Source organism: Phaenicophaeus curvirostris, chromosome 8, assembly GCF_032191515.1.
Source record: "Phaenicophaeus curvirostris isolate KB17595 chromosome 8, BPBGC_Pcur_1.0, whole genome shotgun sequence".
Classification (NCBI taxonomy): Eukaryota; Metazoa; Chordata; class Aves; order Cuculiformes; family Cuculidae; genus Phaenicophaeus; species Phaenicophaeus curvirostris.
The window spans coordinates 17,008,226-17,124,251 of NC_091399.1; the positions used below are offsets into that span (position 1 = coordinate 17,008,226).

Below are 116,026 nucleotides of genomic sequence, written 5' to 3' on the forward strand. Positions count from 1 at the left end.
GATGATGCGAGGGCTGGAGCAGCTCTGCTGTGAGGACAGGCTGAGAGAGTCGGGGTTGTTCAGCCTGGAGGAGAGAAGGCTCTGGGGAGACCCTAGAGCAGCTTCCAGAACTGAAAGGGGCTCTGGGAAAGCTGGGGAGGGACTCTTTACAGGGGCGTGGAGTGACAGTACAAGGGGGGATGGCTGTAAATTGGAGGGGGGACGATTTCGATTAGGCAGTAGGAAGAAATTCTTGGTGCTTTGGGTGGTGAGGCCCTGGCCCCGGTTGCCCAGGGAAGTGGTGGGTGTCCCATCCCTGGAGGTGTTCAAGGCCAGGTTGGAAGGGGTTTCGAGCCACGTGATCCAGTGGGAGGTGTCCCTGCCCTCGGCAGGGCGTGGAACTGGATTGTTCTGTGTCGGTGACTTACTGAGTGGAAAATTAACTGCTGGGATTCATCCTCTTTTGTCCCCACAGAGGGAGCAGTGGCTGTGGCAGAGATGTTCTGTGCAGTGGGACCGGCGAGGGAGGTGACTGCGGCCCTCTGCTCCGCTCTGGTGAGACCCCACCTGGAGCCCTGTGTTCAGCTCTGGAATCCCCAACGTGCCACTGACACAGACCTGTTAGAGCGACTCAGTCTGCTCTCCCAGGCCGAGAGGGAGGCAATATTTGAGGGCACCTCATTTCCCGCCTGTGCCGGCAGGGCTCTCTCCGCCTGGGCACATCCGAGGGATTTGTCCAGTGTGTTTGGCAGAGGCCGAGCAGGGAGGCTGTTACCTTGACTCCGGCTCAGGGCAGAAAGAATTGCTGAGCGTGGTCTGGTTTTGAGAGAAAGTAATTTTGTCTGATTTTGAGATGTGGGACAGGCTCAATATCCAGGAGGTCACTGTAACTGACTTTGTCTCCCTTGTAAGTGAGCGTTCCCTGTTGCACTCCAGAAGATCTATTTAGGGTCACTGATTTCAGGCTAGGAAAGAAATAACGTTCCAAGTGCCTTCACTGTGAGAGGCTACAGACCTTTTGTGTTTCCAGCCCAGGGCTCTCCTGCTGTCTCCAGGAGTTGTGTGAACACTGCTGACCCAGTGGTCTTGCCCGGAGGGTGTGACAGTGGTTCCTTAGGCTGCACGTTTGTTGTGGGTGAAAGCATTCCCTAGTGTCCTTTCCCAGCTGGATCCACAGCGTGGGTCAGTGTGGAGAAGGAGAAAGAATGGCAATTAAAACTTCTTCCCTTAGTCCTTCCGTGCGTCCTGTCTCTTTGACATCAAAGCGGGAGGGGAGATGAACTTTCTTATGGATGTGATACCTTGGGCATGTTTTAACTCCATGGAATTTTTAATGCATTTGCTTTGTTGTTTAGTTTTCCTTTCAGAAACGTGTTTCCAAGGAAGTCTCTCAGGAGTCAAGGCTTGGCCAGTTCCAGGGATCGAGACAAAGCAAACATTAAAGAACAGCAGTGCCCGAGTACATTCTTGGTGTCCTTTCCTAGTAGCATTGCACTCCTCGTCCCCTGCTGTTACTCCTTACCTCCTCCCCCTACAGCTCCGTGGGGTCTCAGCATCTCCGCTGCTCTTCACACACACAGAATCACACACAGAATCACCAGGTTTTATAACCAGCTGGGGAAGGGGCTGGAGAAGAGGTCTTAGGAGGAGCAGCTGAGAGAGCTGGGGTTGTTTAGCCTGGAGAAGAGGAGGCTGAGGGGAGACCTCATTGCTCTCTCCAACTACCTGAAAGGAGGTTGTAGAGAGGAGGGTGCTGGCCTCTTCTCCCAAGTGACGGGGGACAGGACGAGAGGGAATGGCCTCAAGCTCCGCCAGGGGAGATTTAGGCTGGACATTAGGAAAAAATTCTTCACAGAAAGGGTCATTGGGTGACGGAAGAAAATATGGGACAACACGCAGTGATCAATATGATCCAAGTGAAGCCATTTAATCGAAGTTCCCAACACATTTTATACCCTACTTGCTGAAGCAAGCCATTGTTTTACAAGCTGATTTGACAATTCTCCATTTGCAACAAGTAATCATTAGTTACAATACATTATTATGTTTTCCCATGAGAAATAGCTATGTGAGCATTTCAGTCTACAAATTGATAGCCTACAAAGTAACAAGTCAAGGACTACCGAGGAAAGCTTCCCCTGAGAAATGAGAGGCGTCTAGGGTAGAACGACTCTCTATTGTTGCAAAGAGAAACCTTGAAGAGAGTGTGTCATTTACAGCAGCTGCTGCTTCTGCAAAGTTAGCTTTAATTCCGGTGCAAAAGCTGTGAGGCCTTATGCTAAGGTGCCTTTGTTTCATTTAGCATAAGCTGCTCAGTGCTTGGGGTGCTCATTAAATGTCCTCTGGTTCGTAACCATCCATCAATTGGGCACTGGAACAGGCTGCCCAGGGAGGGGGTTGAGTCACCTTCCCTGGAGGTGTTTAAGGCACGGGTGGATGAGGTGCTAAGGGACATGGTTTAGTGTTTGATAGGAATGGTTGGACTCGATGATCCAGTGGGTCTCTTCCAACCTGGTTATTCTATAATTCTATGATTCTATGACTGGTACGTGAGGATGCCCCTGGAGCTCAGATGCTCGTGTGAGCAGAGAGACGCGAAGGGGGGGATTTTTTCCACTTCCCAGCCACTTGTGAGGGGCCTGGTTTGTGCGGTGCCCTTGCTGTGAAAAAGCCGGCAAGCACTCGCAGAGAGAGTATTATGGGAGCTCCGAGTGTTGAGGAGGCGACTCCAGGGAGCCGAGGGGTTGGTTAAATACAACGTGAGCCGGATTCCCCCTTGTCAGCTCGGTGGGAGCTGGTTCAATGGATCGCTTCTCACGCTTCGGATGCCCCTCAGCTGAGCTCTTGTCCTGCCGCACCCCCAGCGGAAGCGGGAGCAGCACAGCCTCCCTTCCCTCTAGAGAGCTGATGGACCTTGCAGGGAAGTGCCAGGCCATGAAGGCTGCCCCTTCCTCCTCTTCCCTTTCCTCTCAGCTCAGAACTAGGGACAAAATCCTTGGTTACCTGTGTGCGTTTGTGTGTGAGTGAAATCTCACGCCCGGGGCTGCACACGGGACCCAGCTTGTTCCCCTGTCCCAGGAGAACCTGCCTGTACACTGAGCCCCTTCCTGTTTCCAGGCTCACCCTGCGCCGTCCTCCTGCCTGTTTGGTTTGAGGACGGGGACGTTTATGTCTGTCCTTGCTGCGGAGGTGATGGATTGAAAGACCAGGCTCTAGGGTGTCAAGGTGCATCTGGCCCTGTGAAGGGGAAGGGATGACACCCATGTTCCCTCAGCCACTGCTCCTTACGCTCTATATTTTTCCCTTTCCAAAAAACCAGAGGCTTCTGGAACCATGCGCAACCCGCTTCACGTCACACGCCTGGGCTGCCTTCCCTCCTGCGTCCAGACCAGGACCCGCTGGTGGCTGCCAGTAGCCCAGCTCCACTCCGAGTGACCAGAGGCGGCGTGGGCCCCGTTTCTGGGACAGCTCTCAGGAATTGCCTCTCCTGCTCTGGACAACAGGGGAGGGTTTCGCATGCAAAACTGCAAAGGAACATACGTGGGCTTTAATTAAGAGGCTGCTTCTGTGATGGGAAAAGGCATTAGAAGCCACTGGCCCTAAGAGGGAGCAAAGCCGTCCCGTCTCCTGTGTAGCTGTGCCTGCTTGGAGGGCACCAGCATGTGAGCTTCGGTTCCATACGAGGAAGGGGAGTGACGCAGCTGGAGGGATCTCAGTAACCACCTTACCAGGCCCTCTGGCTTTGCCAGGAAGGAGACGCCCACGTCGGAAAACGATGGCTCTCTCATACTCCCGCACTACCTGCAGGGGAAACAAAAGCTGGATGCGCTGCAAAGGGAGGGTTTCAGCAGGTGTGAGCTGCCGGAGTTACCTGTCCCTGTGTCCCTTTACCCCCGCAGAGGACCTGACACAGAACTGCTGGCTGGCCTTGTGTGTGAGCAGAGAAGGAGCAGCCACGAGACACCCAGGATTTGGGAGAGCAGCCCATGTTAGAGGGGCCTGGGCTTTCCCAGGATGAGGCCAGCGTTCTGCTTCCTCAGAGCCTGGCCAAACTCAAACATCCTGAGCTAAAATTTTGCGTGCTTGTTGTTTGCCTCCGAGGGAACCGTGTGTGCATGTGCTCACCCCTGTGAGATCCGAGGGATGACACTGACACCCTTGTTGAGAGCAAGATTCACGTGAAATTTCCCCAGAAGTGGGAACCAAAATATGCCTACTCGTAGCCACGCTAGAAATGTGAGAAAAGGGGGAAAAGAGGGCAAATCCATCGGTACCTGAGAGACCAAACTCTCTTAACATTTTACATTCAAAACCTATTTACCTGCTGCTGCAGTGCCACTCTCTCTGGGCTGGGTGTGCTGAAGGCGATGTTTGAAAGTGAACAGACCTGCAAGCTGTTCAGCAAAAGAGAAACCTAAGCCCTTGCCTGCTGATAATTCAGCAGGAGTATTTGAGAGGTAGCGGAAGATCCCTGTGCAGCCCTTTGTTGCAGCAATGTGCGAGGAAGGAAAGTCAAAATTAACGATGGGTTGAAGAAGTGTAAATAGAACCTTAGACCCAGAAAAAGCTTTATGCTCACGTCCAAAACGTGCCGAACCAGTGAGTTACGTCCACATCAGACACCGACTACTAAGCCTGGGGAGGCCCCATGACCATTCTCACCTTCATGCAGAACCAGACAGAAACGGGGAAGGTCATTATGATGAACAGGAAAGACAAGATGGTCAGAAGCCACTCACAGATGCCCAGACCTGGAGACTTTACTCCTAGGGAGAAATACAAAAGGACCGTGTTAGCAGAGGCCAGCTCCCAAAATACCGACAGCCTGACAAGCGCCCGGGCCCGTCAGCTTCAGTGTTGGCCTTTGCCTAAACCCGGCGCGTGTGAACCATTTGCTCTCCCTGGAGCTGGCTCAGGTGAGCAGGAGCTGCCAGGATGCACCGACAGGTTTCGTCCCCGCTTTACTGCCAGAAATGGAGCCGTGCTTCCCCGTGGGGCCTCGACTAGAGAGCAGCCTTCAGGCTGAAGACCTGCAGGCACCAAGCGGTGTCCAAGGGTTTGGAAGGAGCAATTTGTTGGCTGACCTGGGAGCCCAGAAGTTCGTCGGGAGAGGTGAGCTAAGGGCAAAGAGAAAGATGGCGAATAGGAAGTTGATTTCAACGTGCACAGCCTGAAGCGCCCTTCCCTGTCAGAGGATCTCAGGCCCTTTGGAACAGGAGTTCAGTCGCATCCCAGCTCCCTGATGCGGTGGGACCGAGCCGCTGGTGCTACTGAAATCTCCCTGCGCCCTCCAGCGGTCACACCGAGGCGTGGGGGCTGACTGGGGTGCTCGGGTCAAAATGACCTTCCCCATCTCCCCAAAGCCAGGACGGGGCGTCTTGACCTGGCTGACCTTTGTTGTGAGGGAAAACCTGCAGGTGTGGCCTGGAAATAGATTCCTTCTGGGGTACCTAGACCCAGAGGGCGGACCAGCAGTGAAGTTAGCGTCCCTGCACGTCTCCCACTTAGATCTTCTCGAGCTCTTCCCTTCTTGCCCCTTTGCCTTTGGAGCTCTCTGCAGAGCCAGCAGGTCTGGAGGGAGGTTCACATGCCAAGAACCTGCGTGATCACTCTAGCTCTACAGCACCAGGAGGCTGTGAGGCTGGCTGGGGTCTCCCGTGTCTCACCCCAAGGAAAACTGTGTCTGTGCCAGGCGGGTGCGATGGCACTCACCGTGCGGAGTTATTCTGTGGCCGTACAGGGTCAAAGAGCCCACAGCTTTCCAGCCCTTCCCCTTCCATAATCCATACCTCCCTCTTGCTGCTCACTGTCCAGCAATGCCATTGCCTCCGTTTCATTCTTTGAGGATTTACACTATTCTTTGCCTAAAACTAGTATATATACCCACTGCTTTTGTAAAGCGTGAGGCCTTTTTCTAGAAGGGCATCCAATTCAGCGCGGAATTGTAAACCAAAAATGTTATTGCCTTTGCCTCAAAGACTTGATCCTTTTCAAGGTTTTACCAGTGAATGAGTGTTTCCCACTTGGGACACAGGGGGGACTCCCCATGCCTGGGATTAGGGATGCAGGGAGCTGTGTGAGGGGGACAGGGGGGACTCCCCATGCCTGGGATTAGGGATGCAGGGAGCTGTGTGAGGGGCAAGGGGGCACGTGGAGCCCAGCGGGGAAGCACAGCTGGTGCTTTTTGGCCCTCGGGCTCTGCCTTTCCCCCCTCAGAAGGGGGGCTCAGGTGCCACTGACCCGCAGGGGCTGCTCCAACAGGGGAAAATTCCCGCCTCCTCCTCCCCCACCCCGCCATTTTCCCGCCAGGAGGCGGCGGCTCCGCCCTCGCGGAGGAGGAGGAGAAGGAGGGAATTAGGGGCCCAGGGAGCTCTGTGGTGAGTAGGGGAGCGCTTGGGGGTACAGGGAAGGTTCTTCATGGTCTGTGAGGGGCGAGGGTGCATCCGCCTTCCTGGAATTAAGGATGCATGGAGTTCTGTGGGGGGCAAGGGAGCACGTAGGACAGAGCAAGGAGACCCCACGCCTGGGATTAAGGGCAGGGGGGTCTCTCTGAGGGGCAGAGAATCCCCATGCCCGGGTTTAGGGGTGCAGGGAGCTCTGTGAGGGGCAAGGGAGCACTTGGGGCTGGAATTAGGGATGCAGGGAGCTCTGTGAGGGGCAAGGGAGCACGTGGGGCTGGAATTAGGGATGCAGGGAGCTGTGTGAGGGGTACAGGGGGGACTCCCCATGCCTGGGATTAGGGATGCAGGGAGCTCTGCGAGGGGCAAGGGGGCACGTAGGACAGAGCAAGGAGACCCCACGCCTGGAAGAAGGAGGTGAGGTCGCTGCTTATTACCGATAAAGAGGGTTTAACCCCAGCACAGCTGGAGAGGGGAGTACATGGCCATGATGGGCAAACCTCTCCCTCTACGTGACCTGAGCTTCCAATCCACCTTGGAGCTGGTGGCAAAAATGCCTGACGTTGTCAGAATCTGTCCTCAGGAGAAAGGCACGTTTATCCTCAAAGGTGAGGTTTTATTTCCGTAAAAGTGGAGGAGTTGTTTGGAACCTCGTACTGGTATGAAGCGATGCTCTAAAACCAGGAGGTGCAGAATGAATTGCCAGAGCTGTAGGTCATGTATCTCTGTCACTCTTTTTCTCATATAGCTCTGTTTAATTTTTTTGCCGTTGATGTTTTTTGCTGTGTCTTAATCTGCCTTTTTGTACCTTTCTCCTCCTTCCTCCTGGAAAATAACAGAGGCTTCCAGTTCTTTTTGTACATTTTGCACTCTGCTCTTGGTTTAGAAACTGCAGTAACGTTTCTATAGGAAGTTCAGTCTGTATCAAAGAACTTTTATCATTTTCCCAACAAAACTTGCAGCAGATGAGTTTCCTTTTGTGATCCTGTATCCAAGAATTGGACCCGCCTTTCTGCTTGGATCTGGATTTCTAGGGATGAGGGTGCAGGTTGGTTCTTGGCTGTTTCATCTGGTTCATTTCAGTTCACAAAGGGAGAGTAAAAGTTACCCTGTTGGAAATGCGATCTAGCGTGATTGGTTTTGAAAGACACGCCTGCTTCTGAAGAGGGTGGGGAGAATAGGAAAGAGGAGGACCTTTGCTTGTATAAAGCTTTCAGTAGTTTGCTGTCTTGGTAATCTCATAATTTCTTTCTTTCTTTCTTTGGTAGCCATTGCAGATGAGACCACCAAAGGTATTGCAAAACTGGTTGCCAGGCAGGAGGAAAGTGTTAAGTCACGAAAGAATGATGCTGTGAAGGCACGTGCTGCTTTTCCCTCTAGGAACACAAAGTGTCTCCCTCGCAGCCAGCGACTGGGAAGGCTGAGCTGCAGGATCTGCTGAGTTCCTCACCACTTCTGCTCAGGAACTTTGAGAGGGCCTATCGCAGACGCTTTGGCCGGCCGTTCCAGTATAGGCGATACGGATTTGTCTCTGTATTTCAAGTCCTTGAAAGTGTGTCCGATATCATTGTTGTTGAGCAGACAAAAGCAGGTTCCTTGCTGACCCTGAGGAAGTAGCTGGAAGGTGAGACAGCGAAGGAAGAGGTGCCGCACGGTGGGGCGCACAAAGAGGTGCCAGAAGGTGAGGGAGGGTATTATTTAACTGGAAGTATGTAGCTGCCAAGCAGCTGTGTTTCAAGTGATGTTGCTGCCTTTCCAGTAGCTGTCGTAGTCCTGGTTTCCCTAGGCTTTAGCGCAGAAGGGCTGCGAGGTACTGTAGAAGCAGCTGTTACAAGGGTGTTGTTGTGGTAGCAGAGAGCTTAACTGGAAGTTTTCTACGGTTTGCCACTGTTTTTCAGTGCGAGGTGAAAGAAGGGATGTTAAGGCCCTTTCTGAATGCGTGTATAGGACTGGAATTTCTAGTAATTCCAGGCAACAGGTAATAAAACTAGAAGGATCTCTGGCACGTCGGCTCCGCAGGCTGGTAAAGCCTTCCAGATGCGCTTTTTGAGGCTGAAGCACTAATCTGAAAGGCATAGCTATACTGCTTCTCTGAAGAAGAGCCTGTAGATATCCTCAGCGTTCCCCTAACAACTATGAGAGAAAGCAGAGGATTGCATAAGGTTCCTGCCAAATGCCTGACTTTTCTTAGCATCATTCTAGGAATTTATTTAGCCCTTGTCATGCTTGCAAGAGCAAGTGTGTTTTATTTTGCTTGAATTTATTAGTACGGCGAAGGATGCCTCTCAAGCAAATCCCCGTGACTGTGGGTGCTACAAGAGATGAGGAAAATGGCACTAGTACTTGTACGCTTTCATGGCCAGGTGTATTCTCCTTCTGCTTAATATGTAAATAAAGAATAACAACTAAACTCTCTTTACAGCTGCACCTGCAATTGAGATGCCTCCTTTGGAACCCATCCGTGATGCCAAGTGGTTTCACCTGCCGGCAGAAGAGAAGTCAGAGCCGGTGGAAGGACAAGCACTAGATATGAGTGATGTCCTCAAACAAGTAAGTGGCAGGATGAGTGATCTGTAGCTTTGTCATGTCTTCGTCCAGGGGGTGATAATTTTTTTCACTGCTTTTGTTTTTGCTTGGTTTGTATTGTTGATGCACTGTTGCTTCCAAAAAAAAATTGTACCTAGTTTAGATGAGGCTGGAGGTGACCAGAGTCATACTGACCTGATATATAACTCTATGTGCCCTCCAGCCTAGGTCTTTTTCTTGTCTCTTTCTGGTCTTGAGATCTCTGTTGGAGATCGTCCAAAGCCAGTAAAGCATAATCTTGTTCCCCAATAAGAGTGGAGACAATTCTTTTTGTGTTCTTAATAGCCTTCTTCTGAGAGTAGCTGTGTGGCATTTCCCCTGCTGCAGTAGCATGGGTTTAAGTGTCTAGCAGCTACGTGGCAGAGCTGAGGAATGGTCCTTGGAGACCTCAGTGCTGTCGTTGCCACTCTGCTCTTTGGTTGGACTTGAAAGTTTTGTTGCTGTTGTTGTGGTTTAGCAATGTATTTTTAGAAAGGGATGGAGAAGTACAGAGGCTCTGACCTGCCAGACCTGCTTGGGAGAATTTCTTTGTGCCCCCTCTATTTTTTTTTCCTCTTTTGAGCATCTTTAGGCCTTTGTTTTCTCAGGAAAGTTCTCCTGCTGCGAATTATTTCCTCTGCCAAGCTCATCTGGTGGTTCTACACAACTGTACAGTTGGAGTACCTAGACAGGGAAAGGGTTGCAGGGATTCTTTCTGAATTTGGTGTGCTGTTCACTTAATGAACTTGAAAGCTTAGGGCTACGAGTCGGACTTTCTGCGGTGTTTCAAGAAACATACCCTTTAGAAAACTTTGGCAGGCTCTTCTGATAAGACCTTGTCGTCTGGTGGGATGAAGTCCGTGGGGAATTTCCCTAGATCAAACAAAGTCTGCTTGTGGGAAGGGTAGAAAAGGGAGAGAGATGGTCCACGTAGCCCCATTTTTTTCTTGTTATGTGTCGCAAAGGGAATCTGTTTAAAGATTCTAGCAGGGCGAGTCTTGGAACGTGTTTGTACAACTCGTGTTTGCCATGAAGCACCAGTTTTGCTGGTTTGTTTTAAAAGTGCCCTAGAGAGGAGGAAAGTGAGCTGGAATGTGTTTGGGTAGGCAGTGAACCAAGATTTCAAGATGCTGCAAAGTCGAGGGGAAAGATGCGACCTGATTCCTGGCCTGCTGTAAGGTATGGAAGTATCTGGTGATGAGACGCCAATAGCGGAAGCGTTGTAAGGGACAAATGAGGGACAAGGGCCGAGTCAATCTGCTCGGCCCCGAGAAGGGTCAAATATATAGAGCTGCTGCTCTTGGCAGCTTTTTCTTGCCGTGCCGAGCAGAAGGAAAGTTGTCATCCACACCACTCTTGGCAGCTGCCGCTCTGGCTTAAGGCAAGGAGTTAGCCAGTCTTACGAGCCGTGCCTCTTCTAGGGCTAGTTTTACAGTGTGTTCGGTTGTTTACCTTTTTCTTATAATTTTCTTGCTATTTTGTGAAGGTGTTTTTTAAGTAGACATTTCTACGTCTTTCAAAGAAGTGTCTGTTGTCTCTGCCAACGTGTGAACTACGTGATAAACATCACGTGTGCCCGTAACAGTCTGACGTGAGGAGCTTTCATGGAGCAAACCTGTCCCTTGGCAATATCACTGTTGACTGGCACTTCTGGGAGGAAATCCATGAAATGTAAGGGGATTTTAGAGGTGCTGCTGCTGCTCAGGCAAGAATTCCCTCAGGTACTCTTTAACTCAAAAATGTTAACTGCCTGGTTAACTCAATGTTTTAGTCAAAGTTTTTAACAAAAAGAATTCAAGGGTGTTCTTCCTCGCTCAGTCTGCAGGAGAGACTCTAATCTGCTTTTTTAAAAAACGGTTCGAAGGGCTAGTATTGTCTCTCGGTTGACTGTAGCCGTGTAAGCAGTGGGGTGTGCTGGAAGACAAATTTCCTGTAAGTTGTCTGGTGTGTGATGCAGTGGTAACTCGTAGCATATTCACAATGAGTAAAACTGGAATAGTTTTGACTTCTGGACGCTGGAGGAGTGCTGTTTGTTGGCACAAACCGAATCTCTGGAGGCAGTGAAAGTAGCTGATGTCTGATTAAGGTTTCCATGCACGCTGGTTCAAGTGGAATAAAGTTTACAGCAGCTAAAGAATGATGCAAAATTGCAAGCTGTGCCAAGAACTGATGTACAAATTTGCCTAGAATGAGAAAAGAATAGGATTTGTAGCGTTTGTATGTTTTTATCTTTTGGGAAATAGCTCTGGTGTGTGTGAGATGCATTTGTGCCTTCTGTGTCTTGAATTGTTTTCAGATAGTTTTTCTACTTCAGTCATGTGCTCTTTCATGGGGACAGAAGATAGAAACAGCATCTTTGGGGTAAAATCCAACAAGCGGGTGGGTTTTTTTGGTGTGAGTTTTTGATTTTTTTTTTTTCTCTTTATCAGTAGCCATTCAATATCTTTGTCTAAATACATAACGTGTCATCGGTTCCTCTTCTTTATTCCTTGAAGGAATATGAGGAAGGTATTTTTGTTGCACCCCTCTTTACACTGGAGGGAGGAAAGAGAGAAGGAAGGTGGAGGGTGTGAAAATAGGTGTTAGGATCCCAGGGACAGTTTTAATCCGAGTTTGCGCTATTTGTTGGGATTCTCTGATCTTCAGTAATTCATGGGTTCCCAGGAAAGCAGAACTACTTTTTTACCTTAATGCAGAGGCCAGTTATGTGTGTTCAGGGCGTAGCAAGACTTCTGAGCGCTACTTTCCTCTTGTCCCTTTGTAGTGTCAAGATTTAGATTTGAAGCTGTCAATCTTCAATCTGGCAACGACTCCAGAAATTCCCCCTGATGCTGTTCAGGACAGAAGCCTTTGCAGTTTCCCACCATTGGAGCGCTTGTGTTTGGTGGGAGTCTTTGTGGAATGTATAATCTCTCCTAGCCGGTTCTACATCCAAGCGTGCCACGCAGAAACATCCGATAAACTCCAGGATATGATGTTTGAGATGAGTTGAGGACGTGCTATGCTGATTCTGTGCTATTACCTGGGTATTTGCACTGAGGGAACAGGGCACCCGGCTGTTTGTTACCGTCACTACAGGCTTGACTTCTGGATGTGGAGATGCCAGTGCCGTACTAAATCACATAATCATAATGCTTCCCCATTCCTTTTATCTAGCAAGCAGTAAGTATCGCTAATAGTTTGGCTGTGTCCTAGACGGCCTTAAACTTTAAAAGCCTGGAAAAGTTGTGGAAAGGAACTTGAGGGTTCTGTATTGTTGACATTGCTATTGCTGATGTGCTTGGTTAAGGCTTTTACTTCCATCTCCAGCACTTACCAAAAGCAGCAGGTAATAAGCGTTAGTCATATCTATATTTGAAAGCAAAACCCCATCAGTGGGTTTGTCTGTCAGGTACGTTGTGCGTTTGGGACTCTTCCACTACGCTGCAGTTGCTGTTAGTCGTGTGCCAAAGTAAATACTGGATGTCCGTGGGGCAACCGTGTGATCGCAGGCTGCAGACAGGTACTGTGTGTGTAAGCCAGGACTCCGGAACCTGGCTCGTAAGAAGCCCTGTGCCAAGTCAGGGTAATGTTAAAAGTGAACGACTAGAATGGCTGTATTTAGTCGCTGATTAGCGCCCATTAGTTAACTTTTTGTTGGACCCCAAGAATACCATTTAAATGTTAAAAGTTTAGGTTTGTGTATTTATTGTCACTTGGTTTAAGTAGAACAGAAACATAAACTATCTATTAGAACAACTCCTGAAAATCCGTCTCGTGGAGGCTTTGAGAAATGAGGATTCTTCTGAACCCTGAAGTGTATTTCTGTTTATCCATCTCCTGCGCCCTACCAAGCACAGTTTTTCATTGTGATCTCTGGCAGACACTGTTACTTGAGTAAACTTGTTTCTGATCGTTCTGTCATGCCTGAGTCTTCAGTACGTCCTGGACAGCTTTGCTGTGTAACGGTCTCAAAATGGTGGTACCGCGTTATCATCCACCGCGTGATCAATGACCAAGAAGCAGAGGTGTTCTACGCAGATTACGGAAACCTGGGAATCGTCCGAAGGTTTGCCTGGAAATGGTTCTCAGGATTAGCTGTTCCATCGCCTTCCCAGGGATGAGGGTGAGGCTGCTGGGCCTGTCACTCTCCAGGAAGACGTCCCACCACGCGGGTTTCCTAGAAAGTGTCTATTTGGATTTTTTTTCCCCGTAGCAGTGCCTTGCAGGTACTTCCTTGCTTACATGTTAATGCGTGAGGTGACGTTAAGAACAAGATCTGCGGTGCAGATCACTCCAAGCCCTTTGCTTATCATCGCTGTGGGCTAAACCCTTTCCTCTTCCTTTATTCACTCTTGCCCCTTTCTGTCCCTTTCGAGCAAGCTCCCTAATCCTCTTCCCTGAGTTTTGTGAATGGAGGTAAACATCTCTTGAACAGACATCCTCCCAGTTGGGAGCATTTGTGGTGTCAGAGGTACTCGTTCTCCTCTGTAATTCAGTACCTTCCCCATATTTGCTTCTGCCCTCTCATTTGCCTCTATTCATGCCTGGCCATAGGCATTCTGTGTTTCAAAAGTGATTTTTCTCTGTCCATAACTTTCTTATCAAAAGAGGTTATGAGGAGAGGATGCTTGGGCAAGGGAAGGCGTAAGGGACCAGTTGTTATTGCTATTTCTGCTGTGCCCCTTCTCTGGCTACGGAGTGTTTTCCAAAGCTGCTGTCGGGCTTTATTCGTAAGCACAAAATGCGATATGTGCCTCTCTATTCCTAAGCTGATCTTAAAACCCAGAAGAGGAGGAAGTTCTGGCATTTGTCATCTCTTCCTGTGTGACGCAGCCACTAAGGACGATATCTACTTCCACGCTGTCTTGAGCAGTAGGGGATGTGCTGACATCTGTGGGAAGAACGTTCCTTCCCAGGTCAGGAGGGAGGCGTGTGCTTCTGACAGGAAAGGCAGGGAAAGGATTGGTTGGGTGCCTGTAGTGGAGAGATCTTTACCTTGAAGCAAGTAGTTTTGTGAAGAGCAAAACCGGTATTCCCTGCTTCCCTGCAATTTACTGTTTTGGGGCTGTATCCCACGGTGTCTATGGTGACGGCTTTCTTTTTGGTTAAGGTGGAATTCGATGATACAGCAGAGATGTTCTGGTTTAGCAGAACAAACTCTTTTCATCCTGACTTCTAAGAGTGGATTAGAAGGTTTCGGTACGGATTTTTAAAGTGGATTAGCTTGTTAATATTGCCGAAAAGGAAAATAGATGTTCTGAACATGAGGCCAAGCTGGGATGGAATTGAGGAGTTGTATTTGTAACTTTTCTAAACATTGTTAAATCCGGTAGGTTTTGTTAGTCATAAGTTGAGGCCTCCGAGTCATCCAGACCATGAGAGCAAGTCCATTAGATGTTACTGTCTGGCTTCAAGTAGCGCTGCATAGAATCGTAGAATTGCCAGGTTGGATGGTAGAGTCCAACCATTCCTATCTGCCGCTAAACCGTGTCCCTGAGCGCCTTGTCTGCCTGTCTTTTAAACACCTCCAGGGACAGTGACTCAACCACCTCCCTGGGCAGCCTCTACCAGTGCCCGATGACCCTTTCTGTGAAATTTTTTTTGTCTGATATCCAGGCTGATGTCCATTTTTTCTGCTAGCCAGTGGCACGGGCAGTTGAGTGAGGAACAGGGTAGTTAAATAAATAATTTTGGCCTTTCCTGCTCTAGGCCCCGGAGATTGGTTGTGCCGTTAAACTGAATTATAGATATGGTCTTGGCTTACAAAGTCTCTTTCTTTGCTAGTGACGTGTATAGTGCTGGACGGTGTAACCAGGGTAGATTGCATGTTGTGCCTTGAGCAGAGATTGAAGCTGTGAGCCAGCACAGAGAGCATTTATGATTTAGGCCCATCAGTGTTGCCTGAATGTCTCAGCTCCGTTTCAGCAAGAAGTCTGTGGATACGAAAACCTTTAGAAAGGTGCTGCAACAGTTTTGTATCTCAGCAGAAAGTCAGGCTTTGCAGCCCGGAGTGCTTGTATCTGTTGTTTCGTTTAGTAGATGCAGAATGCGTATTTTGGCAGGATTAAATCCAATAATTGTCTTTTTGCGTGTGCGTGTTCCATTTAGCGGGTAGGGGGCTATTGCTGGGTGATTTTATTGCTGGAGGGAGTTGATTTTCTTAGTAAGACAATTTCTCCAAGAATTCAGAGCTCACTTGTGGGTGGTGTGCTTCTTTGTAAAACCCATTAGAATTCTTTTTATTCTTTATGGTGGTGACAACTTACTTTTCTTGACTCAGCTGTTGGGGTTTTATTTGTTCGTAGGGATTTGAGGAAGTGAATCCTTCAGCCTTGTATCTTGAGCCCAGCAGAAAGCAGGAGAATGCTGAACCCGTGGAGCCACACCTTCGCTCGCAGCAGGAATCTTTGAACGTAAATAGTGACATAGCAAGCTCGAAGCTGGATGAGGATGAACTGTGGGAACAGGTGAGAGTTTGGCTGCGGTGTGACTATCGTTCAGTGGAATTGGCTCCAGGGATCAGTAGATGTGTTGGCTTAGTCCTATGCAGTGTCTTGTGGAGTGGTTTTTTTTCCTTTGCTTTTATAAAAAGCAAGCAGAACCGTGACGTAACAACAATTACACGTGGACCATAAATACGTCCGTCGCTGCTTGACCTCTGATCCCTTTGCAGACGTCAGGGAGTCTGTGCTCAGTGAGTTCTCCAACCTTCCATACGCACCATCGTTTTTGAGTTAGAGGGAAGAATGGACTCCAAGAACTCAGACCAGTACCAGATCCCTGAGATCAGTTTGACTTAGCAGTTTCCTAGTTTGCACCCCAGGAGCCAAGAGGTGGTGTGGTCTCCTCTAGTGTCTCTGGGGTTTGGCAAAGGATGTGTAATAACTCGGGGTGTCATTTACGTGTGGGAAAGGACCAGAAGAACTAGTGATGTCTTGTTTGCCTTAAGGGTCTCGCTCATTTTAAACTTCTCCGAAAGGAATCCATTTGCAGTCTTGGTTGTTACAGGGGTTAAAGTTGTACACGACTGGAGTTTTTTTTAAAAGTTAACTCTAAAAGCGACCGCTACCCAGGTCTGGATACTGCTGTACGCCTTTGATTTCAGAGCAGGTTGAAGAGAGGAGCCCTTTGCTATTATTTAATGGATGAAAAAGAATGATGAACAGAGGGGTTAAGCAGGGAGTAAAATCCAGGTCTTGGGCGCAGTCTAGCACGGTACCGTTAGAAACACCAGGGGTATTGTTTTACAGGTCACTCTCTCTACTTTTGTGTGATTTAAATTGTAGTTTTTTCATGACACATTTTACTACTGACGCCAAGTAACTGTCAGCTGTTGAAGTGTTCAGCAGTGGGCCGGCTCCAGGGCTGTTTTTCTGACATTCCTCTGAAACGTAAAAACGTAAGAGTTACTGTAGTGTCGGTAACTTGTAAAGCGGTCATTTTAGACAGGTTTTATTTTAGCCAACTGTGTGTCTGGGCTAGGGAAACTATAAGCTGCACGTGTTGGATATTGGTGGGCTTGCACTGTCAATACATCATCTGAACTGAAGGTCCCAAACATCGTCTTTATGTGGGAGAAATGAATGTGACCGAGACTCTGCAAATCTGAGTTTATTGTGATTTTTATGGTAAAATCTGGTTAAGTGCAGCAAGATCCATGTGTGTAAACGTCAGACAGAGCTGGCAATTTGGAGACTAGAGGAATGTTAAGTGCCTTCAGGTTTTCTTCTGTTTTGAAGGGTCTTAGAATCCTTTTCCAGGAACAGTAATCCTCTCTTTTCTGCTATTCTGTTTAGTTGCTCGAAACGATTCCTCTCCTCCTCGGTGCATCACCGATGTCACCATCAGTATCAACTCTAATAATTGCTCAAAGTGTTTAGAACTGGGATGAAATACGTCTGACTCTTGGTACTGCTCGGCTAGCGTTTTCTGGGAACTCCTCTTTGGCAGTGGGGAACTCCCTTTGTGTTGTCCAATCCTAGATTTGCCTTGTCAGGATTAACTCGACCCCCTCCTCTGCCCTTAAGTGCGAAATGGCTGGACGCTGAGTTGTCTCAGCTGTGCTGTGTGAAGGCACTTCTCCATGGTGAAATTCCTCAGAAGGCAGCAAGCAATAACCAGAAAAGATTGCTCAGATAAAACTGTCCTTTCCAGGTGGTAAGTTTTCCTGTGGAGTACAGAAATGAAAGTGGGAGTCAGTAGCTTTCCTTGCTTTGTCCGTCTCCTTGGCAGTGGCACCTCTCTGCTGAGGAGGAGTTAGAGGGGGATGTGTGGCCAGCTTTGGATGAAGCCAGTGTCCAAAGCACAACGGACCGAGACCCTGAACCTGCACAGGAGGATACAAAAGAAAGTCCTCCAGAGCTCATCGCAGAAGCTAAGGTGAGAGCCCTGAGCAGAGCTATTGCAGTTGAGGAGGGTTATTCTTGGTTTTAGGTTGTGTGAATTGCTTTGACCTGTGGTTTTTGTTTTGTTTTTTTTAAAGCGTCTGGCATGGCCTCGGGGCTGTGTTTTCCTCCTTGCTGTTGTTTCTGGGTGCTCGACTAGTGCTCTGCTGGTGCATTGAGGTGTGGTGGGAAGCAGACTACTCTTCTTTCTCTTTCATGCACAGTCCTGAGGGTTACTGGGAGTCATTGTGGGGTTTTCCTGGATCACTCAGAGGTCCCCCCTGGGTTAGGGGGATGGGTTTGAGAGGGTGGCATTTTGGGCTGTGCTTTGAGGCATTGTGTGGCACCAGTAACACAACTTTACTGCTTAAATAGTGGTTAATGATAATGGTAATGAGTCTGGCCGGGCCTGCAGCATGGCCTTTGGCCTGCGCTCTCCTTTGGGTTCAGCAGGGAGCCGGTGTCACTCAGGGTTTGTCGAGTCACAGAAGGTGTTATAGAGCTGGAAATGGGAGTGTGCCTGCAAGGTTTTGGATATCCGCAGCTCCTTACCCATCTGGAGATTGAGAGTGACTGAGACAAAGCGCTTTGTAGAAGGACGAGGGGGAAGTTGGCTCTCAGATAGTCTAAAGCAGAGCTGGAAGAACTGGTGGCGCTGGGAGATGTTACCTGAAGGGGATGGAGGGAAAGCAAGCTGGAAAGGGACCTTGAGAGAACGAGAGAGGAGGGAAAACCTCTCCTAGGAAGCGTGGGGAGAAAGTACAGTGAGGTGAGATGAGAAGTAGGCAGATGAGCAGATAGCAATAGGGTCCTTGTGAGCTGACTTAAGTACTTCCCCACAAGTATTAAACGGCGAGTTCCAAAGCATAGGGATTTGCTAACTGGAGCAGAGAAGGCCTGGCTACTCCCTGCTCCTCAAACACTCTCTAGGGTACCTGCTCTCATCTGCCTCTTGTGTGCTAACAGACATTTTTAGCGTCCACCCTTGCACCCTGTCTGTTTCTGCTTTGCTGTGGAGTGGCAGTGATGCTGCCTGTCCCAGTGAGGATAGCATGGGTGGCAAGAGGAGGTGATAGTCATCTTTTACATCTGTTTGGTTCTTTTTTTTTTTTTTAAACTCTTGTCCTAGCAGTTTTTATTTTTACTGCATGTCAGGTGGGGATTTTACAGTGGGCTGGTGGGTATCGAGCAGAGTCCGGTTGGTTAATTGGATTCACCTCTCACCCAAGTTATTCTGTATGGGTGTCCTATCAGTACAGAATTTCTGCTGCCCAGCCGTGTAGCTCTCCGTGCTGCTTCAGGAGCACCTTGTGGTCCCCTGGGGAGGCCAGTTTATGTTGTTTAAATCCTTTTTTTTTTGTGAAAACAATTGTTTTTTTGTGGGCTAATCCTCTGAACACACTTCCACCAAAGTGTGAAGCACCTTTGAATGGCGATTCACCCCTTGTGAGGATGGATGGCTCTCTTCTGCTGCCTTGACAACAGAAGAAGCCTAGAGAGCAAGTACCGGATTTTTGAACAGCCGTACTTGGGCAAGGGGAATAGTTGCTTGTCTGTTGTTTCGCTATTTTTCTCGTCCGGGCTGCGTTAACAAATACAAACGTTGGCTGTATTACCTGTCTGTGGCCGAAAGGTGGGTAATCGTCCCTGGAACTTGCTTAATTTGAGCAAAAATGCAGAGCCACGGCCTCTGACTCTGTTCCCGCTCCCTTGCAGAAACTCCCTCTGCTGCCATAATTTGTTCTGCGTGGGGCTGCCGAGAGGTGAGCCAGCTGTTCGCTCTTTGCTAAGACATGGTGATTTGTATCTTGTGCTAATGTGTCCCTCTTTCCAGCTTGCTGTGCAGGAGAGCTGCCCTTTGGCCAAAGTTGTTAGTAATTACTGGTGTTTTGTTTTTAAATTATCCAGTTGCTCTCCTTCCAATTGAGAGAGGATACAGACCAGGGCAGCTGATGAAGCGAATGTACTAATCGTGCCTTCTCATGAGTTTTTGATATACCTTTGCAGACACTTCCCTCTCTTGAAGAGTCCTCAATACCAGTTGTCTTCTTCAAGTCGGTGGAAGACATTTATACCTGCTCCAGGCAACCAAGAGGAATGAGCCAAGATGACCCTGATCGGACAGAAAGATTTCCCAACGAGGCCCAACGTCTTGCTCTGCATCCCGCTGTTCTACTTATGGCAGCGCCATTTATGCTGGACGACCATAACAGTACGAATAGATTTGTCAGTAAACTTTGAACACAGCAGAAAACTGAGCAGCCTGTAACTGTGCTGCGACTCTTGCAGTCGCTGTTGGGCACCTTGGGACTAGTGCTGCTGTTTTGCTAGAACAGGTGGAAACGTTGGTGTTCCTGTGGGGTGGAGATACGACGATAGTAAATAACCAGGTGCAATGCATCGGTTTGGTCTTTCGTGGGAACAAGTGCATTGAGGGTTATTTCTCTGATTTTTGCTGTCTTTTCTAGACTTCAGGCTGTTTTCGTGCAGAAGTCTGTTTCTCCATGCTAGCCCGTGTTCATTTCATACTGAATCTCTGACTGCCAGAGGTAAGGGACAAAAGCAGTTTTTTAACTTTGTAAGGTCCCTGTGTGGGTGTTCGTCTTCCAAATGATGAAAGGATCCACCAACCTGTATGAGCTTTGCCCATTTTACAAGGCCAGTTGACTTGCCAAAGGCGGCGCCTGTTGTTTGTGCCTTGGAACGGATCTGTCTGCGCTCTCTGTGGAGTGGAGGCCCGGTTCTCTGGGCAGGAGCTACTCAATTCACATGTGACTTCCCCCCTCGGGGAAACGGATGGGAAATCAGATGTGAATTGAGTAGCAGCACTGGGAGGAGAGGGAGAGAGGCTCTCAGATTATACTGCGTTGGGCTCACCGAAGAGATGTGCAGTAGAAAGCCCTCTCGCCATGACCCGGTAAGGTCTAGGCAAAAGGGACATCAGTCTAAAGTGGAGCTCTGAGAGTTGCCATTGTTGATGCCGTCTTTCTTTTCTGTGTTCCTCCTTATGCAGGGAAAGAGGAAGTGAGGAACAGACTTGCCCAGAAGTGCCGAGGTTGGCCTGTGCGGTGCCAGCGGGCTGTGTGACCAAGCGCCGTCTCTGAAACTGCTTGTCCCTCCTGTCACGCTAGCTGCCTTGTTCCCAGCTGCTCGCTTAGCCACTTGCGGTTCCTACTTGCAGTGGTTCCCCAGCCTGAGAAAGAACTTGAGAAGAGGGGAAGAAGGCTGAGCAACTGCCAAGGAAGGCTGCCTGGAGTAGCAAAAGCCAGCGGTATGACCACGCTGTTATTTTCTTTGTTCAGAAGTGTTTAATGTTTCAGGAAAACAGTTTGATTTGGTACTGATTTATTGCTCTTGGTTGTTGTTCTGAAGCACTGCGTTAGAGTGTGACGTTGTGCTATATATCTTCTAAGTTTAGGAGAGGGAAGTGGACTACCTATCCCTCACTCCCTCAGTGCACAAGCAGTTTTGACGTTGTGTGGGGAAATGTTTTTTTGATTTTTGACTTCACGGATGCTCCACACGCTCCTTGCTCTTAGGAGAGGTGGTTGTATCCCAGCTGTGGCCTCAGTCCGTGGTGATGCTGAGAACTTGCCAAAGGAAATCTCCTTCCCCGAGAGAAGGATGCTCTGAATTGTTGATGGATCGGGATGCCACACCTACGAAGCATCGGGAATCCCGTGGTACAGATATTGAATGAGATCTATAAAGAATCCAGTAAGAAAAGGCTTGAAGCTTGACATTGGCCGTGTTTTTGTAGCTCTTTGCCTGTGGCAAGAAATCCTCTTGGGCCTGAGTTTATTAATGCAGAGAAAAGTTGTGGGAAGAGATGCGCCCTGGCTGCGAATGCTGACATTCAGCTGCTTTGCTGCTGCCTGGACTGTTCTTCAGGGCTTCAGGGGCCGCTCTGCCCACCCCGAAATGTGCCAGAGGTGTGTTTTGCTGCTGAGCCCCAAGAAAGGCTCAAGGTGGGATTTAACACGAACACTGAAACAGTTAAAAGCCCAGCATAAGAAGTTTATTGATGGTCTGAGACGATCTTTAAAGCTGTCTTTCAACCCAAACTCTTTCAGGATGTTGTGACTATTTTGTTTTGATTTCAGCATTTGGGGGTGGATTTGGATGTGTGAAAGGCTAAAAAAAAAAAAAAAAGGCAGAGAGAATCTGGGGCTTCTTAGGAGGGGAAGCTAGTGAAGGAGATGGGAGCAGAGAGGTGGGGAGCTATGGCTTGAGCAGGCAGGGGCTGTACAACCCTGTGGGGAGGTTTCTGGCTTCAGACTGGGGGCTTGTCTCACACGTTTGTCGTCCAGCGAAGGGAGCGGATGAAAGGGAGCTGAGCTTGCTCGGAGCACCGGGCGATGGGGTGTTTGTCCCAACAGCACCCTTTCTGCTGCAGCACGTGGGACCTGGGGCTGGGCTGGGGTGTCCGAAGGAGACCCCCGTGTCCTCCCCTGCTTGTCCCCACTGCTGCCGTGTCCCTGCTGGGCTCCACAGCTCGGCTCCCTGCAGCATAGAACTCTTCTTCTGTGGGGGATGAGGAGCTGCAAAGACTGCTGGGTGGGCAGCAGCCCTGTTCCCAGCTGGGGTTGCCTCCATCCCCGTGCCCTGCCTGGGATGGAGTGGGTCCTGCAGCTGCCTGGAAGTGTTGCTGGGGGCTTTTGGGGACGGCTTCCGCTGCGGCTCAGCATGGGATGTCCCGGGAAATTGGGAACGGGGAGATTCTGTCAGGGTCTGGAAGACAGGGTGCGTGGACACCAGGGGCTTCTATGTGCAGCAAGGGAGCAGCCAGCAAGTATTAAGCAGCGTCGGGACATTGCCTGTGACTTGGGAGCACCCTAACCTGCCAGTCTGGGAGGGAGGAAGCATATTCTGGGCTGTTAGCACTGCACATCACTCTTCTTGCACACTCCTGGGTACCTGTTGGAGGCGGGCGCAGGGCTCTGCTGTGCTCCCATGTACCTTTGCTGGTGCTTCGCTTGTCAGGATAGCATGTTTTCCTACAAGCTTTTGCCATTCACGTGTCTGCGAGTGCTTGAATAGTTTTCCACGCACTTTCAATCAAGAGAAAAGGTGCATCTCAGAGCATCTCAGCTCACATTTCTCATGCCTGGCAGGTCCCTGTTTGTACATTTGTTCCTTAAGGCACTGGAACAAGAGAAAGGTGCCTCAGGGGACTGTAAAGTGACTGTGACCCCTCTGGAGATGAAACCCCCTCTGGGACCCCCAGGACCCCTCTAGGACCCCTCTTGGGTCCTGGGGGGGTCATAGAAGTATCCTGGGGTGTTCTAGAGGAGTCTTAGGGGTCCCTAGAGGAGTCCTGGAGGTCTTTACATGGATTCTGGGGGTCACTAGAGGGGTCCTGGTTGTCCCTTGAGGGGTCCAGCTGGGATCTAGAGGGGATCTGGGGGTTCTTCGAGGGATTCGGGGGCCCTGGTGAGCCCTAGAGTGGTTCTGGGGTCCCTAAAGAAATTCTGCAGGTCCCTAGAGGGGCCCTGGGGGGGTCTTAGAAGGATCCTAGGGGATTCTAGAGGGGTCTTGGGGAATCCCTAGAGGGTTCCTGGGGGTCCTTAAAGGGGTTCTGGGGGTCCCTAGAGGGGTGCTGGTTGTCCCTGGAGTGGTCCTGTGAGGATCTCGAGGGGACTTGGGGCTTCTTAGAAGGATTTAGTGAGTCCTGGGAGTCCCTAGATTGGTCCTGGAGGGTCTAGAGAGATCCTGTGGGTCCCTAGAGGGGCCTTGGGGCCTCTTAGAGGGATTCAGGGTATCCTGCGGGGGCCTAGAGGGCTTCTGGGTGTCTGTAAAGGGGTTCTGGGGGTTCTAGAGGGATGCTCGGGGGTTCTAGAGGAGTCCTGGGGTCCCTAGAGGGGCCTTTGGGGGTTCTTCGAGGGATTCGGGGAGTTCTGGGGAGCCCTAGAGGGTTCTGCAGGGCTCTCGAGGGGTTTTGAGGAGTCTTAGAGTTATTCGGGGTGTCCTGGGGACCCCTAGAGTCGTCACGAGGATTCTAGAGGGGTCCTGTGCATCCTTAGATGGTTTCTAGGGGTCCTTAAAGGAGTTCTGGGGGTCCTCGAGGGGTCCTGGGGAGAGTGAGATGATGCAGGGAGATGGTTAAGAAAAGGTTTAATAAGAGGACACACAGGACCCCTCTAGAGCCCCCAGGACCCCTCTATGACCCCCAAAACCCCTATAGGGAAGCCGAGGACCCCTCTAGGGACCCCCTAGGCTCCCTCTAGGACCCCTTCGAGCCCCTCTAGGAACCCCTAGAATGCCTGTAGGGATCCCAGGACCCCTCTGGAGTCCCCCAGGACCCCGTTAGGACCTCCTAGAACACCCCGGGGACCCAGAACCCCTCTAGGGCTCAACAGAACCCCTTTAGGGAACTCCAGGCCGCCTCTCGAGCTCCCCTGCAACAAGGTGGGGATCAAAGGGGAAAAGAGCGCCCCCCCAGCTCAGTGCCGCCGCCGTGTGGCCGCATCGCGGTACTGCAGGAAGGGCTGCAAGAGGGTTTTTTTTTCTTTCTAAGTTTAGGATAGAACCACCTAGAAGTTTCTAGACCCAAACAGCACATGCGCGTTACGCCTTAAAATCGCTTTATAAGGAGGTGTGGAAAGGGATTTTCCCACTGCGCATGCGACCTCCAAATCGGGCGAAGCAGTGACCGCGTGGACTGCCAGGGCCTCAGACGCTTCTTGGTATTTTTCTTTAAAAATGTTGGTGTTAGTCCCCATCGTTTATACCCTTAGCGTTATAGCATTGATTCTCGTGTTTTGCCTTTGTATACGTGTATTTTTTCCTCATGAATGTCCGCAATGTAAACTATTGTGTTGTCGTGCTGACTCGTCGGAGGCATCAGAGGCGGGCCCGGAGGCACCGACGGTCAACGAATCGGAGGTTTAAAACTGTTTTATAAGATGTTGAAGCTTTGTCGAGTTGATTGGTTTTAGGATAAGATGTTACGGTTTTGTAGGCTTAAGTAGTTTTTAAGATAAGACTTGTGGGTTTGTAAGATGTTTATATTTGTTAAGGTTGTAATATTTGTTAAGGATATTGTCAAGAAGATGCTTGTGATTGTAAAATTTGCTGGACGTTTTGTTTGTTGTTGTATTGCGCATTCTTCTGGCCTTTTTCTCTCTCTGTCCTTCTGTCTTTCACACCGCCGTGAAGCCAGCGATGTTGAGCCACGGGGCGGTGTAAGGGGCCGTAACCGTTGAACTGCTTTGGCTCAACATCGCTGCCAACCCCCCCACGATCTCGTAAGGGATCTTTATTGCAATGAAGAGCCGATCTCGTGAGCGCTGCCAAACTGTCCCCAACGGAAAAACCATGACATCCACCCGAAGTGCGCTTATCAAGTTGAACAGCAGCGCACGACAATGCCTTCCTGGACCACGACGTCTACCCGAAGCGCGCTTACCGAGTGGCACCTGGGCATTCCTGAAAATGGTTGGACTATTCGGGGAAACCGTGGACTGGGGCGATAAATGGGGGAGCCTCTGGCTTCTTCGTTGCTCGGTGGGCTCGGGGTGCTCGACTTCGTCATTGCTCGGCGGGCTCAGGGTGCTTGACTTCCCCATTGCTCGGCAGGCTCGGGGTGCTGGACTCCTTCATTGCTTGCTTCTTCGTTGCTGGTGGACTCGACCTCGTGTGTGTTGCTGTGTGTGCCTTCGCCGGGCTTCCTGGAGCTTGGAACATCATCATCACCCCGTGGCTGTGTCTTCATCATCACCTGCACCGAGACCGATCCAACGGGACATCGCTGGATTCGTGGTGGTGGTAATTAGCCGCATCTCTACCGTCTTCTTGCTTAGGGGTTCTAACTTTTCCTTTCTTTTCCTCTCTGTCCTGTCGCTGTTGTCAGTTGTTAAAATAAAGCTCACAAGATTGTACGGCATCTGACCTCGTTTGTGCCTTAATCTTGGTCTCTTGGGATCGTTTAAGAACCCTCCCTGATATTGGATCGGGACGCATCTCCGAGTGTCTTGTCTGCTCCTTAAACCTTTTCTCTCTCCTTCTCTTCCTGTATCTTTCCCACCACCGATCACACTTTCTATTACCCATGATATACACAGACAACAAGAAAAGTGCCTGCAGAACTAACCGCACAAGAAATTTGGGATAAAATCTTTTCTTAACGATCTCCCTGCGTAATCTCACTCTGTCTTGCGTGTCCGTGAAGGGTAAGGACTATGATCCAACTCCCGGGCTCTGGCGTGGATGGACTGGGCGAGGTCTAGAGCCCCCCAGGACCCCTTTAGGACTCCTCAGGACCCCTCTAGGGGCCCCGTAGGGCCTCTCCACGACCTCCAGGGCCCCTAGCGACCCCTAGGACCCCTATAGAGCCCTCTAGGGCCCCCACGGGGTCCCCCAGAATCCCTCACGAGCCCCGAAGGACCCCTCCTGGGACAACCAGGACCCCTCTAGAGACACCCAGGATCCCTCTAAAGCCACCAGCACCCACAGGACATCTAAACAGCCACCCAGGACCCATTTAGTGATGTCAAGGACCCCTCTAGGGGCCACCAGGACGCCTCTAGCACCTCCAGGACCCCTTTACAGACCCCCAAGATGCCTCTCGACTCTCCAGGATGACTCTAGGACTCCCCGGGACCCCCCGAATCATTCTAAGACCTCCCTAGAGCCTTATGGGACCCCGCTAGCACCATGCACCGCTAGAACCCCTAGGGGCCCCCAGAACTCCTTTAAGGACGCCTAGAAATCATCTAGGGACGCATAGGACCCCTCCAGAACCCCCGTGATGACTCTAGGGGTCCCCAGAACCGCCCAAATAACTCTAAGGGTCCTCGAGACCCCTCTAGAGCCCCTCTAGGGACCCCAGGACTCCTCTAGAACCCCCAGAAGCCCTCTAGGCCCCCGCAGGATACCCTAAATCCCTCTAAGAAGCCCCAGGGCCCCTCTAGGGATCCACAGGATCTCTCTAGACCCTCCAGGACCAATCTAAGGACTCCCAGGACCCCCTGAATCCTTCTAAGAAGCCCCAAGTCCCCTCGAGATCCTCACAGGACCACTCCAGGGACAACCAGCACCCCTCTAGGGACCCCCAGAACCCCTTTAAGGACCCCCAGGAACCCTCTAGGGATTCCCCAAGACCCCTCTAGAATCCCCTAGGATCCTTCTAAGACCCCCCCCCCAGGGCCCCTCTAGGAACCTGCAGGATTTCTTTAGGGATCCCAGAACCCCTCTAGGGCCCCCCAGGGCCCCCCTGAATCCCTCTAAGAACCCCCAAATCCCCTCTAGATCCCAGCAGGACCCCTCAAGGGACAACCAAGACCCATGTAGTGACCCCCAGAAGCCATGTAAAGATCCCCAGGACCCCTCTAGGGACCCCCAAGACTCCTCTAGAACACCCCAGGATACTTCTATGACCCTCCCCGGACCCTAGAGGGGTCCTGGGGTGGGGGGGAGTTGTGTCTCCAGAGGGGTCCTGGCCTTCCCTATAAGGATCCTGGGGTCCCTACACGGGTTATGGGGGGTCCTAGAGAGGCCCTGGTGGGGGGCGGGCCTAGAGGATTCCTGGGCTTCCCTGTGGGCTTTTGGGGGTCCTGAAGAGGTCCTGGGGGGCCCCAGAGGGATCCTGGTGTCCCTCGAGGGATTTGGGGGATCCTAGAGAGGACCTGAGGAGTTGCTAGAGGGGTTCTGGGGTCTCTAGAGGGTTCTGAGGGGTCATAGAGAGGGCTTGGGCAGCTCCAGAGGGCTCCTGGGATTCCCTATAGGGGTCTTTGCATCCTTAGAGTGCTTCTGGGGAGACATAGAGAGGGCTTGGGCAGCTCCAGGGGAGTTCTGGGCTTCACTCTAGGTGTTTTGGGGGTCCTAGAGGGGTCCTGGAGTCCCTAGAGGGGGTCCTGTAAACCCCACCAGCACCTTGACCCCCCAGGACTCTCTTCCCCCTCCAGCCCCCCAGTTCCCCCCAACACCCTTAGGGCTTCGCCCTAGCCCCGCCCCCAGGCCGCGCCGCAGCCAATGGGAGGGGCCCGTCCCCGCCGCAGCCAATGGGAGGGGCCCGTCCCCGCCCCAGCCAATGGGAGGGGCCCGTCCCCGCCCCAGCCAATGGGAGGGGCCCGTCCCCGCCCCAGCCAATCGGAGCCGCGTCCGCGCGGGTCCAACCGCCGTCGGGGGCTGCGGGAGCCCCAACCGCATCGCGGAGGTTCGGGCGGCAGCGGGTCCGGGGGAGGCAGCGAGCGGCGGGTCCGGGGGAGGCGGGGAGGGGCGGGGAGAGGGGGAGAGAGGGAGGGGAGGGAAGGGGAGAGAGAGGAGAAGGGGCAGGGGGGGAGAATGGGGGGAGAGGGGGGAGGAGGAAAGGGGAGTGGCCTCACGTGCCTCCCAGGACCCATCTAGGACCCCCAGGACCCCTCTAGGGACCCCCCAGGACCTCTCCACGACCCCCAGGATCCCTCTGGAGCCCCCCAGGCCCCATCTAGGACCCCCCCCGGCCCCGTCTCGGGACCCCCAGGACCCCTCTAGGGACCACTAGGATGCCTCTATGTCCTTCAGGACCCCTCTAGAGCCCCCCAGGACCCCGCTAGGACTCCTCAGGACCCCTCTAGGAACCCCCTGAAGGACCTCTCCACCACCTCCAGGGCCCCCCTAGGGACCCCTAGGAGCCCCCTAGAGCCTCGGGACCCATTTAGTGATGCCAAGGACCCCTCTAGGGACCCACAGAACCCCTATAGAACCCCAAAAACCCCTGCAGGACCCCCCAGGACCCGTCTAGGGTTCCCGCCTGGGGGAATTGGGGTGGGAAAAAGGGAGAAGGAGCAGCTTGTGGAAGAGACTCTTGCAGCCCTTCCTGCAGTACCGCGATGCGGCCACACGGCGGCGGCACTGAGCTGGGGGGGCGCTCTTTTCCCCTTTGATCCCCACCTTGTTGCAGGGGAGCTCGAGAGGCGGCCTGGAGTTCCCTAAAGGGGTTCTGTTGAGCCCTAGAGGGGTTCTGGGTCCCCGGGGTGTTCTAGGAGGTCCTAACGGGGTCCTGGGGGACTCCAGAGGGGTCCTGGGGTCCCTAGAGGGGTTCTGGGGTGTCCTATGGGTGTCTTGCGGGGGTGCCTAGAGGATTCCTGAGGTTCCCTCTAGGGGTTTGGGGGTCCCAAAGGGGTCCTGGGGGTCTCCAGAGGGGTTCTGCTGTTCCTAGAGGGATTCGTGGGGTCCTAGAGGGATCCTGGGGGGTTCCTAAAGGGATTCTGGGGGGTCCTAGAGGAGCTGTGGAGAGGGAAAGAAAGGGAGAGGAGGAGGGAAGAGAGGGAGAGCAGGGTGGGAGGGAGAGAGGGGAGAGGGAGAGGAGGGATGGGAGAGAGAGAGAAAGAGGGGAGAGGGAAGGGGCAGGAGAAGGGGGGCAGAGGGAGAGGCCGGGCCAGAGGAGGCCTCAGTGCTGAGGGTGCTGAGGATCAGCCCAGGGCCCTGGCAGCCAGGCTGCAGCCCAGTCCCGTTGCTGCCTGCGCTGACGCCCTCGCCTGCGTCCCACGTGCAGTTGATGCTCGAGGCGACCCTTCCGCTCGAGGCGATTCCCGAAGCGATTCCCGAGGCGATTTCTGAGGCGATTCCCGAGGCGATTCCCAAGGCGATCCCTGCAGTGATCCCCGCGGTGCTGCTGCAGCCGCTCCCGGCGATCCCCGAGGCCCAGCAGAGCTCAGCCCCGGGCTCAGCCCCATCAGCCGCAGCTCCAGCGCGATGTGGTGCGGCGCAGCCGGTGAGCGGGGAGCGGTGGCAGAGGGGGGTGCGGGGAGCCGAGGGGCTCTGGAGGCCGGGGGCACAGAGCTCGGCAGCCTCTAACTGGTGCGTTAGACGGGGGGCAGAGCTACGAGCGAGTTGGGCTTTGGATGGCACGAGCGCTGGGAGTCCCGCTCGTCTGCGAGGGGGGATGTGGCAAAGCGCCGGCTTGGCTGCCTCGGGAGGGCTCTCCTCTGGGCTCTTGCGTAGCTGTCAGACAATATTGATGCGTGCGAGTGCAGGTAAACGAGGATCCAAAATGCAGAGGAGCCAAACGACCGCTCGGCCAGATCGCTACATTCCCAGCCGTCGCGCTCTGAGGATGGAGGTGGCCAAGTTCCTCCTGAGCCAAGAGCAGGACCCTGCCTTGGTGTCACCCACCAAGAAGGTGAGCGTGTTGCTGAGTTGCAGGGACTGCGCTGCTCCCTCCCAAACGCCCTCGCGGCCTTTCCCAGGGAAGCAAACTGTAAGTTGTGTCGCGTGGTTGCGTGAGGCTGACAGCCCCGAGCGCCGCTGCCTCCAGCTCTGCCCTTGAGGAGCCGGGGATGAGGTTGGAGCTGTAGGGCCTGGGAATGGAACGGGGACGCGGGACCCTGAGCGAAGCTGTTCTGTAGGGTCGTGTCCCTGGGAAGAGCCTCTGGCCCTTGTGGGAGCCAAACACAGCTTTGCTCCGTTTTAAAGCCTCATCGGCCCAGGGTACAGAGCTCCTAGGCTGTGAGCCTGTGCCCAGGGACACTGCTGGCGGGAGCTGTTCCAGCACAATGTCTGCGTGGGGAGCCGCTCTGGAACGTGTCTGCTGGGTTCTGAAATCTCTGTAGGAAGCATTTGGTTCCTTGTGGCCGTGGCTTTGTCCGCTGGCCGTGAGACGCTGACCTGGCCGCTCTTCTGTGCTCAGATGTGAGCAGGAGAGCTTGCTGGTGTCTGAGGAAAAAACCCTTGGAGCTGTGTCACGGGTTAGCCCCAGCCCGGCTGATTTCAGCAGCTAAAACCGTGCAGTTGCGCTCCCAAATCCCTCCACTCCCCACACCCCTGGAAAGGGGGAAAGGGAAATGAGAGGAAAGAGACTTGTGAGTTGGAAACTAAAACCGCAGCTTTAATTAAAATTACAATAATAATAATAATAACGGTTATTGATCTTATTAGGAGTGGTAATATATATATACACAAATATCTGAGATCGCGCCCTCGATGACTCAACGTCACCACAGATCCTGCAGAGCAGAATCGAGGGAATGGCTCCACAGCCAGGAGGGAGCTGAGCTCAGGAACTGGAGTCAGGAACACGCGGGTCCAGGGTCGGGGGCAAACAGAGAGACGAGGTCCTCAGCGGCCGTCACAGAGGAGGGGGCCGACCCTCGTGGTCTTTGGGTTTCAAAGCGAGGGTGACGTAGATGGGATGGAATACTCCGTTGGTCGCTTTGGGGTCACCTGTCCTGTTCGACCTGCCTTGACAGGCGCGCCAGAAAGCCTGGGCAGTGAGGCTGAACGGCTTCGATGTGGAAGAGGCAAAGATCCTGAGCCTCAGTGGAAAGGCTCCGAGCCCTGCGGCAGGTGAGGGACAGGCTCTGGGTGAGTCGACTCGGCTGGAGAGCCCTGGGCAGGGGAACAGCGGCACAGAGGCTCCGCATTTGGAGGCATCGACCGGCTTCTGGGAGCTGCTGTGCACACCGGGCTCTCCCTAATCCTTAGGTGTCCAGCGGCTGAGGGGCTGTGTGACAGCTCCAGAGAACTGATTTACCAAAGCTGGTTCAGCAGTTCACCCCGGCAGTGCTGTTAGCGCCCTGCATTCCTCTGAGCGTGGCTCTGCTCTCAGGGCTGCATTTTCCCCGGGAGGGATTTCTCCTCGGGTGAGCAGGGCTTAGCTGGGAGGAAACGGGACCTCCGGTTAACAGAAGTGTTTCTCTGCACACAGGCTTTCAGAACAACGTCACAGCGCTCTGCGGGCACGAGGTGATGCCTGGGTGCGGCAGGAGGAAGGGCAGATACATTCCCTGCGCGCCAGAGGGGGTCCTGGATGCCCCAGACATCCGTGATGACTATTGTAAGTGGGCTGCGATGTCGCGTGCTGGGCATTGAGATCGTTGTGTAGCGCAGTGCGGTTCCTAGGCCAGCGTGGTCTGAGGGACTGGAGCTCTGCCTGGGCTGTTTCGGTCTCTTCTGCCCTCGGGCTGGCATGGACCACTTCTGGGGTGAAGCCTTGTAGGAGCAGTGGTCCCGAGTGCTGGGCAGGTGGCTTGGACTGGGGCTGGGGGACACGCATACCTGGTGGAGGTGGAATAGGGTTGGACTCGGTGATCCGGTGGGTCTCTTCCAACCTGGTTATTCTATGATTCTATGATGAGCACCGGTGAAGGGCAGGGCTCTCCAGGGCAGCGCAGGGTGGCCTGCATTGCATTGCTCTTCCAAACTGTAGATCTGAATCTCCTGGACTGGAGCTCTCAAAACCTCCTGGCGCTGGCTCTGGACACCACTGTCTACCTGTGGCACCACGTCTCTGGGGAGATCATCAACCTCATGGAGACGGAGCACGTAGCTGATTACGTTTCGTCTGTGTCGTGGGGTAACGGAGGCAGCTGCCTGGCTGTTGGCTTGAGCAACGGTGAGGTCCAGGTGAGTGCAGGAGTCGAGCTGGAGCTGTTTAGGGGTTGCTGGAGCTGTGGGGCCTTGGGACGAAGGCTTGGCTGGCGCTAGAAGGATGCAACGCGCTCCGACTTGCCTGGTGTGGGCTGGAGATGTCCTCCGGCAGTGAGCAGCTGCGGCAGTGAGGCAGAGCTTGGGTTTGGGGTTCCTGACCCCTGGCGTTCTCCTTCCGTTCTGCGGGCAGGAGATACAAATAGTTCCCTGCTCCCAGAGTGAGCAGGCTGAATGGCAGAGCCTGCGCGCTGCGGTTTGTAGGGCGAAGCAACGGGGCTGGCGTTTCCTGGCCCTCTGGAGAACTTGTTGTTCTGCTTCCCTAGCTGTGGGACGTGGAGCGTCGGAAACGTGTCCGCACGCTGAGCAGCCACGTGTCCCGTGTCGGGTGTCTCAGCTGGAACAGCTACATCCTGTCCAGGTAAAGCAGTGGGTGGGGTTGGAAGGGCGGAGCGGAGCTGGTGCAGATCCTTGTGGATGTGCTCGGCTCACGCCAAGAGCCCGGATCTGCCGGCAGCACCGGTGTGAAACCCTGCGGCAGGTGCAGCCGTCCTGCCCCAGCGCCAGGATGGCTTTTCCCAGCACTGTGTGCAGCCTGACCCTGTGAGCCTTCTCTCTGCAGCGGGGCTCGCAGCGGCTGCATCCAGCACCACGACGTCAGAGTCGCTCAGCACCAGGTGGCCACGCTTGCTGGTCACACGCGGGAGGTGTGTGGCCTCAAGTGGTCTCCAAACGGCCGCTTCCTCGCCAGTGGTGGTGACGACCACGTGGTGAACATCTGGCCGAGCAGCCAGGGGGGCCGTGGAGGATTTGCTCCAGCGCAGAGCTTCCGTCAGCACCAGGGTGCTGTCAAGGTGAGCGCGGGGCAGCTGTGGGCTCGCGTTTGTGTGCGAGGCAGCCGTGCGGCACTGCCTGCGCGCAGGGTGCTCGTTGCACGCCTCAGGCTGACCCCTCTTCTGGCAGGCTGTGGCGTGGTGTCCGTGGCAGCCCAGCGTTCTGGCCACCGGAGGCGGAGGCGGCGACAAACGCATCCGCCTCTGGAACGTGTCTTCTGGCACCTGCCTGGGCAATATCGATGCCCGCTCCCAGGTGAGACGTGAGCGTCGGCTTGGATGTAAACAGCTTGTGGTGGGACGCCTGAGCGGAGCTGCTGGCTCCTGAGGCCCCGAGGCAGGGCCGAGGAGGGGGCCGTGCTCCTCTCGGGGTGCTGAGCATCGGCACGAGCAGCTCGTCTTCCCTGCATTGCCGCCTCCTGCCAGGTCTGTTCCATCGTGTGGTCAACCACCTACAAGGAGCTCATTTCGGGCCACGGCTCCGCAAAGAATCAGCTGGTGATCTGGAAGTATCCAGCCATGTCCAAGGTCACTGAGCTGCAAGGTAGGCAGGGCCCTTTGCCTGGGGCAGGGAGGGCTGCTGGCGGCTGAAGGAGACGTGATCCTTGGGTGGAGCGGAGCGGTGGCCCGAGCTGGAGCTCGGCTGGTGCGGGCTGCTGAGCAGAGGCGTGTGCTGCTCGAGGGAGGCCCTCCTGGGGGCTGCTGAAGGAACGCTGTTGGTGCAAATGCCCGCCTGGGCTGTGAATTCCTGCTGCTGCAGCCCGGTGCGGGGCCAGCTCTGCGAGCTGCTGGGGTTCCCGGGGCCCACGCAGTAAACGTGAGCGTGGTGGCAGAAGCAGAGGGAGCGGGGCGTGCGCCGAGCGGCCCGTCCCTGAGCGCACACCTCCTCTTCAGGTCACACGGCGAGAGTCTTGAGCATGGCTCTGAGCCCCGATGGCGAAACAGTGGCCTCGGCTGCTGCGGATGAAACGCTGCGACTCTGGCGCTGCTTTGCGGTGGATCCCATCAGGAAGAAGGAGAGAGAGAAGGCAGACATAGTCCAGAGCAGCTTCATTCGCCAGGCCATACGATGAGGGCATGGGGGTGGGGGGGGAGCGGGGAAACCTGGTTTCCCCTGTACGTAGTTTCAATGGTTTCCCCTGTACATAGTTTCAATGGTTTCCCCTGTACGTAGTTTAAATGTTAATAAATGTTAATTAAGGTTTTAAAATTAACCAAGTGCTTTCCTTTGTCTTTTTTATGGAGTCTGCTGGAAGAGAAGGCCGTGGCTGATGGGAGCAAGCCCAGCGTGGATGCGGAGGACGAGTCCCGCGGTGTCCCAGCAGGACGGTCTCCAAGCCTGGGTCCCCTGCCTTCCTGCGCGCCGAGGAGGTTGCAGCGCCCTGCGCCCTGCGTGCTGCTCACAGAGACAGCCCTGGGGTGACGGCTGGGACGTCAGCGACTCGGGAGCGATCGCAGGGAAGCGTCTGCCGAACCGCCGAGCCCAGAGGCGTGTGGGAGCTGAGAGACCTCCTGGGAACGGCTGATGGTGTCGCCTGGGGATACCTCGTGATGGACTTGTGGTAAAGGCTCTCTAGAAGGCCCTTAAGGCCTCTGGGGAAGGGCTGCTCGTGTGGGGACCGGTGGGTCCTTTTCTAAGGAATTGAGTAACGTGAGCCGGGGGTGGCCAGGGCCTGCGGGCAGCGGCGACACCAGTGCTCCTGATTCAAGGAGCTGAAAACAGCTACGGGAGGAAATGCAGCTGCCTTTCTAGGGGTAAAGGTAACAGGGGAATTACCGTATCAGGACAGCTTTCAGAAGGTAAATAGATGGATGGCCTCCAAATACGCTTTGGGGTTGGTCCGTGCCCGTGGGGCAACGTGGAAAGGAAGAGGAGTGTTAACTGCACGAGGATCCCCCGTCAAGCACCGAGAAGAAATCCTGCAGTTGCGGGAAGACGTCGGGCAACGGAGAGAAGCGGCGTTAATGCATCGCAAGGCTCCTCGGGTGGGAAAGTCCCCGATGAAGGTATGTAGTGGACTGGCAGAGCGAGCAGCTCGAGGGCAGCAGGAAAAGGTATCTTGGTATTAATCCCTTCTGTGGAGAGGGATCTGAATATCCGTTGTGGGGGGATGCGAATGCGTTTGAACAATAATCCCGTCCCTCTCAAGTGCCATTTCTAGCGATGCTGATCTGGAACTGGCAAAATCAGTGAGGGCAACAGCAAACGAGAGGGGGTGGATGGTGACCCCTACAAAAGAGGCTGTAGTTTCTCCCTGGTAGTGCTAAAATTCATTGAGAAAAAGCATCAAGAAACTCACTGGGGAGCAGAGGCTGTAATCGATGATTTAAGGGGACAAGTAGTTAGCGTGAGGATGAGCAGGCTTGCTAAATCCATTGTGGGGAGGCCTGAAATCTGTTTGAAAAATAATCCCGTCCCTCTCAAGCGCCCTCCCCTAGGAGTTGCTCGCAGAGGAAATGCCCCCGGTGATCCCTGGCAGAGAGATTTCTCTGAGCTGCCCAGACAGGGCGGATCCCGGGACCTGTGGGGACCAGGAGCCACATTTTGAGGCTGGCCAGAGGCATTGCCCTGCAGCACCGTCAAAGCAAGAGAGGTGACTCAAACCTCCTTGTAGGGAATTTGACCAAGGTTTGGAATTGCCATAGGTCTGTTGTCAGCTAGAGGTCCTCGCTTTCTGGCGGGGATTGTACAAGAGCTGAGCCGAGTCCGAGGAATAAAATGGGCCCTGCACCCGCCCTGGAGCCCCCAGAGTAGTGGGAAGGTGGAAAGGGTGAATCAAACTCTGCAGAGGGAAAAGGGTAAAATTTGTGAGGAGACTTCTTTGTGGTGGCCTCGAGCTCTTGTACTGGCTGTGCTAAGAACAAGGCTACAGCCGAGAGCTGAGACAAAGAGCAGTCTGTATGAATCAGTGTTTGGGAGGCCTTATCAAATGACCCTTTTTCCTCGAGACGTGGTGCTGGAAGGAGAAACAGAGCTAAAATCTTCTCTGCTGTTGTCGGGTAAAAGAGTGAATGACCTGGGGCGGTGCGTAACGTGTCCTGAGCCTCTCGCTTTAGATTCTCCAGGACGCCCCTTCCAGCCCGGAGACTCCGTCGACATCAAGCCGTGGGAGAGCGGAAGTTCCAGAAAGCTGGAAGGGACCCTTTCAGGTGCTGAAAACAACACGCAGCTCCAGGTCGAAGGAATCAACAGGTGGATCCGTTCCATGCGAGTCGAGTCAGCGCCGAGTTGGGAGTGGAGAACCGTCCTTGAGCCCGGGAAGCCTCTCCAGAGAAAACTGCAGAGAAGAACCAGGGACTGACATTTGAAAAGCAAGGAGGTGGGTTTTCGCCCGTGTCTGCGTTTGGTGTATGGATGCAGGCGACTTTCAGAGGTTGTTTCCACAGAGGGTTAAAGGCCAGAACGGGAGGGAACTTTTAGCCAGAGGGGTGGTAAGTAAGTCCTCCTTCTGCATGGGGTCAGGAAATCGGGTAGGAGAAATGTACAGCTCTTGGATAACAGGAGTTCCCACTCCCCTCAGCTCACTTACAAACTCTGCTTTTCTGGGGCTCCTAGAGTGTGCTCTGACAGGCTTCGCCCTGCCGAGGGTCCTTGGCGCAACATTCCTTTGCGCAGACGCCTAAAGCTCCTTCAGCACCGGGCAACTGCTGTTGCTTCCAGGGATGTAGGAAGCTTCTCTGTAGGAATGGAAAATCCCTGTGCCTCTGTTGTGGGTTACCTTAGGGAGTGAAAAATTAACTCCTGGGATTTATCCTCCTTTCTCCCCGCAGAGGGAGCAGTGGCTGTGGCAGAGGTGTTCTGTGCTGGCCAGAAGGAATCGGTTGGTGGCAGTGATCAGCCAGTGACAGGTTGTTTAACTGATGAGGGAATATTTGAACGGCTCTTTTTTTCTTCCCTTAGTAATAATTTTCTGTTAGGTCTTCCCAGAGCGAGTGCTGTAATTGGATTCAAGTGTACGGTCTTCTCCTTCCAGAGATCAAAGGCGCTCCTGTCCCCTCTCTGGATTTAGAAGACCTGAGAAACCTCTTTGGATCAGAGGTATCTGGAGACAGCATGTGGTGTTCTGTGTTGAACCAGACTGAATGAAGATCTGCTTCAAAGCTTGTCCTGAAGGAAGCAGCTATGGGTTGTTTGTGTCAATTCTGACCTCAGCCCCCAAGAAACGCCATGGGATGAGAAGCTCTGGTGATGGATGCGCCTGCAGCCCAGAAGCCAACGGTGTCCTGGGCTGCGTCCAAAGCAGTGGGACCGGCGAGGGAGGGGATTCCAGCCCTCTGCTCCGCTCTGGTGAGACCCCACCTGGAGCCCTGTGTTCAGCTCTGGAATCCCCAACATGCCACTGACACAGACCTGTTAGAGCGAGTCCAGATGATGGATCTGAAAAATCATAGAGAATTCACCCCCAGTCTGGATCTGTGCTTATGGCTTCTGGAGGTCCATGGTGCATCATTGCCTTACACAGATGCCTAGAGCTTCCTTGGACGCAGGGCAACTGCTGTTGCCGAAAGGGATGTAGGAAGCTTCTCTGTTTGCAAGAACTGAAAATCCTTGTGCTTCTGATGCTGGTGACCTTAGCGAGTGGAAAATGAACTGCTGGGATTTACTCTCTTTTGTCCCCACAGAGGGAGCAGTGGCTGTGGCAGAGATGTTCTGTGCAGTGGGACCGGCGAGGGAGGTGACTGCGGCCCTCTGCTCCGCTCCGGTGAGACCCCACCTGGAGCCCTGTGTTCAGCTCTGGAATCCCCAACATGCCAGTGACACAGACCTGTTAGAGCGAGTCTGGACGAGGGCTACAAAGATGATGCGAGGGCTGGAGCAGCTCTGCTGTGAGGACAGGCTGAGAGAGTCGGGGTTGTTCAGCCTGGAGGAGAGAAGGCTCTGGGGAGACCCTAGAGCAGCTTCCAGAACTGAAAGGGGCTCTGGGAAAGCTGGGGAGGGACTCTTTACAGGGGCGTGGAGTGACAGTACAAGGGGGGATGGCTGTAAATTGGAGGGGGGACGATTTCGATTAGGCAGTAGGAAGAAATTCTTGGTGCTTTGGGTGGTGAGGCCCTGGCCCCGGTTGCCCAGGGAAGTGGTGGGTGTCCCATCCCTGGAGGTGTTCAAGGCCAGGTTGGAAGGGGTTTCGAGCCACGTGATCCAGTGGGAGGTGTCCCTGCCCTCGGCAGGGCGTGGAACTGGATTGTTCTGTGTCGGTGACTTACTGAGTGGAAAATTAACTGCTGGGATTCATCCTCTTTTGTCCCCACAGAGGGAGCAGTGGCTGTGGCAGAGATGTTCTGTGCAGTGGGACCGGCGAGGGAGGTGACTGCGGCCCTCTGCTCCGCTCTGGTGAGACCCCACCTGGAGCCCTGTGTTCAGCTCTGGAATCCCCAACGTGCCACTGACACAGACCTGTTAGAGCGACTCAGTCTGCTCTCCCAGGCCGAGAGGGAGGCAATATTTGAGGGCACCTCATTTCCCGCCTGTGCCGGCAGGGCTCTCTCCGCCTGGGCACATCCGAGGGATTTGTCCAGTGTGTTTGGCAGAGGCCGAGCAGGGAGGCTGTTACCTTGACTCCGGCTCAGGGCAGAAAGAATTGCTGAGCGTGGTCTGGTTTTGAGAGAAAGTAATTTTGTCTGATTTTGAGATGTGGGACAGGCTCAATATCCAGGAGGTCACTGTAACTGACTTTGTCTCCCTTGTAAGTGAGCGTTCCCTGTTGCACTCCAGAAGATCTATTTAGGGTCACTGATTTCAGGCTAGGAAAGAAATAACGTTCCAAGTGCCTTCACTGTGAGAGGCTACAGACCTTTTGTGTTTCCAGCCCAGGGCTCTCCTGCTGTCTCCAGGAGTTGTGTGAACACTGCTGACCCAGTGGTCTTGCCCGGAGGGTGTGACAGTGGTTCCTTAGGCTGCACGTTTGTTGTGGGTGAAAGCATTCCCTAGTGTCCTTTCCCAGCTGGATCCACAGCGTGGGTCAGTGTGGAGAAGGAGAAAGAATGGCAATTAAAACTTCTTCCCTTAGTCCTTCCGTGCGTCCTGTCTCTTTGACATCAAAGCGGGAGGGGAGATGAACTTTCTTATGGATGTGATACCTTGGGCATGTTTTAACTCCATGGAATTTTTAATGCATTTGCTTTGTTGTTTAGTTTTCCTTTCAGAAACGTGTTTCCAAGGAAGTCTCTCAGGAGTCAAGGCTTGGCCAGTTCCAGGGATCGAGACAAAGCAAACATTAAAGAACAGCAGTGCCCGAGTACATTCTTGGTGTCCTTTCCTAGTAGCATTGCACTCCTCGTCCCCTGCTGTTACTCCTTACCTCCTCCCCCTACAGCTCCGTGGGGTCTCAGCATCTCCGCTGCTCTTCACACACACAGAATCACACACAGAATCACCAGGTTTTATAACCAGCTGGGGAAGGGGCTGGAGAAGAGGTCTTAGGAGGAGCAGCTGAGAGAGCTGGGGTTGTTTAGCCTGGAGAAGAGGAGGCTGAGGGGAGACCTCATTGCTCTCTCCAACTACCTGAAAGGAGGTTGTAGAGAGGAGGGTGCTGGCCTCTTCTCCCAAGTGACGGGGGACAGGACGAGAGGGAATGGCCTCAAGCTCCGCCAGGGGAGATTTAGGCTGGACATTAGGAAAAAATTCTTCACAGAAAGGGTCATTGGGTGACGGAAGAAAATATGGGACAACACGCAGTGATCAATATGATCCAAGTGAAGCCATTTAATCGAAGTTCCCAACACATTTTATACCCTACTTGCTGAAGCAAGCCATTGTTTTACAAGCTGATTTGACAATTCTCCATTTGCAACAAGTAATCATTAGTTACAATACATTATTATGTTTTCCCATGAGAAATAGCTATGTGAGCATTTCAGTCTACAAATTGATAGCCTACAAAGTAACAAGTCAAGGACTACCGAGGAAAGCTTCCCCTGAGAAATGAGAGGCGTCTAGGGTAGAACGACTCTCTATTGTTGCAAAGAGAAACCTTGAAGAGAGTGTGTCATTTACAGCAGCTGCTGCTTCTGCAAAGTTAGCTTTAATTCCGGTGCAAAAGCTGTGAGGCCTTATGCTAAGGTGCCTTTGTTTCATTTAGCATAAGCTGCTCAGTGCTTGGGGTGCTCATTAAATGTCCTCTGGTTCGTAACCATCCATCAATTGGGCACTGGAACAGGCTGCCCAGGGAGGGGGTTGAGTCACCTTCCCTGGAGGTGTTTAAGGCACGGGTGGATGAGGTGCTAAGGGACATGGTTTAGTGTTTGATAGGAATGGTTGGACTCGATGATCCAGTGGGTCTCTTCCAACCTGGTTATTCTATAATTCTATGATTCTATGACTGGTACGTGAGGATGCCCCTGGAGCTCAGATGCTCGTGTGAGCAGAGAGACGCGAAGGGGGGGATTTTTTCCACTTCCCAGCCACTTGTGAGGGGCCTGGTTTGTGCGGTGCCCTTGCTGTGAAAAAGCCGGCAAGCACTCGCAGAGAGAGTATTATGGGAGCTCCGAGTGTTGAGGAGGCGACTCCAGGGAGCCGAGGGGTTGGTTAAATACAACGTGAGCCGGATTCCCCCTTGTCAGCTCGGTGGGAGCTGGTTCAATGGATCGCTTCTCACGCTTCGGATGCCCCTCAGCTGAGCTCTTGTCCTGCCGCACCCCCAGCGGAAGCGGGAGCAGCACAGCCTCCCTTCCCTCTAGAGAGCTGATGGACCTTGCAGGGAAGTGCCAGGCCATGAAGGCTGCCCCTTCCTCCTCTTCCCTTTCCTCTCAGCTCAGAACTAGGGACAAAATCCTTGGTTACCTGTGTGCGTTTGTGTGTGAGTGAAATCTCACGCCCGGGGCTGCACACGGGACCCAGCTTGTTCCCCTGTCCCAGGAGAACCTGCCTGTACACTGAGCCCCTTCCTGTTTCCAGGCTCACCCTGCGCCGTCCTCCTGCCTGTTTGGTTTGAGGACGGGGACGTTTATGTCTGTCCTTGCTGCGGAGGTGATGGATTGAAAGACCAGGCTCTAGGGTGTCAAGGTGCATCTGGCCCTGTGAAGGGGAAGGGATGACACCCATGTTCCCTCAGCCACTGCTCCTTACGCTCTATATTTTTCCCTTTCCAAAAAACCAGAGGCTTCTGGAACCATGCGCAACCCGCTTCACGTCACACGCCTGGGCTGCCTTCCCTCCTGCGTCCAGACCAGGACCCGCTGGTGGCTGCCAGTAGCCCAGCTCCACTCCGAGTGACCAGAGGCGGCGTGGGCCCCGTTTCTGGGACAGCTCTCAGGAATTGCCTCTCCTGCTCTGGACAACAGGGGAGGGTTTCGCATGCAAAACTGCAAAGGAACATACGTGGGCTTTAATTAAGAGGCTGCTTCTGTGATGGGAAAAGGCATTAGAAGCCACTGGCCCTAAGAGGGAGCAAAGCCGTCCCGTCTCCTGTGTAGCTGTGCCTGCTTGGAGGGCACCAGCATGTGAGCTTCGGTTCCATACGAGGAAGGGGAGTGACGCAGCTGGAGGGATCTCAGTAACCACCTTACCAGGCCCTCTGGCTTTGCCAGGAAGGAGACGCCCACGTCGGAAAACGATGGCTCTCTCATACTCCCGCACTACCTGCAGGGGAAACAAAAGCTGGATGCGCTGCAAAGGGAGGGTTTCAGCAGGTGTGAGCTGCCGGAGTTACCTGTCCCTGTGTCCCTTTACCCCCGCAGAGGACCTGACACAGAACTGCTGGCTGGCCTTGTGTGTGAGCAGAGAAGGAGCAGCCACGAGACACCCAGGATTTGGGAGAGCAGCCCATGTTAGAGGGGCCTGGGCTTTCCCAGGATGAGGCCAGCGTTCTGCTTCCTCAGAGCCTGGCCAAACTCAAACATCCTGAGCTAAAATTTTGCGTGCTTGTTGTTTGCCTCCGAGGGAACCGTGTGTGCATGTGCTCACCCCTGTGAGATCCGAGGGATGACACTGACACCCTTGTTGAGAGCAAGATTCACGTGAAATTTCCCCAGAAGTGGGAACCAAAATATGCCTACTCGTAGCCACGCTAGAAATGTGAGAAAAGGGGGAAAAGAGGGCAAATCCATCGGTACCTGAGAGACCAAACTCTCTTAACATTTTACATTCAAAACCTATTTACCTGCTGCTGCAGTGCCACTCTCTCTGGGCTGGGTGTGCTGAAGGCGATGTTTGAAAGTGAACAGACCTGCAAGCTGTTCAGCAAAAGAGAAACCTAAGCCCTTGCCTGCTGATAATTCAGCAGGAGTATTTGAGAGGTAGCGGAAGATCCCTGTGCAGCCCTTTGTTGCAGCAATGTGCGAGGAAGGAAAGTCAAAATTAACGATGGGTTGAAGAAGTGTAAATAGAACCTTAGACCCAGAAAAAGCTTTATGCTCACGTCCAAAACGTGCCGAACCAGTGAGTTACGTCCACATCAGACACCGACTACTAAGCCTGGGGAGGCCCCATGACCATTCTCACCTTCATGCAGAACCAGACAGAAACGGGGAAGGTCATTATGATGAACAGGAAAGACAAGATGGTCAGAAGCCACTCACAGATGCCCAGACCTGGAGACTTTACTCCTAGGGAGAAATACAAAAGGACCGTGTTAGCAGAGGCCAGCTCCCAAAATACCGACAGCCTGACAAGCGCCCGGGCCCGTCAGCTTCAGTGTTGGCCTTTGCCTAAACCCGGCGCGTGTGAACCATTTGCTCTCCCTGGAGCTGGCTCAGGTGAGCAGGAGCTGCCAGGATGCACCGACAGGTTTCGTCCCCGCTTTACTGCCAGAAATGGAGCCGTGCTTCCCCGTGGGGCCTCGACTAGAGAGCAGCCTTCAGGCTGAAGACCTGCAGGCACCAAGCGGTGTCCAAGGGTTTGGAAGGAGCAATTTGTTGGCTGACCTGGGAGCCCAGAAGTTCGTCGGGAGAGGTGAGCTAAGGGCAAAGAGAAAGATGGCGAATAGGAAGTTGATTTCAACGTGCACAGCCTGAAGCGCCCTTCCCTGTCAGAGGATCTCAGGCCCTTTGGAACAGGAGTTCAGTCGCATCCCAGCTCCCTGATGCGGTGGGACCGAGCCGCTGGTGCTACTGAAATCTCCCTGCGCCCTCCAGCGGTCACACCGAGGCGTGGGGGCTGACTGGGGTGCTCGGGTCAAAATGACCTTCCCCATCTCCCCAAAGCCAGGACGGGGCGTCTTGACCTGGCTGACCTTTGTTGTGAGGGAAAACCTGCAGGTGTGGCCTGGAAATAGATTCCTTCTGGGGTACCTAGACCCAGAGGGCGGACCAGCAGTGAAGTTAGCGTCCCTGCACGTCTCCCACTTAGATCTTCTCGAGCTCTTCCCTTCTTGCCCCTTTGCCTTTGGAGCTCTCTGCAGAGCCAGCAGGTCTGGAGGGAGGTTCACATGCCAAGAACCTGCGTGATCACTCTAGCTCTACAGCACCAGGAGGCTGTGAGGCTGGCTGGGGTCTCCCGTGTCTCACCCCAAGGAAAACTGTGTCTGTGCCAGGCGGGTGCGATGGCACTCACCGTGCGGAGTTATTCTGTGGCCGTACAGGGTCAAAGAGCCCACAGCTTTCCAGCCCTTCCCCTTCCATAATCCATACCTCCCTCTTGCTGCTCACTGTCCAGCAATGCCATTGCCTCCGTTTCATTCTTTGAGGATTTACACTATTCTTTGCCTAAAACTAGTATATATACCCACTGCTTTTGTAAAGCGTGAGGCCTTTTTCTAGAAGGGCATCCAATTCAGCGCGGAATTGTAAACCAAAAATGTTATTGCCTTTGCCTCAAAGACTTGATCCTTTTCAAGGTTTTACCAGTGAATGAGTGTTTCCCACTTGGGACACAGGGGGGACTCCCCATGCCTGGGATTAGGGATGCAGGGAGCTGTGTGAGGGGGACAGGGGGGACTCCCCATGCCTGGGATTAGGGATGCAGGGAGCTGTGTGAGGGGCAAGGGGGCACGTGGAGCCCAGCGGGGAAGCACAGCTGGTGCTTTTTGGCCCTCGGGCTCTGCCTTTCCCCCCTCAGAAGGGGGGCTCAGGTGCCACTGACCCGCAGGGGCTGCTCCAACAGGGGAAAATTCCCGCCTCCTCCTCCCCCACCCCGCCATTTTCCCGCCAGGAGGCGGCGGCTCCGCCCTCGCGGAGGAGGAGGAGAAGGAGGGAATTAGGGGCCCAGGGAGCTCTGTGGTGAGTAGGGGAGCGCTTGGGGGTACAGGGAAGGTTCTTCATGGTCTGTGAGGGGCGAGGGTGCATCCGCCTTCCTGGAATTAAGGATGCATGGAGTTCTGTGGGGGGCAAGGGAGCACGTAGGACAGAGCAAGGAGACCCCACGCCTGGGATTAAGGGCAGGGGGGTCTCTCTGAGGGGCAGAGAATCCCCATGCCCGGGTTTAGGGGTGCAGGGAGCTCTGTGAGGGGCAAGGGAGCACTTGGGGCTGGAATTAGGGATGCAGGGAGCTCTGTGAGGGGCAAGGGAGCACGTGGGGCTGGAATTAGGGATGCAGGGAGCTGTGTGAGGGGTACAGGGGGGACTCCCCATGCCTGGGATTAGGGATGCAGGGAGCTCTGCGAGGGGCAAGGGGGCACGTAGGACAGAGCAAGGAGACCCCCCGCCTGGAAGAAGGAGGTGAGGTCGCTGCTTATTACCGATAAAGAGGGTTTAACCCCAGCACAGCTGGAGAGGGGAGTACATGGCCATGATGGGCAAACCTCTCCCTCTACGTGACCTGAGCTTCCAATCCACCTTGGAGCTGGTGGCAAAAATGCCTGACGTTGTCAGAATCTGTCCTCAGGAGAAAGGCACGTTTATCCTCAAAGGTGAGGTTTTATTTCCGTAAAAGTGGAGGAGTTGTTTGGAACCTCGTACTGGTATGAAGCGATGCTCTAAAACCAGGAGGTGCAGAATGAATTGCCAGAGCTGTAGGTCATGTATCTCTGTCACTCTTTTTCTCATATAGCTCTGTTTAATTTTTTTGCCGTTGATGTTTTTTGCTGTGTCTTAATCTGCCTTTTTGTACCTTTCTCCTCCTTCCTCCTGGAAAATAACAGAGGCTTCCAGTTCTTTTTGTACATTTTGCACTCTGCTCTTGGTTTAGAAACTGCAGTAACGTTTCTATAGGAAGTTCAGTCTGTATCAAAGAACTTTTATCATTTTCCCAACAAAACTTGCAGCAGATGAGTTTCCTTTTGTGATCCTGTATCCAAGAATTGGACCCGCCTTTCTGCTTGGATCTGGATTTCTAGGGATGAGGGTGCAGGTTGGTTCTTGGCTGTTTCATCTGGTTCATTTCAGTTCACAAAGGGAGAGTAAAAGTTACCCTGTTGGAAATGCGATCTAGCGTGATTGGTTTTGAAAGACACGCCTGCTTCTGAAGAGGGTGGGGAGAATAGGAAAGAGGAGGACCTTTGCTTGTATAAAGCTTTCAGTAGTTTGCTGTCTTGGTAATCTCATAATTTCTTTCTTTCTTTCTTTGGTAGCCATTGCAGATGAGACCACCAAAGGTATTGCAAAACTGGTTGCCAGGCAGGAGGAAAGTGTTAAGTCACGAAAGAATGATGCTGTGAAGGCACGTGCTGCTTTTCCCTCTAGGAACACAAAGTGTCTCCCTCGCAGCCAGCGACTGGGAAGGCTGAGCTGCAGGATCTGCTGAGTTCCTCACCACTTCTGCTCAGGAACTTTGAGAGGGCCTATCGCAGACGCTTTGGCCGGCCGTTCCAGTATAGGCGATACGGATTTGTCTCTGTATTTCAAGTCCTTGAAAGTGTGTCCGATATCATTGTTGTTGAGCAGACAAAAGCAGGTTCCTTGCTGACCCTGAGGAAGTAGCTGGAAGGTGAGACAGCGAAGGAAGAGGTGCCGCACGGTGGGGCGCACAAAGAGGTGCCAGAAGGTGAGGGAGGGTATTATTTAACTGGAAGTATGTAGCTGCCAAGCAGCTGTGTTTCAAGTGATGTTGCTGCCTTTCCAGTAGCTGTCGTAGTCCTGGTTTCCCTAGGCTTTAGCGCAGAAGGGCTGCGAGGTACTGTAGAAGCAGCTGTTACAAGGGTGTTGTTGTGGTAGCAGAGAGCTTAACTGGAAGTTTTCTACGGTTTGCCACTGTTTTTCAGTGCGAGGTGAAAGAAGGGATGTTAAGGCCCTTTCTGAATGCGTGTATAGGACTGGAATTTCTAGTAATTCCAGGCAACAGGTAATAAAACTAGAAGGATCTCTGGCACGTCGGCTCCGCAGGCTGGTAAAGCCTTCCAGATGCGCTTTTTGAGGCTGAAGCACTAATCTGAAAGGCATAGCTATACTGCTTCTCTGAAGAAGAGCCTGTAGATATCCTCAGCGTTCCCCTAACAACTATGAGAGAAAGCAGAGGATTGCATAAGGTTCCTGCCAAATGCCTGACTTTTCTTAGCATCATTCTAGGAATTTATTTAGCCCTTGTCATGCTTGCAAGAGCAAGTGTGTTTTATTTTGCTTGAATTTATTAGTACGGCGAAGGATGCCTCTCAAGCAAATCCCCGTGACTGTGGGTGCTACAAGAGATGAGGAAAATGGCACTAGTACTTGTACGCTTTCATGGCCAGGTGTATTCTCCTTCTGCTTAATATGTAAATAAAGAATAACAACTAAACTCTCTTTACAGCTGCACCTGCAATTGAGATGCCTCCTTTGGAACCCATCCGTGATGCCAAGTGGTTTCACCTGCCGGCAGAAGAGAAGTCAGAGCCGGTGGAAGGACAAGCACTAGATATGGGTGATGTCCTCAAACAAGTAAGTGGCAGGATGAGTGATCTGTAGCTTTGTCATGTCTTCGTCCAGGGGGTGATAATTTTTTTCACTGCTTTTGTTTTTGCTTGGTTTGTATTGTTGATGCACTGTTGCTTCCAAAAAAAAATTGTACCTAGTTTAGATGAGGCTGGAGGTGACCAGAGTCATACTGACCTGATATATAACTCTATGTGCCCTCCAGCCTAGGTCTTTTTCTTGTCTCTTTCTGGTCTTGAGATCTCTGTTGGAGATCGTCCAAAGCCAGTAAAGCATAATCTTGTTCCCCAATAAGAGTGGAGACAATTCTTTTTGTGTTCTTAATAGCCTTCTTCTGAGAGTAGCTGTGTGGCATTTCCCCTGCTGCAGTAGCATGGGTTTAAGTGTCTAGCAGCTACGTGGCAGAGCTGAGGAATGGTCCTTGGAGACCTCAGTCCTGTCGTTGCCACTCTGCTCTTTGGTTGGACTCGAAAGTTTTGTTGCTGTTGTTGTGGTTTAGCAATGTATTTTTAGAAAGGGATGGAGAAGTACAGAGGCTCTGACCTGCCAGACCTGCTTGGGAGAATTTCTTTGTGCCCCCTCTATTTTTTTTTCCTCTTTTGAGCATCTTTAGGCCTTTGTTTTCTCAGGAAAGTTCTCCTGCTGCGAATTATTTCCTCTGCCAAGCTCATCTGGTGGTTCTACACAACTGTACAGTTGGAGTACCTAGACAGGGAAAGGGTTGCAGGGATTCTTTCTGAATTTGGTGTGCTGTTCACTTAATGAACTTGAAAGCTTAGGGCTACGAGTCGGACTTTCTGCGGTGTTTCAAGAAACATACCCTTTAGAAAACTTTGGCAGGCTCTTCTGATAAGACCTTGTCGTCTGGTGGGATGAAGTCCGTGGGGAATTTCCCTAGATCAAACAAAGTCTGCTTGTGGGAAGGGTAGAAAAGGGAGAGAGATGGTCCACGTAGCCCCATTTTTTTCTTGTTATGTGTCGCAAAGGGAATCTGTTTAAAGATTCTAGCAGGGCGAGTCTTGGAACGTGTTTGTACAACTCGTGTTTGCCATGAAGCACCAGTTTTGCTGGTTTGTTTTAAAAGTGCCCTAGAGAGGAGGAAAGCGAGCTGGAATGTGTTTGGGTAGGCAGTGAACCAAGATTTCAAGATGCTGCAAAGTCGAGGGGAAAGATGCGACCTGATTCCTGGCCTGCTGTAAGGTATGGAAGTATCTGGTGATGAGACGCCAATAGCGGAAGCGTTGTAAGGGACAAATGAGGGACAAGGGCCGAGTCAATCTGCTCGGCCCCGAGAAGGGTCAAATATCTAGAGCTGCTGCTCTTGGCAGCTTTTTCTTGCCGTGCCGAGCAGAAGGAAAGTTGTCATCCACACCACTCTTGGCAGCTGCCGCTCTGGCTTAAGGCAAGGAGTTAGCCAGTCTTACGAGCCGTGCCTCTTCTAGGGCTAGTTTTACAGTGTGTTCGGTTGTTTACCTTTTTCTTATAATTTTCTTGCTATTTTGTGAAGGTGTTTTTTAAGCAGACATTTCTACGTCTTTCAAAGAAGTGTCTGTTGTCTCTGCCAACGTGTGAACTACGTGATAAACATCACGTGTGCCCGTAACAGTCTGACACGAGGAGCTTTCATGGAGCAAACCTGTCCCTTGGCAATATCACTGTTGACTGGCACTTCTGGGAGGAAATCCATGAAATGTAAGGGGATTTTAGAGGTGCTGCTGCTGCTCAGGCAAGAATTCCCTCAGGTACTCTTTAACTCAAAAATGTTAACTGCCTGGTTAACTCAATGTTTTAGTCAAAGTTTTTAACAAAAAGAATTCAAGGGTGTTCTTCCTCGCTCAGTCTGCAGGAGAGACTCTAATCTGCTTTTTTAAGAAACGGTTCGAAGGGCTAGTATTGTCTCTCGGTTGACTGTAGCCGTGTAAGCAGTGGGGTGTGCTGGAAGACAAATTTCCTGTAAGTTGTCTGGTGTGTGATGCAGTGGTAACTCGTAGCATATTCACAATGAGTAAAACTGGAATAGTTTTGACTTCTGGACGCTGGAGGAGTGCTGTTTGTTGGCACAAACCGAATCTCTGGAGGCAGTGAAAGTAGCTGATGTCTGATTAAGGTTTCCATGCACGCTGGTTCAAGTGGAATAAAGTTTACAGCAGCTAAAGAATGATGCAAAATTGCAAGCTGTGCCAAGAACTGATGTACAAATTTGCCTAGAATGAGAAAAGAATAGGATTTGTAGCGTTTGTATGTTTTTATCTTTTGGGAAATAGCTCTGGTGTGTGTGAGATGCATTTGTGCCTTCTGTGTCTTGAATTGTTTTCAGATAGTTTTTCTACTTCAGTCATGTGCTCTTTCATGGGGACAGAAGATAGAAACAGCATCTTTGGGGTAAAATCCAACAAGCGGGTGGGTTTTTTTGGTGTGAGTTTTTGATTTTTTTTTTTTCTCTTTATCAGTAGCCATTCAATATCTTTGTCTAAATACATAACGTGTCATCGGTTCCTCTTCTTTATTCCTTGAAGGAATATGAGGAAGGTATTTTTGTTGCACCCCTCTTTACACTGGAGGGAGGAAAGAGAGAAGGAAGGTGGAGGGTGTGAAAATAGGTGTTAGGATCCCAGGGACAGTTTTAATCCGAGTTTGCGCTATTTGTTGGGATTCTCTGATCTTCAGTAATTCATGGGTTCCCAGGAAAGCAGAACTACTTTTTTACCTTAATGCAGAGGCCAGTTATGTGTGTTCAGGGCGTAGCAAGACTTCTGAGCGCTACTTTCCTCTTGTCCCTTTGTAGTGTCAAGATTTAGATTTGAAGCTGTCAATCTTCAATCTGGCAACGACTCCAGAAATTCCCCCTGATGCTGTTCAGGACAGAAGCCTTTGCAGTTTCCCACCATTGGAGCGCTTGTGTTTGGTGGGAGTCTTTGTGGAATGTATAATCTCTCCTAGCCGGTTCTACATCCAAGCGTGCCACGCAGAAACATCCGATAAACTCCAGGATATGATGTTTGAGATGAGTTGAGGACGTGCTATGCTGATTCTGTGCTATTACCTGGGTATTTGCACTGAGGGAACAGGGCACCCGGCTGTTTGTTACCGTCACTACAGGCTTGACTTCTGGATGTGGAGATGCCAGTGCCGTACTAAATCACATAATCATAATGCTTCCCCATTCCTTTTATCTAGCAAGCAGTAAGTATCGCTAATAGTTTGGCTGTGTCCTAGACGGCCTTAAACTTTAAAAGCCTGGAAAAGTTGTGGAAAGGAACTTGAGGGTTCTGTATTGTTGACATTGCTATTGCTGATGTGCTTGGTTAAGGCTTTTACTTCCATCTCCAGCACTTACCAAAAGCAGCAGGTAATAAGCGTTAGTCATATCTATATTTGAAAGCAAAACCCCATCAGTGGGTTTGTCTGTCAGGTACGTTGTGCGTTTGGGACTCTTCCACTACGCTGCAGTTGCTGTTAGTCGTGTGCCAAAGTAAATACTGGATGTCCGTGGGGCAACCGTGTGATCGCAGGCTGCAGACAGGTACTGTGTGTGTAAGCCAGGACTCCGGAACCTGGCTCGTAAGAAGCCCTGTGCCAAGTCAGGGTAATGTTAAAAGTGAACGACTAGAATGGCTGTATTTAGTCGCTGATTAGCGCCCATTAGTTAACTTTTTGTTGGACCCCAAGAATACCATTTAAATGTTAAAAGTTTAGGTTTGTGTATTTATTGTCACTTGGTTTAAGTAGAACAGAAACATAAACTATCTATTAGAACAACTCCTGAAAATCCGTCTCGTGGAGGCTTTGAGAAATGAGGATTCTTCTGAACCCTGAAGTGTATTTCTGTTTATCCATCTCCTGCGCCCTACCAAGCACAGTTTTTCATTGTGATCTCTGGCAGACACTGTTACTTGAGTAAACTTGTTTCTGATCGTTCTGTCATGCCTGAGTCTTCAGTACGTCCTGGACAGCTTTGCTGTGTAACGGTCTCAAAATGGTGGTACCGCGTTATCATCCACCGCGTGATCAATGACCAAGAAGCAGAGGTGTTCTACGCAGATTACGGAAACCTGGGAATCGTCCGAAGGTTTGCCTGGAAATGGTTCTCAGGATTAGCTGTTCCATCGCCTTCCCAGGGATGAGGGTGAGGCTGCTGGGCCTGTCACTCTCCAGGAAGACGTCCCACCACGCGGGTTTCCTAGAAAGTGTCTATTTGGATTTTTTTTCCCCGTAGCAGTGCCTTGCAGGTACTTCCTTGCTTACATGTTAATGCGTGAGGTGACGTTAAGAACAAGATCTGCGGTGCAGATCACTCCAAGCCCTTTGCTTATCATCGCTGTGGGCTAAACCCTTTCCTCTTCCTTTATTCACTCTTGCCCCTTTCTGTCCCTTTCGAGCAAGCTCCCTAATCCTCTTCCCTGAGTTTTGTGAATGGAGGTAAACATCTCTTGAACAGACATCCTCCCAGTTGGGAGCATTTGTGGTGTCAGAGGTACTCGTTCTCCTCTGTAATTCAGTACCTTCCCCATATTTGCTTCTGCCCTCTCATTTGCCTCTATTCATGCCTGGCCATAGGCATTCTGTGTTTCAAAAGTGATTTTTCTCTGTCCATAACTTTCTTATCAAAAGAGGTTATGAGGAGAGGATGCTTGGGCAAGGGAAGGCGTAAGGGACCAGTTGTTATTGCTATTTCTGCTGTGCCCCTTCTCTGGCTACGGAGTGTTTTCCAAAGCTGCTGTCGGGCTTTATTCGTAAGCACAAAATGCGATATGTGCCTCTCTATTCCTAAGCTGATCTTAAAACCCAGAAGAGGAGGAAGTTCTGGCATTTGTCATCTCTTCCTGTGTGACGCAGCCACTAAGGACGATATCTACTTCCACGCTGTCTTGAGCAGTAGGGGATGTGCTGACATCTGTGGGAAGAACGTTCCTTCCCAGGTCAGGAGGGAGGCGTGTGCTTCTGACAGGAAAGGCAGGGAAAGGATTGGTTGGGTGCCTGTAGTGGAGAGATCTTTACCTTGAAGCAAGTAGTTTTGTGAAGAGCAAAACCGGTATTCCCTGCTTCCCTGCAATTTACTGTTTTGGGGCTGTATCCCACGGTGTCTATGGTGACGGCTTTCTTTTTGGTTAAGGTGGAATTCGATGATACAGCAGAGATGTTCTGGTTTAGCAGAACAAACTCTTTTCATCCTGACTTCTAAGAGTGGATTAGAAGGTTTCGGTACGGATTTTTAAAGTGGATTAGCTTGTTAATATTGCCGAAAAGGAAAATAGATGTTCTGAACATGAGGCCAAGCTGGGATGGAATTGAGGAGTTGTATTTGTAACTTTTCTAAACATTGTTAAATCCGGTAGGTTTTGTTAGTCATAAGTTGAGGCCTCCGAGTCATCCAGACCATGAGAGCAAGTCCATTAGATGTTACTGTCTGGCTTCAAGTAGCGCTGCATAGAATCGTAGAATTGCCAGGTTGGATGGTAGAGTCCAACCATTCCTATCTGCCGCTAAACCGTGTCCCTGAGCGCCTTGTCTGCCTGTCTTTTAAACACCTCCAGGGACAGTGACTCAACCACCTCCCTGGGCAGCCTCTACCAGTGCCCGATGACCCTTTCTGTGAAATTTTTTTTGTCTGATATCCAGGCTGATGTCCATTTTTTCTGCTAGCCAGTGGCACGGGCAGTTGAGTGAGGAACAGGGTAGTTAAATAAATAATTTTGGCCTTTCCTGCTCTAGGCCCCGGAGATTGGTTGTGCCGTTAAACTGAATTATAGATATGGTCTTGGCTTACAAAGTCTCTTTCTTTGCTAGTGACGTGTATAGTGCTGGACGGTGTAACCAGGGTAGATTGCATGTTGTGCCTTGAGCAGAGATTGAAGCTGTGAGCCAGCACAGAGAGCATTTATGATTTAGGCCCATCAGTGTTGCCTGAATGTCTCAGCTCCGTTTCAGCAAGAAGTCTGTGGATACGAAAACCTTTAGAAAGGTGCTGCAACAGTTTTGTATCTCAGCAGAAAGTCAGGCTTTGCAGCCCGGAGTGCTCGTATCTGTTGTTTCGTTTAGTAGATGCAGAATGCGTATTTTGGCAGGATTAAATCCAATAATTGTCTTTTTGCGTGTGCGTGTTCCATTTAGCGGGTAGGGGGCTATTGCTGGGTGATTTTATTGCTGGAGGGAGTTGATTTTCTTAGTAAGACAATTTCTCCAAGAATTCAGAGCTCACTTGTGGGTGGTGTGCTTCTTTGTAAAACCCATTAGAATTCTTTTTATTCTTTATGGTGGTGACAACTTACTTTTCTTGACTCAGCTGTTGGGGTTTTATTTGTTCGTAGGGATTTGAGGAAGTGAATCCTTCAGCCTTGTATCTTGAGCCCAGCAGAAAGCAGGAGAATGCTGAACCCGTGGAGCCACACCTTCGCTCGCAGCAGGAATCTTTGAACGTAAATAGTGACATAGCAAGCTCGAAGCTGGATGAGGATGAACTGTGGGAACAGGTGAGAGTTTGGCTGCGGTGTGACTATCGTTCAGTGGAATTGGCTCCAGGGATCAGTAGATGTGTTGGCTTAGTCCTATGCAGTGTCTTGTGGAGTGGTTTTTTTTCCTTTGCTTTTATAAAAAGCAAGCAGAACCGTGACGTAACAACAATTACACGTGGACCATAAATACGTCCGTCGCTGCTTGACCTCTGATCCCTTTGCAGACTTCAGGGAGTCTGTGCTCAGTGAGTTCTCCAACCTTCCATACGCACCATCGTTTTTGAGTTAGAGGGAGAATGGACTCCAAGAACTCAGACCAGTACCAGATCCCTGAGATCAGTTTGACTTAGCAGTTTCCTAGTTTGCACCCCAGGAGCCAAGAGGTGGTGTGGTCTCCTCTAGTGTCTCTGGGGTTTGGCAAAGGATGTGTAATAACTCGGGGTGTCATTTACGTGTGGGAAAGGAGCAGAAGAACTAGTGATGTCTTGTTTGCCTTAAGGGTCTCGCTCATTTTAAACTTCTCCGAAAGGAATCCATTTGCAGTCTTGGTTGTTACAGGGGTTAAAGTTGTACACGACTGGAGTTTTTTTTAAAAGTTAACTCTAAAAGCGACCGATACCCAGGTCTGGATACTGCTGTACGCCTTTGATTTCAGAGCAGGTTGAAGAGAGGAGCCCTTTGCTATTATTTAATGGATGAAAAAGAATGATGAACAGAGGGGTTAAGCAGGGAGTAAAATCCAGGTCTTGGGTGCAGTCTAGCACGGTACCGTTAGAAACACCAGGGGTATTGTTTTACAGGTCACTCTCTCTACTTTTGTGTGATTTAAATTGTAGTTTTTTCATGACACATTTTACTACTGACGCCAAGTAACTGTCAGCTGTTGAAGTGTTCAGCAGTGGGCCGGCTCCAGGGCTGTTTTTCTGACATTCCTCTGAAACGTAAAAACGTAAGAGTTACTGTAGTGTCGGTAACTTGTAAAGCGGTCATTTTAGCCAGGTTTTATTTTAGCCAACTGTGTGTCTGGGCTAGGGAAACTATAAGCTGCACGTGTTGGATATTGGTGGGCTTGCACTGTCAATACATCATCTGAACTGAAGGTCCCAAACATCGTCTTTATGTGGGAGAAATGAATGTGACCGAGACTCTGCAAATCTGAGTTTATTGTGATTTTTATGGTAAAATCTGGTTAAGTGCAGCAAGATCCATGTGTGTAAACGTCAGACAGAGCTGGCAATTTGGAGACTAGAGGAATGTAAGTGCCTTCAGGTTTTCTTCTGTTTTGAAGGGTCTTAGAATCCTTTTCCAGGAACAGTAATCCTCTCTTTTCTGCTATTCTGTTTAGTTGCTCGAAACGATTCCTCTCCTCCTCGGTGCATCACCGATGTCACCATCAGTATCAACTCTAATAATTGCTCAAAGTGTTTAGAACTGGGATGAAATACGTCTGACTCTTGGTACTGCTCGGCTAGCGTTTTCTGGGAACTCCTCTTTGGCAGTGGGGAACTCCCTTTGTGTTGTCCAATCCTAGATTTGCCTTGTCAGGATTAACTCGACCCCCTCCTCTGCCCTTAAGTGCGAAATGGCTGGACGCTGAGTTGTCTCAGCTGTGCTGTGTGAAGGCACTTCTCCATGGTGAAATTCCTCAGAAGGCAGCAAGCAATAACCAGAAAAGATTGCTCAGATAAAACTGTCCTTTCCAGGTGGTAAGTTTTCCTGTGGAGTACAGAAATGAAAGTGGGAGTCAGTAGCTTTCCTTGCTTTGTCCGTCTCCTTGGCAGTGGCACCTCTCTGCTGAGGAGGAGTTAGAGGGGGATGTGTGGCCAGCTTTGGATGAAGCCAGTGTCCAAAGCACAACGGACCGAGACCCTGAACCTGCCCAGGAGGATACAAAAGAAAGTCCTCCAGAGCTCATCGCAGAGGCTAAGGTGAGAGCCCTGAGCAGAGCTATTGCAGTTGAGGAGGGTTATTCTTGGTTTTAGGTTGTGTGAATTGCTTTGACCTGTGGTTTTTGTTTTGTTTTTTTTAAAGCGTCTGGCATGGCCTCGGGGCTGTGTTTTCCTCCTTGCTGTTGTTTCTGGGTGCTCGACTAGTGCTCTGCTGGTGCATTGAGGTGTGGTGGGAAGCAGACTACTCTTCTTTCTCTTTCATGCACAGTCCTGAGGGTTACTGGGAGTCATTGTGGGGTTTTCCTGGATCACTCAGAGGTCCCCCCTGGGTTAGGGGGATGGGTTTGAGAGGGTGGCATTTTGGGCTGTGCTTTGAGGCATTGTGTGGCACCAGTAACACAACTTTACTGCTTAAATAGTGGTTAATGATAATGGTAATGAGTCTGGCCGGGCCTGCAGCATGGCCTTTGGCCTGCGCTCTCCTTTGGGTTCAGCAGGGAGCCGGTGTCACTCAGGGTTTGTCGAGTCACAGAAGGTGTTATAGAGCTGGAAATGGGAGTGTGCCTGCAAGGTTTTGGATAACCGCAGCTCCTTACCCATCTGGAGATTGAGAGTGACTGAGACAAAGCGCTTTGTAGAAGGACGAGGGGGAAGCTGGCTCTCAGATAGTCTAAAGCAGAGCTGGAAGAACTGGTGGCGCTGGGAGATGTTACCTGAAGGGGATGGAGGGAAAGCAAGCTGGAAAGGGACCTTGAGAGAACGAGAGAGGAGGGAAAACCTCTCCTAGGAAGCGTGGGGAGAAAGTACGATGAGGTGAGATGAGAAGTAGGCAGATGAGCAGATAGCAATAGGGTCCTTGTGAGCTGACTTAAGTACTTCCCCACAAGTATTAAACGGCGAGTTCCAAAGCATAGGGATTTGCTAACTGGAGCAGAGAAGGCCTGGCTACTCCCTGCTCCTCAAACACTCTCTAGGGTACCTGCTCTCATCTGCCTCTTGTGTGCTAACAGACATTTTTAGCGTCCACCCTTGCACCCTGTCTGTTTCTGCTTTGCTGTGGAGCGGCAGTGATGCTGCCTGTCCCAGTGAGGATAGCATGGGTGGCAAGAGGAGGTGATAGTCATCTTTTACATCTGTTTGGTTCTTTTTTTTTTTTTTAAACTCTTGTCCTAGCAGTTTTTATTTTTACTGCATGTCAGGTGGGGATTTTACAGTGGGCTGGTGGGTATCGAGCAGAGTCCGGTTGGTTAATTGGATTCACCTCTCACCCAAGTTATTCTGTATGGGTGTCCTATCAGCGCAGAATTTCTGCTGCCCAGCCGTGTAGCTCTCCGTGCTGCTTCAGGAGCACCTTGTGGTCCCCTGGGGAGGCCAGTTTATGTTGTTTAAATCCTTTTTTTTTTTTGTGAAAACAATTGTTTTGTTGTGGGCTAATCCTCTGAACACACTTCCACCAAAGTGTGAAGCAGCTTTGAATGGCGATTCACCCCTTGTGAGGATGGATGGCTCTCTTCTGCTGCCTTGACAACAGAATAAGCCTAGAGAGCAAGTACCGGATTTTTGAACAGCCGTAGTTGGGCAAGGGGAATAGTTGCTTGTCTGTTGTTTCGCTATTTTTCTCGTCCGGGCTGCGTTAACAAATACAAACGTTGGCTGTATTACCTGTCTGTGGCCGAAAGGTGGGTAATCGTCCCTGGAACTTGCTTAATTTGAGAAAAAATGCAGAGCCACGGCCTCTGACTGTGTTCCCGCTCCCTTGCAGAAACTCCCTCTGCTGCCATAATTTGTTCTGCGTGGGGCTGCCGAGAGGTGAGCCAGCTGTTCGCTCTTTGCTAAGACGTGGTGATTTGTATCTTGTGCTAATGTGTCCCTCTTTCCAGCTTGCTGTGCAGGAGAGCTGCCCTTTGGCCAAAGTTGTTAGTAATTACTGGTGTTTTGTTTTTAAATTATCCAGTTGCTCTCCTTCCAATTGAGAGAGGATACAGACCAGGGCAGCCGATGAAGCGAATGTACTAATCGTGCCTTCTCATGAGTTTTTGATATACCTTTGCAGACACTTCCCTCTCTTGAAGAGTCCTCAATACCAGTTGTCTTCTTCAAGTCGGTGGAAGACGTTTATACCTACTCCAGGCAACCAAGAGGAATGAGCCAAGATGACCCTGATCGGACAGAAAGATTTCCCAACGAGGCCCAACGTCTTGCTCTGCATCCCGCTGTTCTACTTATGGCAGCGCCATTTATGCTGGACGACCATAACAGTACGAATAGATTTGTCGGTAAACTTTGAACACAGCAGAAAACTGAGCAGCCTGTAACTGTGCTGCGACTCTTGCAGTCGCTGTTGGGCACCTTGGGACTAGTGCTGCTGTTTTGCTAGAACAGGTGGAAACGTTGGTGTTCCTGTGGGGTGGAGATACGACGATAGTAAATAACCAGGTGCAATGCATCGGTTTGGTCTTTCGTGGGAACAAGTGCATTGAGGGTTATTTCTCTGATTTTTGCTGTCTTTTCTAGACTTCAGGCTGTTTTCGTGCAGAAGTCTGTTTCTCCATGCTAGCCCGTGTTCATTTCATACTGAATCTCTGACTGCCAGAGGTAAGGGACAAAAGCAGTTTTTTAACTTTGTAAGGTCCCTGTGTGGGTGTTCGTCTTCCAAATGATGAATGGATCCACCAACCTGTATGAGCTTTGCCCATTTTACAAGGCCAGTTGACTTGCCAAAGGCGGCGCCTGTTCTTTGTGCCTCGGAACGGATCTGTCTGCGCTCTCTGTGGAGTGGAGGCCCGGTTCTCTGGGCAGGAGCTACTCAATTCACATGTGACTTCCCCCCTCGGGGAAACGGATGGGAAATCAGATGTGAATTGAGTAGCAGCACTGGGAGGAGAGGGAGAGAGGCTCTCAGATTATACTGCGTTGGGCTCACCGAAGAGATGTGCAGTAGAAAGCCCTCTCGCCGTGACCCGGTAAGGTCTAGGCAAAAGGGACATCAGTCTAAAGTGGAGCTCTGAGAGTTGCCATTGTTGATGCCGTCTTTCTTTTCTGTGTTCCTCCTTATGCAGGGAAAGAGGAAGTGAGGAACAGACTTGCCCAGAAGTGCCGAGGTTGGCCTGTGCGGTGCCAGCGGGCTGTGTGACCAAGCGCCGTCTCTGAAACTGCTTGTCCCTCCTGTCACGCTAGCTGCCTTGTTCCCAGCTGCTCGCTTAGCCACTTGCGGTTCCTACTTGCAGTGGTTCCCCGGCCTGAGAAAGAACTTGAGAAGAGGGGAAGAAGGCTGAGCAACTGCCAAGGAAGGCTGCCTGGAGTAGCAAAAGCCACCGGTATGACCACGCTGTTATTTTCTTTGTTCAGAAATGTTTAATGTTTCAGGAAAACAGTTTGATTTGGTACTGATTTATTGCTCTTGGTTGTTGTTCTGAAGCACTGCGTTAGAGTGTGACGTTGTGCTATATATCTTCTAAGTTTAGGAGAGGGAAGTGGACTACCTATCCCTCACTCCCTCAGTGCACAAGCAGTTTTGACGTTGTGTGGGGAAATGGTTTTTTGATTTTTGACTTCACGGATGCTCCACACGCTCCTTGCTCTTAGGAGAGGTGGTTGTATCCCAGCTGTGGCCTCAGTCCGTGGTGATGCTGAGAACTTGCCAAAGGAAATCTCCTTCCCCGAGAGAAGGATGCTCTGAATTGTTGATGGATCGGGATGCCACACCTACGAAGCATCGGGAATCCCGTGGTACAGATATTGAATGAGATCTATAAAGAATCCAGTAAGAGAAGGCTTGAAGCTTGACATTGGCCTTGTTTACGTAGCTCTTTGCCTGTGGCAAGAAATCCTCTTGGGCCTGAGTTTATTAATGCAGAGAAAAGTTGTGGGAAGAGATGCGCCCTGGCTGCGAATGCTGACATTCAGCTGCTTTGCTGCTGCCTGGACTGTTCTTCAGGGCTTCAGGGGCCGCTCTGCCCACCCCGAAATGTGCCAGAGGTGTGTTTTGCTGCTGAGCCCCAAGAAAGGCTCAAGGTGGGATTTAACACGAACGCTGAAACAGTTAAAAGCCCAGCATAAGAAGTTTATTGATGGTCTGAGACGATCTTTAAAGCTGTCTTTCAACCCAAACTCTTTCAGGATGTTGTGACTATTTTGTTTTGATTTCAGCATTTGGGGGTGGATTTGGATGTGTGAAAGGCTAAAAAAAAAAAAAAAGGCAGAGAGAATCTGGGGCTTCTTAGGAGGGGAAGCTAGTGAAGGAGATGGGAGCAGAGAGGTGGGGAGCTATGGCTTGAGCAGGCAGGGGCTGTACAACCCTGTGGGGAGGTTTCTGGCTTCAGACTGGGGGCTTGTCTCACACGTTTGTCGTCCAGCGAAGGGAGCGGATGAAAGGGAGCTGAGCTTGCTCGGAGCACCGGGCGATGGGGTGTTTGTCCCAACAGCACCCTTTCTGCTGCAGCACGTGGGACCTGGGGCTGGGCTGGGGTGTCCGAAGGAGACCCCCGTGTCCTCCCCTGCTTGTCCCCACTGCTGCCGTGTCCCTGCTGGGCTCCACAGCTCGGCTCCCTGCAGCATAGAACTCTTCTTCTGTGGGGGATGAGGAGCTGCAAAGACTGCTGGGTGGGCAGCAGCCCTGTTCCCAGCTGGGGTTGCCTCCATCCCCGTGCCCTGCCTGGGATGGAGTGGGTCCTGCAGCTGCCTGGAAGTGTTGCTGGGGGCTTTTGGGGACGGCTTCCACTGCGGCTCAGCATGGGATGTCCCGGGAAATTGGGAACGGGGAGATTCTGTCAGGGTCTGGAAGACAGGGTGCGTGGACACCAGGGGCTTCTATGTGCAGCAAGGGAGCAGCCAGCAAGTATTAAGCAGCGTCGGGACATTGCCTGTGACTTGGGAGCACCCTAACCTGCCAGTCTGGGAGGGAGGAAGCATATTCTGGGCTGTTAGCACTGCACATCACTCTTCTTGCACACTCCTGGGTACCTGTTGGAGGCGGGCGCAGGGCTCTGCTGTGCTCCCATGTACCTTTGCTGGTGCTTCGCTTGTCAGGATAGCATGTTTTCCTACAAGCTTTTGCCATTCACGTGTCTGCGAGTGCTTGAATAGTTTTCCACGCCCTTTCAATCAAGAGAAAAGGTGCGTGAGGAACTGAGCCTTAACCCTGAGCCTGGACCCCCTCAGCACGTGAGAGACAGAAAACCCACCCGGAGCTGCTCCCTGCTCCAGGGTGGCCTGGGCTGATCTTCCCAGCTATGTGGTGCCGTCTCCCTTCTCAGAGCATCTCAGCTCACATTTCCCATGCCTGGCAGGTCCCTGTTTGTACATTTGTTCCTTAAGGCACTGGAACAAGAGAAAGGTGCCTCAGGGGACTGTAAAGTGACTGTGACCCCTCTGGAGATGAAACCCCCTCTGGGACCCCCAGGACCCCTCTAGGACCCCTCTTGGGTCCTGGGGGGGTCATAGAAGTATCCTGGGGTGTTCTAGAGGAGTCTTAGGGGTCCCTAGAGGAGTCCTGGAGGTCTTTCCATGGATTCTGGGGGTCACTAGAGGGGTCCTGGTTGTCCCTTGAGGGGTCCAGCTGGGATCTAGAGGGGATCTGGGGGTTCTTCGAGGGATTCGGGGGCCCTGGTGAGCCCTAGAGGGGTTCTGGGGTCCCTAAAGAAATTCTGCAGGTCCCTAGAGGGGCCCTGGGGGGGTCTTAGAAGGATCCTAGGGGATTCCAGAGGGGTCTTGGGGAATCCCTAGAGGGTTCCTGGGGGTCCTTAAAGGGGTTCTGGGGGTCCCTAGAGGGGTGCTGGTTGTCCCTGGAGTGGTCCTGTGAGGATCTCGAGGGGACTTGGGGCTTCTTAGAAGGATTTAGTGAGTCCTGGGAGTCCCTAGATTGGTCCTGGAGGGTCTAGAGAGATCCTGTGGGTCCCTAGAGGGGCCTTGGGGCCTCTTAGAGGGATTCAGGGTATCCTGCGGGGGCCTAGAGGGCTTCTGGGTGTCTGTAAAGGGGTTCTGGGGGTTCTAGAGGGATGCTCGGGGGTTCTAGAGGAGTCCTGGGGTCCCTAGAGGGGCCTTTGGGGGTTCTTCGAGGGATTCGGGGAGTTCTGGGGAGCCCTAGAGGGTTCTGCAGGGCTCTCGAGGGGTTTTGAGGAGTCTTAGAGTTATTCGGGGTGTCCTGGGGACCCCTAGAGTCGTCACGAGGATTCTAGAGGGGTCCTGTGCATCCTTAGATGGTTTCTAGGGGTCCTTAAAGGAGTTCTGGGGGTCCTCGAGGGGTCCTGGGGAGAGTGAGATGATGCAGGGAGATGGTTAAGAAAAGGTTTAATAAGAGGACACACAGAAGCCCTCTAGAGCCCCCAGGACCCCTCTATTGACCCCCAAAACCCCTATAGGGAAGCCGAGGACCCCTCTAGGGACCCCCTAGGCTCCCTCTAGGACCCCTTCGAGCCCCTCTAGGAACCCCTAGAATCCCTGTGGGGACCCCAGGACCCCTCTGGAGTCCCCCAGGACCCCGTTAGGACCTCCTAGAACACCCCGGGGACCCAGAACCCCTCTAGGGCTCAACAGAACCCCTTTAGGGAACTCCAGGCCGCCTCTCGAGCTCCCCTGCAACAAGGTGGGGATCAAAGGGGAAAAGAGCGCCCCCCCAGCTCAGTGCCGCCGCCGTGTGGCCGCATCGCGGTACTGCAGGAAGGGCTGCAAGAGGTTTGTTTTTTTTCTTTCTAAGTTTAGGATAGAACCACCTAGAAGTTTCTAGACTCAAACAGCACATGCGCGTTACGCCTTAAAATCACTTTATAAGGAGGTGTGGAAAGGGATTTTCCCACTGCGCATGCGACCTCCAAATCGGGCGAAGCAGCGACCGCGTGGACTGCCAGGGCCTCAGACGCTTCTTGGTATTTTTCTTTAAAAATGTTGGTGTTAGTCCCCATCTTTTATACCCTTAGCGTTATAGCATTGATTCTCGTGTTTTGCCTTTGTATACGTGTATTTTTTCCTCATGAATGTCCGCAATGTAAACTATTGTGTTGTCGTGCTGACTCGCCGGAGGCATCAGAGGCGGGCCCGGAGGCACCGACGGTCAACGAATCGGAGGTTTAAAACTGTTTTATAAGATGTTGAAGCTTTGTCGAGTTGATTAGTTTTAGGATAAGATGTTACGGTTTTGTAGGCTTAAGTAGTTTTTAAGATAAGACTTGTGGGTTTGTAAGATGTTTATATTTGTTAAGGTTGTAATATTTGTTAAGGATATTGTCAAGAAGATGCTTGTGATTGTAAAATTTGCTGGACGTTTTGTTTGTTGTTGTATTGCACATTCTTCTGGCCTTTTTCTCTCTCTGTCCTTCTGTCTTTCACACCGCCGTGAAGCCAGCGATGTTGAGCCACGGGGCGGTGTAAGGGGCCGTAACCGTTGAACTGCTTTGGCTCAACATCGCTGCCAACGCCCCCACGATCTCGTAAGGGATCTTTATTGCAATGAAGAGCCGATCTCGTGAGCGCTGCCAAACTGTCCCCAACGGAAAAACCATGACATGCACCCGAAGTGCGCTTATCAAGTGGCACCTGGGCATTCCTGAAAATGGTTGGACTATTCGGGGAAACCGTGGACTGGGGCGATAAATGGGGGAGCCTCTGGCTTCTTCGTTGCTCGGTGGGCTCGGGGTGCTCGACTTCGTCATTGCTCGGTGGGCTCAGGGTGCTGGACTCCTTCATTGCTTGCTTCTTCGTTGCTCGTGGACTCGACCTCGTGTGTGTTGCTGTGTGTGCCTTCGCCGGGCTTCCTGGAGCTTGGAACATCATCATCACCCCGTGGCTGTGTCTTCATCATCACCTGCACCGAGACCGATCCAACGGGACATCGCTGGATTCGTGGTGGTGGTAATTAGCCGCATCTCTACCGTCTTCTTGCTTAGGGATTCTAACTTTTCCTTTCTTTTCCTCTCTGTCCTGTCGCTGTTGTCAGTTGTTAAAATAAAGCTCACAAGATTGTACGGCATCTGACCTCGTTTGTGCCTTAATCTTGGTCTCTTGGGATCGTTTAAGAACCCTCCCTGATATTGGATCGGGACGCATCTCCGAGTGTCTTGTCTGCTCCTTAAACCTTTTCTCTCTCCTTCTCTTCCTGTATCTTTCCCACCACCGATCACACTTTCTATTACCCATGATATACACAGACAACAAGAAAAGTGCCTGCAGAACTAACCGCACAAGAAATTTGGGATAAAATCTTTTCTTAACGATCTCCCTGCGTAATCTCACTCTGTCCTGCGTGTCCGTGAAGGGTAAGGGCTGTGATCCAGCTCCCGGGCTCTGGCGTGGATGGACTGGGCGAGGTCTAGAGCCCCCCAGGACCCCTTTAGGACTCCTCAGGACCCCTCTAGGGGCCCCGTAGGACCTCTCCACGACCTCCAGGGCCCCTCTAGCGACCCCTAGGACCCCTATAGAGCCCTCTAGGGCCCCCACGGGGTCCCCCAGAATCCCTCACGAGCCCCGAAGGACCCCTCCTGGGACAACCAGGACCCCTCTAGAGACACCCAGGATCCCTCTAAAGCCACCAGCACCCACAGGACGTCTAAACAGCCACCCAGGACCCATTTAGTGATGTCAAGGACCCCTCTAGGGGCCACCAGGACGCCTCTAGCACCTCCAGGACCCCTTTACAGACCCTCAAGATGCCTCTCGACTCTCCAGGATGACTCTAGGACTCCCCGGGACCCCCCGAATCATTCTAAGACCTCCCTAGAGCCTTATGGGACCCCGCTAGCACTATGCAGCGCTAGAACCCCTAGGGGCCCCCAGGACCCCTCTAGGACCCCCAGAACTCCTTTAAGGACGCCTAGAAATCATCTAGGGACGCATCGGACCCCTCCAGAACCCCCGTGATGACTCTAGGGGTCCCCAGAACCGCCCAAATAACTCTAAGGCTCCTCGAGACCCCTCTAGAGCCCCTCGAGGGACCCCAGGACTCCTCTAGAACCCCCAGAAGCCCTCTAGGCCCCCGCAGGATACCCTGAATCCCTCTAAGAAGCCCCAGGGCCCCTCTAGGGATCCACAGGATCTCTCTAGACCCTCCAAGACCAATCTAAGGACTCCCAGGACCCCCTGAATCCTTCTAAGAAGCCCCAAGTCCCCTCGAGATCCTCACAGGACCACTCCAGGGACAACCAGCACCCCTCTAGGGACCCCCAGAACCCCTTTAAGGACCCCCAGGAACCCTCTAGGGATTCCCCAAGACCCCTCTGGAATCCCCTAGGATCCTTCTAAGACCCCCCCCAGGGCCCCTCTAGGAACCTGCAGGATTTCTTTAGGGATCCCAGAACCCCTCTAGGGCCCCCCAGGGCCCCCCTCAATCCCTCTAGGAACCCCCAAATCCCCTCTAGATCCCCGCAGGACCCCTCAAGGGACAACCAAGACCCATGTAGTGACCCCCAGAACCCATGTAAAGATCCCCAGGACCCCTCTAGGGACCCCCAAGACTCCTCTAGAACACCCCAGGATACTTCTATGACCCTCCCCGGACCCTAGAGGGGTCCTGGGGTGGGGGGGAGTTGTGTCTCCAGAGGGGTCCTGGCCTTCCCTATAAGGATCCTGGGGTCCCTACACGGGTTATGGGGGGTCCTAGAGAGGCCCTGGGGGAGGGGGGGGCCTAGAGGATTCCTGGGCTTCCCTGTGGGCTTTTGGGGGTCCTGAAGGGGTCCTGGGGGGCCCCAGAGGGGTCCTGGTGTCCCTCGAGGGATTTGGGGGATCCTAGAGGGGACCTGAGGAGTTGCTAGAGGGGTTCTGGGGTCTCTAGAGGGTTCTGAGGGGTCATAGAGAGGGCTTGGGCAGCTCCAGAGGGCTCCTGGGATTCCCTATAGGGGTCTTTGCATCCTTAGAGTGCTTCTGGGGAGACATAGAGAGGGCTTGGGCAGCTCCAGGGGAGTTCTGGGCTTCACTCTAGGTGTTTTGGGGGTTCTAGAGGGGTCCTGGAGTCCCTAGAGGGGGCCCTGTAAACCCCACTAGCACCTTGACCCCCCAGGACTCTCTTCCCCCTCCAGCCCCCCAGTTCCCCCCAACACCCTTAGGGCTTCGCCCTAGCCCCGCCCCCAGGCCCCGCCGCAGCCAATGGGAGGGGCCCGTCCCCGCCCCAGCCAATGGGAGGGGCCCGTCCCCGCCCCAGCCAATGGGAGGGGCCCGTCCCCGCCCCAGCCAATGGGAGGGGCCCGTCCCCGCCCCAGCCAATGGGAGGGGCCCGTCCCCGCCCCAGCCAATCGGAGCCGCGTCCGCGCGGGTCCAACCGCCGTCGGGGGCTGCGGGAGCCCCAACCGCATCGCGGAGGTTCGGGCGGCAGCGGGTCCGGGGGAGGCAGCGAGCGGCGGGTTCGGGGGAGGCGGGGAGGGGCGGGGAGAGGGGGAGAGAGGGAGGGGAGGGAAGGGGAGAGAGAGGAGAAGGGGCAGGGGGGGAGAATGGGGGGAGAGGGGGGAGGAGGAAAGGGGAGTGGCCTCACGTGCCTCCCAGGACCCATCTAGGACCCCCAGGACCCCTCTAGGGACCCCCCAGGACCTCTCCACGACCCCCAGGATCCCTCTGGAGCCCCCCAGGCCCCATCTAGGACCCCCCCCGGCCCCGTCTCGGGACCCCCAGGACCCCTCTAGGGACCACTAGGATGCCTCTATGTCCTTCAGGACCCCTCTAGAGCCCCCCAGGACCCCGCTAGGACTCCTCAGGACCCCTCTAGGAACCCCCTGAAGGACCTCTCCACCACCTCCAGGGCCCCCCTAGGGACCCCTAGGAGCCCCCTAGAGCCTCGGGACCCATTTAGTGATGCCAAGGACCCCTCTAGGGACCCACAGAACCCCTATAGAACCCCAAAAACCCCTGCAGGACCCCCCAGGACCCGTCTAGGGTTCCCGCCTGGGGGAATTGGGGTGGGAAAAAGGGAGAAGGAGCAGCTTGTGGAAGAGACTCTTGCAGCCCTTCCTGCAGTACCGCGATGCGGCCACACGGCGGCGGCACTGAGCTGGGGGGGGCGCTCTTTTCCCCTTTGATCCCCACCTTGTTGCAGGGGAGCTCGACAGGCGGCCTGGAGTTCCCTAAAGGGGTTCTGTTGAGCCCTAGAGGGGTTCTGGGTCCCCGGGGTGTTCTAGGAGGTCCTAACGGGGTCCTGGGGGACTCCAGAGGGGTCCTGGGGTCCCTAGAGGGGTTCTGGGGTGTCCTATGGGTGTCTTGCGGGGGTGCCTAGAGGATTCCTGAGGTTCCCTCTAGGGGTTTTGGGGTCCCAAAGGGGTCCTGGGGGTCTCCAGAGGGGTTCTGCTGTTCCTAGAGGGATTCGTGGGGTCCTAGAGGGATCCTGGGGGGTTCCTAAAGGGATTCTGGGGGGTCCTAGAGGAGCTGTGGAGAGGGAAAGAAAGGGAGAGGAGGAGGGAAGAGAGGGAGAGCAGGGTGGGAGGGAGAGAGGGGAGAGGGAGAGGAGGGATGGGAGAGAGAGAGAAAGAGGGGAGAGGGAGGGGGCAGGAGAAGGGGGGCAGAGGGAGAGGCCGGGCCAGAGGAGGCCTCAGTGCTGAGGGTGCTGAGGATCAGCCCAGGGCCCTGGCAGCCAGGCTGCAGCCCAGTCCCGTTGCTGCCTGCGCTGACGCCCTCGCCTGCGTCCCACGTGCAGTTGATGCTCGAGGCGACCCTTCCGCTCGAGGCGATTCTCGAGGCGATTCCTGAGGCGATTCCCGAGGCGATTCCCGAGGCGATTCTCGAGGCGATTCTCGAGGCGATTCCCGAGGCGATTCCCGAGGCGATTCCGGAGGCGATTCCCAAGGCGATCCCTGCAGTGATCCCCGCGGTGCTGCTGCAGCCGCTCCCGGCGATCCCCGAGGCCCAGCAGAGCTCAGCCCCGGGCTCAGCCCCATCAGCCGCAGCTCCAGCGCGATGTGGTGCGGCGCAGCCGGTGAGCGGGGAGCGGTGGCAGAGGGGGGTGCGGGGAGCCGAGGGGCTCTGGAGGCCGGGGGCACAGAGCTCGGCAGCCTCTAACTGGTGCGTTAGACGGGGGGCAGAGCTACGAGCGAGTTGGGCTTTGGATGGCACGAGCGCTGGGAGTCCCGCTCGTCTGCGAGGGGGGATGTGGCAAAGCGCCGGCTTGGCTGCCTCGGGAGGGCTCTCCTCTGGGCTCTTGCGTAGCTGTCAGACAATATTGATGCGTGCGAGTGCAGGTAAACGAGGATCCAAAATGCAGAGGAGCCAAACGACCGCTCGGCCAGATCGCTACATTCCCAGCCGTCGCGCTCTGAGGATGGAGGTGGCCAAGTTCCTCCTGAGCCAAGAGCAGGACCCTGCCTTGGTGTCACCCACCAAGAAGGTGAGCGTGTTGCTGAGTTGCAGGGACTGCGCTGCTCCCTCCCAAACGCCCTCGCGGCCTTTCCCAGGGAAGCAAACTGTAAGTTGTGTCGCGTGGTTGCGTGAGGCTGACAGCCCCGAGCGCCGCTGCCTCCAGCTCTGCCCTTGAGGAGCCGGGGATGAGGTTGGAGCTGTAGGGCCTGGGAATGGAACGGGGACGCGGGACCCTGAGCGAAGCTGTTCTGTAGGGTCGTGTCCCTGGGAAGAGCCTCTGGCCCTTGTGGGAGCCAAACACAGCTTTGCTCCGTTTTAAAGCCTCATCAGCCCAGGGTACAGAGCTCCTAGGCTGTGAGCCTGTGCCCAGGGACACTGCTGGCGGGAGCTGTTCCAGCACAATGTCTGCGTGGGGAGCCGCTCTGGAACGTGTCTGCTGGGTTCTGAAATCTCTGTAGGAAGCATTTGGTTCCTTGTGGCTGTGGCTTTGTCCGCTGGCCGTGAGACGCTGACCTGGCCGCTCTTCTGTGCTCAGATGTGAGCAGGAGAGCTTGCTGGTGTCTGAGGAAAAAACCCTTGGAGCTGTGTCACGGGTTAGCCCCAGCCCGGCTGATTTCAGCAGCTAAAACCGTGCAGTTGCGCTCCCAAATCCCTCCACTCCCTACCCCTGGAAAGGGGGAAAGGGAAATGAGAGGAAAGAGACTTGTGAGTTGGAAACTAAAACCGCAGCTTTAATTAAAATTACAATAATAATAATAATAACGGTTATTGATCTTATTAGGAGTGGTAATATATATATATACACAAATATCTGAGATCGCGCCCTCGATGACTCAACGTCACCACAGATCCTGCAGAGCAGAATCGAGGGAATGGCTCCACAGCCAGGAGGGAGCTGAGCTCAGGAACTGGAGTCAGGAACACGCGGGTCCAGGGTCGGGGGCAAAGAGAGAGACGAGGTCCTCAGCGGCCGTCACAGAGGAGGGGGCCGACCCTCGTGGTCTTTGGGTTTCAAAGCGAGGGTGACGTAGATGGGATGGAATCCTCCGTTGGTCGCTTTGGGGTCACCTGTCCTGTTCGACCTGCCTTGACAGGCGCGCCAGAAAGCCTGGGCAGTGAGGCTGAACGGCTTCGATGTGGAAGAGGCAAAGATCCTGAGCCTCAGTGGAAAGGCTCCGAGCCCTGCGGCAGGTGAGGGACAGGCTCTGGGTGAGTCGACTCGGCTGGAGAGCCCTGGGCAGGGGAACAGCGGCACAGAGGCTCCGCATTTGGAGGCATCGACCGGCTTCTGGGAGCTGCTGTGCACACCGGGCTCTCCCTAATCCTTAGGTGTCCAGCGGCTGAGGGGCTGTGTGACAGCTCCAGAGAACTGATTTACCAGAGCTGGTTCAGCAGTTCACCCCGGCAGTGCTGTTAGCGCCCTGCATTCCTCTGAGCGTGGCTCTGCTCTCAGGGCTGCATTTTCCCCGGGAGGGATTTCTCCTCGGGTGAGCAGGGCTTAGCTGGGAGGAAACGGGACCTCCGGTTAACAGAAGTGTTTCTCTGCACACAGGCTTTCAGAACAACGTCACAGCGCTCTGCGGGCACGAGGTGATGCCTGGGTGCGGCAGGAGGAAGGGCAGATACATTCCCTGCGCGCCAGAGGGGGTCCTGGATGCCCCAGACATCCGTGATGACTATTGTAAGTGGGCTGCGATGTCGCGTGCTGGGCATTGAGATCGTTGTGTAGCGCAGTGCGGTTCCTAGGCCAGCGTGGTCTGAGGGACTGGAGCTCTGCCTGGGCTGTTTCGGTCTCTTCTGCCCTCGGGCTGGCATGGACCACTTCTGGGGTGAAGCCTTGTAGGAGCAGTGGTCCCGAGTGCTGGGCAGGTGGCTTGGACTGGGGCTGGGGGACACGCATACCTGGTGGAGGTGGAATAGGGTTGGACTCGGTGATCCGGTGGGTCTCTTCCAACCTGGTTATTCTATGATTCTATGATGAGCACCGGTGAAGGGCAGGGCTCTCCAGGGCAGCGCAGGGTGGCCTGCATTGCATTGCTCTTCCAAACTGTAGATCTGAATCTCCTGGACTGGAGCTCTCAAAACCTCCTGGCGCTGGCTCTGGACACCACTGTCTACCTGTGGCACCACGTCTCTGGGGAGATCATCAACCTCATGGAGACGGAGCACGTAGCTGATTACGTTTCGTCTGTGTCGTGGGGTAACGGAGGCAGCTGCCTGGCTGTTGGCTTGAGCAACGGTGAGGTCCAGGTGAGTGCAGGAGTCGAGCTGGAGCTGTTTAGGGGTTGCTGGAGCTGTGGGGCCTTGGGACGAAGGCTTGGCTGGCGCTAGAAGGATGCAACGCGCTCCGACTTGCCTGGTGTGGGCTGGAGATGTCCTCCGGCAGTGAGCAGCTGCGGCAGTGAGGCAGAGCTTGGGTTTGGGGTTCCTGACCCCTGGCGTTCTCCTTCCGTTCTGCGGGCAGGAGATACAAATAGTTCCCTGCTCCCAGAGTGAGCAGGCTGAATGGCAGAGCCTGCGCGCTGCGGTTTGTAGGGCAAAGCAACGGGGCTGGCGTTTCCTGGCCCTCTGGAGAACTTGTTGTTCTGCTTCCCTAGCTGTGGGACGTGGAGCGTCGGAAACGTGTCCGCACGCTGAGCAGCCACGTGTCCCGTGTCGGGTGTCTCAGCTGGAACAGCTACATCCTGTCCAGGTAAAGCAGTGGGTGGGGTTGGAAGGGCGGAGCGGAGCTGGTGCAGATCCTTGTGGATGTGCTCGGCTCACGCCAAGAGCCCGGATCTGCCGGCAGCACCGGTGTGAAACCCTGCGGCAGGTGCAGCCGTCCTGCCCCAGCGCCAGGATGGCTTTTCCCAGCACTGTGTGCAGCCTGACCCTGTGAGCCTTCTCTCTGCAGCGGGGCTCGCAGCGGCTGCATCCAGCACCACGACGTCAGAGTCGCTCAGCACCAGGTGGCCACGCTTGCTGGTCACACGCGGGAGGTGTGTGGCCTCAAGTGGTCTCCAAACGGCCGCTTCCTCGCCAGTGGTGGTGACGACCACGTGGTGAACATCTGGCCGAGCAGCCAGGGGGGCCGTGGAGGATTTGCTCCAGCGCAGAGCTTCCGTCAGCACCAGGGTGCTGTCAAGGTGAGCGCGGGGCAGCTGTGGGCTCGCGTTTGTGTGCGAGGCAGCCGTGCGGCACTGCCTGCGCGCAGGGTGCTCGTTGCACGCCTCAGGCTGACCCCTCTTCTGGCAGGCTGTGGCGTGGTGTCCGTGGCAGCCCAGCGTTCTGGCCACCGGAGGCGGAGGCGGCGACAAACGCATCCGCCTCTGGAACGTGTCTTCTGGCACCTGCCTGGGCAATATCGATGCCCGCTCCCAGGTGAGACGTGAGCGTCGGCTTGGATGTAAACAGCTTGTGGTGGGACGCCTGAGCGGAGCTGCTGGCTCCTGAGGCCCCGAGGCAGGGCCGAGGAGGGGGCCGTGCTCCTCTCGGGGTGCTGAGCATCGGCACGAGCAGCTCGTCTTCCCTGCATTGCCGCCTCCTGCCAGGTCTGTTCCATCGTGTGGTCAACCACCTACAAGGAGCTCATTTCGGGCCACGGCTCCGCAAAGAATCAGCTGGTGATCTGGAAGTATCCAGCCATGTCCAAGGTCACTGAGCTGCAAGGTAGGCAGGGCCCTTTGCCTGGGGCAGGGAGGGCTGCTGGCGGCTGAAGGAGACGTGATCCTTGGGTGGAGCGGAGCGGTGGCCCGAGCTGGAGCTCGGCTGGTGCGGGCTGCTGAGCAGAGGCGTGTGCTGCTCGAGGGAGGCCCTCCTGGGGGCTGCTGAAGGAACGCTGTTGGTGCAAATGCCCGCCTGGGCTGTGAATTCCTGCTGCTGCAGCCCGGTGCGGGGCCAGCTCTGCGAGCTGCTGGGGTTCCCGGGGCCCACGCAGTAAACGTGAGCGTGGTGGCAGAAGCAGAGGGAGCGGGGCGTGCGCCGAGCGGCCCGTCCCTGAGCGCACACCTCCTCTTCAGGTCACACGGCGAGAGTCTTGAGCATGGCTCTGAGCCCCGATGGCGAAACAGTGGCCTCGGCTGCTGCGGATGAAACGCTGTGACTCTGGCGCTGCTTTGCGGTGGATCCCATCAGGAAGAAGGAGAGAGAGAAGGCAGACATAGTCCAGAGCAGCTTCATTCGCCAGGCCATACGATGAGGGCATGGGGGTGGGGGGGGAGCGGGGAAACCTGGTTTCCCCTGTACATAGTTTCAATGGTTTCCCCTGTACATAGTTTCAATGGTTTCCCCTGTACGTAGTTTAAATGTTAATAAATGTTAATTAAGGTTTTAAAATTAACCAAGTGCTTTCCTTTGTCTTTTTTATGGAGTCTGCTGGAAGAGAAGGCCGTGGCTGATGGGAGCAAGCCCAGCGTGGATGCGGAGGACGAGTCCCGCGGTGTCCCAGCAGGACGGTCTCCAAGCCTGGGTCCCCTGCCTTCCTGCGCGCCGAGGAGGTTGCAGCGCCCTGCGCCCTGCGTGCTGCTCACAGAGACAGCCCTGGGGTGACGGCTGGGACGTCAGCGACTCGGGAGCGATCGCAGGGAAGCGTCTGCCGAACCGCCGAGCCCAGAGGCGTGTGGGAGCTGAGAGACCTCCTGGGAACGGCTGATGGTGTCGCCTGGGGATACCTCGTGATGGACTTGTGGTAAAGGCTCTCTAGAAGGCCCTTAAGGCCTCTGGGGAAGGGCTGCTCGTGTGGGGACCGGTGGGTCCTTTTCTAAGGAATTGAATAACGTGAGCCGGGGGTGGCCAGGGCCTGCGGGCAGCGGCGACACCAGTGCTCCTGATTCAAGGAGCTGAAAACAGCTACGGGAGGAAATGCAGCTGCCTTTCTAGGGGTAAAGGTAACAGGGGAATTACCGAATCAGGACAGCTTTCAGAAGGTAAATAGATGGATGGCCTCCAAATACGCTTTGGGGTTGGTCCGTGCCCGTGGGGCAACGTGGAAAGGAAGAGGAGTGTTAACTGCACGAGGATCCCCCGTCAAGCACCGAGAAGAAATCCTGCAGTTGCGGGAAGACGTCGGACAACGGAGAGAAGCGGCGTTAATGCATCGCAAGGCTCCTCGGGTGGGAAAGTCCCCGATGAAGGTATGTAGTGGACTGGCAGAGCGAGCAGCTCGAGGGCAGCAGGAAAAGGTATCTTGGTATTAATCCCTTCTGTGGAGAGGGATCTGAATATCCGTTGTGGGGGGATGCGAATGCGTTTGAACAATAATCCCGTCCCTCTCAAGTGCCATTTCTAGCGATGCTGATCTGGAACTGGCAAAATCAGTGAGGGCAACAGCAAACGAGAGGGGGTGGATGGTGACCCCTACAAAAGAGGCTGTAGTTTCTCCCTGGTAGTGCTAAAATTCATTGAGAAAAAGCATCAAGAAACTCACTGGGGAGCAGAGGCTGTAATCGATGATTTAAGGGGACAAGTAGTTAGCGTGAGGATGAGCAGGCTTGCTAAATCCATTGTGGGGAGGCCTGAAATCTGTTTGAAAAATAATCCCGTCCCTCTCAAGCGCCCTCCCCTAGGAGTTGCTCGCAGAGGAAATGCCCCCGGTGATCCCTGGCAGAGAGATTTCTCTGAGCTGCCCAGACAGGGCGGATCCCGGGACCTGTGGGGACCAGGAGCCACATTTTGAGGCTGGCCAGAGGCATTGCCCTGCAGCACCGTCAAAGCAAGAGAGGTGACTCAAACCTCCTTGTAGGGAATTTGACCAAGGTTTGGAATTGCCATAGGTCTGTTGTCAGCTAGAGGTCCTCGCTTTCTGGCGGGGATTGTACAAGAGCTGAGCCGAGTCCGAGGAATAAAATGGGCCCTGCACCCGCCCTGGAGCCCCCAGAGTAGTGGGAAGGTGGAAAGGGTGAATCAAACTCTGCAGAGGGAAAAGGGTAAAATTTGTGAGGAGACTTCTTTGTGGTGGCCTCGAGCTCTTGTACTGGCTGTGCTAAGAACAAGGCTACAGCCGAGAGCTGAGACAAAGAGCAGTCTGTATGAATCAGTGTTTGGGAGGCCTTATCAAATGACCCTTTTTCCTCGAGACGTGGTGCTGGAAGGAGAAACAGAGCTAAAATCTTCTCTGCTGTTGTCGGGTAAAAGAGTGAATGACCTGGGGCGGTGCGTAACGTGTCCTGAGCCTCTCGCTTTAGATTCTCCAGGACGCCCCTTCCAGCCCGGAGACTCCGTCGACATCAAGCCGTGGGAGAGCGGAAGTTCCAGAAAGCTGGAAGGGACCCTTTCAGGTGCTGAAAACAACACGCAGCTCCAGGTCGAAGGAATCAACAGGTGGATCCGTTCCATGCGAGTCGAGTCAGCGCCGAGTTGGGAGTGGAGAACCGTCCTTGAGCCCGGGAAGCCTCTCCAGAGAAAACTGCAGAGAAGAACCAGGGACTGACATTTGAAAAGCAAGGAGGTGGGTTTTCGCCCGTGTCTGCGTTTGGTGTATGGATGCAGGCGACTTTCAGAGGTTGTTTCCACAGAGGGTTAAAGGCCAGAACGGGAGGGAACTTTTAGCCAGAGGGGTGGTAAGTAAGTCCTCCTTCTGCATGGGGTCAGGAAATCGGGTAGGAGAAATGTACAGCTCTTGGATAACAGGAGTTCCCACTCCCCTCAGCTCACTTACAAACTCTGCTTTTCTGGGGCTCCTAGAGTGTGCTCTGACAGGCTTCGCCCTGCCGAGGGTCCTTGGCGCAACATTCCTTTGCGCAGACGCCTAAAGCTCCTTCAGCACCGGGCAACTGCTGTTGCTTCCAGGGATGTAGGAAGCTTCTCTGTAGGAATGGAAAATCCCTGTGCCTCTGTTGTGGGTTACCTTAGGGAGTGAAAAATTAACTCCTGGGATTTATCCTCCTTTCTCCCCGCAGAGGGAGCAGTGGCTGTGGCAGAGGTGTTCTGTGCTGGCCAGAAGGAATCGGTTGGTGGCAGTGATCAGCCAGTGACAGGTTGTTTAACTGATGAGGGAATATTTGAACGGCTCTTTTTTTCTTCCCTTAGTAATAATTTTCTGTTAGGTCTTCCCAGAGCGAGTGCTGTAATTGGATTCAAGTGTACGGTCTTCTCCTTCCAGAGATCAAAGGCGCTCCTGTCCCCTCTCTGGATTTAGAAGACCTGAGAAACCTCTTTGGATCAGAGGTATCTGGAGACAGCATGTGGTGTTCTGTGTTGAACCAGACTGAATGAAGATCTGCTTCAAAGCTTGTCCTGAAGGAAGCAGCTATGGGTTGTTTGTGTCAATTCTGACCTCAGCCCCCAAGAAACGCCATGGGATGAGAAGCTCTGGTGATGGATGCGCCTGCAGCCCAGAAGCCAACGGTGTCCTGGGCTGCGTCCAAAGCAGTGGGACCGGCGAGGGAGGGGATTCCAGCCCTCTGCTCCGCTCTGGTGAGACCCCACCTGGAGCCCTGTGTTCAGCTCTGGAATCCCCAACATGCCACTGACACAGACCTGTTAGAGCGAGTCCAGATGATGGATCTGAAAAATCATAGAGAATTCACCCCCAGTCTGGATCTGTGCTTATGGCTTCTGGAGGTCCATGGTGCATCATTGCCTTACACAGATGCCTAGAGCTTCCTTGGACGCAGGGCAACTGCTGTTGCCGAAAGGGATGTAGGAAGCTTCTCTGTTTGCAAGAACTGAAAATCCTTGTGCTTCTGATGCTGGTGACCTTAGCGAGTGGAAAATGAACTGCTGGGATTTACTCTCTTTTGTCCCCACAGAGGGAGCAGTGGCTGTGGCAGAGATGTTCTGTGCAGTGGGACCGGCGAGGGAGGTGACTGCGGCCCTCTGCTCCGCTCTGGTGAGACCCCACCTGGAGCCCTGTGTTCAGCTCTGGAATCCCCAACATGCCAGTGACACAGACCTGTTAGAGCGAGTCTGGACGAGGGCTACAAAGATGATGCGAGGGCTGGAGCAGCTCTGCTGTGAGGACAGGCTGAGAGAGTCGGGGTTGTTCAGCCTGGAGGAGAGAAGGCTCTGGGGAGACCCTAGAGCAGCTTCCAGAACTGAAAGGGGCTCTGGGAAAGCTGGGGAGGTACTCTTTACAGGGGCGTGGAGTGACAGTACAAGGGGGGATGGCTGTAAATTGGAGGGGGGAAGATTTCGATTAGGCAGTAGGAAGAAATTCTTGGTGCTTTGGGTGGTGAGGCCCTGGCCCCGGTTGCCCAGGGAAGTGGTGGGTGTCCCATCCCTGGAGGTGTTCAAGGCCAGGTTGGAAGGGGTTTCGAGCCACGTGATCCAGTGGGAGGTGTCCCTGCCCTCGGCAGGGCGTGGAACTGGATTGTTCTGTGTCGGTGACTTACTGAGTGGAAAATGAACTGCTGGGATTCATCCTCTTTTGTCCCCACAGAGGGAGCAGTGGCTGTGGCAGAGATGTTCTGTGCAGTGGGACCGGCGAGGGAGGTGACTGCGGCCCTCTGCTCCGCTCTGGTGAGACCCCACCTGGAGCCCTGTGTTCAGCTCTGGAATCCCCAACGTGCCAGTGACACAGACCTGTTAGAGCGACTCAGTCTGCTCTCCCAGGCCGAGAGGGAGGCAATATTTGAGGGCACCTCATTTCCCGCCTGTGCCGGCAGGGCTCTCTCCGCCTGGGCACATCCGAGGGATTTGTCCAGTGTGTTTGGCAGAGGCCGAGCAGGGAGGCTGTTACCTTGACTCCGGCTCAGGGCAGAAAGAATTGCTGAGCGTGGTCTGGTTTTGAGAGAAAGTAATTTTGTCTGATTTTGAGATGTGGGACAGGCTCAATATCCAGGAGGTCACTGTAACTGACTTTGTCTCCCTTGTAAGTGAGCGTTCCCTGTTGCACTCCAGAAGATCTGTTTAGGGTCACTGATTTCAGGCTAGGAAAGAAATAACGTTCCAAGTGCCTTCACTGTGAGAGGCTACAGACCTTTTGTGTTTCCAGCCCAGGGCTCTCCTGCTGTCTCCAGGAGTTGTGTGAACACTGCTGACCCAGTGGTCTTGCCCGGAGGGTGTGACAGTGGTTCCTTCGGCTGCACGTTTGTTGTGGGTGAAAGCATTCCCTAGTGTCCTTTCCCAGCTGGATCCACAGTGTGGGTCAGTGTGGAGAAGGAGAAAGAATGGCGATTAAAACTTCTTCCCTTAGTCCTTCCGTGCGTCCTGTCTCTTTGACATCAAAGCGGGAGGGGAGATGAACTTTCTTATGGATGTGATGCCTTGGGCATGTTTTAACTCCATGGAATTTTTAATGCATTTGCTTTGTTGTTTAGTTTTCCTTTCAGAAACGTGTTTCCAAGGAAGTCTCTCAGGAGTCAAGGCTTGGCCAGTTCCAGGGATCGAGACAAAGCAAACATTAAAGAACAGCAGTGCCCGAGTACATTCTTGGTGTCCTTTCCTAGTAGCATTGCACTCCTCGTCCCCTGCTGTTACTCCTTACCTCCTCCCCCTACAGCTCCGTGGGGTCTCAGCATCTCCGCTGCTCTTCACACACACAGAATCACACACAGAATCACCAGGTTTTATAACCAGCTGGGGAAGGGGCTGGAGAAGAGGTCTTAGGAGGAGCAGCTGAGAGAGCTGGGGTTGTTTAGCCTGGAGAAGAGGAGGCTGAGGGGAGACCTCATTGCTCTCTCCAACTACCTGAAAGGAGGTTGTAGAGAGGAGGGTGCTGGCCTCTTCTCCCAAGTGACGGGGGACAGGACGAGAGGGAATGGCCTCAAGCTCCGCCAGGGGAGATTTAGGCTGGACATTAGGAAAAAATTCTTCACAGAAAGGGTCATTGGGTGACGGAAGAAAATATGGGACAACACGCAGTGATCAATATGATCCAAGTGAAGCCATTTAATCGAAGTTCCCAACACATTTTATACCCTACTTGCTGAAGCAAGCCATTGTTTTACAAGCTGATTTGACAATTCTCCATTTGCAACAAGTAATCATTAGTTACGATACATTATTATGTTTTCCCATGAGAAATAGCTGTGTGAGCATTTCAGTCTACAAATTGATAGACTACAAAGTAACAAGTCAAGGACTACCGAGGAAAGCTTCCCCTGAGAAATGAGAGGCGTCTAGGGTAGAACGACTCTCTATTGTTGCAAAGAGAAACCTTGAAGGGAGTGTGTCATTTACAGCAGCTGCTGCTTCTGCAAAGTTAGCTTTAATTCCGGTGCAAAAGCTGTGAGGCCTTATGCTAAGGTGCCTTTGTTTCATTTAGCATAAGCTGCTCAGTGCTGGGGGTGCTCATTAAACGTCCTCTGGTTCGTAACCATCCATCAATTGGGCACTGGAACAGGCTGCCCAGGGAGGGGGTTGAGTCCCCTTCCCTGGAGGGGTTTAAGGCGCGGGTGGATGAGGTGCTAAGGGACATGGTTTAGTGTTTGATAGGAATGGTTGGACTCGATGATCCAGTGGGTCTCTTCCAACCTGGTTATTCTATGATTCTATGATTCTATGACTGGTACGTGAGGATGCCCCTGGAGCTCAGATGCTCGTGTGAGCAGAGAGACGCGAAGGGGGGGATTTTTTCCACTTCCCAGCCACTTGTGAGGGGCCTGGTTTGCGCGGTGCCCTTGCTGTGAAAAAGCCGGCAAGCACTCGCAGAGAGAGTATTATGGGAGCTCCGAGTGTTGAGGAGGCGACTCCAGGGAGCCGAGGGGCTGGTTAAATACAACGTGAGCCGGATTCCCCCTTGTCAGCTCGGTGGGAGCTGGTTCAATGGATCGCTTCTCACGCTTCGGATGCCCCTCAGCTGAGCTCTTGTCCTGCCGCACCCCCAGCGGAAGCGGGAGCAGCACAGCCTCCCTTCCCTCCAGAGAGCTGATGGACCTTGCAGGGAAGTGCCAAGCCATGAAGGCTGCCCCTTCCTCCTCTTCCCTTTCCTCTCAGCTCAGAACTAGGGACAAAATCCTTGGTTACCTGTGTGCGTTTGTGTGTGAGTGAAATCTCACGCCCGGGGCTGCACACGGGACCCAGCTTGTTCCCCTGTCCCAGGAGAACCTGCCTGTACACTGAGCCCCTTCCCGTTTCCAGGCTCACCCTGCGCCGTCCTCCTGCCTGTTTGGTTTGAGGACGGGGACGTTTATGTCTGTCCTTGCTGCGGAGGTGATGGATTGAAAGACCAGGCTCTAGGGTGTCAAGGTGCATCTGGCCCTGTGAAGGGGAAGGGATGACACCCATGTTCCCTCAGCCACTGCTCCTTACGCTCTATATTTTTCCCTTTCCAAAAAACCAGAGGCTTCTGGAACCATGCGCAACCCGCTTCACGTCACACGCCTGGGCTGCCTTCCCTCCTGCATCCAGACCAGGACCCGCTGGTGGCTGCCAGTAGCCCAGCTCCACTCCGATTGACCAGAGGCGGCGTGGGCCCCGTTTCTGGGACAGCTCTCAGGAATTGCCTCTCCTGCTCTGGACAACAGGGGAGGGTTTCGCATGCAAAACTGCAAAGGAACATACGTGGGCTTTAATTAAGAGGCTGCTTCTGTGATGGGAAAAGGCATTAGAAGCCACTGGCCCTAAGAGGGAGCAAAGCCCTCCCGTCTCCTGTGTAGCTGTGCCTGCTTGGAGGGCACCAGCATGTGAGCTTCGGTTCCGCACGAGGAAGGGGAGTGACGCAGCTGGAGGGATCTCAGTAACCACCTTACCAGGCCCTCTGGCTTTGCCAGGAAGGAGACGCCCACGTCGGAAAACGATGGCTCTCTCATACTGCCGCACTACCTGCAGGGGAAACAAAAGCTGGATGCGCTGCAAAGGGAGGGTTTCAGCAGGTGTGAGCTGCCGGAGTTACCTGTCCCTGTGTCCCTTTACCCCCGCAGAGGACCTGACACAGAACTGCTGGCTGGCCTTGTGTGTGAGCAGAGAAGGAGCAGCCACGAGACACCCAGGATTTGGGAGAGCAGCCCATGTTAGAGGGGCCTGGGCTTTCCCAGGATGAGGCCAGCGTTCTGCTTCCTCAGAGCCTGGCCAAACTCAAACATCCTGAGCTAAAATTTTGCGTGCTGGTTGTTTGCCTCCGAGGGAACCGTGTGTGCATGTGCTCACCCCTGTGAGATCCGAGGGATGACACTGACACCCTTGTTGAGGGCAAGATTCACGTGAAATTTCCCCAGAAGTGGGAACCAAAATATGCCTACTCGTAGCCACGCTAGAAATGTGAGAAAAGGGGGAAAAGAGGGCAAATCCATCGGTACCTGAGAGACCAAACTCTCTTAACATTTTACATTCAAAACCTATTTACCTGCTGCTGAAGTGCCACTCTCTCTGGGCTGGGTGTGCTGAAGGCGATGTTTGAAAGTGAACAGACCTGCAAGCTGTTCAGCAAAAGAGAAACCCAAGCCCTTGCCTGCTGATAATTCAGCAGGAGTATTTGAGAGGTAGCGGAAGATCCCTGTGCAGCCCTTTGTTGCAGCAATGTGCGAGGAAGGAAAGTCAAAATTAACGATGGGTTGAAGAAGTGTAAATAGAACCTTAGACCCAGAAAAAGCTTTATGCTCACGTCCAAAACGTGCCGAACCAGTGAGTTACGTCCACATCAGACACCGACTACTAAGCCTGGGGAGGCCCCATGACCATTCTCACCTTCATGCAGAACCAGACAGAAACGGGGAAGGTCATTATGATGAACAGGAAAGACAAGATGGTCAGAAGCCACTCACAGATGCCCAGACCTGGAGACTTTACTCCTAGGGAGAAATACAAAAGGACCGTGTTAGCAGAGGCCAGCTCCCAAAATACCGACAGCCTGACAAGCGCCCGGGCCCGTCAGCTTCAGTGTTGGCCTTTGCCTAAACCCGGCGCGTGTGAACCATTTGCTCTCCCTGGAGCTGGCTCAGGTGAGCAGGAGCTGCCAGGATGCACCGACAGGTTTCGTCCCCGCTTTACTGCCAGAAATGGAGCCGTGCTTCCCCGTGGGGCCTCGACTAGAGAGCAGCCTTCAGACTGAAGACCTGCAGGCACCAAGCGGTGTCCAAGGGTTTGGAAGGAGCAATTTGTTGGCTGACCTGGGAGCCCAGAAGTTCGTCGGGAGAGGTGAGCTAAGGGCAAAGAGAAAGATGGCGAATAGGAAGTTGATTTCAACGTGCACAGCCTGAAGCGCCCTTCCCTGTCAGAGGATCTCAGGCCCTTTGGAACAGGAGTTCAGTCGCATCCCAGCTCCCTGATGCGGTGGGACCGAGCCGCTGGTGCTACTGAAATCTCCCTGCGCCCTCCAGCGGTCACACCGAGGCGTGGGGGCTGACTGGGGTGCTCGGGTCAAAATGACCTTCCCCATCTCCCCAAAGCCAGGACGGGTCGTCTTGACCTGGCTGACCTTTGTTGTGAGGGAAAACCTGCAGGTATGGCCTGGAAATAGATTCCTTCTGGGGTACCTAGACCCAGAGGGCGGACCAGCAGTGAAGTTAGCGTCCCTGCACGTCTCCCACTTAGATCTTCTCGAGCTCTTCCCTTCTTGCCCCTTTGCCTTTGGAGCTCTCTGCAGAGCCAGCAGGTCTGGAGGGAGGTTCACATGCCAAGAACCTGCGTGATCACTCTAGCTCTACAGCACCAGGAGGCTGTGAGGCTGGCTGGGGTCTCCCGTGTCTCACCCCAAGGAAAACTGTGTCTGTGCCAGGCGGGTGCGATGGCACTCACCGTGCGGAGTTATTCTGTGGCCGTACAGGGTCAAAGAGCCCACAGCTTTCCAGCCCTTCCCCTTCCATAATCCATACCTCCCTCTTGCTGCTCACTGTCCAGCAATGCCATTGCCTCCGTTTCATTCTTTGAGGATTTACACTATTCTTTGCCTAAAACTAGTATATATACCCACTGCTTTTGTAAAGCGTGAGGCCTTTTTCTAGAAGGGCATCCAACTCAGCGCCGAATTCTAAACCAAAAATGTTATTGCCTTTGCCTCAAAGACTTGATCCTTTTCAAGGTTTTACCAGTGAATGAGTGTTTCCCACTTGGGACACAGGGGGGACTCCCCATGCCTGGGATTAGGGATGCAGGGAGCTGTGTGAGGGGGACAGGGGGGACTCCCCATGCCTGGGATTAGGGATGCAGGGAGCTGTGTGAGGGGCAAGGGGGCACGTGGAGCCCAGCGGGGAAGCACAGCTGGTGCTTTTTGGCCCTCGGGCTCTGCCTTTCCCCCCTCAGAAGGGGGGCTCAGGTGCCACTGACCCGCAGGGGCTGCTCCAACAGGGGAAAATTCCCGCCTCCTCCTCCCCCACCCCGCCATTTTCCCGCCAGGAGGCGGCGGCTCCGCCCTCGCGGAGGAGGAGGAGAAGGAGGGAATTAGGGGCCCAGGGAGCTCTGGGGTGAGTAGGGGAGCGCTTGGGGGTACAGGGAAGGTTCTTCATGGTCTGTGAGGGGCGAGGGTGCATCCGCCTTCCTGGAATTAAGGATGCATGGAGTTCTGTGGGGGGCAAGGGAGCACGTAGGACAGAGCAAGGAGACCCCACGCCTGGGATTAAGGGCAGGGGGGTCTCTCTGAGGGGCAGAGAATCCCCATGCCCGGGTTTAGGGGTGCAGGGAGCTCTGTGAGGGGCAAGGGAGCGCATGGGGCTGGAATTAGGGATGCAGGGAGCTGTGTGAGGGGGACAGGGGGGACTCCCCATGCCTGGGATTAGGGATGCAGGGAGCTCTGCGAGGGGCAAGGGGGCACGTAGGACAGAGCAAGGAGACCCCACGCCTGGAAGAAGGAGGTGAGGTCGCTGCTTATTACCGATAAAGAGGGTTTAACCCCAGCACAGCTGGAGAGGGGAGTACATGGCCATGATGGGCAAACCTCTCCCTCTACGTGACCTGGGCTTCCAATCCACCTTGGAGCTGGTGGCAAAAATGCCTGACGTTGTCAGAATCTGTCCTCAGGAGAAAGGCACGTTTATCCTCAAAGGTGAGGTTTTATTTCCGTAAAAGTGGAGGAGTTGTTTGGAACCTCGTACTGGTATGAAGCGATGCTCTAAAACTAGGAGGTGCAGAATGAATTGCCAGAGCTGTAGGTCATGTATCTCTGTCACTCTTTTTCTCATATAGCTCTGTTTAATTTTTTTGCCGTTAATGTTTTTTACTGTGTCTTAATCTGCCTTTTTGTACTTTTCTCCTCCTTCCTCCTGGAAAATAACAGAGGCTTCCAGTTCTTTTTGTACATTTTGCACTCTGCTCTTGGTTTAGAAACTGCAGTAACGTTTCTATAGGAAGTTCAGTCCGTATCAAAGAACTTTTATCATTTTCCCAACAAAACTTGCAGCAGATGAGTTTCCTTTTGTGATCCTGTATCCAAGAATTGGACCCGCCTTTCTGCTTGGATCTGGATTTCTAGGGATGAGGGTGCAGGTTGGTTCTTGGCTGTTTCATCTGGTTCATTTCAGTTCACAAAGGGAGAGTAAAAGTTACCCTGTTGGAAATGCGATCTAGCGTGATTGGTTTTGAAAGACACGCCTGCTTCTGAAGAGGGTGGGGAGAATAGGAAAGAGGAGGACCTTTGCTTGTATAAAGCTTTCAGTAGTTTGCTGTCTTGGTAATCGAATAATTTCTTTCTTTCTTTCTTTGGTAGCCATTGCAGATGAGACCACCAAAGGTATTGCAAAACTGGTTGCCAGGCAGGAGGAAAGTGTTAAGTCACGAAAGAATGATGCTGTGAAGGCACGTGCTGCTTTTCCCTCTAGGAACACAAAGTGTCTCCCTCGCAGCCAGCGACTGGGAAGGCTGAGCTGCAGGATCTGCTGAGTTCCTCACCACTTCTGCTCAGGAACTTTGAGAGGGCCTATCGCAGACGCTTTGGCCGGCCGTTCCAGTATAGGCGATATGGATTTGTCTCTGTATTTCAAGTCCTTGAAAGTGTGTCCGATATCATTGTTGTTGAGCAGACAAAAGCAGGTTCCTTGCTGACCCTGAGGAAGTAGCTGGAAGGTGAGACAGCGAAGGAAGAGGTGCCGCACGGTGGGGCGCACAAAGAGGTGCCAGAAGGTGAGGGAGGGTATTATTTAACTGAAAGTATGTAGCTGCCAAGCAGCTGTGTTTCAAGTGATGTTGCTGCCTTTCCAGTAGCTGTCGTAGTCCTGGTTTCCCTAGGCTTTAGCGCAGAAGGGCTGCGAGGTACTGTAGAAGCAGCTGTTACAAGGGTGTTGTTGTGGTAGCAGAGAGCTTAACTGGAAGTTTTCTACGGTTTGCCACTGTTTTTCAGTGCGAGGTGAAAGAAGGGATGTTAAGCCCCTTTCTGAATGCGTGTATAGGACTGGAATTTCTAGTAATTCCAGGCAACAGGTAATAAAACTAGAAGGATCTCTGGCACGTCGGCTCCGCAGGCTGGTAAAGCCTTCCAGATGCGCTTTTTGAGGCTGAAGCACTAATCTGAAAGGCATAGCTATACTGCTTCTCTGAAGAAGAGCCTGTAGATATCCTCAGCGTTCCCCTAACAACTATGAGAGAAAGCAGAGGATTGCATAAGGTTCCTGCCAAATGCCTGACTTTTCTTAGCATCATTCTAGGAATTTATTTAGCCCCTGTCATGCTTGCAAGAGCAAGTGTGTTTTATTTTGCTTGAATTTATTAGTACGGCGAAGGATGCCTCTCAAGCAAATCCCCGTGACTGTGGGTGCTACAAGAGATGAGGAAAATGGCACTAGTACTTGTACGCTTTCATGGCCAGGTGTATTCTCCTTCTGCTTAATATGTAAATAAAGAATAACAACTAAACTCTCTTTACAGCTGCACCTGCAATTGAGATGCCTCCTTTGGAACCCATCCGTGATGCCAAGTGGTTTCACCTGCCGGCAGAAGAGAAGTCAGAGCCGGTGGAAGGACAAGCACTAGATATGAGTGATGTCCTCAAACAAGTAAGTGGCAGGATGAGTGATCTGTAGCTTTGTCATGTCTTCGTCCAGGGGGTGATAATTTTTTTCACTGCTTTTGTTTTTGCTTGGTTTGTATTGTTGATGCACTGTTGCTTCCAAAAAAAAATTGTACCTAGTTTAGATGAGGCTGGAGGTGACCAGAGTCATACTGACCTGATATATAACTCTATGTGCCCTCCAGCCTAGGTCTTTTTCTTGTCTCTTTCTGGTCTTGAGATCTCTGTTGGAGATCGTCCAAAGCCAGTAAAGCATAATCTTGTTCCCCAATAAGAGTGGAGACAATTCTTTTTGTGTTCTTAATAGCCTTCTTCTGAGAGTAGCTGTGTGGCATTTCCCCTGCTGCAGTAGCATGGGTTTAAGTGTCTAGCAGCTACGTGGCAGAGCTGAGGAATGGTCCTTGGAGACCTCAGTGCTGTCGTTGCCACTCTGCTCTTTGGTTGGACTTGAAAGTTTTGTTGCTGTTGTTGTGGTTTAGCAATGTATTTTTAGAAAGGGATGGAGAAGTACAGAGGCTCTGACCTGCCAGACCTGCTTGGGAGAATTTCTTTGTGCCCCCTCTATTTTTTTTTCCTCTTTTGAGCATCTTTAGGCCTTTGTTTTCTCAGGAAAGTTCTCCTGCTGCGAATTATTTCCTCTGCCAAGCTCATCTGGTGGTTCTACACAACTGTACAGTTGGAGTACCTAGACAGGGAAAGGGTTGCAGGGATTCTTTCTGAATTTGGTGTGCTGTTCACTTAATGAACTTGAAAGCTTAGGGCTACGAGTCGGACTTTCTGCGGTGTTTCAAGAAACATACCCTTTAGAAAACTTTGGCAGGCTCTTCTGATAAGACCTTGTCGTCTGGTGGGATGAAGTCCGTGGGGAATTTCCCTAGATCAAACAAAGTCTGCTTGTGGGAAGGGTAGAAAAGGGAGAGAGATGGTCCACGTAGCCCCATTTTTTTCTTGTTATGTGTCGCAAAGGGAATCTGTTTAAAGATTCTAGCAGGGCGAGTCTTGGAACGTGTTTGTACAACTCGTGTTTGCCGTGAAGCACCAGTTTTGCTGGTTTGTTTTAAAAGTGCCCTAGAGAGGAGGAAAGTGAGCTGGAATGTGTTTGGGTAGGCAGTGAACCAAGATTTCAAGATGCTGCAAAGTCGAGGGGAAAGATGCGACCTGATTCCTGGCCTGCTGTAAGGTATGGAAGTATCTGGTGATGAGACGCCAATAGCGGAAGCGTTGTAAGGGACAAATGAGGGACAAGGGCCGAGTCAATCTGCTCGGCCCCGAGAAGGGTCAAATATCTAGAGCTGCTGCTCTTGGCAGCTTTTTCTTGCCGTGCCGAGCAGAAGGAAAGTTGTCATCCACACCACTCTTGGCAGCTGCCGCTCTGGCTTAAGGCAAGGAGTTAGCCAGTCTTACGAGCCGTGCCTCTTCTAGGGCTAGTTTTACAGTGTGTTCGGTTGTTTACCTTTTTCTTATAATTTTCTTGCTATTTTGTGAAGGTGTTTTTTAAGCAGACATTTCTACGTCTTTCAAAGAAGTGTCTGTTGTCTCTGCCAACGTGTGAACTACGTGATAAACATCACGTGTGCCCGTAACAGTCTGACACGAGGAGCTTTCATGGAGCAAACCTGTCCCTTGGCAATATCACTGTTGACTGGCACTTCTGGGAGGAAATCCATGAAATGTAAGGGGATTTTAGAGGTGCTGCTGCTGCTCAGGCAAGAATTCCCTCAGGTACTCTTTAACTCAAAAATGTTAACTGCCTGGTTAACTCAATGTTTTAGTCAAAGTTTTTAACAAAAAGAATTCAAGGGTGTTCTTCCTCGCTCAGTCTGCAGGAGAGACTCTAATCTGCTTTTTTAAAAAACGGTTCGAAGGGCTAGTATTGTCTCTCGGTTGACTGTAGCCGTGTAAGCAGTGGGGTGTGCTGGAAGACAAATTTCCTGTAAGTTGTCTGGTGTGTGATGCAGTGGTAACTCGTAGCATATTCGCAATGAGTAAAACTGGAATAGCTTTGACTTCTGGACGCTGGAGGAGTGCTGTTTGTTGGCACAAACCGAATCTCTGGAGGCAGTGAAAGTAGCTGATGTCTGATTAAGGTTTCCATGCACGCTGGTTCAAGTGGAATAAAGTTTACAGCAGCTAAAGAATGATGCAAAATTGCAAGCTGTGCCAAGAACTGATGTACAAATTTGCCTAGAATGAGAAAAGAATAGGATTTGTAGCGTTTGTATGTTTTTATCTTTTGGGAAATAGCTCTGGTGTGTGTGAGATGCATTTGTGCCTTCTGTGTCTTGAATTGTTTTCAGCTAGTTTTTCTACTTCAGTCATGTGCTCTTTCATGGGGACAGAAGATAGAAACAGCATCTTTGGGGTAAAATCCAACAAGCAGGTGGGTTTTTTTGGTGTGAGTTTTTGATTTTTTTTTTTTCTCTTTATCAGTAGCCATTCAATATCTTTGTCTAAATACATAACGTGTCATCGGTTCCTCTTCTTTATTCCTTGAAGGAATATGAGGAAGGTATTTTTGTTGCACCCCTCTTTACACTGGAGGGAGGAAAGAGAGAAGGAAGGTGGAGGGTGTGAAAATAGGTGTTAGGATCCCAGGGACAGTTTTAATCCGAGTTTGCGCTATTTGTTGGGATTCTCTGATCTTCAGTAATTCATGGGTTCCCAGGAAAGCAGAACTACTTTTTTACCTTAATGCAGAGGCCAGTTATGTGTGTTCAGGGCGTAGCAAGACTTCTGAGCGCTACTTTCCTCTTGTCCCTTTGTAGTGTCAAGATTTAGATTTGAAGCTGTCAATCTTCAATCTGGCAACGACTCCAGAAATTCCCCCTGATGCTGTTCAGGACAGAAGCCTTTGCAGTTTCCCACCATTGGAGCGCTTGTGTTTGGTGGGAGTCTTTGTGGAATGTATAATCTCTCCTAGCCGGTTCTACATGCAAGCGTGCCACGCAGAAACATCCGATAAACTCCAGGATATGATGTTTGAGATGAGGTGAGGACGTGCTATGCTGATTCTGTGCTATTACCTGGGTATTTGCACTGAGGGAACAGGGCACCCGGCTGTTTGTTACCGTCACTACAGGCTTGACTTCTGGATGTGGAGATGCCAGTGCCGTACTAAATCACATAATCATAATGCTTCCCCATTCCTTTTATCTAGCAAGCAGTAAGTATCGCTAATAGTTTGGCTGTGTCCTAGACGGCCTTAAACTTTAAAAGCCTGGAAAAGTTGTGGAAAGGAACTTGAGGGTTCTGTATTGTTGACATTGCTATTGCTGATGTGCTTGGTTAAGGCTTTTACTTCCATCTCCAGCACTTACCAAAAGCAGCAGGTAATAAGCGTTAGTCATATCTATATTTGAAAGCAAAACCCCATCAGTGGGTTTGTCTGTCAGGTACGTTGTGCGTTTGGGACTCTTCCACTACGCTGCAGTTGCTGTTAGTCGTGTGCCAAAGTAAATACTGGATGTCCGTGGGGCAACCGTGTGATCGCAGGCTGCAGACAGGTACTGTGTGTGTAAGCCAGGACTCCGGAACCTGGCTCGTAAGAAGCCCTGTGCCAAGTCAGGGTAATGTTAAAAGTGAACGACTAGAATGGCTGTATTTAGTCGCTGATTAGCGCCCATTAGTTAACTTTTTGTTGGACCCCAAGAATACCATTTAAATGTTAAAAGTTTAGGTTTGTGTATTTATTGTCACTTGGTTTAAGTAGAACAGAAACATAAACTATCTATTAGAACAACTCCTGAAAATCGGTCTCGTGGAGGCTTTGAGAAATGAGGATTCTTCTGAACCCTGAAGTGTATTTCTGTTTATCCATCTCCTGCGCCCTACCAAGCACAGTTTTTCATTGTGATCTCTGGCAGACACTGTTACTTGAGTAAACTTGTTTCTGATCGTTCTGTCATGCCTGAGTCTTCAGTACGTCCTGGACAGCTTTGCTGTGTAACGGTCTCAAAATGGTGGTACCGCGTTATCATCCACCGCGTGATCAATGACCAAGAAGCAGAGGTGTTCTACGCAGATTACGGAAACCTGGGAATCGTCCGAAGGTTTGCCTGGAAATGGTTCTCAGGATTAGCTGTTCCATCGCCTTCCCAGGGATGAGGGTGAGGCTGCTGGGCCTGTCACTCTCCAGGAAGACGTCCCACCACGCGGGTTTCCTAGAAAGTGTCTATTTGGATTTTTTTTCCCCGTAGCAGTGCCTTGCAGGTACTTCCTTGCTTACATGTTAATGCGTGAGGTGACGTTAAGAACAAGATCTGCGGTGCAGATCACTCCAAGCCCTTTGCTTATCATCGCTGTGGGCTAAACCCTTTCCTCTTCCTTTATTCACTCTTGCCCCTTTCTGTCCCTTTCGAGCAAGCTCCCTAATCCTCTTCCCTGAGTTTTGTGAATGGAGGTAAACATCTCTTGAACAGACATCCTCCCAGTTGGGAGCATTTGTGGTGTCAGAGGTACTCGTTCTCCTCTGTAATTCAGTACCTTCCCCATATTTGCTTCTGCCCTCTCATTTGCCTCTATTCATGCCTGGCCATAGGCATTCTGTGTTTCAAAAGTGATTTTTCTCTGTCCATAACTTTCTTATCAAAAGAGGTTATGAGGAGAGGATGCTTGGGCAAGGGAAGGCGTAAGGGACCAGTTGTTATTGCTATTTCTGCTGTGCCCCTTCTCTGGCTACGGAGTGTTTTCCAAAGCTGCTGTCGGGCTTTATTCGTAAGCACAAAATGCGATATGTGCCTCTCTATTCCTAAGCTGATCTTAAAACCCAGAAGAGGAGGAAGTTCTGGCATTTGTCATCTCTTCCTGTGTGACGCAGCCACTAAGGACGATATCTACTTCCACGCTGTCTTGAGCAGTAGGGGATGTGCTGACATCTGTGGGAAGAACGTTCCTTCCCAGGTCAGGAGGGAGGCGTGTGCTTCTGACAGGAAAGGCAGGGAAAGGATTGGTTGGGTGCCTGTAGTGGAGAGATCTTTACCTTGAAGCAAGTAGTTTTGTGAAGAGCAAAACCGGTATTCCCTGCTTCCCTGCAATTTACTGTTTTGGGGCTGTATCCCACGGTGTCTATGGTGACGGCTTTCTTTTTGGTTAAGGTGGAATTCGATGATACAGCAGAGATGTTCTGGTTTAGCAGAACAAACTCTTTTCATCCTGACTTCTAAGAGTGGATTAGAAGGTTTCGGTACGGATTTTTAAAGTGGATTAGCTTGTTAATATTGCCGAAAAGGAAAATAGATGTTCTGAACATGAGGCCAAGCTGGGATGGAATTGAGGAGTTGTATTTGTAACTTTTCTAAACATTGTTAAATCCGGTAGGTTTTGTTAGTCATAAGTTGAGGCCTCCGAGTCATCCAGACCATGAGAGCAAGTCCATTAGATGTTACTGTCTGGCTTCAAGTAGCGCTGCATAGAATCGTAGAATTGCCACGTTGGATGGTAGAGTCCAACCATTCCTATCTGCCGCTAAACCGTGTCCCTGAGCGCCTTGTCTGCCTGTCTTTTAAACACCTCCAGGGACAGTGACTCAACCACCTCCCTGGGCAGCCTCTACCAGTGCCCGATGACCCTTTCTGTGAAATTTTTTTTGTCTGATATCCAGTCTGATATCCATTTTTTCTGCTAGCCAGTGGCACGGGCAGTTGAGTGAGGAACAGGGTAGTTAAATAAATAATTTTGGCCTTTCCTGCTCTAGGCCCCGGAGATTGGTTGTGCCGTTAAACTGAATTATAGATATGGTCTTGGCTTACAAAGTCTCTTTCTTTGCCAGTGACGTGTATAGTGCTGGACGGTGTAACCAGGGTAGATTGCATGTTGTGCCTTGAGCAGAGATTGAAGCTGTGAGCCAGCACAGAGAGCATTTATGATTTAGGCCCATCAGTGTTGCCTGAATGTCTCAGCTCCGTTTCAGCAAGAAGTCTGTGGATACGAAAACCTTTAGAAAGGTGCTGCAACAGTTTTGTATCTCAGCAGAAAGTCAGGCTTTGCAGCCCGGAGTGCTTGTATCTGTTGTTTCGTTTAGTAGATGCAGAATGCGTATTTTGGCAGGATTAAATCCAATAATTGTCTTTTTGCGTGTGCGTGTTCCATTTAGCGGGTAGGGGGCTATTGCTGGGTGATTTTATTGCTGGAGGGAGTTGATTTTCTTAGTAAGACAATTTCTCCAAGAATTCAGAGCTCACTTGTGGGTGGTGTGCTTCTTTGTAAAACCCATTAGAATTCTTTTTATTCTTTATGGTGGTGACAACTTACTTTTCTTGACTCAGCTTTTGGGGTTTTATTTGTTCGTAGGGATTTGAGGAAGTGAATCCTTCAGCCTTGTATCTTGAGCCCAGCAGAAAGCAGGAGAATGCTGAACCCGTGGAGCCACACCTTCGCTCGCAGCAGGAATCTTTGAACGTAAATAGTGACATAGCAAGCTCGAAGCTGGATGAGGATGAACTGTGGGAACAGGTGAGAGTTTGGCTGCGGTGTGACTATCGTTCAGTGGAATTGGCTCCAGGGATCAGTAGATGTGTTGGCTTAGTCCTATGCAGTGTCTTGTGGAGTGGTTTTTTTTCCTTTGCTTTTATAAAAAGCAAGCAGAACCGTGACGTAACAACAATTACACGTGGACCATAAATACGTCCGTCGCTGCTTGACCTCTGATCCCTTTGCAGACTTCAGGGAGTCTGTGCTCAGTGAGTTCTCCAACCTTCCATACGCACCATCGTTTTTGAGTTAGAGGGAGAATGGACTCCAAGAACTCAGACCAGTACCAGATCCCTGAGATGAGTTTGACTTAGCAGTTTTCTAGTTTGCACCCCAGGAGCCAAGAGGTGGTGTGGTCTCCTCTAGTGTCTCTGGGGTTTGGCAAAGGATGTGTAATAACTCGGAGTGTCATTTACGTGTGGGAAAGGAGCAGAAGAACTAGTGATGTCTTGTTTGCCTTAAGGGTCTTGCTCATTTTAAACTTCTCCGAAAGGAATCCATTTGCAGTCTTGGTTGTTACAGGGGTTAAAGTTGTACACGACTGGAGTTTTTTTTAAAAGTTAACTCTAAAAGCGACCGATACCCAGGTCTGGATACTGCTGTACGCCTTTGATTTCAGAGCAGGTTGAAGAGAGGAGCCCTTTGCTATTATTTAATGGATGAAAAAGAATGATGAACAGAGGGGTTAAGCAGGGAGTAAAATCCAGGTCTTGGGTGCAGTCTAGCACGGTACCGTTAGAAACACCAGGGGTATTGTTTTACAGGTCACTCTCTCTACTTTTGTGTGATTTAAATTGTAGTTTTTTCATGACACATTTTACTACTGACGCCAAGTAACTGTCAGCTGTTGAAGTGTTCAGCAGTGGGCCGGCTCCAGGGCTGTTTTTCTGACATTCCTCTGAAACGTAAAAACGTAAGAGTTACTGTAGTGTCGGTAACTTGTAAAGCGGTCATTTTAGCCAGGTTTTATTTTAGCCAACTGTGTGTCTGGGCTAGGGAAACTATAAGCTGCACGTGTTGGATATTGGTGGGCTTGCACTGTCAATACATCATCTGAACTGAAGGTCCCAAACATCGTCTTTATGTGGGAGAAATGAATGTGACCGAGACTCTGCAAATCGGAGTTTATTGTGATTTTTATGGTAAAATCTGGTTAAGTGCAGCAAGATCCATGTGTGTAAATGTCAGACAGAGCTGGCAATTTGGAGACTAGAGGAATGTTAAGTGCCTTCAGGTTTTCTTCTGTTTTGAAGGGTCTTAGAATCCTTTTCCAGGAACAGTAATCCTCTCTTTTCTGCTATTCTGTTTAGTTGCTCGAAACGATTCCTCTCCTCCTCGGTGCATCACCGATGTCACCATCAGTATCAACTCTAATAATTGCTCAAAGTGTTTAGAACTGGGATGAAATATGTCTGACTCTTGGTACTGCTCGGCTAGCGTTTTCTGGGAACTCCTCTTTGGCAGTGGGGAACTCCCTTTGTGTTGTCCAATCTTAGATTTGCCTTGTCAGGATTAACTCGACCCCCTCCTCTGCCCTTAAGTGCAAAATGGCTGGACGCTGAGTTGTCTCAGCTGTGCTGTGTGAAGGCACTTCTCCATGGTGAAATTCCTCAGAAGGCAGCAAGCAATAACCAGAAAAGATTGCTCAGATAAAACTGTCCTTTCCAGGTGGTAAGTTTTCCTGTGGAGTACAGAAATGAAAGTGGGAGTCAGTAGCTTTCCTTGCTTTGTCCGTCTCCTTGGCAGTGGCACCTCTCTGCTGAGGAGGAGTTAGAGGGGGATGTGTGGCCAGCTTTGGATGAAGCCAGTGTCCAAAGCACAACGGACCGAGACCCTGAACCTGCACAGGAGGATACAAAAGAAAGTCCTCCAGAGCTCATCGCAGAGGCTAAGGTGAGAGCCCTGAGCAGAGCTATTGCAGTTGAGGAGGGTTATTCTTGGTTTTAGGTTGTGTGAATTGCTTTGACCTGTGGTTTTTGTTTTGTTTTTTTTAAAGCGTCTGGCATGGCCTCGGGGCTGTGTTTTCCTCCTTGCTGTTGTTTCTGGGTGCTCGACTAGTGCTCTGCTGGTGCATTGAGGTGTGGTGGGAAGCAGACTACTCTTCTTTCTCTTTCATGCACAGTCCTGAGGGTTACTGGGAGTCATTGTGGGGTTTTCCTGGATCACTCAGAGGTCCCCCCTGGGTTAGGGGGATGGGTTTGAGAGGGTGGCATTTTGGGCTGTGCTTTGAGGCATTGTGTGGCACCAGTAACACAACTTTACTGCTTAAATAGTGGTTAATGATAATGGTAATGAGTCTGGCCGGGCCTGCAGCATGGCCTTTGGCCTGCGCTCTCCTTTGGGTTCAGCAGGGAGCCGGTGTCACTCAGGGTTTGTCGAGTCACAGAAGGTGTTATAGAGCTGGAAATGGGAGTGTGCCTGCAAGGTTTTGGATATCCGCAGCTCCTTACCCATCTGGAGATTGAGAGTGACTGAGACAAAGCGCTTTGTAGAAGGACGAGGGGGAAGTTGGCTCTCAGATAGTCTAAAGCAGAGCTGGAAGAACTGGTGGCGCTGGGAGATGTTACCTGAAGGGGATGGAGGGAAAGCAAGCTGGAAAGGGACCTTGAGAGAAGGAGAGAGGAGGGAAAACCTCTCCTAGGAAGCGTGGGGAGAAAGTACAATGAGGTGAGATGAGAAGTAGGCAGATGAGCAGATAGCAATAGGGTCCTTGTGAGCTGACTTAAGTACTTCCCCACAAGTATTAAACGGCGAGTTCCAAAGCATAGGGATTTGCTAACTGGAGCAGAGAAGGCCTGGCTACTCCCTGCTCCTCACGACACTCTCTAGGGTACCTGCTCTCATCTGCCTCTTGTGTGCTAACAGACATTTTTAGCGTCCACCCTTGCACCCTGTCTGTTTCTGCTTTGCTGTGGAGCGGCAGTGATGCTGCCTGTCCCAGTGAGGATAGCATGGGTGGCAAGAGGAGGTGATAGTCATCTTTTACATCTGTTTGGTTCTTTTTTTTTTTTTTAAACTCTTGTCCTAGCAGTTTTTATTTTTACTGCATGTCAGGTGGGGATTTTACAGTGGGCTGGTGGGTATCGAGCAGAGTCCGGTTGGTTAATTGGATTCACCTCTCACCCAAGTTATTCTGTATGGGTGTCCTATCAGCGCAGAATTTCTGCTGCCCAGCCGTGTAGCTCTCCGTGCTGCTTCAGGAGCACCTTGTGGTCCCCTGGGGAGGCCAGTTTATGTTGTTTAAATCCTTTTTTTTTTTGTGAAAACAATTGTTTTGTTGTGGGCTAATCCTCTGAACACACTTCCACCAAAGCGTGAAGCAGCTTTGAATGGCGATTCACCCCTTGTGAGGATGGATGGCTCTCTTCTGCTGCCTTGACAACAGAAGAAGCCTAGAGAGCAAGTACCGGATTTTTGAACAGCCGTAGTTGGGCAAGGGGAATAGTTGCTTGTCTGTTGTTTCGCTATTTTTCTCGTCCGGGCTGCGTTAACAAATACAAACATTGGCTGTATTACCTGTCTGTGGCCGAAAGGTGGGTAATCGTCCCTGGAACTTGCTTAATTTGAGCAGAAATGCAGAGCGACGGCCTCTGACTGTGTTCCCGCTCCCTTGCAGAAACTCCCTCTGCTGCCATAATTTGTTCTGCGTGGGGCTGCCGAGAGGTGAGCCGGCTGTTCGCTCTTTGCTAAGACGTGGTGATTTGTATCTTGTGCTAATGTGTCCCTCTTTCCAGCTTGCTGTGCAGGAGAGCTGCCCTTTGGCCAAAGTTGTTAGTAATTACTGGTGTTTTGTTTTTAAATTATCCAGTTGCTCTCCTTCCAATTGAGAGCGGATACAGACCAGGGCAGTCGATGAAGCGAATGTACTAATCGTGCCTTCTCATGAGTTTTTGATATACCTTTGCAGACACTTCCCTCTCTTGAAGAGTCCTCAATACCAGTTGTCTTCTTCAAGTCGGTGGAAGACATTTATACCTACTCCAGGCAACCAAGAGGAATGAGCCAAGATGACCCTGATCGGACAGAAAGATTTCCCAACGAGGCCCAACGTCTTGCTCTGCATCCCGCTGTTCTACTTATGGCAGCGCCATTTCTGCTGGACGACCATAACAGTACGAATAGATTTGTCAGTAAACTTTGAACACAGCAGAAAACTGAGCAGCCTGTAACTGTGCTGCGACTCTTGCAGTCGCTGTTGGGCATCTTGGGACTAGTGCTGCTGTTTTGCTAGAACAGGTGGAAACGTTGGTGTTCCTGTGGGGTGGAGATACGACGATAGTAAATAACCAGGTGCAATGCATCGGTTTGGTCTTTCGTGGGAACAAGTGCATTGAGGGTTATTTCTCTGATTTTTGCTGTCTTTTCTAGACTTCAGGCTGTTTTTGTGCAGAAGTCTGTTTCTCCATGCTAGCCCGTGTTCATTTCATACTGAATCTCTCACTGCCAGAGGTAAGGGACAAAAGCAGTTTTTTAACTTTGTAAGGTCCCTGTGTGGGTGTTCGTCTTCCAAATGATGAAAGGATCCACCAACCTGTATGAGCTTTGCCCATTTTACAAGGCCAGTTGACTTGCCAAAGGCGGCGCCTGTTCTTTGTGCCTCGGAACGGATCTGTCTGCGCTCTCTGTGGAGTGGAGGCCCGGTTCTCTGGGCAGGAGCTACTCAATTCACATGTGACTTCCCCCCTCGGGGAAACGGATGGGAAATCAGATGTGAATTGAGTAGCAGCACTGGGAGGAGAGGGAGAGAGGCTCTCAGATTATACTGCGTTGGGCTCACCGAAGAGATGTGCAGTAGAAAGCCCTCTCGCCGTGACCCGGTAAGGTCTAGGCAAAAGGGACATCAGTCTAAAGTGGAGCTCTGAGAGTTGCCATTGTTGATGCCGTCTTTCTTTTCTGTGTTCCTCCTTATGCAGGGAAAGAGGAAGTGAGGAACAGACTTGCCCAGAAGTGCCGAGGTTGGCCTGTGCGGTGCCAGCGGGCTGTGTGACCAAGCGCCGTCTCTGAAACTGCTTGTCCCTCCTGTCACGCTAGCTGCCTTGTTCCCAGCTGCTCGCTTAGCCACTTGCGGTTCCTACTTGCAGTGGTTCCCCAGCCTGAGAAAGAACTTGAGAAGAGGGGAAGAAGGCTGAGCAACTGCCAAGGAAGGCTGCCTGGAGTAGCAAAAGCCACCGGTATGACCACGCTGTTATTTTCTTTGTTCAGAAGTGTTTAATGTTTCAGGAAAACAGTTTGATTTGGTACTGATTTATTGCTCTTGGTTGTTGTTCTGAAGCACTGCGTTAGAGTGTGACGTTGTGCTATATATCTTCTAAGTTTAGGAGAGGGAAGTGGACTACCTATCCCTCACTCCCTCAGCGCACAAGCAGTTTTGACGTTGTGTGGGGAAATGGTTTTTTGATTTTTGACTTCATGGATGCTCCACACGCTCCTTGCTCTTAGGAGAGGTGGTTGTATCCCAGCTGTGGCCTCAGTCCGTGGTGATGCTGAGAACTTGCCAAAGGAAATCTCCTTCCCCGAGAGAAGGATGCTCTGAATTGTTGATGGATCGGGATGCCACACCTACGAAGCATCGGGAATCCCGTGGTACAGATATTGAATGAGATCTATAAAGAATCCAGTAAGAGAAGGCTTGAAGCTTGACATTGGCCTTGTTTACGTAGCTCTTTGCCTGTGGCAAGAAATCCTCTTGGGCCTGAGTTTATTAATGCAGAGAAAAGTTGTGGGAAGAGATGCGCCCTGGCTGCGAATGCTGACATTCAGCTGCTTTGCTGCTGCCTGGACTGTTCTTCAGGGCTTCAGGGGCCGCTCTGCCCACCCCGAAATGTGCCAGAGGTGTGTTTTGCTGCTGAGCCCCAAGAAAGGCTCAAGGTGGGATTTAACACGAACGCTGAAACAGTTAAAAGCCCAGCATAAGAAGTTTATTGATGGTCTGAGACGATCTTTAAAGCTGTCTTTCAACCCAAACTCTTTCAGGATGTTGTGACTATTTTGTTTTGATTTCAGCATTTGGGGGTGGATTTGGATGTGTGAAAGGGCTAAAAAAAAAAAAAGGCAGAGAGAATCTGGGGCTTCTTGGGAGGGGAAGCTAGTGAAGGAGATGGGAGCAGAGAGGTGGGGAGCTATGGCTTGAGCAGGCAGGGGCTGTACAACCCTGTGGGGAGGTTTCTGGCTTCAGACTGGGGGCTTGTCTCACACGTTTGTCGTCCAGCGAAGGGAGCGGATGAAAGGGAGCTGAGCTTGCTCGGAGCACCGGGCGATGGGGTGTTTGTCCCAACAGCACCCTTTCTGCTGCAGCACGTGGGACCTGGGGCTGGGCTGGGGTGTCCGAAGGAGACCCGCGTGTCCTCCCCTGCTTGTCCCCACTGCTGCCGTGTCCCTGCTGGGCTCCACAGCTCGGCTCCCTGCAGCATAGAACTCTTCTTCTGTGGGGGATGAGGAGCTGCAAAGACTGCTGGGTGGGCAGCAGCCCTGTTCCCAGCTGGGGTTGCCTCCATCCCCGTGCCCTGCCTGGGATGGAGTGGGTCCTGCAGCTGCCTGGAAGTGTTGCTGGGGGCTTTTGGGGACGGCTTCCGCTGCGGCTCAGCATGGGATGTCCCGGGAAATTGGGAACGGGGAGATTCTGTCAGGGTCTGGAAGACAGGGTGCGTGGACACCAGGGGCTTCTATGTGCAGCAAGGGAGCAGCCAGCAAGTATTAAGCAGCGTCGGGACATTGCCTGTGACTTGGGAGCACCCTAACCTGCCAGTCTGGGAGGGAGGAAGCATATTCTGGGCTGTTAGCACTGCACATCACTCTTCTTGCACACTCCTGGGTACCTGTTGGAGGCGGGCGCAGGGCTCTGCTGTGCTCCCATGTACCTTTGCTGGTGCTTCGCTTGTCAGGATAGCATGTTTTCCTACAAGCTTTTGCCATTCACGTGTCTGCGAGTGCTTGAATAGTTTTCCACGCCCTTTTAATCAAGAGAAAAGGTGCATCTCAGAGCATCTCAGCTCACATTTCTCATGCCTGGCAGGTCCCTGTTTGTACATTTGTTCCTTAAGGCACTGGAACAAGAGAAAGGTGCCTCAGGGGACTGTAAAGTGACTGTGACCCCTCTGGAGATGAAACCCCCTCTGGGACCCCCAGGACCCCTCTAGGACCCCTCTTGGGTCCTGGGGGGGTCATAGAAGTATCCTGGGGTGTTCTAGAGGAGTCTTAGGGGTCCCTAGAGGAGTCCTGGAGGTCTTTACATGGATTCTGGGGGTCACTAGAGGGGTCCTGGTTGTCCCTTGAGGGGTCCAGCTGGGATCTAGAGGGGATCTGGGGGTTCTTCGAGGGATTCGGGGGCCCTGGTGAGCCCTAGAGGGGTTCTGGGGTCCCTAAAGAAATTCTGCAGGTCCCTAGAGGGGCCCTGGGGGGGTCTTAGAAGGATCCTAGGGGATTCTAGAGGGGTCTTGGGGAATCCCTAGAGGGTTCCTGGGGGTCCTTAAAGGGGTTCTGGGGGTCCCTAGAGGGGTGCTGGTTGTCCCTGGAGTGGTCCTGTGAGGATCTCGAGGGGACTTGGGGCTTCTTAGAAGGATTTAGTGAGTCCTGGGAGTCCCTAGATTGGTCCTGGAGGGTCTAGAGAGATCCTGTGGGTCCCTAGAGGGGCCTTGGGGCCTCTTAGAGGGATTCAGGGTATCCTGCGGGGGCCTAGAGGGCTTCTGGGTGTCTGTAAAGGGGTTCTGGGGGTTCTAGAGGGATGCTCGGGGGTTCTAGAGGAGTCCTGGGGTCCCTAGAGGGGCCTTTGGGGGTTCTTCGAGGGATTCGGGGAGTTCTGGGGAGCCCTAGAGGGTTCTGCAGGGCTCTCGAGGGGTTTTGAGGAGTCTTAGAGTTATTCGGGGTGTCCTGGGGACCCCTAGAGTCGTCACGAGGATTCTAGAGGGGTCCTGTGCATCCTTAGATGGTTTCTAGGGGTCCTTAAAGGAGTTCTGGGGGTCCTCGAGGGGTCCTGGGGAGAGTGAGATGATGCAGGGAGATGGTTAAGAAAAGGTTTAATAAGAGGACACACAGGACCCCTCTAGAGCCCCCAGGACCCCTCTATGACCCCCAAAACCCCTATAGGGAAGCCGAGGACCCCTCTAGGGACCCCCTAGGCTCCCTCTAGGACCCCTTCGAGCCCCTCTAGGAACCCCTAGAATGCCTGTAGGGATCCCAGGACCCCTCTGGAGTCCCCCAGGACCCCGTTAGGACCTCCTAGAACACCCCGGGGACCCAGAACCCCTCTAGGGCTCAACAGAACCCCTTTAGGGAACTCCAGGCCGCCTCTCGAGCTCCCCTGCAACAAGGTGGGGATCAAAGGGGAAAAGAGCGCCCCCCCAGCTCAGTGCCGCCGCCGTGTGGCCGCATCGCGGTACTGCAGGAAGGGCTGCAAGAGGGTTTTTTTTTCTTTCTAAGTTTAGGATAGAACCACCTAGAAGTTTCTAGACCCAAACAGCACATGCGCGTTACGCCTTAAAATCGCTTTATAAGGAGGTGTGGAAAGGGATTTTCCCACTGCGCATGCGACCTCCAAATCGGGCGAAGCAGTGACCGCGTGGACTGCCAGGGCCTCAGACGCTTCTTGGTATTTTTCTTTAAAAATGTTGGTGTTAGTCCCCATCGTTTATACCCTTAGCGTTATAGCATTGATTCTCGTGTTTTGCCTTTGTATACGTGTATTTTTTCCTCATGAATGTCCGCAATGTAAACTATTGTGTTGTCGTGCTGACTCGTCGGAGGCATCAGAGGCGGGCCCGGAGGCACCGACGGTCAACGAATCGGAGGTTTAAAACTGTTTTATAAGATGTTGAAGCTTTGTCGAGTTGATTGGTTTTAGGATAAGATGTTACGGTTTTGTAGGCTTAAGTAGTTTTTAAGATAAGACTTGTGGGTTTGTAAGATGTTTATATTTGTTAAGGTTGTAATATTTGTTAAGGATATTGTCAAGAAGATGCTTGTGATTGTAAAATTTGCTGGACGTTTTGTTTGTTGTTGTATTGCGCATTCTTCTGGCCTTTTTCTCTCTCTGTCCTTCTGTCTTTCACACCGCCGTGAAGCCAGCGATGTTGAGCCACGGGGCGGTGTAAGGGGCCGTAACCGTTGAACTGCTTTGGCTCAACATCGCTGCCAACCCCCCCACGATCTCGTAAGGGATCTTTATTGCAATGAAGAGCCGATCTCGTGAGCGCTGCCAAACTGTCCCCAACGGAAAAACCATGACATCCACCCGAAGTGCGCTTATCAAGTTGAACAGCAGCGCACGACAATGCCTTCCTGGACCACGACGTCTACCCGAAGCGCGCTTACCGAGTGGCACCTGGGCATTCCTGAAAATGGTTGGACTATTCGGGGAAACCGTGGACTGGGGCGATAAATGGGGGAGCCTCTGGCTTCTTCGTTGCTCGGTGGGCTCGGGGTGCTCGACTTCGTCATTGCTCGGCGGGCTCAGGGTGCTTGACTTCCCCATTGCTCGGCAGGCTCGGGGTGCTGGACTCCTTCATTGCTTGCTTCTTCGTTGCTGGTGGACTCGACCTCGTGTGTGTTGCTGTGTGTGCCTTCGCCGGGCTTCCTGGAGCTTGGAACATCATCATCACCCCGTGGCTGTGTCTTCATCATCACCTGCACCGAGACCGATCCAACGGGACATCGCTGGATTCGTGGTGGTGGTAATTAGCCGCATCTCTACCGTCTTCTTGCTTAGGGGTTCTAACTTTTCCTTTCTTTTCCTCTCTGTCCTGTCGCTGTTGTCAGTTGTTAAAATAAAGCTCACAAGATTGTACGGCATCTGACCTCGTTTGTGCCTTAATCTTGGTCTCTTGGGATCGTTTAAGAACCCTCCCTGATATTGGATCGGGACGCATCTCCGAGTGTCTTGTCTGCTCCTTAAACCTTTTCTCTCTCCTTCTCTTCCTGTATCTTTCCCACCACCGATCACACTTTCTATTACCCATGATATACACAGACAACAAGAAAAGTGCCTGCAGAACTAACCGCACAAGAAATTTGGGATAAAATCTTTTCTTAACGATCTCCCTGCGTAATCTCACTCTGTCTTGCGTGTCCGTGAAGGGTAAGGACTATGATCCAACTCCCGGGCTCTGGCGTGGATGGACTGGGCGAGGTCTAGAGCCCCCCAGGACCCCTTTAGGACTCCTCAGGACCCCTCTAGGGGCCCCGTAGGGCCTCTCCACGACCTCCAGGGCCCCTAGCGACCCCTAGGACCCCTATAGAGCCCTCTAGGGCCCCCACGGGGTCCCCCAGAATCCCTCACGAGCCCCGAAGGACCCCTCCTGGGACAACCAGGACCCCTCTAGAGACACCCAGGATCCCTCTAAAGCCACCAGCACCCACAGGACATCTAAACAGCCACCCAGGACCCATTTAGTGATGTCAAGGACCCCTCTAGGGGCCACCAGGACGCCTCTAGCACCTCCAGGACCCCTTTACAGACCCCCAAGATGCCTCTCGACTCTCCAGGATGACTCTAGGACTCCCCGGGACCCCCCGAATCATTCTAAGACCTCCCTAGAGCCTTATGGGACCCCGCTAGCACCATGCACCGCTAGAACCCCTAGGGGCCCCCAGAACTCCTTTAAGGACGCCTAGAAATCATCTAGGGACGCATAGGACCCCTCCAGAACCCCCGTGATGACTCTAGGGGTCCCCAGAACCGCCCAAATAACTCTAAGGGTCCTCGAGACCCCTCTAGAGCCCCTCTAGGGACCCCAGGACTCCTCTAGAACCCCCAGAAGCCCTCTAGGCCCCCGCAGGATACCCTAAATCCCTCTAAGAAGCCCCAGGGCCCCTCTAGGGATCCACAGGATCTCTCTAGACCCTCCAGGACCAATCTAAGGACTCCCAGGACCCCCTGAATCCTTCTAAGAAGCCCCAAGTCCCCTCGAGATCCTCACAGGACCACTCCAGGGACAACCAGCACCCCTCTAGGGACCCCCAGAACCCCTTTAAGGACCCCCAGGAACCCTCTAGGGATTCCCCAAGACCCCTCTAGAATCCCCTAGGATCCTTCTAAGACCCCCCCCCCAGGGCCCCTCTAGGAACCTGCAGGATTTCTTTAGGGATCCCAGAACCCCTCTAGGGCCCCCCAGGGCCCCCCTGAATCCCTCTAAGAACCCCCAAATCCCCTCTAGATCCCAGCAGGACCCCTCAAGGGACAACCAAGACCCATGTAGTGACCCCCAGAAGCCATGTAAAGATCCCCAGGACCCCTCTAGGGACCCCCAAGACTCCTCTAGAACACCCCAGGATACTTCTATGACCCTCCCCGGACCCTAGAGGGGTCCTGGGGTGGGGGGGAGTTGTGTCTCCAGAGGGGTCCTGGCCTTCCCTATAAGGATCCTGGGGTCCCTACACGGGTTATGGGGGGTCCTAGAGAGGCCCTGGTGGGGGGCGGGCCTAGAGGATTCCTGGGCTTCCCTGTGGGCTTTTGGGGGTCCTGAAGAGGTCCTGGGGGGCCCCAGAGGGATCCTGGTGTCCCTCGAGGGATTTGGGGGATCCTAGAGAGGACCTGAGGAGTTGCTAGAGGGGTTCTGGGGTCTCTAGAGGGTTCTGAGGGGTCATAGAGAGGGCTTGGGCAGCTCCAGAGGGCTCCTGGGATTCCCTATAGGGGTCTTTGCATCCTTAGAGTGCTTCTGGGGAGACATAGAGAGGGCTTGGGCAGCTCCAGGGGAGTTCTGGGCTTCACTCTAGGTGTTTTGGGGGTCCTAGAGGGGTCCTGGAGTCCCTAGAGGGGGTCCTGTAAACCCCACCAGCACCTTGACCCCCCAGGACTCTCTTCCCCCTCCAGCCCCCCAGTTCCCCCCAACACCCTTAGGGCTTCGCCCTAGCCCCGCCCCCAGGCCGCGCCGCAGCCAATGGGAGGGGCCCGTCCCCGCCGCAGCCAATGGGAGGGGCCCGTCCCCGCCCCAGCCAATGGGAGGGGCCCGTCCCCGCCCCAGCCAATGGGAGGGGCCCGTCCCCGCCCCAGCCAATCGGAGCCGCGTCCGCGCGGGTCCAACCGCCGTCGGGGGCTGCGGGAGCCCCAACCGCATCGCGGAGGTTCGGGCGGCAGCGGGTCCGGGGGAGGCAGCGAGCGGCGGGTCCGGGGGAGGCGGGGAGGGGCGGGGAGAGGGGGAGAGAGGGAGGGGAGGGAAGGGGAGAGAGAGGAGAAGGGGCAGGGGGGGAGAATGGGGGGAGAGGGGGGAGGAGGAAAGGGGAGTGGCCTCACGTGCCTCCCAGGACCCATCTAGGACCCCCAGGACCCCTCTAGGGACCCCCCAGGACCTCTCCACGACCCCCAGGATCCCTCTGGAGCCCCCCAGGCCCCATCTAGGACCCCCCCCGGCCCCGTCTCGGGACCCCCAGGACCCCTCTAGGGACCACTAGGATGCCTCTATGTCCTTCAGGACCCCTCTAGAGCCCCCCAGGACCCCGCTAGGACTCCTCAGGACCCCTCTAGGAACCCCCTGAAGGACCTCTCCACCACCTCCAGGGCCCCCCTAGGGACCCCTAGGAGCCCCCTAGAGCCTCGGGACCCATTTAGTGATGCCAAGGACCCCTCTAGGGACCCACAGAACCCCTATAGAACCCCAAAAACCCCTGCAGGACCCCCCAGGACCCGTCTAGGGTTCCCGCCTGGGGGAATTGGGGTGGGAAAAAGGGAGAAGGAGCAGCTTGTGGAAGAGACTCTTGCAGCCCTTCCTGCAGTACCGCGATGCGGCCACACGGCGGCGGCACTGAGCTGGGGGGGCGCTCTTTTCCCCTTTGATCCCCACCTTGTTGCAGGGGAGCTCGAGAGGCGGCCTGGAGTTCCCTAAAGGGGTTCTGTTGAGCCCTAGAGGGGTTCTGGGTCCCCGGGGTGTTCTAGGAGGTCCTAACGGGGTCCTGGGGGACTCCAGAGGGGTCCTGGGGTCCCTAGAGGGGTTCTGGGGTGTCCTATGGGTGTCTTGCGGGGGTGCCTAGAGGATTCCTGAGGTTCCCTCTAGGGGTTTGGGGGTCCCAAAGGGGTCCTGGGGGTCTCCAGAGGGGTTCTGCTGTTCCTAGAGGGATTCGTGGGGTCCTAGAGGGATCCTGGGGGGTTCCTAAAGGGATTCTGGGGGGTCCTAGAGGAGCTGTGGAGAGGGAAAGAAAGGGAGAGGAGGAGGGAAGAGAGGGAGAGCAGGGTGGGAGGGAGAGAGGGGAGAGGGAGAGGAGGGATGGGAGAGAGAGAGAAAGAGGGGAGAGGGAAGGGGCAGGAGAAGGGGGGCAGAGGGAGAGGCCGGGCCAGAGGAGGCCTCAGTGCTGAGGGTGCTGAGGATCAGCCCAGGGCCCTGGCAGCCAGGCTGCAGCCCAGTCCCGTTGCTGCCTGCGCTGACGCCCTCGCCTGCGTCCCACGTGCAGTTGATGCTCGAGGCGACCCTTCCGCTCGAGGCGATTCCCGAAGCGATTCCCGAGGCGATTTCTGAGGCGATTCCCGAGGCGATTCCCAAGGCGATCCCTGCAGTGATCCCCGCGGTGCTGCTGCAGCCGCTCCCGGCGATCCCCGAGGCCCAGCAGAGCTCAGCCCCGGGCTCAGCCCCATCAGCCGCAGCTCCAGCGCGATGTGGTGCGGCGCAGCCGGTGAGCGGGGAGCGGTGGCAGAGGGGGGTGCGGGGAGCCGAGGGGCTCTGGAGGCCGGGGGCACAGAGCTCGGCAGCCTCTAACTGGTGCGTTAGACGGGGGGCAGAGCTACGAGCGAGTTGGGCTTTGGATGGCACGAGCGCTGGGAGTCCCGCTCGTCTGCGAGGGGGGATGTGGCAAAGCGCCGGCTTGGCTGCCTCGGGAGGGCTCTCCTCTGGGCTCTTGCGTAGCTGTCAGACAATATTGATGCGTGCGAGTGCAGGTAAACGAGGATCCAAAATGCAGAGGAGCCAAACGACCGCTCGGCCAGATCGCTACATTCCCAGCCGTCGCGCTCTGAGGATGGAGGTGGCCAAGTTCCTCCTGAGCCAAGAGCAGGACCCTGCCTTGGTGTCACCCACCAAGAAGGTGAGCGTGTTGCTGAGTTGCAGGGACTGCGCTGCTCCCTCCCAAACGCCCTCGCGGCCTTTCCCAGGGAAGCAAACTGTAAGTTGTGTCGCGTGGTTGCGTGAGGCTGACAGCCCCGAGCGCCGCTGCCTCCAGCTCTGCCCTTGAGGAGCCGGGGATGAGGTTGGAGCTGTAGGGCCTGGGAATGGAACGGGGACGCGGGACCCTGAGCGAAGCTGTTCTGTAGGGTCGTGTCCCTGGGAAGAGCCTCTGGCCCTTGTGGGAGCCAAACACAGCTTTGCTCCGTTTTAAAGCCTCATCGGCCCAGGGTACAGAGCTCCTAGGCTGTGAGCCTGTGCCCAGGGACACTGCTGGCGGGAGCTGTTCCAGCACAATGTCTGCGTGGGGAGCCGCTCTGGAACGTGTCTGCTGGGTTCTGAAATCTCTGTAGGAAGCATTTGGTTCCTTGTGGCCGTGGCTTTGTCCGCTGGCCGTGAGACGCTGACCTGGCCGCTCTTCTGTGCTCAGATGTGAGCAGGAGAGCTTGCTGGTGTCTGAGGAAAAAACCCTTGGAGCTGTGTCACGGGTTAGCCCCAGCCCGGCTGATTTCAGCAGCTAAAACCGTGCAGTTGCGCTCCCAAATCCCTCCACTCCCCACACCCCTGGAAAGGGGGAAAGGGAAATGAGAGGAAAGAGACTTGTGAGTTGGAAACTAAAACCGCAGCTTTAATTAAAATTACAATAATAATAATAATAACGGTTATTGATCTTATTAGGAGTGGTAATATATATATACACAAATATCTGAGATCGCGCCCTCGATGACTCAACGTCACCACAGATCCTGCAGAGCAGAATCGAGGGAATGGCTCCACAGCCAGGAGGGAGCTGAGCTCAGGAACTGGAGTCAGGAACACGCGGGTCCAGGGTCGGGGGCAAACAGAGAGACGAGGTCCTCAGCGGCCGTCACAGAGGAGGGGGCCGACCCTCGTGGTCTTTGGGTTTCAAAGCGAGGGTGACGTAGATGGGATGGAATACTCCGTTGGTCGCTTTGGGGTCACCTGTCCTGTTCGACCTGCCTTGACAGGCGCGCCAGAAAGCCTGGGCAGTGAGGCTGAACGGCTTCGATGTGGAAGAGGCAAAGATCCTGAGCCTCAGTGGAAAGGCTCCGAGCCCTGCGGCAGGTGAGGGACAGGCTCTGGGTGAGTCGACTCGGCTGGAGAGCCCTGGGCAGGGGAACAGCGGCACAGAGGCTCCGCATTTGGAGGCATCGACCGGCTTCTGGGAGCTGCTGTGCACACCGGGCTCTCCCTAATCCTTAGGTGTCCAGCGGCTGAGGGGCTGTGTGACAGCTCCAGAGAACTGATTTACCAAAGCTGGTTCAGCAGTTCACCCCGGCAGTGCTGTTAGCGCCCTGCATTCCTCTGAGCGTGGCTCTGCTCTCAGGGCTGCATTTTCCCCGGGAGGGATTTCTCCTCGGGTGAGCAGGGCTTAGCTGGGAGGAAACGGGACCTCCGGTTAACAGAAGTGTTTCTCTGCACACAGGCTTTCAGAACAACGTCACAGCGCTCTGCGGGCACGAGGTGATGCCTGGGTGCGGCAGGAGGAAGGGCAGATACATTCCCTGCGCGCCAGAGGGGGTCCTGGATGCCCCAGACATCCGTGATGACTATTGTAAGTGGGCTGCGATGTCGCGTGCTGGGCATTGAGATCGTTGTGTAGCGCAGTGCGGTTCCTAGGCCAGCGTGGTCTGAGGGACTGGAGCTCTGCCTGGGCTGTTTCGGTCTCTTCTGCCCTCGGGCTGGCATGGACCACTTCTGGGGTGAAGCCTTGTAGGAGCAGTGGTCCCGAGTGCTGGGCAGGTGGCTTGGACTGGGGCTGGGGGACACGCATACCTGGTGGAGGTGGAATAGGGTTGGACTCGGTGATCCGGTGGGTCTCTTCCAACCTGGTTATTCTATGATTCTATGATGAGCACCGGTGAAGGGCAGGGCTCTCCAGGGCAGCGCAGGGTGGCCTGCATTGCATTGCTCTTCCAAACTGTAGATCTGAATCTCCTGGACTGGAGCTCTCAAAACCTCCTGGCGCTGGCTCTGGACACCACTGTCTACCTGTGGCACCACGTCTCTGGGGAGATCATCAACCTCATGGAGACGGAGCACGTAGCTGATTACGTTTCGTCTGTGTCGTGGGGTAACGGAGGCAGCTGCCTGGCTGTTGGCTTGAGCAACGGTGAGGTCCAGGTGAGTGCAGGAGTCGAGCTGGAGCTGTTTAGGGGTTGCTGGAGCTGTGGGGCCTTGGGACGAAGGCTTGGCTGGCGCTAGAAGGATGCAACGCGCTCCGACTTGCCTGGTGTGGGCTGGAGATGTCCTCCGGCAGTGAGCAGCTGCGGCAGTGAGGCAGAGCTTGGGTTTGGGGTTCCTGACCCCTGGCGTTCTCCTTCCGTTCTGCGGGCAGGAGATACAAATAGTTCCCTGCTCCCAGAGTGAGCAGGCTGAATGGCAGAGCCTGCGCGCTGCGGTTTGTAGGGCGAAGCAACGGGGCTGGCGTTTCCTGGCCCTCTGGAGAACTTGTTGTTCTGCTTCCCTAGCTGTGGGACGTGGAGCGTCGGAAACGTGTCCGCACGCTGAGCAGCCACGTGTCCCGTGTCGGGTGTCTCAGCTGGAACAGCTACATCCTGTCCAGGTAAAGCAGTGGGTGGGGTTGGAAGGGCGGAGCGGAGCTGGTGCAGATCCTTGTGGATGTGCTCGGCTCACGCCAAGAGCCCGGATCTGCCGGCAGCACCGGTGTGAAACCCTGCGGCAGGTGCAGCCGTCCTGCCCCAGCGCCAGGATGGCTTTTCCCAGCACTGTGTGCAGCCTGACCCTGTGAGCCTTCTCTCTGCAGCGGGGCTCGCAGCGGCTGCATCCAGCACCACGACGTCAGAGTCGCTCAGCACCAGGTGGCCACGCTTGCTGGTCACACGCGGGAGGTGTGTGGCCTCAAGTGGTCTCCAAACGGCCGCTTCCTCGCCAGTGGTGGTGACGACCACGTGGTGAACATCTGGCCGAGCAGCCAGGGGGGCCGTGGAGGATTTGCTCCAGCGCAGAGCTTCCGTCAGCACCAGGGTGCTGTCAAGGTGAGCGCGGGGCAGCTGTGGGCTCGCGTTTGTGTGCGAGGCAGCCGTGCGGCACTGCCTGCGCGCAGGGTGCTCGTTGCACGCCTCAGGCTGACCCCTCTTCTGGCAGGCTGTGGCGTGGTGTCCGTGGCAGCCCAGCGTTCTGGCCACCGGAGGCGGAGGCGGCGACAAACGCATCCGCCTCTGGAACGTGTCTTCTGGCACCTGCCTGGGCAATATCGATGCCCGCTCCCAGGTGAGACGTGAGCGTCGGCTTGGATGTAAACAGCTTGTGGTGGGACGCCTGAGCGGAGCTGCTGGCTCCTGAGGCCCCGAGGCAGGGCCGAGGAGGGGGCCGTGCTCCTCTCGGGGTGCTGAGCATCGGCACGAGCAGCTCGTCTTCCCTGCATTGCCGCCTCCTGCCAGGTCTGTTCCATCGTGTGGTCAACCACCTACAAGGAGCTCATTTCGGGCCACGGCTCCGCAAAGAATCAGCTGGTGATCTGGAAGTATCCAGCCATGTCCAAGGTCACTGAGCTGCAAGGTAGGCAGGGCCCTTTGCCTGGGGCAGGGAGGGCTGCTGGCGGCTGAAGGAGACGTGATCCTTGGGTGGAGCGGAGCGGTGGCCCGAGCTGGAGCTCGGCTGGTGCGGGCTGCTGAGCAGAGGCGTGTGCTGCTCGAGGGAGGCCCTCCTGGGGGCTGCTGAAGGAACGCTGTTGGTGCAAATGCCCGCCTGGGCTGTGAATTCCTGCTGCTGCAGCCCGGTGCGGGGCCAGCTCTGCGAGCTGCTGGGGTTCCCGGGGCCCACGCAGTAAACGTGAGCGTGGTGGCAGAAGCAGAGGGAGCGGGGCGTGCGCCGAGCGGCCCGTCCCTGAGCGCACACCTCCTCTTCAGGTCACACGGCGAGAGTCTTGAGCATGGCTCTGAGCCCCGATGGCGAAACAGTGGCCTCGGCTGCTGCGGATGAAACGCTGCGACTCTGGCGCTGCTTTGCGGTGGATCCCATCAGGAAGAAGGAGAGAGAGAAGGCAGACATAGTCCAGAGCAGCTTCATTCGCCAGGCCATACGATGAGGGCATGGGGGTGGGGGGGGAGCGGGGAAACCTGGTTTCCCCTGTACGTAGTTTCAATGGTTTCCCCTGTACATAGTTTCAATGGTTTCCCCTGTACGTAGTTTAAATGTTAATAAATGTTAATTAAGGTTTTAAAATTAACCAAGTGCTTTCCTTTGTCTTTTTTATGGAGTCTGCTGGAAGAGAAGGCCGTGGCTGATGGGAGCAAGCCCAGCGTGGATGCGGAGGACGAGTCCCGCGGTGTCCCAGCAGGACGGTCTCCAAGCCTGGGTCCCCTGCCTTCCTGCGCGCCGAGGAGGTTGCAGCGCCCTGCGCCCTGCGTGCTGCTCACAGAGACAGCCCTGGGGTGACGGCTGGGACGTCAGCGACTCGGGAGCGATCGCAGGGAAGCGTCTGCCGAACCGCCGAGCCCAGAGGCGTGTGGGAGCTGAGAGACCTCCTGGGAACGGCTGATGGTGTCGCCTGGGGATACCTCGTGATGGACTTGTGGTAAAGGCTCTCTAGAAGGCCCTTAAGGCCTCTGGGGAAGGGCTGCTCGTGTGGGGACCGGTGGGTCCTTTTCTAAGGAATTGAGTAACGTGAGCCGGGGGTGGCCAGGGCCTGCGGGCAGCGGCGACACCAGTGCTCCTGATTCAAGGAGCTGAAAACAGCTACGGGAGGAAATGCAGCTGCCTTTCTAGGGGTAAAGGTAACAGGGGAATTACCGTATCAGGACAGCTTTCAGAAGGTAAATAGATGGATGGCCTCCAAATACGCTTTGGGGTTGGTCCGTGCCCGTGGGGCAACGTGGAAAGGAAGAGGAGTGTTAACTGCACGAGGATCCCCCGTCAAGCACCGAGAAGAAATCCTGCAGTTGCGGGAAGACGTCGGGCAACGGAGAGAAGCGGCGTTAATGCATCGCAAGGCTCCTCGGGTGGGAAAGTCCCCGATGAAGGTATGTAGTGGACTGGCAGAGCGAGCAGCTCGAGGGCAGCAGGAAAAGGTATCTTGGTATTAATCCCTTCTGTGGAGAGGGATCTGAATATCCGTTGTGGGGGGATGCGAATGCGTTTGAACAATAATCCCGTCCCTCTCAAGTGCCATTTCTAGCGATGCTGATCTGGAACTGGCAAAATCAGTGAGGGCAACAGCAAACGAGAGGGGGTGGATGGTGACCCCTACAAAAGAGGCTGTAGTTTCTCCCTGGTAGTGCTAAAATTCATTGAGAAAAAGCATCAAGAAACTCACTGGGGAGCAGAGGCTGTAATCGATGATTTAAGGGGACAAGTAGTTAGCGTGAGGATGAGCAGGCTTGCTAAATCCATTGTGGGGAGGCCTGAAATCTGTTTGAAAAATAATCCCGTCCCTCTCAAGCGCCCTCCCCTAGGAGTTGCTCGCAGAGGAAATGCCCCCGGTGATCCCTGGCAGAGAGATTTCTCTGAGCTGCCCAGACAGGGCGGATCCCGGGACCTGTGGGGACCAGGAGCCACATTTTGAGGCTGGCCAGAGGCATTGCCCTGCAGCACCGTCAAAGCAAGAGAGGTGACTCAAACCTCCTTGTAGGGAATTTGACCAAGGTTTGGAATTGCCATAGGTCTGTTGTCAGCTAGAGGTCCTCGCTTTCTGGCGGGGATTGTACAAGAGCTGAGCCGAGTCCGAGGAATAAAATGGGCCCTGCACCCGCCCTGGAGCCCCCAGAGTAGTGGGAAGGTGGAAAGGGTGAATCAAACTCTGCAGAGGGAAAAGGGTAAAATTTGTGAGGAGACTTCTTTGTGGTGGCCTCGAGCTCTTGTACTGGCTGTGCTAAGAACAAGGCTACAGCCGAGAGCTGAGACAAAGAGCAGTCTGTATGAATCAGTGTTTGGGAGGCCTTATCAAATGACCCTTTTTCCTCGAGACGTGGTGCTGGAAGGAGAAACAGAGCTAAAATCTTCTCTGCTGTTGTCGGGTAAAAGAGTGAATGACCTGGGGCGGTGCGTAACGTGTCCTGAGCCTCTCGCTTTAGATTCTCCAGGACGCCCCTTCCAGCCCGGAGACTCCGTCGACATCAAGCCGTGGGAGAGCGGAAGTTCCAGAAAGCTGGAAGGGACCCTTTCAGGTGCTGAAAACAACACGCAGCTCCAGGTCGAAGGAATCAACAGGTGGATCCGTTCCATGCGAGTCGAGTCAGCGCCGAGTTGGGAGTGGAGAACCGTCCTTGAGCCCGGGAAGCCTCTCCAGAGAAAACTGCAGAGAAGAACCAGGGACTGACATTTGAAAAGCAAGGAGGTGGGTTTTCGCCCGTGTCTGCGTTTGGTGTATGGATGCAGGCGACTTTCAGAGGTTGTTTCCACAGAGGGTTAAAGGCCAGAACGGGAGGGAACTTTTAGCCAGAGGGGTGGTAAGTAAGTCCTCCTTCTGCATGGGGTCAGGAAATCGGGTAGGAGAAATGTACAGCTCTTGGATAACAGGAGTTCCCACTCCCCTCAGCTCACTTACAAACTCTGCTTTTCTGGGGCTCCTAGAGTGTGCTCTGACAGGCTTCGCCCTGCCGAGGGTCCTTGGCGCAACATTCCTTTGCGCAGACGCCTAAAGCTCCTTCAGCACCGGGCAACTGCTGTTGCTTCCAGGGATGTAGGAAGCTTCTCTGTAGGAATGGAAAATCCCTGTGCCTCTGTTGTGGGTTACCTTAGGGAGTGAAAAATTAACTCCTGGGATTTATCCTCCTTTCTCCCCGCAGAGGGAGCAGTGGCTGTGGCAGAGGTGTTCTGTGCTGGCCAGAAGGAATCGGTTGGTGGCAGTGATCAGCCAGTGACAGGTTGTTTAACTGATGAGGGAATATTTGAACGGCTCTTTTTTTCTTCCCTTAGTAATAATTTTCTGTTAGGTCTTCCCAGAGCGAGTGCTGTAATTGGATTCAAGTGTACGGTCTTCTCCTTCCAGAGATCAAAGGCGCTCCTGTCCCCTCTCTGGATTTAGAAGACCTGAGAAACCTCTTTGGATCAGAGGTATCTGGAGACAGCATGTGGTGTTCTGTGTTGAACCAGACTGAATGAAGATCTGCTTCAAAGCTTGTCCTGAAGGAAGCAGCTATGGGTTGTTTGTGTCAATTCTGACCTCAGCCCCCAAGAAACGCCATGGGATGAGAAGCTCTGGTGATGGATGCGCCTGCAGCCCAGAAGCCAACGGTGTCCTGGGCTGCGTCCAAAGCAGTGGGACCGGCGAGGGAGGGGATTCCAGCCCTCTGCTCCGCTCTGGTGAGACCCCACCTGGAGCCCTGTGTTCAGCTCTGGAATCCCCAACATGCCACTGACACAGACCTGTTAGAGCGAGTCCAGATGATGGATCTGAAAAATCATAGAGAATTCACCCCCAGTCTGGATCTGTGCTTATGGCTTCTGGAGGTCCATGGTGCATCATTGCCTTACACAGATGCCTAAAGGTTCCTTGGACGCAGGGCAACTGCTGTTGCCGAAAGGGATGTAGGAAGCTTCTCTGTTTGCAAGAACTGAAAATCCTTGTGCTTCTGATGCTGGTGACCTTAGCGAGTGGAAAATGAACTGCTGGGATTTACTCTCTTTTGTCCCCACAGAGGGAGCAGTGGCTGTGGCAGAGATGTTCTGTGCAGTGGGACCGGCGAGGGAGGTGACTGCGGCCCTCTGCTCCGCTCCGGTGAGACCCCACCTGGAGCCCTGTGTTCAGCTCTGGAATCCCCAACATGCCAGTGACACAGACCTGTTAGAGCGAGTCTGGACGAGGGCTACAAAGATGATGCGAGGGCTGGAGCAGCTCTGCTGTGAGGACAGGCTGAGAGAGTCGGGGTTGTTCAGCCTGGAGGAGAGAAGGCTCTGGGGAGACCCTAGAGCAGCTTCCAGAACTGAAAGGGGCTCTGGGAAAGCTGGGGAGGTACTCTTTACAGGGGCGTGGAGTGACAGTACAAGGGGGGATGGCTGTAAATTGGAGGGGGGAAGATTTCGATTAGGCAGTAGGAAGAAATTCTTGGTGCTTTGGGTGGTGAGGCCCTGGCCCCGGTTGCCCAGGGAAGTGGTGGGTGTCCCATCCCTGGAGGTGTTCAAGGCCAGGTTGGAAGGGGTTTCGAGCCACGTGATCCAGTGGGAGGTGTCCCTGCCCTCGGCAGGGCGTGGAACTGGATTGTTCTGTGTCGGTGACTTACTGAGTGGAAAATGAACTGCTGGGATTCATCCTCTTTTGTCCCCACAGAGGGAGCAGTGGCTGTGGCAGAGATGTTCTGTGCAGTGGGACCGGCGAGGGAGGTGACTGCGGCCCTCTGCTCCGCTCTGGTGAGACCCCACCTGGAGCCCTGTGTTCAGCTCTGGAATCCCCAACGTGCCAGTGACACAGACCTGTTAGAGCGACTCAGTCTGCTCTCCCAGGCCGAGAGGGAGGCAATATTTGAGGGCACCTCATTTCCCGCCTGTGCCGGCAGGGCTCTCTCCGCCTGGGCACATCCGAGGGATTTGTCCAGTGTGTTTGGCAGAGGCCGAGCAGGGAGGCTGTTACCTTGACTCCGGCTCAGGGCAGAAAGAATTGCTGAGCGTGGTCTGGTTTTGAGAGAAAGTAATTTTGTCTGATTTTGAGATGTGGGACAGGCTCAATATCCAGGAGGTCACTGTAACTGACTTTGTCTCCCTTGTAAGTGAGCGTTCCCTGTTGCACTCCAGAAGATCTGTTTAGGGTCACTGATTTCAGGCTAGGAAAGAAATAACGTTCCAAGTGCCTTCACTGTGAGAGGCTACAGACCTTTTGTGTTTCCAGCCCAGGGCTCTCCTGCTGTCTCCAGGAGTTGTGTGAACACTGCTGACCCAGTGGTCTTGCCCGGAGGGTGTGACAGTGGTTCCTTCGGCTGCACGTTTGTTGTGGGTGAAAGCATTCCCTAGTGTCCTTTCCCAGCTGGATCCACAGTGTGGGTCAGTGTGGAGAAGGAGAAAGAATGGCGATTAAAACTTCTTCCCTTAGTCCTTCCGTGCGTCCTGTCTCTTTGACATCAAAGCGGGAGGGGAGATGAACTTTCTTATGGATGTGATGCCTTGGGCATGTTTTAACTCCATGGAATTTTTAATGCATTTGCTTTGTTGTTTAGTTTTCCTTTCAGAAACGTGTTTCCAAGGAAGTCTCTCAGGAGTCAAGGCTTGGCCAGTTCCAGGGATCGAGACAAAGCAAACATTAAAGAACAGCAGTGCCCGAGTACATTCTTGGTGTCCTTTCCTAGTAGCATTGCACTCCTCGTCCCCTGCTGTTACTCCTTACCTCCTCCCCCTACAGCTCCGTGGGGTCTCAGCATCTCCGCTGCTCTTCACACACACAGAATCACACACAGAATCACCAGGTTTTATAACCAGCTGGGGAAGGGGCTGGAGAAGAGGTCTTAGGAGGAGCAGCTGAGAGAGCTGGGGTTGTTTAGCCTGGAGAAGAGGAGGCTGAGGGGAGACCTCATTGCTCTCTCCAACTACCTGAAAGGAGGTTGTAGAGAGGAGGGTGCTGGCCTCTTCTCCCAAGTGACGGGGGACAGGACGAGAGGGAATGGCCTCAAGCTCCGCCAGGGGAGATTTAGGCTGGACATTAGGAAAAAATTCTGCACAGAAAGGGTCATTGGGTGACGGAAGAAAATATGGGACAACACGCAGTGATCAATATGATCCAAGTGAAGCCATTTAATCGAAGTTCCCAACACATTTTATACCCTACTTGCTGAAGCAAGCCATTGTTTTACAAGCTGATTTGACAATTCTCCATTTGCAACAAGTAATCATTAGTTACGATACATTATTATGTTTTCCCATGAGAAATAGCTGTGTGAGCATTTCAGTCTACAAATTGATAGACTACAAAGTAACAAGTCAAGGACTACCGAGGAAAGCTTCCCCTGAGAAATGAGAGGCGTCTAGGGTAGAACGACTCTCTATTGTTGCAAAGAGAAACCTTGAAGGGAGTGTGTCATTTACAGCAGCTGCTGCTTCTGCAAAGTTAGCTTTAATTCCGGTGCAAAAGCTGTGAGGCCTTATGCTAAGGTGCCTTTGTTTCATTTAGCATAAGCTGCTCAGTGCTGGGGGTGCTCATTAAACGTCCTCTGGTTCGTAACCATCCATCAATTGGGCACTGGAACAGGCTGCCCAGGGAGGGGGTTGAGTCCCCTTCCCTGGAGGGGTTTAAGGCGCGGGTGGACGAGGTGCTAAGGGACATGGTTTAGTGTTTGATAGGAATGGTTGGACTCGATGATCCAGTGGGTCTCTTCCAACCTGGTTATTCTATGATTCTATGATTCTATGACTGGTACGTGAGGATGCCCCTGGAGCTCAGATGCTCGTGTGAGCAGAGAGACGCGAAGGGGGGGATTTTTTCCACTTCCCAGCCACTTGTGAGGGGCCTGGTTTGCGCGGTGCCCTTGCTGTGAAAAAGCCGGCAAGCACTCGCAGAGAGAGTATTATGGGAGCTCCGAGTGTTGAGGAGGCGACTCCAGGGAGCCGAGGGGCTGGTTAAATACAACGTGAGCCGGATTCCCCCTTGTCAGCTCGGTGGGAGCTGGTTCAATGGATCGCTTCTCACGCTTCGGATGCCCCTCAGCTGAGCTCTTGTCCTGCCGCACCCCCAGCGGAAGCGGGAGCAGCACAGCCTCCCTTCCCTCCAGAGAGCTGATGGACCTTGCAGGGAAGTGCCAAGCCATGAAGGCTGCCCCTTCCTCCTCTTCCCTTTCCTCTCAGCTCAGAACTAGGGACAAAATCCTTGGTTACCTGTGTGCGTTTGTGTGTGAGTGAAATCTCACGCCCGGGGCTGCACACGGGACCCAGCTTGTTCCCCTGTCCCAGGAGAACCTGCCTGTACACTGAGCCCCTTCCTGTTTCCAGGCTCACCCTGCGCCGTCCTCCTGCCTGTTTGGTTTGAGGACGGGGACGTTTATGTCTGTCCTTCCTGCGGAGGTGATGGATTGAAAGACCAGGCTCTAGGGTGTCAAGGTGCATCTGGCCCTGTGAAGGGGAAGGGATGACACCCATGTTCCCTCAGCCACTGCTCCTTACGCTCTATATTTTTCCCTTTCCAAAAAACCAGAGGCTTCTGGAACCATGCGCAACCCGCTTCACGTCACACGCCTGGGCTGCCTTCCCTCCTGCGTCCAGACCAGGACCCGCTGGTGGCTGCCAGTAGCCCAGCTCCACTCCGATTGACCAGAGGCGGCGTGGGCCCCGTTTCTGGGACAGCTCTCAGGAATTGCCTCTCCTGCTCTGGACAACAGGGGAGGGTTTCGCATGCAAAACTGCAAAGGAACATACGTGGGCTTTAATTAAGAGGCTGCTTCTGTGATGGGAAAAGGCATTAGAAGCCACTGGCCCTAAGAGGGAGCAAAGCCCTCCCGTCTCCTGTGTAGCTGTGCCTGCTTGGAGGGCACCAGCATGTGAGCTTCGGTTCCGCACGAGGAAGGGGAGTGACGCAGCTGGAGGGATCTCAGTAACCACCTTACCAGGCCCTCTGGCTTTGCCAGGAAGGAGACGCCCACGTCGGAAAACGATGGCTCTCTCATACTGCCGCACTACCTGCAGGGGAAACAAAAGCTGGATGCGCTGCAAAGGGAGGGTTTCAGCAGGTGTGAGCTGCCGGAGTTACCTGTCCCTGTGTCCCTTTACCCCCGCAGAGGACCTGACACAGAACTGCTGGCTGGCCTTGTGTGTGAGCAGAGAAGGAGCAGCCACGAGACACCCAGGATTTGGGAGAGCAGCCCATGTTAGAGGGGCCTGGGCTTTCCCAGGATGAGGCCAGCGTTCTGCTTCCTCAGAGCCTGGCCAAACTCAAACATCCTGAGCTAAAATTTTGCGTGCTGGTTGTTTGCCTCCGAG

At 53.2% G+C, this 116,026-nt stretch overlaps 5 protein-coding genes and 1 pseudogene across 5 annotated transcripts; all 6 read left to right on the forward strand.

Annotated features, from left to right (window-relative positions):
- Positions 1-4,627: 4,627 nt before the first annotated feature.
- Positions 4,628-21,008, forward strand: LOC138723341 (tudor domain-containing protein 5-like). The gene is given in 15 exon segments (XM_069862287.1): positions 4,628-4,895; positions 4,951-5,091; positions 6,289-6,356; positions 6,789-6,851; positions 6,853-6,985; positions 7,646-7,777; positions 7,780-8,058; positions 8,800-8,927; positions 11,707-11,929; positions 12,777-12,990; positions 13,711-13,840; positions 15,230-15,397; positions 17,157-17,303; positions 19,316-19,520; positions 20,848-21,008. Coding segments are annotated over 15 exon segments (2,460 nt in total).
- A 4,508-nt stretch (positions 21,009-25,516) lies between these two features.
- Positions 25,517-33,560, forward strand: LOC138723343 (cell division cycle protein 20 homolog). Its single transcript, XM_069862289.1, has 11 exons — positions 25,517-25,525; positions 25,671-25,788; positions 29,263-29,411; positions 30,478-30,574; positions 30,936-31,064; positions 31,437-31,633; positions 31,981-32,075; positions 32,277-32,508; positions 32,618-32,743; positions 32,914-33,031; positions 33,382-33,560. Exons 1-11 carry the CDS (start codon positions 25,517-25,519, stop codon positions 33,558-33,560), a joined length of 1,449 nt encoding a protein of 482 aa, XP_069718390.1.
- Positions 33,561-41,912: 8,352 nt separating this feature from the next.
- Positions 41,913-58,293, forward strand: LOC138723344 (tudor domain-containing protein 5-like). Its single transcript, XM_069862290.1, is given in 16 exon segments — positions 41,913-42,180; positions 42,236-42,376; positions 43,574-43,641; positions 44,074-44,136; positions 44,138-44,270; positions 44,931-45,050; positions 45,053-45,343; positions 46,085-46,212; positions 48,992-49,214; positions 50,062-50,306; positions 52,318-52,320; positions 52,515-52,676; positions 54,440-54,586; positions 56,601-56,823; positions 57,775-57,864; positions 58,133-58,293. Coding segments are annotated over 16 exon segments (2,466 nt in total).
- Positions 58,294-62,833: 4,540 nt separating this feature from the next.
- LOC138723346 (cell division cycle protein 20 homolog) lies at positions 62,834-70,988 on the forward strand (annotated as a pseudogene).
- Positions 70,989-79,340: 8,352 nt separating this feature from the next.
- On the forward strand, positions 79,341-95,058 carry LOC138723347 (tudor domain-containing protein 5-like). Its single transcript, XM_069862291.1, is given in 15 exon segments — positions 79,341-79,608; positions 79,664-79,804; positions 81,002-81,069; positions 81,451-81,513; positions 81,515-81,647; positions 82,308-82,439; positions 82,442-82,720; positions 83,462-83,589; positions 86,369-86,592; positions 87,467-87,652; positions 88,373-88,502; positions 89,892-90,059; positions 91,818-91,964; positions 93,979-94,183; positions 94,985-95,058. Coding segments are annotated over 15 exon segments (2,346 nt in total).
- A 6,941-nt stretch (positions 95,059-101,999) lies between these two features.
- LOC138723348 (cell division cycle protein 20 homolog) lies at positions 102,000-108,221 on the forward strand. The gene is made up of 11 exons (XM_069862292.1): positions 102,000-102,141; positions 102,570-102,635; positions 103,924-104,072; positions 105,139-105,235; positions 105,597-105,725; positions 106,098-106,294; positions 106,642-106,736; positions 106,938-107,169; positions 107,279-107,404; positions 107,575-107,692; positions 108,043-108,221. Exons 1-11 carry the CDS (start codon positions 102,000-102,002, stop codon positions 108,219-108,221), a joined length of 1,530 nt encoding a protein of 509 aa, XP_069718393.1.
- The last annotated feature ends 7,805 nt before the right edge of the window (positions 108,222-116,026 follow it).

What these genes read in the sequence shown, in the direction of transcription:
- LOC138723343 (XM_069862289.1), top strand. An exon ending in AGACATCCGTGATGACTATT is followed by an intron (nt 31,065 to 31,436) that starts GTAAGTGGGCTG and finishes TCCAAACTGTAG; the next exon opens with ATCTGAATCTCCTGGACTGG. An exon ending in AGCACCAGGGTGCTGTCAAG is followed by an intron (nt 32,509 to 32,617) that starts GTGAGCGCGGGG and finishes CTCTTCTGGCAG; the next exon opens with GCTGTGGCGTGGTGTCCGTG.
- LOC138723348 (XM_069862292.1), top strand. Translation starts at nt 102,000, where the DNA reads ATGGGAGGGGCCCGTCCCCGCCCCAGCCAATGGGAGGGGCCCGTCCCC. An exon ending in GGAGGTTCGGGCGGCAGCGG is followed by an intron (nt 102,142 to 102,569) that starts GTCCGGGGGAGG and finishes GGGCCCCCCTAG; the next exon opens with GGACCCCTAGGAGCCCCCTA. An exon ending in CAAGGTCACTGAGCTGCAAG is followed by an intron (nt 107,693 to 108,042) that starts GTAGGCAGGGCC and finishes CCTCCTCTTCAG; the next exon opens with GTCACACGGCGAGAGTCTTG.